This window comes from Sylvia atricapilla, chromosome 4 (assembly GCF_009819655.1).
Source record: "Sylvia atricapilla isolate bSylAtr1 chromosome 4, bSylAtr1.pri, whole genome shotgun sequence".
NCBI lineage: Eukaryota > Metazoa > Chordata > Aves > Passeriformes > Sylviidae > Sylvia > Sylvia atricapilla.
In genome coordinates, this window is record NC_089143.1 from 62,395,898 (window position 1) to 62,538,843 (window position 142,946).

General features: G+C 42.0%; 5 protein-coding genes across 11 annotated transcripts; 3 read left to right on the forward strand and 2 right to left on the reverse strand.

Moving 5' to 3' along the window:
• Positions 1-1,712: 1,712 nt before the first annotated feature.
• NAA15 (N-alpha-acetyltransferase 15, NatA auxiliary subunit) lies at positions 1,713-37,535 on the reverse strand. Its single transcript, XM_066318133.1, is given in 22 exon segments — positions 1,713-3,177; positions 5,394-5,491; positions 5,939-6,082; positions 6,774-6,843; positions 6,845-6,873; positions 7,238-7,318; positions 7,321-7,345; positions 9,449-9,642; positions 10,421-10,634; positions 12,987-13,115; positions 15,096-15,248; positions 15,793-15,962; positions 16,666-16,738; positions 17,148-17,254; positions 17,388-17,483; positions 18,140-18,259; positions 20,580-20,733; positions 20,903-21,037; positions 22,774-22,931; positions 23,537-23,641; positions 24,485-24,569; positions 37,233-37,535. Coding segments are annotated over 22 exon segments (2,595 nt in total). The 5' UTR covers positions 37,287-37,535; the 3' UTR covers positions 1,713-2,976.
• Positions 37,536-37,799: 264 nt separating this feature from the next.
• On the forward strand, positions 37,800-39,628 carry NDUFC1 (NADH:ubiquinone oxidoreductase subunit C1). The gene is made up of 3 exons (XM_066318135.1): positions 37,800-37,943; positions 38,598-38,701; positions 39,545-39,628. Exons 1-3 carry the CDS (start codon positions 37,880-37,882, stop codon positions 39,626-39,628), a joined length of 252 nt encoding a protein of 83 aa, XP_066174232.1. The 5' UTR covers positions 37,800-37,879.
• Positions 39,629-41,528: 1,900 nt separating this feature from the next.
• On the forward strand, positions 41,529-61,577 carry MGARP (mitochondria localized glutamic acid rich protein). The gene is made up of 5 exons (XM_066318136.1): positions 41,529-41,650; positions 43,131-43,237; positions 44,306-44,408; positions 48,599-48,880; positions 61,309-61,577. The coding sequence occupies exons 1-5, from the start codon at positions 41,566-41,568 to the stop codon at positions 61,506-61,508; spliced, it is 777 nt and encodes a 258-aa protein (XP_066174233.1). The 5' UTR covers positions 41,529-41,565; the 3' UTR covers positions 61,509-61,577.
• An 11,677-nt stretch (positions 61,578-73,254) lies between these two features.
• On the forward strand, positions 73,255-105,766 carry ELF2 (E74 like ETS transcription factor 2). 7 transcript variants are annotated; one of them, XM_066318137.1, is made up of 9 exons: positions 73,255-73,383; positions 79,091-79,271; positions 80,246-80,411; positions 96,916-97,029; positions 97,983-98,156; positions 99,089-99,175; positions 102,293-102,485; positions 102,854-103,207; positions 104,053-105,766. In XM_066318137.1, the coding sequence occupies exons 2-9, from the start codon at positions 79,191-79,193 to the stop codon at positions 104,678-104,680; spliced, it is 1,797 nt and encodes a 598-aa protein (XP_066174234.1). In that variant the 5' UTR covers positions 73,255-73,383; positions 79,091-79,190; the 3' UTR covers positions 104,681-105,766. The 7 variants fall into 7 exon arrangements, with proteins under 7 accessions (XP_066174234.1, XP_066174236.1, XP_066174238.1 ...); XM_066318139.1 differs by having other exon boundaries at positions 79,091-79,262; XM_066318138.1 differs by lacking the exon at positions 73,255-73,383 and adding an exon at positions 73,793-73,974.
• A 4,862-nt stretch (positions 105,767-110,628) lies between these two features.
• On the reverse strand, positions 110,629-118,975 carry NOCT (nocturnin). Its single transcript, XM_066318144.1, has 3 exons — positions 118,732-118,975; positions 113,534-113,803; positions 110,629-112,724 (listed from the first exon to the last, which is right to left on the reverse strand). The coding sequence occupies exons 1-3, from the start codon at positions 118,910-118,912 to the stop codon at positions 111,889-111,891; spliced, it is 1,287 nt and encodes a 428-aa protein (XP_066174241.1). The 5' UTR covers positions 118,913-118,975; the 3' UTR covers positions 110,629-111,888.
• Positions 118,976-142,946: the final 23,971 nt, after the last annotated feature.

Here is a 142,946-nt window from a genome sequence, read left to right on the forward strand (position 1 = left end):
AGTTCCCTCCAATTTAAGCCCACATCTAACTCTGGCATTGCTTCATGCAATGTGCACCACCTTCTCTTATCTAGGGCAAAATTTATTGTCTGAACATTTTTTGTCCCCAGCAAAGATACCCGTATCACGTGTCATCACCAATGGCTCCACTGATGGTGAAATGCTCCTTTCCAGTGAAAATCATGAAGAACCAAACCAAACTGTGTCATGCCAATGCTCTAGGTCGCTGACCACAAGTGCATTCCTGCACACCCTTCGGCAGCCAAGCACCAGTGATGACAATTTTGGATCTCAGCACACAAAACAAAGCTTCCATTGCAGCACAGCACTCTGCTACCAAAGAAAACTCATTGCACTGGATTTCAACTTCATTTCCAGTTCTTAAAAGCTCTTCCTTGGAAGTCTTGCATCTAACAGGACAGATGTGAAAATGAAGGAATAACGATTTCTTTGCCAATTAAAGAACCTCTGTCTTCAGGCAAACTCTTGGCTTAGTTTCCTGTCCTGGGCTTGCAGTCTTCTGGAAGGGCAGGAGTAACCTCTTTAATCCAAAAGCACCATCTCTGAAGCAGTGTGGATGCCTTTCAGCAGGGTTATGAAATCTTTAGGGAAATCAAAATAGATGTGTAGATGGATACTTCTGGAAGGCCCACCGAAAATCCTTTTCCCTGTTTGCACAATTAAAATAACAAGTAATTTCCAGCTTTTAGTTCATCTGTTTCAATGCAAAAACAGGCAGTGAAAAAGTAAAGGAAATAATCCCATTTATAGGCAGCACCCAAAAGCCCCAGTGTTTGGGAAAAAAATTTTGCTTGATGCAATTCACAATCTGTTAAAAGTGAGCACTCATCTGCCTCCAGCTTAAGCATCAGCAGCCAAGAAATGGGCAGCAACAGTCAAGAGGCAAGGCCAAAAGCTCGCAGGTTGTGTAGGCAAGACTGAACCATCTCCAGGAGTTGCAGAAGACATGCAGTCCAAGTATCTCAGGCTGTAGAAACAACTGAGATCAAGACATCAATACCAGAGTCAGGTAAAGGCTCTGTAGGTATTCTAGTCCCTAAAAGCCCAGCAGGTTAAATATACAAATACAACAACCCCACACTTCTGACAGAACTATACTGCAAATGTACACAAGGATAGGCTAACCATGAAAAGAAAGTGGAACTGAAGACACAATTAACAAAAGCCTGTTATTCTGACAGTCAGAAAACTACAAACCCCAATAAGTCTTCCAGGATCTCTTAACTGTACATGTCAATCACTGAATTCCATTATGTGGAAGAGGAAGGCTGTGTATCCACACAACAGATACTCTGTAACTGAACTCCTGCAGCAAAGAAGGCACTCACTTTGTAAGCTGTAGTTTATTTCTAATCTGTTTATATGATGAGCCTACAAAAGAAAAACATTTGAGCATTTATCTATATTATTAACACAGTAGACTTGTAGACTGAAGCTTGACTTGGAAAACAAAATTCATCCTAACACTGGTGGAACTCAAAAGCCAAGTAGCAAAGCATTGTGTTATAGGACTTCCCAGACATTCAGTATTTACATAGAATGCATTTGCACTTTATACTCAATGACCACCCATCAGCAGTGACATTGTTAGCATGACTGGACAGCACAGTAAGCCAACCCTGAGCTGCACTCTAGCAAACCCATTCACTGTCAAAGTACAACAACATAGATTGGTTTAAATATTCACACAGTTGTTTTTCAAAACGTTTTATTGCATTATATTTGGTACCTTATGTTTGACAAAGGAAATTACATCTGTAACTGCAGGAATAAGAAGCTGGTCTGTTATTGAAAAAAAAATCTTGGGCCCCTTAAAAGTTACAAAGTCTTGGGCTTGCCTGAAACAACTGAGCAAGAAATATATTCTTAGAAATGTAGGGCTTCAAGTATTACAAACCTGTGACACTGTGGAAAAGTTCCAGAGGTATCTAAACTGCAGCACTTTTTTTTTTTTTTTCTGCATAACGTGAACAAGGCCTGCTGAGGTTTTAATCTATTAGTCTCTTGATCAGTCAAAATGGTAGTCAGGAGTTTTCCTCTTTGCAACTTCAAGCCATAGTATGTTCTCATTTTGTTTTCACTCTACGTGAAAAATGCATGCGATCTTTCTAATTGGTGCCACATCACAGTGCATAATTTTATTTGGTTCTTGCATTACAGTTTTAAAAAGTTTGGCCAACCTATGCTGATAGGTTCATCTCACAAACAGCAAATGTTGATTCTCCCCTCCCCACCCCAAGTTTGATTCCAAGAGAGACCATTTTAACTGGTTCCTTCAGGTAAAAACTGTGGTGCAAGAACACCAAACTGACCGTGTACAGTGAATTTCAGAGACACAACAAGCTTATTGAACACACTATGTTTCTTAATTCTGGTTGATATCCGTATGTCCAAGCACCCCAACACAAGGAGTATGTTGCAGGTTTCTCTGTATATTCTGATTCACATTGCATACTTCCTATGGACACAATCATCCCCCGTATCAAAATCAGTCGGATGCTAAAGCCCCATCAACTTTGTGCTCAGTGAAAGAATCCAGTGCTAAAACAGCAGTTTTGCTGTCTGAGATAACAGTAATCTCACAAGACAAATTTAAAGTTAATATTTCTGCCACACACCTGCTCTGAGGGCTACACACCTCCAGGTCTCATATAAATTAGTTTAAAAACATGGGTGGAGAGGTGAGGAATAGGGTTGCTTATTTTTCCTTTTTTTTTTTTTTCAATTTTAGCAGCTTTTAATTTTTAAGAAACCAAACAACCTATAACCAGTAATATGTTAGATATTTTATATATATACTTTGTCAGCAGGATAAAAAAAAGTAAAACTATTTGAAGGCAACGGGTTTTTTTTTTCCTTCTGTTCCTTTTGTAAGTTAGAACAATTCAGCAGGTGCGTGACAAAAATATTATACACCAGATATGGTCCAACGTCATTTTTTTCCAATAAAGTTGTTCATATTTCATTGGCCAGTTCTTCAGGTTCTGCAGAACTATCTCCATTAACTGTGATCTTCATATCCTCTTCATATCCAGGGGGCATGAAAGCCAAAGCATAAGGGAAAAGCTTATGACAATTTGCTCTGTAAGTTTCAGATGCTTCTTTACAGTCTCCAAGGCTACCATCACATAAAGCTTCTAATACCTCCATACAAGTCTAATTAAAGAGAAAAATAAAGAAGTGTTATGGTTCTTAAACATTCAGCTGAACATTCACAAAACAAATGCTACAGAGAAAAATTTCTATTGTTTACAGCAGTTCTGCTGGCTGAGATAAGAATAATCTCACAAGACAAATTTAAAATAGTATTTCTGCCACAAACCTGCTCCAAGAACCACGCACCTTTCAACATCAAATCACATTTTAACTAAACACAGCATGAAATAGTGCAGTTTAAAAAGAGATCTAAAACACAGCTGGAAATCTTGACTATAAAATGAAATCCTAATTTGTCACTTGTTTTTTATTTTCCTAAAAAAAAATGTTCTCTTACTAAGTGGCAACCAAGAACCCCACCTTTCTTGGGATACACTGACCATTTCAGCTGCACATAACATACCTTTCAATCCAATCAAATTACTCTGATATTACCACATTTTTCAGATATATGCAGGTTCCTGTCCATTTTTGTTCATGATTTAGAAGAGGAAAAGGAGATTTCCTGTGGAATTTTTTACAGCCTGCATTGCAAACATGGAGAAACCAACCTACTGAGCTCCACTAAAGCCTCGCAGCATTTAACACCTGCCCATGGCTGTGTACAGACATTAGCACAGCCAGGCAGTCTTTTCCTGCTCCTCTGACATTTGGTACAGTTTTTATTTCCTCTGTGTACTGGGTAACTGCTCTGTCCTTCTGCTGTAGGGTTATGGAGCTCTCTTCAACCCCCTTTCCCTCACATTTGCTCTTTGTAACACTGGAATCCACTGAAGGTCAAATATATCTGGTTTTACGCCTCTAGCGTGCTCTGAGACAGCTAGTCTTTACTACAATGAAATGCAATAAATTTGATCTCTTTGCACACAAAAACAGCTTTCAACTAACACCTAGACTCCTTCAGATTCTCCATTTTTAGGACACTTTCAATTTCTCATCCAGAAGTTTAGCAGAAGTTCCAACTCTTCTTAATGTCAGAATCTAATGTTTAATTTCAGTGTTTTCAGTTTTATTACAACGCACTGTACAGGATGTTTATGCAGTGCTGAGCTGGTAAAAGCTTTTTCTAGTCTTACCAAGTTTGGACCTCCAAAACAACCAAGCATTTTGGTTATACTTAATCTTTCCCCAGTCCAACCCCAGAATCCTACTAACAGGTGAAAACCAGCAAATAGAAGGCAAATTAATTTTGTTTTCTAAATCTGTTGATAGTCTAGATCAAGCTCTTTGAGACCACTCAAAGAGTAAGAAAACCCAAACACAAAAACAACATCCAAACAAGAAAACTTTATGAGAAATGCTAAATTCGTACTTAGAATATAAAAGACATGAGTTTGCATCCCATACCACAACAGCTAGAATAGAGAAAGAATCTGAATCTTTAACATCCTAAACAAGCCTACAAATCAAGGCAAGTTGTCCTTTATTGTCTCTCTTTCCCCCACTCTGTCTGATCCAAAAATTCTGCTATGAACTTAAAACCTTTCACAATTAAAGTTCTATTGAAGCCACTATAATGCCTAAGAGATTTTTTCGAGAATCCATTTTTTGTCCACAAAAGAATAATTTTAAAGTAACATTTACCAAATTGACTTGCAATAGATCTAAAAAAAATGAGTGCACAGACTACTGTAAATTGTGAGTCAGAACTGACAGATCACCCCAGATGAAGGCTGGGGGAATGGGGAAAGGGGCGTGGAGGCAGTATCACAGGGAGATTATTCCATAACCACCAGAATGGAGCAAAAAGACTCAAAACTTGGTGAGTTTAACTTAACTACACACAAGTCGAAATTGTGCATATGCAGCTTTTATTCAACCTATGGTAATTCCCCCAGCTTGCAGAAAGTTGACTGTGGAAAGCCTTCCCAGAGTCTGTGCCACTCTTTTCTTCTGAAGAGTTGCCTGTGTGGCAGCCAAAGCTCAGACAGACTACCACCTTTCCTTGTGAATTCTCCCAATTTTATTAAGTTTTTCCATTACCTAGCACGAATGTGGCTTCTGCTGCTTTCATATTATCATAAACTATATTAACTTAAATGTGCAAAAAGGATATTAAATATTTCAGTTTGGATGAACCCAACATCCCTTTCTCTCACAACTCAACCTCTTCACCATAAGGCACAGCAATGATTTCAGCTTCCTCTTACCTCCAAAAATTGCCTAAAGTTTCCACAGATAAAACAGAAGTTGTCTACAATTTATAAATATGTTACCTGAAGATTTCTGTTAATAAGGGATTCATCCAGGGTCATTGCCAGTTCCACTGCCCTTTTCTGACTGGAAGGATCTAAATAGTACATCATTTTGGCAGCTGCAGGAGGAAAAATAAGATTCATCACCCAGTGGATGACCAAAACCATCTTATACACAATCATAAAACAGAGATAATATGAGGAAGGGGGGGGACTGAACTCTCCAGCAGTAGTTCATAATGGAAGCAACTTGGAGCATAAAACTTTGACACCTAAGCAGGTAGAAGGGAAACTCCAAACAAAGCATTAAAACAAATATTCTGCACACATTAGGAACATCAGGGCAGAGGTCCCAACATGTGCATTTCAGCAGCACAATGAGAAAATGAAAGAAAACCACAGACAACTTGGCAATTATGTTGTCAGAAAAACATAAATAGAGAAGAAAAGCACTCCAGAGGGAAGGAGAGTGATTGTTACATTGCTGGGGATGACACTGAGATACCACTGCCAGAGCAGCACAGAAAATGCAGAAGTAGGACAGAACAAGGAGAAAGGCAAAATACCTGATAACCTATGTGGCAGTGAGTCATAGTTCCTTTTAAGGAAAGCTTCATTGAAGTTCTTTGGATTAGTTGCTCCAAAAAGCCGATTCATTTCTTGGTTTAACACCGTTCTAACAGCATCAGGCAGATCCTTACTTTCAGATACTGTTGGAAAAAGGAAGCTGAAGTGAGCACAGGTAACCACAATAAAATGCAATTTATGTATTTATTTTAGTATTTTCCAAGTTTACATTATTAATGTAATTGGAAAAGGGAAGCAGTATTAAATTGGAAAGATAAATATTGGATGTGGTTAGAAGAAGCTTAACTGTGGCACTTTTCTGATGCTTAGAAAAAGCCAATGCTTTTTTACATTAATATACTCTCCCTCTCACTAATTAAAACCTATTAGGCTCAAAGTTTAATGTCATACAACTCTGCTCTTAAATGTGTCTACTCTGTAGCCCCCATGAGAAACGGTGACGTTTGGGGCAGGGGAAGGGAGAGAATTCTTCCAACTTTTACCAATAAGGACAGAATTCTAAGCCCTCTCCTTGCAGGCTGACACAGGCTGTCAGCAGAAAAGCCACAATCCTCATTCTGCAGTTTCCATTTCTTCACTGCTTTCAGGCTTCACATACTGCTCAGAGTCTTAAGAGTTCTTAGCAGTACAGGAATGACCCCTAAATCCAGACACAGTCCTAATAACCATGCTTAATTTCTGCAGGAATCAGTTGTTTAAAAAGCTTTCTAATACATGCTTTAAATATTTTGAATTAACTGTGCTAAAAATCAATGACTGAGGGTTTGGCATCACTTGGCACTCACAGATGGAGTCCTACCAACGATACATTACCACTGCTGAAGAGATGGATCATACACTCGTGAAGCCAAGGATGACTAGAATCAATAGCAAAGGCTCTCTTTCACAGACTGAAGCATCAGAAGGAACTTTTCTGGAGAAAAAAAAAAAAGTGTTGACAAATGTTTAAAAAACCTGTGGTAGGAACTCTGCATTGTGTTACAGGAGTACTTAGTGTTTGAAATTAGAATGATCAGAAGAATTTACAGCTGACTGTGTTGTAAACGTTATTTTTAGTATCATGCATCTATTTAACCAGTGAATTAAGTGGATAATCACCAAATGTTTAAACTGTGGTTTTTCAGGGACTGCTCACTGCTGGGGTGTTGGTCCAGTGAAAAGTTCTGTGTTGTGACAGGGATGGGCTCCTCACCCCTCATAAATAATTGCTGCTTAAGCTCCAATATACACCTTCACAATTCAAAAGTTGTTCACTTTCATCAAGTGTTCTCACCTACCTTTTCGAAAATAAATCTCAAAGGCAAAAAGATGAGTCTCTATTTTGTTCTTCACTAAATTCTTCAGGGGTGTTAAAAATTAATGGCTTCTTCCAAAGGGGCTTCAACCTACAGATTCAAAGAAGTGACACAACTAAGTCAAAATTCAAACTTAGTAACCACAACAAAGCCAGCTATTGCTGAGTCACATCAGTTACTCTCCTAAGGCAGTGCATAAGATGCTTAGAACCTCTTCTGTTACAAATTTTGCAACTGTCACTCAATGTCTAAACAGAGACTAAAAAAACCAAAATATTTGCTTTCTGATGGCTACAAATCATGTTTTACTATAGAGACACAAGTCTTCCCTTCTATCCTACATCAGTAGTGAACACAACTGGAGCTGAAGCTGCATTGAAAAGGGCAGTGTGGCTGCCCACATTAACCTACACACAGGGGCTGAGATGATGGTGACTGATAAACACCCATGACATTCTGCTCATGTGAGCTTCAGACAGGTTCCTGAAAGCTGCCAGGTCATGGTGACAGTCCCAGCCAAAATACCAACAGCAAGCTGGAAGTAATTAGATAATGAGAAAGGTCTCCTGATCTTAGCTAGTGTAATCCAGTAAATGGACAGCTTTCACACAAATTAGTTCTGTGCAAGGCTTCTTTACAGACAGGTTGCACACAGAGGTTTAAGATTACTCAAACAAGAACTGTCTGTTGTCCTTAGTTTTTTTTTTAATTAACAGAAACTACTCTCTAAGAAGCAAATACAAAGTTTGTTCTGTGCCAAGACCAATTCAGCAATGTTGAAGTGATACACTGTTGCAAACAACTTGAGATAAAGATCACAATGGACACCTTCCTGCAAAATATAACTACAGCACCTGTCATAAAAACACTCACATCACTTCTCCCTGCTGCTGATTTTACCTACACTGTGCACATAAACTATTTGGAACCTATAAAACCCCACTTCAAAGCCATGCCTTTAGTGCCAAAGATAGATATCCAAACAAGTCTAGGGGCAGCTGTTCCAGAAAAACTATTTGCAAGTGACCAGCTATGTCAAAAATGCTCTTATGGAACCATCTGCATTTGGAAGTGTCTATATCAGGATTGTGATATTGAATCTGGAATTATATTATATTGACATCTGTATATTAAAGACTTATCTAGATTTGCCAAAGGAATGCATTATACAGCTGCAACTATTCATTATAATCTTGGAGTCTGGCTAGATTTTTCATGGTTATCCCATGACATCCCTTTACTGCAGAACCCAATACATGCTGCTGCTGCATTTCCACCCTGGCTAGCACTGCAAGTAGTACTGCTTTTTGCAACCAGTGAACTAAACAACAGAAATACCAACAGTATTCTTAATAACTAGTCAAGTTTAAGTCACTTGTTTCCTGGCTAGAGAGTGAAGCTCGCTGACTCATTTTTCAGATATCTCCTCAAGAGCAAACATGACTCATTTCAGCATGAACACCATTAAAAAAACCCAGAATACTGGATCCATAAACACTTGTAATCTATACTACTATTACTATAAATGAATTTTTCCAGTCTCTATAATTTTCTTATCTTTCCCTCACATTTTCTGGAGTGTTTCCCACTCCCTACAGGTATAACTTCTGCTAAAAGAAGAGTCTTCTGGCTCACCTCCCTTTTATCTCTCTCTGCAGTTTTTAATCCAGATCTCAAACTCCATCTCAGTCTAGTCTACCATTTACTACTACAGCTTGTTTATTCCTTTCTTCCCCCCATTCAAATATGCAAACAAATCCTGTTAAAGCATTCAGTGCTTCAATGTTTCCTCTTTCACAGGCTGGCTATGCCAACAAAACAGTATCAGGAAGCATAAAAGAGTGAATGATAATCACCTCACACAGAGGACAGAAAGACTTCCACACGACCCAACTAGAAATAAGGTATAATCAACAAGTCAGTGCAGTAGACACATGGAGATAATTCCACATGTAGCAAGTGTTTATGACTTCAATTACTGCCTTGAGAACTAGGCACAAAGTTGTGATTTCCACACTACTGACACTACCTTACAAATCAGCCCTAGAAAAGAATTCCTTTTAAATTACTGACTGTGAAGAGATGCCATACCAAAAAAATAAACAAGTTATTTGAATGGCTTTTAAGTTTTACGTGTGCTCACTGCAACTTTTCTAGAAATTTCTAAGATTTTATTATTACATTGGTAAGCACCTTTGCCAGTTTTTCAGGGATAAGTTCCTCTTTCGGTCCTCCAATTTCTTCATCATCATCATCTTTCTTCTTTTTCTGATTCCTCTGTTGCTTCTCCTTCTCAGCATTTTTCTTCTCCTCCTCCAGCTGTGCTTTTTTCTGGGCTCTTCTTTGCTTATTTCGTAGCTTCTTTAGCTCCTTGTCAGACATATTTGCTATACACACAAAAAGGACAAAGCCACACAACACTGATGTCTAGTATTAAGAGCATCAAGCAGTTGTCAGACAACATCATGTTTTTAAAGTCCTATCTGCTAATGAGCAATGCTGTCATTATCTTTGTAAATGCTTATTTACTATTGATAGAATATTTTTATAGTCTATGCTGACACTTCAAATTCACAAATTCCATAGTGGAATCAGGGGACAGAAACTAAAATAATAGTATAATGAGATGCAGAATACTAAGACTTGACAAATTCCTCTTGAAGGATCTTCTACTGGCACCATTTGAGGTGCCCTAAGCCATAACTGCTGAACCTGCTCTCAAATCAGAAATGCGGGAAAAAAATAGATTATTTAAGCATCACAAGCAAGAGATGATAAATTTTAAGTTGCTACCTAGTGAAAATTCTCTGCACACTGATAAAATGCTAAGAAAGAGCTACAACAAAGCATATCTGCTTCAATCTCCTACTCCATGGACCAACCACCATGAGAATTCATGGTTCTGCAGTACAAAAATTTGTACTTAAGAGTTACAACTCTCACTACAAATCCATCATTGTTTTATAATTACCACAATAAAAGCATACATTAGTTCAATTTCCAGCAGAACATCTACTTTACCATGCACTCCAAGCTGCAATTTAAGTTGAACAGAACTATGATTTTGGCCACCACAGCTGACAACCATAACAAATGCTCAACCTCCCTTAAAATACCCACTAATTAGCGAAACGGCACGATGTATAAATCCTGAGGGTTGAATACCTGTATCAGCCTCATGTTCTTTATTTTCATCTGTTAAGGGATTATCATGAAGTTTCAAATAGATCTCTATGGCAATCCGTGCTGCTTTGAAGTAGAAGGGGTGCTGTCGAAGCACATCTTCTAGTTTTAACAAGTCCACGTAAGACCTAAGGGTGATCTTCCTCATGCAGTAAGTGTGGAAATCAAACTGGTCATCCGTGATTTCTACAAAATGCTGGCACAACGTAACATATAATATTATTTAGCAATGAGATATTAACCTGGACTTTCAAAATAACAGTTTAGTAAAAGCCTGCTGTTTGACAAATGCAATTTAATTATTACAGATGTTAACAAAACCCTCCAGAAATAAAGTCATGGTGAAAACAACAAAAGGCATCTTGGCCCAGAAACAAAATACACCAATTTCGCAGTCTCTTAAAAGTAACTACCTCTGAGAATTTTCAGTTTAACAGACAAAAGGTTTTACATTCATAGTATTAAATATAATTTGAGGAGTTTCCCTTCTATGAACTGCTCTAGTTTTTTTAATACAATATTATAATTTTAATTTCCACTAAACACTATGGCGATGAACTCCACCCTTAAATCAGACTTAATGTGAGAAAGTACTTTTTGTTCAAGCTCTGCTTTACATACCATCTAATGTCCCTTTGTTGTTTGAGAAGCAGCGAAGAGTCATTCCCCTCTTGAACTTCTCCAAGTACTTATGACTTGATCCTAAACTTAAGTTTTGTTTGTCAAAGCTCAGGATAGAAGAGTAAGCACAACAAGCTAAAGGCAGTCTCCTCCTTTGGAAGTAATCCCACAGCAGGTGTTTTACTAGCACATTTTTAAGAAGTAAAAAGTACTATTTCTTCAGTTTTAATTCCTCATATGCCCTTTTGATTGCTGCTACAGCACAGCAGCTTTTGCAGCATTATCTGTAATGGTTTCAGGATTCCTGAGCAGCAATAATTATTGTAAGACCTTTTACTACTAATGCACAGGCAGAGAATTTGTCACTGTTGAACATTACATCTCATGGGTTGCTTTATCATTTGGTACTGAGACACAGCAGGTGCTGTCCTTGCAGCCATTCAGCCCATTTCTGTGATCATTTATTGATAAAATGAAGACATGATAGAGATGCCTCAGTAGTCTCCATGATAAAAGTCCTTTTCCTGCAAAAGCTGATTATTTGCTCCTACTGTTTTCTCAGCCATGAATCAGCTATTAAATTCATGAGATCAATTTTCCTACTTTTTCTGAGACAGTTAAGATCTTTTATGATGTGAAGCATGAGATAAAAAGTGCCTCTGAAAACCAGAACACATTTTATCAACCAGACTGCCCCCTTTGCATAACTGGCCCCTCTAAAAGACTTAGAAAGCACTGCTTTTTCTTACAACAGCTTTGTTGATGGCTTCTGAATTCAATATATTTGCATATCTTATTGTTGAACTTCAACCAATTAATCAATTAATCCAATAAATAAATTAAACATAGTGACTTAAATCCCTAGAAATATTTTTTGAGCAGCCAAAGTTATCACTTTGATCACTTGTTTACTGACCTCTTCTGGTACCCAAGATAATTTACAGGACCAATAGTTTCTTACATAAAAGAATCTTACACTAATTTATTTAAAGGATCTGTGCAAACAAAACATGGTCCTGGTAAATCACAAACTGGTGTAGGATAGAAGGGACCTTAAATGTCATCTACTTCCAACCCTCTGCCATAGGCAGGGACACCTTTCACTACATCAGGTTACTCTGAAAATTTTACATCACTTTTTTCAAATCAGAATATTCCAAGGCTGAGTCCTCCTTGCATAAGGGCAGCAGTGCTGAAATCTTCTAACACCTCTGTATTCACAAAGGGGCAGAGCTTCTTGCTAAGTTCTGCTTTTTCAGCACTTTTTTAGAGCCTCAGCTGTCTGGTCTTTTTTTCTGGACTTCAATGTGCTTATAAAAATCCAAACCCAAATCTGATTATTTTTAAAGCAGTACATCCAATTTTGTTATTTACCTCAGTATGGATATCTACATTTAATGTGCAAGTATTCCCCCCTTGTTAATAAAATTTCTACTTTAAGAAGCCTTTACTTTTACAACAGCTTATTTTAAACGGTAGCTTTTTTTAAAAGAAGATAGTTATATTTTTGGCAATTTTTTTAACATTTATTGTGTACCTCTGAAACAATGCCTTAATAGTAACTGATATCTCTCCTTCAAGGATGAGCTTGTCAGCTTATCCACATATTTCTGGACTTAAAGTACACATACTCTTAGATTGAACCTAAATACCCATTTCTTATGAACACTGCCAGAACTAAGATAATTTTTGACAGTTTTCTGCTCTCATCTGGATCTTCAAGTAACTTTACGAAATCTTTTCATAATACACGGATTACAATGGCACTTTTAGAAGGAAATGTAATTACATAAACTTGCCAGTAACCAACACGAAACCTCTCCTGAAGCTACATGAAATGTACCCTTACTGCTCAGGAAGGTAACATATCAGCACAGTAAACTTAAAGCAGTGTTTTCCAGCAGAAGCAGCTGGGCTGAATACATACTCTCTCAATTTCATGGCATTTCTTAAGTGCTTCTCCAAATTTGTTCATTGCCTTGTAGGCTTGTGCACATTCTGTCTGAAACCACATGCACTGCATTTCATTCAGGTTCTCTACCGCCGAGGTTCCTTCCTAAAACCAAAAACAGCATTATACAAAAATAAATCTCACTGGATTTATCAGCTGCTATTTATCTTGTCCTAATTAAAAGCAGAAATAAAGGAAATGAACATTCAATCTCAGAACTGAAGCCCTGAAAGTTGGAAATGACACAGTTAAAACTGACTAGCTTTGTTGATTAATTAAAACAAATATAAAAATCTTTGTTACACCTATTGGAAGAGTCAGAAAGACACAAAGAAGAGCCAGGCAGTGACCATTTCACTGTGACAGCTCTTCATCTTTGGGTGAGGAGAGACCTTCATTCAGTATTTTTCAATACTGCGTGCACACAAATAACACATTGTGGCGTGGAAAAAATGGCAGAAAACTTCTAGCCCGCAGCAAGACACTGACACCTACAGGAAATCCTGTAGGATTTTTTTCCCCTTTAACTAAAAGTGCCATCTGTATTTTCCAGAGAACTGCTGATAGAGCTAAGCATCCTCACAGTAACAGTAGATTATTATTTCTAATGCAATCAGTATCTGAGAGAAGTCGCAAGGCAAAAGGAATACTGCTAACTTTGACATCTTCTGGTTCCAAAAAGGGGATTACAGTTGTCTTTTAAATCTGGTATTTATATATACTTGCACAGATCTATAGAACTTAGCAATGAAAGAGAAAGGCAGTGTTCAAAACAGCCTGACTTAGGCAACTAAAAATGAAGAAAAAGTGTCAGTTCTATTTTTACTATGCTTAATCTAGGACTCTTCTAATTATTGTTGTTAAATTAAGAAGCCTGTATTTGAGCACTACATCAAATGGAGATAAATAGGATTCTAAAGAGCAACATCATCAAATTATATTTTTCAAATTCAATTTTGGGTAACTGGTATGCTTCCCTTTTAACGTCATCTTAGAGCTGCTTAGGGCATTGAAGGAGGTCAAATCAACCTAAATTCATAGTGGGTTTGCATCAGAACTCCCACATAAAGCTACTGAGCATATATAAAACAGAACCTCCCATATGTCTGTCTGCACACAGCCTTCATTTCACAAGATCCTTCAGATTTCCTTTATAAACACCACTCTCCCTTCTCTGTTCAACCTACCTTACATTCCAGGTTTCTCCTGCTCTTTAAGAGAGGAGAAAATGGGACAAACAAAGAGAAAAGGGTTTACTTTTGCAGGTAGATCCCTTGTTGCCTGTCTCCCATAGACAAGACACATATGGCACAGCCAGTATTTCAAAACTATCATTTGACAAATAGTCTGGGGAGACTTCTCTGAGCTCTTCTGACTTTCAGTTATGAAAGAATAATAGGAAAAAAGTGCATTTCAAAAAAATAACTAACTTGTGTGACCATCAAACCTATCAAAATGGGATTATTGAAATTATGCAATTTCCATAACACAGTACTTTTCTTCCAGATAACTGGTCATGTGTAAGAACATGGAAAAATAAAAGAAAAGAGCAGTAACATGCAGCTTTCCTTCATCACTGATAAACAAGGACTTGGAGATGAAACATTGCTCACACAAGGCACAAGACACCTCACAAAGGCTCTCAGCAGTTCGTCAAACAAAAATTATGTTCCAGGAGATAGGTGAATTCTCTAACTTAACTACCATTAGAAAAAAGAGACATGGACAACTTTACCAGATCTTTCAAGTATCCTACAGTGTCAACATTAAACCTAAAGACTGTTGCGCAAAAATTATTTTCTCAGAAGTTCTCTCTAAAACAGGCATGCTGTATTTTTCCTACCTGGCAAAAATAACCAAATTCAAGCTTTATAGAGTTTTCACTTATTCCTATGGAATCATGCTTATCCAAGATTAATTCAAACCCTGCTACAGACTACCATAACTGAAGCAAGCAACCATAGTTGCTCTGAAACAGAACTTAAATATGATAGTGAAGCTGAGTGCAAAGTTAAAATCAGAAAGTTATTCCACAAGGGATTAGGCCCACATTATTCCAAAGACCTCTAGTTAAGTGCAACAAACCCGTGTAAACTTAGAACACATTTCTTCTGCTTCTTTAATGGAGTTTGCTTTCAACATGTATTTTGCACACTTGGAGTTGATAAATCTGTCTGCTGTGTCCAAAGCCTGAGCCTCATCCATCCACCTTGCAGCTTCTTTAATATTTCCAGCATGCTATAAAGATAGAAAATGAAGTCAGATTTAACTCAGTAATTATAAAACATGCATGTTTTATCTACTCACTGCTTGACATACAGAAGTTTTAAAAAACATAAATAGATTTCTTCAAAAGCGACACATCTTTAAAGAAAATAAAGCAGTTAAATACCTTTTCTCATTATGGAATTACTGGTCTTTTAGCACTGAATGCTTTTCCTGAAAATGTTTAAAGAAGCAGTTTGGATAATCCCATTCCAATATAATATCATAGTGCACTCGACAAAATTTTTTAACCAATCTTTCATCTGTTCTTAGCCCCTAAAAAAACTGGGGGTAAGAACAGATGAAATAATCTACTTTATCAGTGTGATTTTTAAACTGAGAATTCACATTTGGCTATACATTTCTCCTTTACTGAGCTAAATCCCTTCACAGTGGCTTTTTCATATGCAGCAGAAAACCCCACCTAGAGTAGCTAAACAATATCCTTACCTAGAAATGCAGTAAAATTCCTAACAAACAAATAACCTCTGGTCACTAAGAATAAAGCCAAACTTACCTTATAGATTTTTGCCTTCACAAGGAAGAGTTCTATCAAAGTGGGAGTACTTTCTATAGCAGCATTTATATATTCTAGAGCCAGGGATGGCAATCCAATTTTATCATAATGTTGAGCCAAATAATACTGGACCCAGAGTAAAGTGGTTGGAGGTTCTTCTTTACCATCATCTGGCAGGAGCAAAATGGAAAGAGGTTGTTTGTTCAGTTTATTACTAAAACAACATATCAGAAGCAGAATGCTCTAAATTGAAGTTAGAGAGGCAGAACTATCAGACCTATGAGAGCTTCCAAACAACTGGCTCCAGGTTTTAAGTCCATGAGCTTTTAAGTCTATCCAAGACCTAAGTGTATACTGCTCCCTTCTCTTTCTGTGGTTTTAAGGAAAAGGGAGTTGCATTCTGTTCCTAAATCTAAGTGTTTGCTTAGGGCAGTCAGATATGCAAAACCTCCAAGAACACAACACCTAAGTCCCCAGCAAAAGCTCCAAAACCACATCTCTCCTTGAAGATTGTACTATCAGTATATATTGTCTTTTGTTTGATGTTTCTGTAGTTACAGATCTGACACAGCTTTCAAACTTCAGTTTCCTGAACAGTGATAAACTTAAGTCTTAAAAATAGCATACTTGAACTCAAAACTGCAAGGAGATGACTAAATTCATGGATCCAGGAAAAAAAAAAATCAGAACAAGTGACTATATTTTGAATACAAACTTCATGTTTGACAGCTATGATTCAGTTCTGTGCTAGGGGAAAAACAAAAAATCCACACCAGCTCTGTTTCTTCACTCCCTATTTCTCCCCTGTGAATGGACATACAATGCTTACAACCAGCCACTACCTCCATTAAACACAACAGTCTCAGCACTCACCATTTGGGTTAAATAACCTGCAGCTTCTTAGAGAGGTTTCATAACCTATCACGAGCTCTTCTATGATTGCCACCTACACATGCAAGATAAAACACAGAAAAAATAATCTGTGGGCCAGATAGTATTTTATTTCAACTTGAGCTACTTGGTGTTACCCAAACTAGTTATTTTGGTAAGAAAACTCTGCAATATCCTGAATTACATTACATTTGACAATGTACTCAATCTCACTATTTTTAACAAATTAAGACCAGGTCTCCCTTGGTGAACACTTACACAGCTTAGAATTACCAGGTAAGTTTTCTACATCTACCAGCTTGGCCCATGTATGGCCAATGTATGTACTCCATTTTTCTCCCAGTTGTATCAGATCATCTAAAGCAGTGCTGATGGAGTGAACATTGAAGAAAATGGTTTCCTTCATCTCTTCAATACAGCACAGTTATGAGGTAAAACATGAAAAATCTGGTTAGAACACTTACCTTCTCCTTGTCTTTATATAATGACCTCAAAGTATTGAAGACTGGTGGACAACCTTTGCTGAAATTCATCCTTAAAAACTTGTCCAGACATTCCTTAAACTTTTCACCTTGAGAGGAAAAAGACCTGTTGATTTTGTTTTACCAGACATTACTCATCAATTGCAGATTGTTTATACTGTTAAATCAGAATTTAAGAAACACAAGTGTTGATCACTACCTGTTCAGCAAAAATGCACTTACCAGACAAAAAATTTAATGGTAATCTTCTTGGAACTAGTCCCCTTGGGTATTTAGTCCAGGCCTCTTCATAGATCTTTAGTCTCTCCATCATATTAGCTGGAAGAGAATTTTACAGTTTATTTTCCCCTTCCTTTCTGGCAAGAAGGAAAAGAGGAGCACAGAAAGTGATTTATACCTGACTAAAAAAAGAATCAGAATATATAGCAATTATAATATAATATATATAATGGCTATATCCTTCCTAAGTAATAGAATTTCCTCCTTATTCTTATTAAAACTAATGAATTAATGACTCCAAGGTACTCAGCATCTGTTAATTCCACTTCCAGCACTAGAATACTAACTGCTTATCTCTCATCTTAGAAGACCTCCTACCTTATCGCTGTCTAAAACCTTCAAAGACCACCATTCAGTTGTATTAGCTATAAGATTAAGATAACACAGACAGTAAAGGAAAAATTCAAAATTAGAACTGTCATCTAAGAAATAATTCTACTCTTTCAACCACACACAGACTATTGCATTTTTATGATTCTATGATTTTAGACAAGGTAACAACAATGCAAGAAATATTCTTTATGAAAACCCAGTACTATGACCACATGTACACACTATGAATAAATAAAACTATTATTTAAAATGTCCTCATTTAAATTTTGCTATTATTTAAATGAATACAAACACTTTTCATACATATAGTAATTTCAAATATGTAGAGAAAGCTTATTTACTACAAGATATCAAATCATTACCTGGCTTAAGTGCCTTTTCTAAGCCTTTGTAGTAAGCCCAGTTTTCAGGATTTCTTTCTTGCAGTCCCTTGTAGACTTCAACTGCTTCTTCAAGTCTGCCAAGCTGAAGCAGGAGTTCTCCTGTGTGAAAAACAAAAAGTTTCAAATTAAGGTAACAAAATACTAAAGCAGTGTAACACTTATCACTCTACAGTAAAAGACTGAATAATCCTCAACTCCATGCAGAAAAGATAAGCACCACATACAGCATTGCAAACTAGTTGACAGAAATGCTCTTACTTTGACAATAGCTGCAATTATAGTAAGATGTTAAAACTTGGCCTGTAATTCCTGAAACTTACTTGAAAATCTAATGCAAAATGCATGTGATTTGTCTTTTTTCTCACTTACTGAAATAACTGGTTGCTTTAAGCACAGTTTTTACTGCAGAAGGCAATTAAAAGCAGTACATGGTATTTGATGTATATAGCATCTTGAAAACCAAACTGAAATTGCAGAGCTGCAAGCTGCAGCAGAATGGCTCTTCAGTCTGGTATGTCATTAAACTAACTTCAGTGGTTTTAATCAAGCCACTGATTAGATGAATGAATTTTCAAGATTCCTTTTAATGATACTGCAATACAAATGAAAAGTGATAAAGTAAAGATTAGGTCTAACAATAGTATAAGCATCTTTGCTAATGCTGGAACTACAACAGGAGTTGATTTCCTATTTCACAGTGGAAAACTATTTTACAAAGCTTTGCTATTGGCAATTGTTAGACATGAACAGACTGCACACCAGAGGTGAACAGTGTCAGTCTAAGGCAAGACTTTCTTACCCTGTTTCAAAAAGAAAATGCAAATTTACCTTTTTTCTTCCCTATGTGGCAAAATTAACACAATTTTGTCAAGAGATGCTGCTTTCCACAGTTAGAATAGCTTGAGGACTACACACAGAATCTAGTGCCCAGGAAAACATCAATAGTTCACTCACTGAGAATGACAGAATTGGGAAAATAAACCCTAAATTCTTTCTCTGAGGTGAAAGTTAATTTTTTTCTATCTAATAGCAGTAAATGCCAACACAATTTTCAGTGTTTGGCAGTTGTACTTGATCCACAGTGGTTTTTGCACGTGTGCTTAGAATTTGTACACACTTATTTATTACCAGGCTCTTCTGGAGAATACACAGCAGCCAAGCCAGACCAAACAACAATGGGAGCTGTGCCCCAAAACATTAATCCCTTGTACCCTGTTGACAGTACAGAGACTGCAAAGTATTTCCATCCAAGTAAGGTAATTTGCTAGTAGGTTTTGTGTTTTGCTCTCAGGCTTATTTTTAATGAAGTCTTATTTGAAAAACCCATTTCACTCCTGACTTTGGACCTTCAAACACTATGTCACACAGTATGTCAACACAAAACATAAAGTATGTCAAAAGATCCTTCAGATGAAAAATAAAGTCACAATAAAACCCTACTCCCACTCCCAAAAGTCCCACTACTGTGTTCCAAAAATGATCTGTGCTAAATGATAATGCTCTATATACATTTCCTTTTATATGCAAACAAAGTAAGATATTCAGCTACTGTGGAGAGGCAACTGCAATCAGTTTCCTTGAGGAAGCACCAGACCTCCCATAATACTATCACTACTCAATTCCTAGGTTCCTTTTGCAAGGCAGTGAGATTACTATTAGCAGAAACAGGGAACTAGCTACAGCAACAATGTGAACAAGCTGGAGTAAAAGGATTTCTTCTCTTTACTTAATGCAACCATTTAAACAGATTCCAGCATGGGCCAAGAACAGCAGTACCTTCAACAGGTTGGCAGTTTCACAGAAAGACTGTACAAGCATCAAGAAGAGGAACAAAGCATGCTTTAAGAAAGTGCACCTGTTAATGAGCTGTTAGAATGGACTTGTATCACTGCAATGCCACCTACAGAATATAAGCTACAGTACTGTATTGATATGCTTTATGATTATAGTCCAGGCTTATAATAATACAACAGAAGCCTATGCTGGGTTTCCTCACTGAAGAGCCTATTTCTATACACTGCAAGGCTGACTGAGGACATTTAAAAGCCTTCTGCTTGGCCAAAGATGATTCTTCCCTTTCAGCACGGGGTATCCTTGTCAGGGCCACTATCAAAGTTGTAACAGTGCATGTCTGAGTATATTACTCAGACAGAACTTCAGGACATCAGCTTGGGGATCTCCTGCCTGAAATGCCTGTTAGCTTCAAAGTTTCAGAACAGCCTGTCTGTATTTCACTGATGTCTTACCAATGTGGGACAGGAGCATGACAGGGATGGAATACACCAGTCTTTTACAACATCAAAATTAAATTAATTAAGCAAAAACCATATCAAGTCTCAAAAGATGGGAAAAGCTGACAGTGTGGACATCCCATTGTATGCTATGTGCTTAAATGTATCTTCAGAAAGTGAGTGATTACCTTTAGTTTCTTCAACAGCCAGTTTATCACAGATCTGCTTTTCATAGGTACAAAGATGCTCCAAGGCTTCTTTATAGAGCCCTGCTTCCCGGAGGACTTGATTTTGATAGAGCAGCAGTTCACTGTACTCATAATCCACTTTGTCAGGTGACGTCTACATAGGAAAGCCACACACAGGACATAGTTCAGCCTTCTAATTCTAAAATTTGGCATCAAATTTATTTGACTAAAGAAACTGCATAAATTTTTCTCATCACGAAAACAATGTTTTATTTCTGGATTAAGCAGCACTCCCATATACCAATTTCACATTCTCCTCTTACCTGTTGTGTCTTTCTAAATTCCTCTAAAATTTTTGCTGCCATTTCATAGTCTTCCAGCAGATGGTAAGCAATAGCATAACCAATCCATGATGCTCGCTGTGCAGGTCGGAGCTGAAGCAACTGGTATCTTGTTTCCTGCAAAAAAAGTAGCTGCTAATTTTCCTGACTTTACTCTGATTCTCTGCAGAATTCATTAGGAAATACTCTGCCTTCAATATTCTAGTATTTAAGGAAGTCACTGGGAAATAGCTTTCTGTATGCATCTTATTAACCACAGAAAGAATAACTTTGAACTATAATGGCGTTCACTGAATAAAAAAAAATTAAGCCTTCACAAAATAACACGTCCAACCAAATCCTGATGAGTCAGACTAATTTTGTTAATGTATGACACACATGCTTTTCCTGTCTAACCACTTATGAACAGAACATAATTAAGGATACTTGGGTTGGAATTGCAAGGAACATTTACCGGTGTTTCAAATTAACCTTGAAAGTACACATGTATTTCAATAATTGGAAGGGTTCTTAGGCAACATGGGTCACGCAAACACGTCCCTATTCTTTGGCAAGAGGATAATTACAGCTGAAAAAGACAGCAGATTCGCTTGGTATCATGCAATTTCAATCTGAGGAAAATGCTATAACTTGTTTTGTTGTAGACTCCTGAAAGGCATTTTCAAGTAACTTAAAAGGAAAGAAGTTACTTCCTATTGAAAAAGCTGTCAGAAGTAGGGATTAACGCGTAACTAAAACCAGTTACAGCTGTTTTAACAGAATGATGATCACTCAAAATATTTTGAAGTAGGAGAGGCTGGAATTTAAAGCAAAAAAAAAAAAAAAAACAAACCCAACCAAAGCACAACCTTATTCCCAGTTTTGTGAGCAAACTCACATTCTTCAGAAACCAGCATATGATTAGCCATGAACTACTGACTTCTAAGCATCCTATCATTTAATCCTTAATGCATTCAGTAACCATGTGTTACAGAATTTGTATTCACATCTATCCAGAGGCCAAGAAAATAAGAAATTTGCCAACGCATTTTGCAAATGTGCCTTTGGCACCTACACTATGTTTTAGCTATCTTGTCTCAGCAAGAGCAGAACCAAATTTCTAAATTAATAATATGAAAAAAATCAGTGATTAAGAATTGTTCTGCCTCAGGAGTAAGTTCTCTGAGGACCTGTGCTAGCTGATGGTTCCACACAACTGAGCACAGAACTTGCTCCTGGGTATACTAATGTTACCCTAATTTGAAAAGGAAATAATACATGTACAGACCAACTAATGTGTTTTAAACAACACAACTTCAGAGGTTCAAGGGAAACCTAAAGAGATAAAAACCTGATAAAAAATTGGAACTGTCATTCACTAATGCCCAAGTTGGCCAGGAACCAAAATATGATGTTTCATGTTTCTGTTATTACCTACTGCTAGGAGAAACCCGGGGGGCCACTGATGTACAGGTGGAGGGATATATAGTACACAGTTATTAAAAAATACAAACTCCTTTACCTGAATAAAAGTCATATTCTGAACACATTGCCTCTTACCTACAGGAATCTTTTCAAGAAAAGAACAAGACTGGATATTGTCTACAGCTGGGTTATACAGCATCAAAAAAAAATACAAAACCAAAGGCAAGCAATTCTGCACTGAGCTGAAACTGCAAAATTTAATTTGCCATTAAGTCTTTGTATTTTATAGAAATTTCTCAGTAGCACATCTGCTTTTACTTTCATGAAGTGAAAGAGTGGCATACAGTGTTAACCCTCCAGACTGAACTATTTTTTTAAGTGCCATTAATCAATCTGCCACCTTTGCTGCAGCTCCCTAGATGCTGATTAAATGCAGTATGCATACTTACCCTGTAACCTTCAAGATCCCTCATTTGAATCTGTAGCAGAGAAAGGTCTCTCAAGATTTGAAGATTGTCTTTGTCCCATTTCAGTGCATTTCTATAGCATTTGATAGCTTCGTCATACTTCTTGTCTGACCTCTGAAGAAGGCCATAGACATGCCAACCTGGAAAACTCTATTAAGGCTTCCACTGAATTTGAGCAGAGACAAACATGAGCTCCAACATGACAGCTGGCAACAAGGTCTCGAGCTGTTTTATAAATGGACAGGAACATTACAACTCTTTTTGTAGGAACTCACCCAGTTCTATGTATACAGTCTATATAATATGCTGCAAATGTTACTTTTCACATACTGGGGAAGGAAATAAAGTAACAGGATCTCTGAAAACACTATTAGGCTTACTTCAACACAGTTTTAGACAACTGAAGTGCTCATACTTCCTGCACTCTAAGTATATAACCAGTCTTTAACAATGTAATGGCAACTACTCATGCTTCCAAAGCAAATCACATGCTTAAATGCCCACCATTGGTTTACTGTTGCAGATTAATGATAGAAAATACACAATGCCACAATAAGGTGTGAGCTAACTGTGACTGCAAGGACTGCAAAGCATCTGCCCTTTGGATAGCTTAGACAAAATATTCATTGGAAATTGAAAATTCTGAACTTCCAGTTTGAAGTTTAAAATGGCTTTTATTGCTAGTCTATAAATCAAGTAGTTGCAGAAATCAACCTTTCAGTAAAGCCCTATTTCAAAAGGATACAGACATGACTCTTCAAGTCATTCCTTAGGCCTCTGCGCACAAGTTCATAAGCTTCCTCTTTCTTCCCTAGACAGTTCAATGTTAGTCCTTTCATGGCCAAGGTTTCTAAAAAAAGAAAAAAAAATTAAGTAAGTACCAGTTTTTCATTTTCATGCTTTTTAAGCTTTAAACAGCAACCCTAAACATAGTATAAATGCAAGTTTAGATTCAGTTTTCATTAGCAAGATTTCACATTCTTTTCTCACATGGAAAACTCTACTGTCAGATTATTCATTTAATTATATCATACAGCAATAAACCTCCTATGCTACTTCCATCAAAACATGAAGCATTGTTTTATTTTAAACCTGTCTGCTCTACAAGCATTTGGAGATTCTTTTATTCACAACTCTGATATTTCTACACATCCACCCATACCAAAGTAGTTGCAAAAAACCCACAAAGCATTTCTGAACAGTGCAAAGTGACTCTCAACTCAGTATTAAGAGCTAACTAAAAATACAGTGAAGGAATAAACACCTTCTTCTTTTAAAATAAGACTATTCCTTCAGAAAAGTAGCAGCCCACAAAGCTGACAGTACTGAACAATATTCAGCCTCTTCCTTTTGTCTTTCACTTTTATGTGAGTGACTATCAATTTCCCAGGAAAAGTGATTTAATTAATGCATATTTGTATTAGGAAACTTGCACCACAAATCTTAGACTTGAATGATAAAGAATGGAAAGCTATGACTACTGGCAAAATCAAGTCTTTAAAATGACAAATCTTACCAAAAGGAAGTGCTTAATACACGCTTCTGTATTAAGCACTTATTGCTCTTATTGCTTTAGGGGAAATAAATTCACAGTGAAAGGGTATAAAACATTAAATTAATACTAAAACGTTTAAATGATTACTCTACTGTAAAGTACAGTGAAAAAGAGAGCATATTCCATTTGAAAACTTACCTCCATGTTCTGCAAACTTGGGATTGGAAAGGATCTGTTTACAGAACTTCAGCCCATTTCTATACTGCTTATGTTCATAACACCTCTGTTGAAGAACAAAATAAGTTTATTCAAAAAATTTACAGTGCAAGTATTTATGCACACCCGAAATTAAGCTTCAGTACAGCTACAGGTTTTAGAAAATACACTAATATTTTAATGAACCCTGTTTATTGAGCTTCTTGTGTTTAAAAATTCTTTCCATTGCCAGAAAAAAGAAAAAAGTTAGCAACACCATGAGTTTAAACATAAAAGTGAAGACATATTAGCATACAGCAGATTCTCAGGTAAGACATCACAGGAAGCTGAAGGGCCTAAGAGATTCAACTCTCTCTTAACATAAAAGCAAACCTTATGCTGAACACTGGAAAGCACTGAACCCACTTTGGCCAATTTTCCTGGATAGCAACTCCATGAGAAAACCAACCATCATACAAGCTGGAAAGACATATATATCACTGGAACTTGGCTTAAACTACCTCTGAAAGCAACCTCTTATGACCAGTTTGATTACAACATGTATGAGATACACACAAACTTTCAAAACTAGTATATAGTAACATTATCTTGCCATACTGGAAATGGAAACACTGCTCTACTGTTTTCTTAGTCCAACTCTTTTGACTTAGTCTCACTCATTATGTAAACTGACCCCAATGCACAACAGCACACAGCATGAACTTTTAAAACCAGTTTTAGTCTTTTATTTATGTAAATATACTTCTTGTGCTCATATTTAAATTTGAGCCAAAAGAAATAACATTAAAAATACCAATTCATACATTTTAGGTCACTTCAGCAAATGCTTGGAACCTCTTACATTGAATTTTATTGTAACAAAATGAACATTTATGAGCCCGGGAGGACACATCATATTAATCCTGTTATTAATTCCAAAGTCTTTCCTAACAGAACCTCACTGACTCTGGTCAATCCATTCTGTTGGCAGACTGGCTGCCAGGGGTATAAAAATTTGGTACAGCTCAGAGATTTCAAGTCCTTCTAAAGAAGTTGTCGCTCAGGATTCCATCTTTCCTCATGCTGCTCCAAAGTAATTACCCAAGAGTATTCATAAGCACATATGGACACCATGTGTCCTCAAAGCCCTCTCAATACAAATATTTAGGAGAGGCAGACCCAAGAGGTCTTCCCTTCAAGCAGAAGGTTCTAAAAATAAAACTTTAATAAGTTACAAGAATACTGGGGGAAATGCTTAAAAAACAAAACGGCATATTTACAACTTCTGTGTTTTATGCTGTTCATTATAATGAAAGATATTATTTAGTGTCTCTTTTTCTCTTGGAAATACTAACAATAAACTTCAAAGGTGTAAAAAACATGGTAAAACACCAAGTGCATGTATTATTTCCTATATAGCTGAAAAATTACAACTGGAGACCCAGATGCATCACAAACCACCCATCTTGCTCCCCCTACACTGCCACCAACCTTAGGGGAAAGGCTCACATGGAAAAGGAGGGAGAAGGAAAAAGCCCAGAGAGAGTAAGCAAGATGCACTCAAAGAGGAACAGATCAACAAAAGAATTAGCATGGTTTCAACCTGAACAGACCTTCAGAGACCACCCAGTCCCACCCACCCCCATGGGCAGAAACACCTTTCACTACATCACGTTTTTCTAAGCCCTATCCAACCCTGACTTTGAACACCTCCAAAAGACAACTCTCTCTGCTCACAAGGACAGGAAAAGTCAGAACTGTAAGCACATAGCAAAAGAATGTTTTAAGGGTTAGGTAAGACGAAATCTGAACAGGCAACTACTTTTTTTTATTAAACTTGACTAGGTATTACTTACACCTTCCAGTCATTATCAGCTTTCAAGTAGCTGTCTGAGTCACTATAATCAGCCACTAGTCAGAGCTGACAGACTTTTTTTTTTTTTTTTTTTAATTGAAACCATCAGTCATAAAAGTTACCAGCCAGGCCTCCTCCCTGAAAAGTAGAGCCTCCATCTGCCCCCACCCAGGCAGTTGTGAAAGCAGCAGAACCTGTCACAGAAGCGGTGCAGCCACAGGAACTGCAGAATGTGTCTGCAGTGTAACTAAGGCACTGCCACAAGCAGATGGGGCACTCTGGAGTTTTGCAGTCTGGCCTCGAGCACGGCTTGCTCAGATGCTGGCTATGAATGTGAAATCTTATCACTAAATGGTTCCATTTAATGTACTATAACAACCAGGCCCTCACCTTGAAGTTTAAGCAAAGTCATATATCCCGGGATGTGGTATTTCCTAGAGACAGGAAATATTTGCACATAAAATTTTCTAGGGTGATACAGAACTTATAATGCAAGGTAGTTTGGAACAGAGCAAGCTCACTGAGAATTGTAACAAATTCTTCCTTGAGGCTTCATGGTGGAAAGATTTACAAGTTTATACCCACTTTCATCTGCAGGAAAGTTCTCATAACCCAGAAACTACTTGGATAGGGGCAACAAATTATCAGGAAACAAACTGGATATAGTTTTATCTCCAGAATATAGCACTGTATATAGACAAGGCTATGTATATTCTGCAGGGAAGTATCAAAGGTCTCTTTTGACAGGTTATTTCTAGATCAAGACAAGTTGGAATGATTTCCTGTATACAATTTCTCCAAGTTTTCTAGTTAGTATTTCCAAGCTTATTTCATTCTGTTAATGCAAACATTTCAAACTGTGTTATTTCATGAGTTTCCTTATTCTGTATATGTGTTTTATGTACATACTGTATGTTTTGACAGTGGAAGGAAGGGAACAAACGAAATCGAGGTCACATTTAATTCCTCAGAAAAGAAGAGACTATTTCCTCATAGTGGGACCAACAGCACCATTGAGATTCCCCTGCCTGAAGCTGTGCACATACTTAACTCATTCTCCAGAGATTATGGGCTAACAAGCTTAAATCAAGGTGTGAATGAGACAGAAGGAAGCCAAGATAGAAGCACATGCAACTATGGATAGTACAAACCTCAGCGAACCCACAGTTTCAAGGAACAGAAACTTTAAACAAAAATCTTTTATTAAAAAGGAGAGAGAAAATATATACAGCCTGGGAAATAAGATCCTTAAGCAAGTAAGTAGCTTCTGAGTGAGAGAAGAAAAAAGAAGCAGCAATTTAAATTAATTTTTAAAAAAACACAGAAGCAGGAACAGTGACGTCAAGTATTCTTGGGACATAAAGACACAGGCTTTCTGGAAACAGGAATTTTATCCATCTGGGTAGCTTGTTTCCTCCCAGATGGACAGCTTGTAGCAGTCATTCACTGCCAGAGCTCCAACCCTTGCTTTAGGACAGATGTTCTGCAGAAATAACATATTTCTCTGTTCCAGAGATGGCTGGAAGAGCACAGTTGCTTGCACTAAGCTGAATGCCTGCACATATAAACTTCAAAGCCAGCAGTGAGAGCATGCTTGTGATGCTTGACAGACGAGTGCTGCAGCTACGACTTGTGACATCATGCAACGAGAAAACATAAAAGCTAAACTTTAAAAGAGGAAGGTTAAGAAGGCTAATGCTTCAGAAGAACAGAATCTGACTGTACATCAGTATTGAATCTATTACACATTTCCTGCCCTTCGAAGTTTTTTGTTTAATAAGTTACCAGATCTTTTAAGATATCACACAAGCCTTTCTATACATGCTGTGGCCAGAATTACAACCTATTCCAAACACACCAAGATTCTTTTTATACCCCTTAACTAATTTTCTATCTTTGTAGCAAAGAAATAACATCTGCTTTAATACAATTCTACAAAGAATTAGAAAGATGAGGCAGGCAAAGCACGACCCCTTCAAAATCATGCAAGACTATAGGATGTAAGTGACAATTTGCATTTGCATTGCTTCCCCCACCAAGTTTTTATTCAGTGGATCGGAATGCATGGCAATCACTAGACAGACTGACATGGAAATTTTAAGGAACAGAGATGACCCCATATTCTCTAGAACCCCAAGCCTGAGGTGGAAGGCAGGCTCGTATTCTGGTGTTCTCTAAATTGTATTAAGGCATTTGTGCAGGCTCAGTCTCTGGCCAGCAGATGCCTTACACATGCACACGGCTCACTGGGCCAAGTGTGAATAAATTCCTCCACATTTCATCTTTGGTGGCTCCCATGAAGAAAGATGAAAAGACTCCCACTGTTTACATCTTACCTACATCTAGCTACAGCTCATGGCTACATGGAGTTTGTATCCCCCTTGCCCCAGCTTCCCACTTGTCAATCCTCTCCCATCTACTCCCTAAACTTTGCTGCCAAACCTACAGGTAGTGACACTGACATGGATTCCTGAACAAGGTAACCACAAGGCTGTTAGACAAGGGCCATGCTACTGATTACAGGAGCACTAAGAGCTGCTTACAACAGCAGAAATTACTTTTACTCAAACTTAATTCAGAACTGTTTTCTTTATATATGGTATACACAAATACATTGTCACAAGAGCATTTTAGAGATTTTATATTTTTGAAATGTACCCAAGTAGGCCCTCTAATTATTTCCTCTTACATCACAAAGCAGTCTTAACATCCTACAAGTATTTAATAACTAAGGTAAATAATTTAATAGCCATCCAGGCTTAAATGTACTATTTATAAGACATTTTATAATAACTACACCGCAGACTGAAATGAGCTGTATGTTCAGCAACATCAATAGTTCACATCAGCTCAACAGCTCTATCTCAGCATAACATCAGGAGTTACCATGAGCCTGACTAGAAGCTTCACAGTGAATCTGCACTGCCACCAAGTACCACTCAAACTACACAAAGAACCACCTCGACCTCAACATAAAACAGAAAACTCCCTTTCAAGCAGGGACACTTGAGAAAAAACATAGGCACAACCTGGCTGATTCAAGAGTGTTTTAAAACTAATTTCCAGCAGTAAAACAAAACAGAAAGTCTCACAGGAGTCTATCCAACCTGGATTTTGCAGCTGATTAAACAGGAGAGAAGCAGACCCAAAAGTGTTTCATGAACAAGATGAAGACACTCACAGAAAACCAACATAAAGGAGAAACCACCTTTGTTTTCCTACCTGGAAGCATGCAAGACTAGAGGTTTTTCCTCAAGAGCAATTATCAAAGACAAGAAGGTACCATCTACTCTCCAAGCCACAAGTGGGAACACTGGGGCATAATTGGGTGCTTTCTTTTTAGTCTTACTTGAATCAGCACAACTGGTTATAAGAAAGCAGTGTGAGAATAGAATTGATACAGCAGAACCAGGTGGGTGGGATGGAATCACATTACCAATTGTCATGCCCTTAGAAATTGAACAGGACCAAAAATAGTGTACAATTTCCATTAAAGAGACAGAATTTTACAAAAATAACAGTATGAAAAACTTTGAACTGTTTTCTCCTCTAAGACTGTGTTTTACCAGGTCACACTTTTTACTCCAACCTAACACCTCACATCTGCAATTTAACTGGAGTAAAATGAATGGAAACTATGCCCTAATATTTAAAAACAACCAAGCCAAACCAATCAAACAAAAAGCCCCAACAAAACCCCCACAGGAAATCACTTCTCACCCACAAGTAATGCTGTAATAGCATCCTAACTTAGTCAATGCTGTGACAGGCCAGCTGAAGAAAATGAATTTCTTTACCAAATGAGTGCCAAAATTGGGATTGAGCCCCAAAAGATAGCACAGATCTAAACTGAACTTCTCTGTAGTTCACTGTACTCAGCCTCTCTTCCCTCAGCAAGTGACATAATCAGTGTCATCAGAGAAAATGTGTTGCAGAATATTTCCTATCACATACAAGAGCTACCAGGACAGCTGATCTACATGTGGCCACAGATGAATGTTTTATTTGCATCTGCAAGTCCCCAGGAGGAAACACAAAGAAAGGGTTACCCAATCCAAACAATTCCCAGATTTGACACTCTGCTGTCTCTTTCCTAAGGTTTTGAGGCTTGAGCCCATCCATCCTGGACAAGGAGCTGGACTAGATGACCTTCAAAAGTCCCTTCTAACCCAAATTATTCTATGATTCTACAACAAACCCTTTCAACTACAGCAGTGTGCTCTTAGGGGACCCTACAGTTTTCCCCAGGGGCAGTCATGGATGTACACTTGGGGCATCCCATGGCAACTATGACGCTGTGAGACCTCTGGCAGCAGGAAGCATTGGCATCCTAGGCCTTTGCATCAGCTAAAGTGTGCACTTGCTGCACAGGATATGCACTTCTGCCACTCTGATTCTATCTATTTCTTCCAGCACAGTTCAGATGCAGCACTTAACTAGATAGTAAATTCAGGTGCTGGGCAGCTCAAGGCTGTTTTCCAGCACACTTCCCCTCTCTCTACAGCTAGACAAGATCAGGTCAAGTCACTAAAGGTGCAGTAATTCAAGTTAAATGTGGTAAAGATGATTCTGAAAGCTGGAAGCATTAGGAGCTACTACTGCCCATGAATGAGTGGGTGCTTTGAGCACTAACTGTATCAAACAGCTCAGCAGCTCCAGGCAAAAGATACCCCACCACACAAACCCATTCAGTTTCATGACAAACACAAGATGTCTAAACACAAGGACTGAAGAAACCACACAAACCTTGCAGCTGGGTTAATGCTGAAAAAGTCTGGGGCAAACTTGCATAGTTTTCTGCTGTCCAACTGAAACCAATTATCTTCTTTCACTGCTCTCAAGTGTTAATTAATTGAACTGTTCAGTGTAACAAACAGCTTCAGCATTTGCCTGGTTCAAGGGATTAAGAAATCATCCTCTGCACAGCATGCCTTACCTTTTGGATGTCACTGATATCTTCCTAACTAGCAGTGCTTGGTAGCACACAATCAGAGAACAGAAAAAGTTGAAATTCAAATCAGTTAGGAAAAATATTAGAAATATGTGTACCTTTTCATTTAATACTAAGGAAGAAAAAAATAATTCTGCGCTACATCTATGCTTTTAAATCATAGCATGGTTTAAAATGATTCCTATATTTAACAAAATTCAGCTGGAAACAGGGGCTGACAAATAGTTAACTACAGCTCTGCTAGAAGACTAGAAATCCTCACTTACTGATGACAGACTTGCTGAAAAAATCCATCATTCAACATTAGTTCTGTTGGCCTGTACTTGCTTACCTTAATCTCTTCTTGGGGAGAATTACCAGGAATTTGGCCTAGTCAGCTAAAATAGACTGACTTCTGTTCATGACCCTGGAACCCCTACCTTCAGCCTTCACCCCTGAACTCATCAAGAAACTGACACTGCTCACAAGATATCCAGTATGCACAGGATACGTTTGGTTTTAAATGAGTATCTGAAACAACTAAGTGTATCAATTCAAATTCCAAGATCTGGCATAAAAATGTCTAAAGGAGCCTCAGTTGTTCTGGACTCAGACCTGAGTTCAAGTGTCCATGTGTCTCACAAAACAATCCAAGATACATGGTGAAGCTACTGGCATTTTCTAACCATGTATTACACCCAGAGTACTCCTCACCCTTAGCACTGAGCTAATGCAAGATGAGGTCTGGCAGCACTGAGCATTGAGAAATAGTTAAATGGGTCTATTAAGATAAGAAAGGTTGTTCTTCAACATTACAAGGTTCGCTAACTTGATTCTGTGGTATCACATAAGCAAACAGAAATCCCTGCAGCAAGTCTCACTGACCTCACTTCTAAGAGAGGCAATGAGTAATTGTTAATTTCCTTTAAATTCCCTATGCCCATTCCTGTTGCATTGACACAGTGCTGTTGCAGACAACAGATTTAAACCTGAGACACACAGACATTAAGAAAACCTTTCAAAACCAGAAGTAAGCACAGCTTCATCAAATTCCAACCAAAATAAAGGGTAGTAGCATATAAACCGAATTAACTCCCTTGCCCCAACTAAAACCACTGTATCAATTAAGAGTATCTGTGGACATAACAATGTAAGAGTGGCTATAATCTTACAACTGAGGACGTTTCTGTTAATGAGTCTTTTATTTTCACCAGTGAAACAGGTAAAATTATGCTGCTCCTCAGAAATTTACAGCAGTGAATCACGTTTCTACAATTTCCAACAGGCTCAGTGACAAAAAATGCCCTAATTTCATTAACAGGCTTTAGTAACACGTGTGTTGCTCAAGTGAATCCTCAATGGCATCCTAAAGTCTCAAACAGTAATTAATTTCTTAAAGGAGCTTTGAGAAATAGTTCTGAAAAATAAGATCAGTCATTCTGCTTAGAGTGGCAAGTCCATCCTGTACTTCCATTCCAATGTTTCTGCCAAGATATCGTTTCTCTTCCTACTACAATGGACCAAGCAGGGTATTCCTCTTGGCAAAGACAAACCAAGTGAATGACATCTCAACAGGCAAGCTATTGGAAGAGCCTTGTTAGCAATTCCATATTTTAACTAAAAGACAGTACATGGTAAAATTCCAGTGGTGTGCATACCTGATGACTGTACAGCCATGCAAATGCAACGATGACTGCAAGCAAAGCGATTCACTTGGTTACTGATAAAAGTGAAATTCTGGAAATCAAGGCTTTAATCTTGAATTACGATGACTTAAGAGGAGATTTCCAAGTCTGCCACCTCAGCAACCTTACAGTCAGCACCTGAATTTCTATGGACAGAATATTGTTTTTAAAGGATTCATGCTGATGGAAGTATTAGTAAAGGAGAAGCACTGGTCTGTCTAGTTTCAAAGTGGAGGGACAGGGAGCAGATTCTGGAATGAAGAAACAGGAAGATGGCCCAGCATGAGGGACTTGGCATATTTACAGCAGAGGCACTGAAGAGAGGTTGTTCAACAGGCTTTTTATCACCAGGAAGTTCCTGTATCACTCAGCAGAACACTTGTCAAAGCCAGCATGGGCAGGAAGACCACCAGCATGAAGACAATGCCCTCAGGCAGTGCAGTGTTTAGGTAAAAATGACCAGGTGAAGGTGAAGTGTCCCTGTCCTGCAGCAGACAGCTGGTTACTGCAATGCCCCACTGGAGCACACTGGGCCATGCCCAGTCAAGCCTGCACAGCACTTAGGGAAACTGACAGAGATGAAACATTAATAACCTGCATATGTCAAAACAGCCATGCCTAATCCCCAGTCCTCAACAGGGAAACCCTCATCTTCACACCAATATACACCAGCTCAGACCAGTAAGGCATCTTCTTCCTCAGAACACTACTCCTACAGCACAAAACAGAACTGTGAGTCACTGAAACTGTTTGAACAAGGACTGAACACACTTACACAACTGCACTGCTTGTTTCCAACATCAAATACAATGATGTTTCACTTCTTAAATACTTGCACCTTCTTTCTCTTTGATCATTAAAGCTAAGCTCACTAGGCACGGTGAAAAAATACCTGCACCACCTTAGTCCACCAGAACGCCAGGAACTTCATCCTGATGTTTCAAGGGACTGAAAAAACTCTTCCACAAAATAATATGCCACCTCTAACAGCTTTGTATTTACTTTTTCTTCAATACCTTTTCAATAAATATATATAAAATAAAATAAATATAAATAATATAAAATAACTTCTACATCCAAAGAAAACTTAATTGAATATTACTTTGGGATTTGTGAAATAAAACTGAACATCACTGAACTGTGCCTGACCAAATACAGCAGATTAATAATTTGGCAAAATGCCAGAAATTATCAAGGAATGTTTATCAGTTATATTTGATTAAAAAGAAATTAAAAATCAGTCAATCTCACTCCCTACAACTACTGGTTCTATAGCTGATAGTGAAGGGCAGGGGAAGAAAATGGAGTGAACTTTTTCCATTAGTCCATAGTGCATCCAGCCTTCTGTGTACCAAAATACCACTTACCCATTACTGTGCTGTGTTTACTACCCTTTCCTCTGCCTCCACCTTAATTCTTCTCCAGTAATTTCTGGACTGCCTAGAAATTATATGTGTTCAGAAGAACCATAAGGACTTGATTATTTTAGATATTCAAATGCTGAGATCCACTTTTGCTCCTAAATTCCTCAGAATCTCTGAGCAGTAGAATATCTATCGACCTGTAGACCTAACAGCAAATAGTTAAAACTATAAAACCCATATGAGCTAGACACTTTGTTAAAATGGAAGTGCAAGTTTAAGGAGAACAGTGATTGCTGATCCTGTGGGCGTGTTTTTTTTTTTATTTTTTTTATTCAAGCTAATCATGCAGATCTCTTTCCTGCTGTACTACAGGAACTCTGAATTGTAAAATGTCTTTCAAATGGAAAAATGTTTCTATCAGAACCTCCACGTGCCTGTAAAGCGACTAGCTTTAGAGGTTGGTCTAGTTACAGTGTGTTGGAACCCGCAAAAACAAAGTGCACATGCTTCTGAACTCAAAATTTGTCAGGTAAGTGGAAATGCTGGCTTGTGAGCAAACCCATACACATGTGAAAGGTACTGACCATGCAGGATGGTTACTACTAAACAAAAAAAACCAACAAAAAAACCAACCTCTGAAAGCTAATTACTGCCCTTTGCTACACAAAGCTGGGCAGCTTGGTAACATTTGTGTTACAGGTATACATTTGGGGGAAAAAAAAAGAAAGAAATAAGGCCTCAGGAATTGAAAACACACACAAAACAAATTGAAAAAAAATCCCAATTTTATGCTTCACTCACAAAAATTCAAGGCAGTTACCCACTTAGCTCCTGTGTTTATTATCTCCATGAAAATCAGAATGGGAATGGGTTCATACTTCTGCTAACAGCCTTTGTACCAATAATTATGTATCTGTAGGGTATTGCATCCTTCCAACAACACTTGGAAGCATCTGTTGGAAACATCTCAGGCAGGCAGGCTGAACAGGACACGTGGCCTGGCTGGGCCAGGAGGCAGCCTGGCTTTACCCAGGACCACCTCAGCCCTGGTGAGGGGGTCAGAGCTGCACAGGCAGACCCCAGCTCCTCCTACTGCTCCTCAGTGAAGGCACAGCAGAAGCGAAGTAATTTCATTTAGGGTCTGCACTTCGGACTTCCTAAAAGATGTCTCAGTAACTCAGGACAAACACATAATCCAAACTCCACGAAGTAGAGTCATTATCTGTAATAAGGCAGACAAGTGGTTAAAATTAGCAACATTTTCAGAGTGATGAAAACCAGCTTTGAGCCTTTTCTATTCACCACTTGTTATAAAGATACCTCATAACAAGACAATCTTAAATACTACACCTCTGTCTCACCAGCTCATCCCTATGAGACACAAGAAAAGATCACAATGACAAAACAGCTTTTAGCCTACCTAGACATCTCAAACTTTATTAAAGATTTTTCAGTTTAAAAAAAAAAGTGTAAAGAAATCTGCTTGCACTGGGGCACACCTTTTCTAATCCGAATCGAGTTATGAATGCAAGGGTGCTGAGCCAGCACTTTCTCCAAAGACACTCTCATTTCTTGTTTGTTCCTGCCCTCCACACAAACACTCAGACACATCCGAGCACAGGAAGAAGAAAAAAACAACAACAACAAAAAAGGGGAAGAAATAGAAACCCAACCAAATCCGCTCAGATTTAAACACAGACAATCTCCTTGATTCAGTGTGCCCTGTAATCACACAAACCATCCTCAATGTAAAGGAGCATGGATCATGGAGCAGCAAGGTTAGATCTTTCCCAGCCTATAACACATCAAAAACTACATACTCAGTACAAGGTCATACCAACTCGGAAGCAAGACTGAATCTTTCAAAGCAGGAATCAGATTTATAGTTAATCATATTTACTTTTTAACCCTACCTGAAATTGCATGTCTCATGGGCTTTCTACTTCTACATGCTCAATTTTCATAAAATATTTCGGAAACAGAAGTGACAGAAGACTATACATCACTCCCACATAAGTGGCAGAAGTCTACAGAACCTTAAGAATGCTGTTGCTCCAAGAGAACAGCAGTACTCATCTTACTTCTGATCTTTGGAAGGCCTCAAAATAGTAGCATAAGTCTCTTTGAAAGACACCAAGAGAATCTTAGACAAAACTGACTTCTGAGAGAAAACAGCTTGACCTAGACACAGAATCTTCTAAATAAATCCACTGAAGTTACTCACTAACAAACTTGAGACATTTCCAATTCGGCCCGAGCCCTTAGAAACACAAGGTTCCTGCAACACTACATGAAGGCTGAAACAAGTTCCTTACGATGTAGCTGAATTGGGTACACCTTGCTGGCACTTGGGCTGTAGATCACCTTAACCTCACTCTGAAAACCAGGCTTATTGCCTAAGTTCCACTGAACGTGCTCATCCATACGCCAGCCGCCACCCAGCAAAATCGATTGCCAAATTTCCACAGGAGTCGGCTGCATATTAAACTTCGGAAAGACTTCAAAACCCTTCATCCTTCTCCACTTCCTCCATCGAAAGCCATCTTCCTTCCCACCGACCAACAAACACGGTTATTGTCTACAGCAAAACAACGAGTTATAAAAGGCAGATAATAAGAGCAATAAAGCGAGCCCAGGGTGGGTGGTCGGGCAGGACGGCGAGCGATGAATGAAGCGGCGGCGGGCTGTTTCCCGGAGCCGCGGGCTCCTCAGGGCGGCCGGCAGCCGGAGCGGGGCAGCCGCGGAGCCCCGGCGGGCGGGACGGGGCGCGGGGCGCAGGCGGCGGCGGGGCCGGCCCGTCCCGGCCCTCAGGAGCCGCGGCGCCGGGGCCCCGCTCCCCGCCGGCCCGGGCTACGAGCCGGGGCCTCCTCAACCCGCTCCCCGCAGCCGAGCCCGGGCCTCCCGCCCCGCCACTCACCAGGATGCGCTTGAAGAGCGCGTTCTCCTTGGGCGGCAGGCTCACCGACGGCATCCTCCCCGCCGCCGGCTCCGGCGCCGCCGAGGGGTTCCGAGGAGGAGAGCGAGTGGGCGGGCGGGCGGGCTACGTCCCGTCCCCGCCGCTCGGCCGCCGCCGCCGCCGTGAGCCTCCCCGCCGGAATACGGCCGCTCCCGCCGCCCGCGCCGCCGCGGGCCCGGCCCTTCCCAGCCGCTCCCGGCCCTTCCCGGCGCTTCCCGGCCCCTCCGGCCGCCGCGCGCGCCGGGCTCCCCGCGCCAGCCCCGGGCGCGCTCACGTGGTCCCGAGCGGCCGCCGAGCCGCCGCCAAAATGGCTCCGCCGCGCTTCCCCCGCCGGGTCACGGCGCCCTCGCGCATGCGCCGCGGCCCCGCGCCGGCCCCGCCCCGCCGATTGTGCGGGCTCCTCCGCCGGGCCGCCGCCGGCCCGGGATGGTTCCGGCGCGGCCGCGGCGCTGCTCGGTGCCGGCGGCGGGCGGGGAAGGGCGGGGGGCCATGGGGTTGCGTAGCGCCCGCCGGGCCTTGCGCGGCGGAGCTCGCCCGCCCGGTCGCCGGGGCACGGGCGGGGCGGCGTGGTCCCACCCCCGCGGGCGGAGCCGCGGCCGGTCGACAAGATGGCGGCGGGCCTGAGGGCGGTGAGGCGCTGGGGGCTGCTGGCGGCAGCACCACCCCGCCTTGGTGAGCGGCGGCGGCGGCGGCGGCGGCGGTTCGGAGCAGGCTGGTGGGCTTTGCCCCGACCCAGCCCGGCCCAATGACCGAGGGCCGCGGGAGCCCGTCCGCCTGTGCAGGCGGCGGCGTCCCCGCGGGCCCGTTCGCCTCCGGGGTTAGGGGAAGCTTCGGCGGCAGCTTCTCTCCTTTTGCTATTTTTAATCGAAGCCCATTAGTTCGTTTTTCATCTTTTCTTTATTTGCTCTAAGTCGGTGTTGCTTCCAGGCCGCCGGCCCTTCCCGGGAAAGCTGTGCCCGGAGCGCACTGGATTAGCCCCGAATGGGAGGTGGGCAAGGCCGGGGCAGGGGCTTTGGGCAAGGCACGGCGAGTGGCATCCTTACAGAGCAGAAGATGCGGGGGGGAATAGTTGTTGCAGGTGGGGAACGGGCAAAAAGCACTGCTTCTGAGTTGTTGGCAGTCCCCCGTCCCCTCTCCCGCGGATCAGGGAGCGTGTGGGATCCTATGAACGGCCATAACAATGTCATAGAGCCCACTTCATCATTGCATTCGTTTGGGATTTGTGTTATGGTTTGGTTTTTTCCCCTGGCTGCGTGAATGTCAGTAACTCCTTGGTAGTCTAACCCTAAGAAATGTTAATGCATTTGTAATCTTGTGCCTTTTTAGCTTTTACCCGTTCTGCATTTGTTGCGAAAAAAGCGGACAATGCCCAACCAAACTGGCTGGGAGTTGGCTTGGCGTTTGGCACCAGTGCTGCCGTGTGGGGTTTTGTAAGTGTTTTCATTTGGTTTTGTTGAACTTCACTATTCCTTAAAAATCACAATAGTAATATGAATGCAGTGAGTGCAACCTACTGAGTTTATTGGAGTAATGGATGGTCGTAGCAGGTGTAAAGATTGAAGCATTATTATGATCATTATTTATGTTTTCCCAGCTTTATTGTGCTCTTATTTTAAGAAATGAACACCTTTTTAAGCTCCTCTCTGTTGCAAACTTAAAACAGCCGCAATAGAATTAATTCTTCAAGCCTGTTGGATTAATGCTTTGCCATTATTTTCCCCATGGTCTTTCCAAAAAGAAAGAAGACCTAGAGATGTGCCCAGCTAATGTTTTGTTTATCAGACTACCAGTTCTCTTTTTACTTTTCAGCTGGTTAAGCTGGTTTTAGCTGATTTCAATGGATAATACCCCATTTTCCTGAGCTGAGTGCAGATGTAAGAAATTCTCTGTTTCAGAAAACTCACAGACTTTATGCTGCTAAAGCGAGCAGAGTGTAGTAGCCTCAGGAAGAATCATGCAGGATAAGCAGCACTCCCATGGTGACAGTATTTTCAGAGTGGGATAAATTCCCTTTGGAGTTTTCCCCTTTTTTGGGGGTGGTGAATTAGTCGGCAGTGGGACCCCATCTGGTCAGGAGAAAATGTTTGTCCTGTGTGGCATTGTTTCCACAGTATTTTCACTTGATAATTTACATATGTTCTGTTCTGGATGGTCCCAGTTCCCTACTGGTTTGCATTCTGGTAACAGGTATTTTATATTCTGTAGAACTCTTTTTGTTGTCTGGATGCAGCTGTGAATTGTGTAGCTGTTTACAATACACTGCTCTTTTACAGCTTATCAAGCAGCATGATGAGGATCTAATGGAATATGAAAAAAGAAAACAAGCAAGAGGACATAAGTGTACAGAATGTTCATAGTAAGTGTGCTCACACAAATGCTTTTGACTTGGCTGAACACAAATTCTGAAGATCTTTGACATTCAAGATACTAAACTGACTTGTATTCTTTTTTCCCTCAGTACTTTGCATTTTGGCTTTTACTATTCTTTTAACTCGTTCCCAGCTTTAAGGTGGCTTATCTGTATTTTCATATGTTCACTTGTGTGCATGTTCCTTCTCAACTTTCTATTTTGAACATGCATATTCTTAGACAATAACACGTCTTACAGTGTCTACAATAAATAAAGGTTGTGAATTGAATGTTTTATAAACGGCTCAGTGGCAAGGAAACAGGAGTGACTAATGATAGCTTATCTTTCACCTTGTTTTTTTTTATTTTTAACATGTATCATGGGGTATGTTTTCTCTCAGTTTCACTTCTATGTGACACATAAAATGATGTAAGTCAATGCCTGTAGATGTGAACTGTAAGGGCAAAATGTGTGTATGTGGTCTTTGTCCGTTTTCAGTATAAAAAACTTAATTTGTGTTTCTGCCAGCTAGGAAGTCTTTGGGCATTATGGCCTCAGAGCAATGCCACATGAAAAAAATTGCTTATACCATAGAAAAACTTGGGGTGCTGTGGTTATTTTTCCCCATAAACATTCCTCTCTAGATAAAATTGCAGGATGTTGTGAGATGTTTCTGACCACTTTAATCACATCTGTTTTTCTTACTGCTAATAATTTTTTCTCTCCTTTTTTAGGCTGATGGCGTGGTCACAAGGAGATGTGCACTGTAGGGCAAAGTGTATGTGGCCTCGTCCTACAAAAAATGAGCACAGAAGAAGGAAAAAGTTATCTAATTACTTGTATGTTCATACATTTTGTGTGCATAATTAAAAATAAATTATAAAGTCTAGAAGAAACCTGAAACTACTTTTCTTTGCCGTTCATTTCATTCTCCTGGTCTTGTTTTATGCGGCATTTCCCTTTCATAGTTTATCAGTCTTATTTTCAAAACTGTCTTTGCTGTTCTGGAAGGTACATTACAAAGTTAAACATCAGATGAAGTTCAGTAAATATTCCAGAAGTGTATTCTTGCTCTGCCGTCACTTTCACCGCTACATCTATCAAATGAGCAAATTTGAGAGTAGGATCTGTATTTTCCTGGGCGCGTTTTGGGAAGTGGCCATTGCTGAAAGGTGCCCGCGGTGGTGAGATTGCACAGCCCCTGTCAGTCCTTGGGTGTGAGCACTGCCTGCTGAACACTTGTGCCCCCTCTTCGTGCACCAAGGTCAGCCAAGGACAAAGGCGGGGAAAACGGCAGGCGGCAGAATGTGGCATTGGCTGATCACTGAGGGGACAAAGAAGCTCTGCATAGAGAAAGGAGGAGAATCGGGGCTACTGCCTAACAGTGTAGGTAGGACAAGGCTAGCGGCACGGGTCTGACCCGGAGACGCCCATGACTGCGACAGTCAACGTGATCCCCGAGCAGCGCTTCTCTTCCAGTGTTCACTGCCAGCGCCGCACGCCTTCGGCACCGTGCTTAACCTCAGTGCCCTTCGCCGTGGATTTAGTTGATTTCTCCATTTTTTTTTGTCTCCTGGAGAAATTCCTTTTTAAGTAAAAGTGTAGTTCCTCCCTGTCTTCCCTCTCCGTGGTAGACGCCGTCCGTGTTACTCCCGGCTCTGTTGATGCAGTCCGTACCCAAGGCCGGTAGCCGTGTCCTTGCCTTGGGGCCGGTCGGTGTCGGCAGCGCCGGGCAGTGCGCAGTGAGCGCTGCGCTCCCGGGGGCCGCCGCCGGGGCTCCGCTCCGTCCCCGCCGTCCCCGCGGCAGCCCGGGCCGGGACCGGCGTCCAGGTGCGCGGGGCGGGGCTGCGGCCCGACCCGCCCCCGCGGCGCCCGAGGCGGGACCGCTGTCCGCCGCCGCAGCCGAGCAGCCGGGAGCGGGCTCCGTTCTGCCGCTCCGCCACCATGTCCCTGTGCCGGGCCGCCTCGCAGGCGCTGGCCTGCCGCCTGAGCAGGGCTCCGGCCGCCGCCAGCCGCCTCAAGCAGCGCGGTACGCGGGGCCGGGCGCACGTTCCCGGGGCCGGGCACACATCCCCGGGGCCGGGCACACATCCCCGGGGCGGCGTGAGAGGGCGCGGGCCGGGCGGCAGCGGCGGAGGGGACGCGCGGAGGTGGCGGGCGGGGGCGAGCCCGGTGCGGCGGGGACGGGCGGGAGCTGGGCACGGCTGCTCCGTCATCCTGCGCTCCGGCACCGGCTGCTGCAGACCTGCCGCGACCCGCTGCGCAGCCGAGCCGGCCCGGGAACCCCTACCCCGCCCCAAGGCAGCGCGGTGGGCGCTGCTGCCTCCCCTCCCGTGTAAAACGGCGGGATCCGTATCCCCCGGGAGGGCTGCCGGCCCCGGGAGGGAACGGGAGCGGAGCCGGTGTGCCACCACCATCCATGGCTTTTGGCGCATCGCGGGTTGTGTAACCAGTGGCCAAAAATAAAAAAAAAAGAAAAAAGTCTGCCAGCCGTGTTGGGCGATGGCAGCTTGCTGACCACTGTCCTGCTATAGCTGGCAGCCCGAGGGGAGAGGGTTAAGGGCACACTGCTGCCGAACGAAAATATAGATGTACGCAAATCCATTAGGATGCTGGGCTATTGGAGAGGAGTCTGAGAAGTGTGTCATGAGACAGATGATGCTAAAGATAATCCGGCAGACGATGGCAATGTTTTGACATTGTGATTATTTTTGCAGCTGTCAATTGGAATCCTCAGAGCCGTTTTATTTTTCATTTTCGTATATTTTTATTTCATTTTCCACTTTTTCAATAAAACGTTTCTCATCTGTGATCAAGTCACAAAACTCAGCAGAAAGCTTTGTTGACCAAGAGAATTGCGTGTGTTTTTCATGGGTCTCTTTTCGAGACGTACATAAGAATACAAGAGTGTAGTAGGAATCAATTTGTAACAAATGAATGGGTAGGACTGCTGTTAGAATTAGTATGTACCCAATCAGGTAAAAAATTGTGTAATCCTGCCTCTCTGCCCTGTTGGCCAATTCATGTGGTGAAGGGTATGTATCAAGGTATCAGCAGTCTGAGAGTTAAAAAACATGAATTCAAACGAGAAAGCTTTTTTAAAATTTCCCTGTTTTTAACTTGGAGAAAGAATTCGTTACTTCTGCTGATCATAAGGAATAAGGACAGATTAATTATTTTACCTACCTTAGTCAGGAACTATTTTACATTCCTTTTTTTTTTTAAACATTCCTTAGTCTATATAGGCTGTGCTCAGTACTTGGAAGCTGATGGCAGACAATGTAGTTCACAGAAAAACACCTCTTAGGTAGAGCTCAGCCATAGACCTTATTCAGTTGAGCCCCACACCCTGTGTGACTCAGTCATAGGATACATCAATAAGCTGTAACTCTCTGTTTTATAACCTTTTGGAATCATTGTTTCCCATAGAGAGTTCAGACTCCATCATTCTTTTTTTGTGATCATATTTTAGCAGCACTTTACATCAATTTACCTCATGGTTTTTGTAGTGCCTCCATCTCGCCAGATGTCATCTGGGAGAGTTCCTGGCTCCTCGGGAGACAGCATGATCATCTATCTCCTTGCTGGTGTTGCTGCTTTTGGTGGTTTATTTTATGTAAGTGTTTGGGGATGGAGCTGGTTGTGCTTTCTGAGCTGGCATGGTATAAAGTGTGTTAAAGAATATGGTCAAGATGCAAAGCATCAATGAAGGTAGATGTTGTAGCATTTAGCTAAGTGCAGCCTAACTTAAAAATCAGCTTAAGAGAATTTAGTGAAGCTGAAAGCTGAAAGCTATTGCTTGTCTGTTTTATTGTTACTTTGATATGTATTGCTGGGTTGTTCTTAGTGGAAAGCATATTAAAACCCTGTGAAATGAATGTGTCCAAAGATGGAGTAAGGCACCTGTCTCTAACCCCTTGCCTTGTCTTGTCAACCAGAAATTATAATTAGCAATATCTCAAAGTGGGCAAGGCAGATGTGAAATAAGTTCTCTGAAGCTGCAAACGGAAGAAATGAACCTTGTTTAGATTGAGCACAAAAAAAGAAGACAAGAACATTAATTACTTCAAGAAAGCATGTTAAAATTTTGCAAGCATCTGCTTTTTTAAAGCTTTTCAGTAACCATTCTCTTCCCTGCTTCTAAATATATCTGATCCTGTGCTTCACATGCCTAAATCCTCCGTTTTATAGCTTACTTCTACCCCTCTCCCCCAAGATCTGAGATAGTGACTAGCACACTCCAGAGAGGTACAAATTTCCCTGTCCCACAGAGTAAACCTCTTGAGTGGTAAGTAGCTATTTGTTCAAAATATCAAACATGTATGATTGCATTTCTGGATGAATAACATGTTCTCTTGCTGTCATGTTTTTACCACATTACAAAAATAATAATCTTAATGTAATTATCTTTTAAAACACTGTTTTTAATTCCTGGAACGCTGCAGCACTTCAAAAGCTGCATGGTATATTGTATTTGCTTTCTAACAACAGAGAAATATGAAATATGTCAATATATTAGTATAGCAGACTGTTAATTTTTTTTAACCTTGCTTAGGATAAATTTTATATGCATTTTAAGATGGGCAGTAGCACTTGCTTAAAGTCCCTTCTCTCCCTGAGCCCCCTTTGTGTTTGGTGTATTTGTAGGGATGTAGCTGTAAATTCAGGTCTAATTCCCTTCCAGGCCTACAGAGTAGTCAGTTCATCCCGCAGCAAGTTTACTGAACATACAAATACTCTTCATGAGAGAGCTGAGGAGTGGAAAAGCAATCCTTGGTCAAGAAAGGGTGAGTTAAGCTCTTCTCTCTTGTTCCCCGGGTACATGAGGATTTGGAACAGATTTCTGGATTGTCTAATCAGGCTTTAGCACTGTCCAAGTCTGAACTGTGTGAGTGGGAGTGAAGACAAAGGTGGTTGTGCAGTGTTCTGTTACAAAGCTGCTGCTGCAGCACAAATTTTGGTAGTGGCCTTAATGCTCAGGCAGTGAATCTGGTGTTTGATCCACCTGTGGAGTCTCTTTGGATGGAAAGAGTTGATGTGTGAATACTATTAATGGTATAATGGGTATTTGATTTGCTGGAAGCTTAATGAAACTTGACTGAACACGTAATGCTGTCAAAATCAGTTTTGTTCTTTTGTTTTCAGTGGGGGGGAAAAGATAATATCTTTTTCTCAGTCAACAGGTTGGCTTCAGGCCACATGCCATCAGGAACTACAGTTCAATAGAGAAAAAACCCTACATTAAAAAAAAAATTGTTTGAACTTGGATCAATTTTTTTTTTCCTACAACTTTGATTTTTGTCTTTTCTAATTTGGGTTTAAATGAAATGCAGGTGTTACCAAAATGTATAGCAAATCCTTCCTTAGCTCTTCATGCTTGAATAATTAGACCGTGTTAGCTCAAATACTTGTAATGGAATGTTGTCCCTGTCTACATCAATTAGTGTTGCAGCATTAATGAAAAAGGTAGAATTTTGGCAAGCGTGGCCTTGCCAGGAAAAGCAATTAAGAAAAATTCTTGAGCAATTACAAAATTTCCTTATATTTTTTTTATTTGGTTGTTATTTAAAAAATAAATAAAGTATTGAAGCCAGAGCACTTGAAGCTCTTCCTTTTTTTTTTTTTTTTTTAATGTTGACATCTAGGGAATTAATTGAGTATATTTCCATGCACACACAGAATAGATTTGAATAAAGTATCTTGAGTTTACATTTTGTTTTCAGTGTGAGAACATGGTTTAAGTTGTCTGCCTCTATAATTATTTCTTTAAAAATCGCTAGCCTTGAACTTCCACAAAACATACTTTAGTTTCATACTTTCAGAACTGTAAAATTACAGATCTTAAGATCTAAAGTAGTCACATACCTTAATTTCCAAAAAAGAAAGCAGCTGAACACAGTGTATTTTTAAAATGCTATTGTTTAAATAACTGTTGCTGAGAATTCAGCCATGATTTGCAATCCTTCATTGTCCCTAAAATAAGAAATGTAACCAGGACCAAAGTAGATCTCTCCTAGGGACCTGGTGTCCTGCTGTTCAGGGCAGAAGTGAGGATTACCCTTATTACATTCTGACTGCCAGAGCTGGGAGATCAGGGAAGCATTAAGCAAACCTTCCAACATGTTCCTAGTGATGTCAGTGTATTCCCTCTTTTCTCTTAAGGTGCACTTCTGCAAGGTACTGAGTTTTGGCCCTGGCCTACCCACGTGTTGGAGTGAAATACCCACAGTACTGAGCGCTCAGCAGCTGATCTTGGGTACTCTCCAGACGCCCCATCATCTGCTGCTTTGTGCTGCTTAATGAGTCACAGAAATGTCACAACCAGTGGCAGATGATTGCCGCCTCCCTTTTTATTGATAGTAAGAAGCCCAACATGTTTGTAAGGCCGTTCAGTGAATACAGTTGAAACTTGTTTCCTATGTGATTTTCGATATTTGACTTCTGACTCAATGCTCAACCCAGAGATTTTAGTTGGACTTCTGAGCAGCTAGTTCCAATTCATAGTACAAATCCACCATTGAATCAGCTCCTTTTTAAAACCCTTCCTCATTCCCAGCTGTGTACACCCAAAAGAACAGAACATTAAGAATGAGCATCAGTTCTGTTCTTACTTTTCCTACAGAATCCTCTGTGTGCATTCTCAAAAGAATTAACACCCCTCTTCCTCTCCTTTTTCTCCCGTTCCGGCATAATCATATTTTTGTGTTTATCTTGTCACAGTACTAGCATAGTATTGCTTTTCCCAGAAGTGCCATTGCAATTTCTTTCCCTGTGCATTCTTTAGAGTCAGTCCTTACACTTTTTCACAGTAAGCATTGTTGATAAGAGCAGTTAAAAAATCTGTTCTCAAAGTGTTCTGATATTTTTTTAGGGGCACAATAAATCAAGCTGAAAATAAGCTCTAAAACAGAGCTGGTAACCATAAGAAGTGATGGATAGAAAGCAGTATGCCAAGCAGCACGTTCATGGAGTATTTGCTGCCTATGGTAAAAGAACTTTATAGGTGGAAGAACTTAACACTGGGGAGCAGCTGATCAGAGATTCATTTGATAGGATTTTTGTGGTTTCTCATGTTGGGGAAGATTCTCCCCTTGTGCCTGAACCCAAATGTCTATTACAGAAAACAGTACTTAGTGAACAAGTCTGTCCAAACAAGAGAAACAATCATTCCAGGGTTCTTTGTTTATTAGAGGATTGAAATTATATTTAATGTTATTTTAATTAATGGTAACAGACATTTAGAAAGAGTTCTGATAGCAAACTTTCTGTGCCTTTTTTTTAACTGAAAGCTACTCTCAGATAAGGGAGGGATTTTAAAAGCCTCTGGAAGAAGCCTGACTCAAAGTAGCAGTAGAAAATCTGGACATCATTTGAGATGTAAAATGATGTTTTTTGGCTTGCAGGGTGTTCTACTTGCTTATTTAGTGAACACTGAGTTTTGTCTTCCATTTGTTGTTTGTGACCTTTAAGCTTGTTCCTGATTTCCTTCTTTTTTAGCTATGACTTTTCTTTTAAACTTGTCACAAGCTGATTCAATCTTTCTAATCTATACTCTGCTTTTACACTTTCCAGACTTTCTAATCTCTATGCTTTTACACTTTCCAGACACAAGGGAAATCTCTTTGCAAACCTGAGGAAGTTAAATACAAACAAAGGACAGTCGTTCACCATTGAGTACATTGCAGCCTACCTTGGGATGACTTTTATACCTTCTCTTGTAAAGCTCCATTCGTGTGAGACTTTAAAAGAGCTACCTATGTTTGCAAGGCCAAACCATATTGAGCTTATTACTGAATCTGCTTTGTAGAAGGCAGATCTGAGGTGGAGAAGCTGGCTGTTCTGAATTAATGCACTCTATATTTGACTATCCAATAAAGAGTACTGAATGCTGAGCTTGGCTGTTAGCCTGTTCTTTGTGTGGTGAATTTAGTTTTTGGTGGTTTTTAAAGTGTTTTCTTAAAGGGACATGATCAGGTTGCGTAATGCAAAGTTTTGATTTTTACTGAGCAATAAATGGACTTGTCTTGAAACCTGAACACAAAAGGATAGGCTTCCACTGGCATAAGATGACCAAGAAATAAAATTGATCTGTTTAGTTTTTAAACATATACAAAAGAATCAAACAAACTCTGACTATGTCTCTTTAAGCTCTTTTTTTTTTCCCAATTCTCACGTATTTTACACTGTATTACAAACTTTATTTCCAGTTCTATTTTTTTCTCGTGATGAGTTGATTCTAGTGGTGAACCTGTGATGAACAGTTGGTTTATAACTTTTCCTTTATGAACCTGATGTTAGTGCATGTTTGCATGGTGGTTGAGCATCTTTGTTGCTTTGTGCTGTTAGCTTGTCTCAGCTGAATTTGAAGTGATGCATGACTGGGAAACACTGTTTTTCAGGTGCTAAGGAGTCGGACCCACGGTGGTGTAAATGAGTCTTTAAAAGGGAGTTGTGAGATGTAAAAAGAAAATAGTCAGAAGTGGTCATGTCTCATGTAAGAAAGTGAGCTCTGACCACTTAAAATTAGCAAGTTATTTTCTTACTTATAGAAGACCAAATGTCTTTTTCCCCATGTGGTAATCCCATGGAATTATGCTCCTTCTGGCACCCATGTGTGTACCATCACTGGCCCTTTCAGCAAAGTGGTTTGAAGCAACACTTGGCAAATTCCCTTGTTATCCTTCCCTGCACCCCCAACACTTGCTCTAAGCCACAGTTTCTTTTCTTATCCCACTGAAAGATGTTATGAAACTCAGTAATTAAGAGTATGGTTTCCTCATCTTGTACACATAGTTTTCTGATGCCACATTAGACACTATGAGGGATTAATTATTGATCCTTTTTATTTTTTATCAATTCTGATCCCAAACCTTAGCTTCCCACTTTAAATGAGGATGATGATAAAAAAAAATAGTTGGTGAATTTTTTCTTGCATGCATGCATTTTACTCTCTTTATTGTATTGAATAAATCCTTAGAAGGTGATGGAGAAGAGACGGCTGAAGTCACTGAAGCAGAGAAGGCCAAGGAAGAGGCTGATGCAGGAGCTGCTGTTGAACCTGCAGCACAGGATGAGAGTGCTGGACCCACAGCACGGGATGAGAGTGCTGGGGTACCCCCAGAAGCTGCAGGGGAGGATGACTTACTGGCTCCAGAGGTTTCCCATGCTGTGGAGGAAGCAGAGCAGGAAGCTGCCACTAATTCAGAAGCTGCTGCCAATTTGGATCTGCCTGCTGATTCAGAAGCTGCTGCAGTTCAAGGTTAACTGATGAATGTGGTTTTTGAGTGTGTGTGTTGTGGGTTCTAAAGCTCTGCCTCTTACAGAACATTAAGAATGAGCATCAGTGTTCCTAAGGGAGTTTGTCCTGCAGTGAAAACTTAATTCAGGCATGAACATGACATATTAGCATAAGGGAATTAAGTTTATTAAATCAGTGTCTCTGAAAGCATCCTGCCTCTGGCACCAGAGTTACTGTCTAAAACAAGTCAAATGTTTGTTTTACTACCCCATCCTATTTCTTAAGATATTAAGTTGAGCACATAAAGTGGTCAGTTAAACAGTTGCTTCAGTGATCTAGTTTTTAAGGGTTTGTTAAGGAATCTAAACACTTTAGTTCACTAGCCATTCCACAGATACTGACACTGAATAATTACGTCTCTTCTGTCAATGTAACTTAAACAGGATCTTGCATAACAAAGAAAATGCTGTCATGGTGTCAAATTTAGGGACATATTAGGCTAGATTTCTACAACACAATAAAACATCAAATTGTTGTTAAACACTGAAATTGATAAGTGGCAAAACATTCAGTATTTTGAACTGTCAGGGTGTTTGAATTATTTAGTTTATTGTGCTTTTTTAAAAAATTGCAAGAATACAAATGCAGAACTATCCATAAAATGCACAAGATATAGGATTATAATTTAATTCGGCAGATTTTTAATTTTTTTTTACCACTCATCTTGAAAGGATATGTCTAAAACAGAGATCAAACTGAGATGAAAATTATTTTGAGTGCTAATTTATGGACATTTGTCATAGTACAGTCAAAGGTGTTAGCAAATTTGGAATTGTTTTCACTTTTTTCCTTGGTGACTCTGATGAGAAATGGATGCATCTTTATTGCCTTTTTAACAAATAAACTTGAGAAATAGTGCAGCACTTCTAATTGCTCAGTTTTACGAAAGTTCTAGGTATGAATGCAATTTTAATTCAAATGTGAATAGTTCCTGTGCTTGTCTCTGAAACAATCTATTATAAATAACATTTTGAAGCAATACTTAGTCTGATCTGCTGTAATACAGTTTATAGAAAGTAGAAGTACTTTGGTAATGATTATTACTGCTTACATATAGAAATATTTATAAGGTAGTAGTTAAAATACCTACAGCCCTAAAAATTTGCATTTCTATGGAATATTTAGACCACTTCATTTAGAAAAGTAGTCTTGTATGTTAAATTTGGTGAATTAGAGCCATTGAGAGATATGTTTAAAAATGTCTTGCAGCATTTCTTGCTCTACAGAGCAATTGCAAAATTTCACTTTCATTTCATAAGCACTTGCTCGTGTCTGGAAGTGGTTGTGTATTCCTTTAACAATGCTTATCTATGAGTAACTGTTAATTGCTGGATAAGGTAAGATCTTCTGTATGGTAAGTATTTCTGCCATTTTGTTAAAGAGGCTCTTCCCTGAGAAAGGGAAGCTAGGATCTTCCCTGAGAAACATGGTGCATAAATTGATTAAATATTAGGAAAAAATTCTTTCCTGTGAGAGTGGTAAGCCATTGGAAGAGTTTCCTAGAGCAGCTGTGGATGCTCCATTCCAAGGCCAGGTGGCTTGGGGCTCTGAACAATCTGGTCTAGTGGAAGGTGTCCCTGCCCATGGCAAGGGGTTGGAACAAGATGGTCTTTAAGGTCTCTTCCAACCCAAATCATTCTCTGATGATTCTGTGATTAAGTCTGAGGATCTCATTCTGGGCATGTTGATGTCACACACTGAGTGATCACTATTGGATAAGAAGAAATATGCTTGGAGCTGTTAGTTCTTGCTGGTGCTATCTGGAAGTGGAGGAGCTGTTTAGAAATTTCTGATTTCTCAGATCTAGCATCTCTGGCAACATAGTTACTGAAGAAAACAGCACTAGAACCAGACTGAAAGTTGTAAGGGGGTCTGAGGGTCATCCCAGGTGCCCTCTACCAAACCTTGCTGCAGTGGTTATTGGCTGGGTGGTAAAACTAGCCGAAACAAACCTTTGGGATGTAAAATTGTCAAGAAATTGAGGCAAGGGAGTGTTCTCCTTGCCTGGTCTCTTGGGTGCTCCTGGGATGTTACAACTTGCCCCTGAGCAGAGCTGTCCTGTGCCACTGGTCCCAGTGCAGGTTGCTGTGAGCAGCTGCTGGTGACACGTGTGCCCAGGGTGGGGAACCCTGGGGACCTCGCTGCGGTTCACATGAGGTTACACCCAGTGTAACCAAAGTCCTGGCCTGGCAGGCTGGACAGGCTCCTGCTCCTCAGCACTCCCTGCTCCCTTGTCCAGCTTTCCTCATCCTGGTGCTGCCTGCAGAAGAACAGCACAGCCCCCAGAGCAGTTCTTCCTAGCTCCTGACTGCAGGCAGGAAGGCCACCAGCAGCACATGATCTGACACACAGGCCTAGACCAGCATCCCTTTCCTCTAAGCTATGTAAAAACTAGTTTCCATTGGCATCATGCTCATGAGAAGATGGGGGTTTGTTTCAAAAGTTCTCTACTCTCTCTGTACTATTTTGTTCAGTGACTACTTGCAGCCAACTGCTATTGTTTTTTAATAAAATTCTAATTAAAACCCTTCTGGATATAACTCGCAGTTTTGGATTTAACCATCTTTATCATTCATGTTGTCTCCATTTGGAGAAAAAAATAGCATAGCTCTACTTTTACCGAGGTAGAGAAAGATTTTTCTTTCAGAACTTTGGAAGAAAGTATGTATTTAAGTAGCTTTTACTAGTTTTGTTGGCAACTTGGTGATACTTCTGCATATGAAGGTGTAAGTATTTTTACTATTACCAGTGAATCTCTGCTTTTTCAAATGCCATTGTTTCTTTTAATCTGTAAGGCTTTCTCTGATATTTGGAAGTGCAATCTATGAAGGGATGCTTGTCTCCTGCTCCTATATACAGATAATGTAAATGTATGATTATACATGGGATTTCTTCCCCCCTCCCCCCCCAAACAAAAACAAATATCAAACAAAAAATCAGCCAAACAACTCAGCCTCGGAGGTGGATGTTTAATACTTAATTAGGTTGAGCAATTTACAATCCACTGCTGGTATTGGAATTCTGTGAAATACTGTTACCAAAATAAGTACTGAACACTGTTACTCTGTTTCCAAGGTTTTAACTTCCTCTAAGTTCCACTTTTCTCTACCTTTTTATTGTTTGAGCTGTCCCTCTTCGTTATTGCCTGATACTGGTCAAATTCCTGTTGTTCTCCTTCTAGTGTACACTGTGTCTGGGACCATAAATTAGTGTTTCTTCAGACAAACCAAATGCTGTAAAATTCACAGATTGGCAACTGCTATTTGGATTAGGGCAGGTTGTTGCAACTGTGGCTTCTGCTGTTTGGGTTGCCACCATAAACTATTCTCCAACTCTGGTATCGAGGCTTGAGGTTTTGGCCTTATCACCTGAAAGAACAGAAGCAATTAGCCCAAAAGTGTGCTTTTCCAGGCTTCTTCCTGACTTCTCTAGGGCTTTTTTTCTAATTTTGAAAGTATTGAAGGGCACGGTCTCTTCTCTGTTTGTTATTTCCAAGGCCATTTGAGTGAGTGACTGGCTTTGGGGAGGATTAGTGTGTGAATGTGCCAGTGTTTTCCATGCTCAGCTTCAAACACACTGCAATGCCAGTTGTCTGCAGCCTAGAGAAACTCTGGGCAGGGGTTGCTGCTTTCAGGACAGGACTTTTGCTGACCCCATCACCCAGTGATGCCAAGCAGACAAAAGCACCCGATAGGATCAGTGCATGCTGGCTTGGCTTGGTGAGTTACCAAATTCTGGGTGTGCTGACTCTGTTAGTACTGAGAAAATGACTGAGGAGTCCTCAGGGGGGTTTGCAATTGCTCCTACTTATTCAGAGGCTTTCAGAATGATGTTGCTCAGTGGAACAGACGCATCCTTCTAGGGATCTGTTTGTGTGAGATGGCAGAGTGAGGACTTTTTCCTCTTTACTGGTTATGATAGATTGATCTAGCTAAATTAGGTCCTAAGAAGTTGTATTAGGTAAATATTATCTTATGGGGGAAATATATATATATATATGGAACTTCTGTTGGGTATTTCTGTTTCACATTTATAATTTTCTTTTATCTATCTCTTGAACTACTGCACTTATATCTCCCTGATCACCATACACTGGCCACTAGTCTCTTCTTCTTCCGTTTTTCCTTCATAAAAATCAGTTTTACATGAGTCATCATAGCATAACTGGAAAATCTTTGTAGGAAGAAAGTGAACAATATTTTGAAAAAAATCTGTAGAAGTTGTGAGCGTCTTAAGACCCCATCTGGTACATGGAGAGACTGTTCAGTTTTGATCAGCTTAGCCAAAAAGAGAATTTTACAGCATGCACTGGGCTAAGGGAGGAAGATTTTGGTAAAGTGAAAAAATCCCCTAGAAATTCCCAGCTAAGAGTGCAAACAAATAAGTGGAGCAGAACTGCCTTAAAGAACAATCTTCCTATTTGTCTATTCTAGAACAAGGGAGCAAGTAGCTTCTCAGAAAAAAAAACCAAAAACAAACAAACAAACAAAACCAAACAACACAAAAAACAAACAACCAAAAAAACCACTAAAGCTAGTAGAAGGACATACAGTGAATAATAATGCCTAAATGAACGTCATTATTAAGGAGAAAATAGATGTACTGCCTTTACTAGTATTAATAGCTCATTATCAAGACTTAAGAAGAACCCTTAAGTAACTGTATGTATTTAAATTGGAAAGCAACAACTCACTCTGGACAACAAAATCTGTTAATATTTGATTTACTGTACATAGTATTACCTGTGTTTGCAATTTTCCTGTAAACACAACAACCACAGGAATACTGTTAGTCTCCTGCTTTGGAGAAAAGATGGCAACAGGCACCTCTTGCTGTTTTCTTGTGGTGGCAGTTCAAACCAGAATGGAAAGGATAGGGATTTTGATATTAATCTTTGGGCAAAGTTTCTTATAGCAGAGAAAAACATCTTTTCAAACAACAACTTTTCTCCTTTAAAAACCATGTAAGCAGATAAAACTTGATGCATTACTTTTTTATGAGGAATGTTAAAGAAAATGTCTTAACTAGAAATTTTTTTAGAACTCCTGAAGGATTTAATACATCAAATTATTAGAGTGTTTTCATACACGTGGTTTATATTAACTTGTGCTAGTTTCCTTGTGATCTAATCAGTAGCTGAAGACTGTTCTATGTTTAAAACAAACAAACAAGGTGAGTTGCTTCTCACTGCTACAATTGCGTGCCACAGAACATAAACCAGTATTCTTGAAGTTTTATGAGACATTATAAACTGTTCTGGATTAATGTGGCATGCACTGTTATGCTTTTATTGTGACTATTATAGGCATCTCTGAATCTTTTTTAGATCACTGTTTGTAGAATAAACTCTCTGCAAGGGAGTCTTCTGGTCATTAGTATGAACTAATGAGGCTTTTCTTGAGATCTGGTGACCTACATCAGGCACAAACAACCTGTGATGTGCTTGGCTGATTGAACATGTTTCTCTTTCTGTATGGAGTGATGAAAACTTTTATTCTTAATAATGTGCTTCAGAATGCCATGGTTTAGATTCTCCTCATGGATTTTTATCTGGATTGTGGATTTATGTGCTTGTGGATGGCTTGCAAAAAGGAAAAGATACCGTATTTGTATAGTGGAAGGTTTATTAGAAATCCCAGCTTTCCTTTTTTCATCCTTGGGCTCTGAGCCTTTGGTTTGTGTTCATCCTGTGGCATAGCTGGAATGCCAGAGGGACTGAACTCCTGATGCCCATGGGCTCTGGTGAGGGAGGGCTGAGGCTGAGGCTGCCTTCGTGTTGTGTCCCAGTAAACAGCACAATCAGGCCAGGGCAGTTCCACAAACAATTCATCAGTTCCCAGCCACTAGTTCCTATCCTGTGCATTCAAGGATAGCAATGATCAGAGTGAAAAATGATCAGTGCTTTTCTAAGTAATTGTTATTTCCTTGACTCTGTTTGGAACTAAAAAGTTAATTTTTTTTCCTGTGTGGAGCTCAAGTGCTGATTTCACAGTGTTGCAGAGAGGCATTAGTCTGTGGTCAATCACCTGGTATCTTTTTGCATTTTTAAGCCAAATGTTGAGGTGTTAAGTGTTTTTCCTTCCCAAGCAGTAAGTTAGGAAACTTGCTCTAGCTGGTTGGAATCCTAAATGTTCACTGAATAAAATGCCAGAGAGAGGAGAGAGAGAAAGAGCATTTCAGATGGTCCTGAGTGCCATTCCTGGTGATGGGATGTTCCTGGTGGGTATCTGCAAGCCCTCCATGCTGAGCAACCTGGAGCTTCCTGGCCAGTGGCACCTGAAACACTTTTTACAGGGACAGCTTCACAGCTTTGCCTGTTCAGTCCCAAACTGCCTCAGTGATTATTATTTCCTGTTCCTGTTAATGTGGTTTGAGCCCCCATGAACAGAGGGAGGAGATGTGAAACTCAAGCCATGCCTGGGGTGACAGGTGGCTTCTGATGAAAGCATGGAAGGGGACCTTAGCTGTCATCACCACCTCAGGATTTGGAACAATTTCCCTTTTTATTTTCCCTAACGCTGATGTTACCTTAGGTTCCATCAACCTTAGGGAAAGACGTGAAGTTGCTCTTAAAGGAAATCACAGTTTCTTGCTACTTCTGCTGTCTTCTCCCCTGGATTAGATCTAAGTGATCCAAGTACCTCTGATTCTTGTGCTCTATTTTGCAGATTTTCTCAAACAAATTCTTGAATTACTTTCTAAAAGTGACAGACTTTGACTTTTTAAAAGTAAATTCTACTCCACTGCCAGTTTTCCATTGGCAAGTCTTTAAACTATGAAAAGGAACTGGGAATATTTTGCTCTGCTTATCTTAACATTTCAGGGGACATCCTGAGACCTCCAATGGACCTGACTGAGGAAGCTTTCTGTGAACAAAAGCATCACATTCTAATATAAGATAGTGTCTAAAAGACTGTAAATAAAACGCTGCTTCTAATTTCACAATTAAATTTGATTCCCCCCTCCTCTCTGCCTTAGGAATTTGTTTGACACTGGTTATGTTATAGGCAGCTTGAAATATCAAAGCCTTGTTTTGTAGTCCAGCTTTGGTTTGTGTGCTCCAGGGGGATTCCATTTGTATGATGCTGGCTAGCTTGTATTATTTTAGCTTTATAAAACCAAATTCTTCTGCAAAGAATACTTTTAAAGTAATTGAACCTGGTGTTTGGCATTACAGATACCAGCTTCATCTTGACTGCCTAGAAAAAAAAAATCATCATACGAAGGATACTGCTTTAAGTAAACTGACTCACTCAGAAAAGTGTATTTTTAAAGATCTTTTAAAATGGCAGGATACCAGTGCCTGTTTAAATTGTTGTTGTTGTTGTTTCTAACTGGAAAGATCACTTTCAAATGAACCAAAGAATTAGGATTAGAATCAAAATACGTTAGTTTTAAATGTATTGGTAAGGAAATGCAAAACTGAGGGGAGAAATACAGGCTGTACTCCTGAGCAGGCTGGGGTTATCTTGTATGGTCTTGTTATAAAACTTCTGTCCTGCTGGAAGGAATCCCCACCTCTCCCCAAGCAAGAAAAAGACTGAATACAGCTTTCATTTTAAAATCTGGAACAGCTGTCTTCTTCATCTCTATTGTAAATAAGGAAAACATACTTAGAAAACCACTTAAAAATACAAGGTAGAAGCTTAAAATCCAGTAAGATTAAAAAATATAATATACCTATTAGTTTTTACCTCTTCCACCTCCTTGCTTCAAGGTCATCTTACAGCATGTTTTCTACTAGCTGGTAGGACATGACAGCCAGTGTGAGCTGGCCAAATCTTGCACTGGAGCTTTACATCCCAGACAAAGAATCTTTAGGCTGATTCTGCATAAAAACTGCTCCAGAAAAGCTGGAAATCTTGTTTCAAAAGCTTGAAGGCTTTGGGGCTATGCAAGCAGTAGGATCTGGGTTCTGGAAGTCAATGCACATGCATGGGGTTTCCTTTTTTATTAGCAGGAGAAAGTCAATCTGGGCATGTTATTTTTTTTATTATCAGCTGCAGCAAAGATGAGTCAGTCACACAGGGCACACAAGCCCCTGCTTATCTTGCCACTCTGTTCTGCTGGGGGAATGCTGAGCTCACAAATATTCACACCATTCAAACTGACCATCATGAGCATGCAGAATCACCCTGCATTTGGACTGTTTGCTACTGTAAGTGCACGGAAGTGTACAGTTCTGCCCCCCTTCTCAGGGCTGCAAGGTCAGCACTTGAAAAAATTGTCTTTAAAGACTGCAGGAATTACTACTTTACACAGGAACCAGGATTTGATGGGTGCTTTTTTTCACTGAAATGATAGGGATGGTTTCATAAAAATTATATTTCTAGGTGAAATGTTGGATATCGTGCTAATAAGCTATTGCAGCCTCCTAAATCTGCTGCCTTATTAAAAAAAAAAAAAAAAAAAAAAAAAAAAAAAGAAGAAAGCAAACACAAGCTCTCAAAACAAATCCACTAACAAATCCACTATTTTCTTTTGTCTGTAAAATCAATTTCCTTTTCTGTATTTATTCAACTCAAGCCAGATGTGTTTCCACAACAGAAATGGTTTGCTATTGAATTAGGTGCATGTGTAATGTTGCCCAGTCATGTTCTGTTCGTGCAAGTGCAATTTGAGAGGATGCATTTCTCCTCCAAATGGTTATCTCCTAGAGCAGAGGAGCTAAGGACAGCCTGTAGCTATCCTGGGCAGGAGCAGGAAGTATTTTGGTTGGGATTCCCTGTTGCACATCAGCAGTGGATATTGCAGATGTGACACACTGAGGGCTGTGCAGTGGATGGATTTTGTGGCTCTAGCTAACCTTAGGGATGCTTGCCCTCAAAATCCCTGGTGTGTCCAAATCCTTCTGAGTGCTTTGGCAACAGCTGTTGATGCAATATGCAAAGCCCCTCGGCTACAGTTAGTAAATGTGATTAGTTTGATTCCTCTGAGGCTTGAAGTTCTTTTATATTGTCTTTTGTTGAAATCACAGCGAAGTTAAGCTCCTAATTCAGACCTGTAAGTGCTATGGTGTATATATAAATTCCTGGCAAAACTGAAGGAAGCTGTGGCCGGCAATACTGGGATGCAGCTACTTATCCCAGAAGGAAACTGAAAGTTAACAAATAACCAGTGAAAAAACTTAAGAAAAATGATCAACTTTTCAGAAAAAAGACAAAAGGTAATAATATACACAGGGGCTGAGATTTTTGCCACCAATATAATACCTTGTATGAAACTGTGAAGTATACCTTCTGTATAGAGTAATATGTATGTTCTGTAGAGTAATATATCCAGCTAGGATGGGAGGAAGCACAACACACCAAATGAAGCAGGAAAATTATGAAGCCATTTAACTCCAGGGCTTTTGATGAAGGATATGTGTGTGCAGAGGGAAGTTTCCCCCAGAGATAATTTAATTCCCCCAGAGAATTAAGAAAGAGCCCAATGAACCCCACATTTGTGGACATGAAGGGAAACTAAATAATTTTTGGCAGGCTTTTTTGTATGGGTCAGGATGGAATTATCACTTGACTGAGATCCATTTGGCAGGAATGCTGCAAGTGGGTGTTTTGGTAAAGATGTTAAGGAGCTGGAGTGGTATTGTTCTACAAGGATAATAAAGCAGCTGGGCATTCAGTGGAAAGCATAATATTAAATACCATGTGTCCTCATTGCAGAGAAGCATTTGTACAATTCAGATTATTTTGTGTTATTTTGTTTAAAAAGATTATTTTGTTCAGTTACAGCCTGTAGAAATCTTAAGAAATCTGGCAAAAATAGACAAAATGGATCATAATCATCACTGCATGAAGAAATGCAGGGGCTTCAAGTTTTCAAACTAATCATCATTCAGGAAACAACACAGAACCAGTGAAGATACTGTAACTCCTCTGCAACTATTTTGAAAAAATAAAGAAGTTTAATATTTTAGTATCTGAACTAACAAAAGTTAGCGGCGATTTCAGTCACATCCATTATTATATGCCGAGTTAATGACAGGCTTATTAACAACTTTGCAACAGTTGAACAGAGAAAATCCTTCATCCAAGGATTATGGAAAATGAGTCACCATTGTACCAGGCAGAGATTAAAATATCTTGTATGAAATAGGGTGTTGCTGCAGGATTTTACATGGACCAACTGCAAGAGATTAAACTGGATTCACAAAATATGAAATGCATGCAGATTAAAAAAAAAGAAAAAAGAAAAAAGCCCCAGAGGGTGTGAATAGCACTAGGGTTAAATTTAACATCCAGGGAAACACAAAGGAGAAATGCCTAAACTTTGTAGGGCTTTGTGCTGCCAGCTGATCGGTAGGGGAGGATGTGAGGGACTCAGGCAGTACGTTCCTCTTGCAGAAGGACCCACATGACAGTCCCCAGTCTGAGATATGCAGGGGGTTCATGCTCATCTTGTCAGGGCATCATTCATCTGGCTTTGCCCTGGGACCCCAGCAAGTCCCTTGGACAGAGAAAAAAATGTGTTGGTCTTGTGAATGGAATATGGAGTGTTTTCTCCAAGACAAACCACCCAAAAATAGGCTGAGATTTGTTCTGGTGTCAACTGAATGCTCAGGGCAGCCATCAGGAGGTTGGAGACTGTTTCCTGATTTCATGGTGCCTAAAACACTAGAAGACACTTGGACAGTATGCAGTGTGACAAAGAACCAATGCCAAGATAGTCCTCATCAGACTTTGCTAGAGATAAGGCCTGAAGGATAGTGACTTATGACTCACATGAGCCATGTGCACTGGGACCACCAGCTACTGCCACCTTTCTCTTTTCCAAAAGACCTGTGCCACCAGGAAGGGAACTCCTACAGAACTCCAGCCACATGTGCTCAAGGAAGGGATGGGAAAGCCACTTGAATACAAGCACCAGCTGAAGATTTGTGCCCTAACCAAGGGCAATTTGTGTATAAATGTAATATGCCCATGATTTTGTCTACAGATAAAAGTTTTTGAAATGCAATGCCTGCCATAAGACCCTTGGTATTTTAGGCAGTGACAGCTACTCCACAGAGATATGGATTAGCACCTTGGGAGGATTTCTGATAGCCATAAAGAATAATTCAGACCAGAGGCAATTTTTTCAGTACCAGTGGTTAATATCTGGTTTCAAAGCAGGTATTCATGTAGATGGCAAATAAACACAATTCCCATCCAAAGGAAAAGAGGTTTTGTTAAAAAGCAGAAAAGACCATGTTGCTCTCTCTAGTTGCCTCCCTCTAGATCTACTCTTCTTAGTGCAAAAGAAATTAAAACACTCACATGAAAAAAAAAATTAAGTATTGTCAGCCAGAGACAGAATTTTTTGTAATATAAGCTGAATGTTTGATGTTACAAACTGAAACCGAGCAGCTTGTTACCATGGCAAATATATGGCATTACATCAAGTATTGCTTGCTGTAAAATATCCAAAGTTCCAAATTTCGAATGTACTATTGCATAGCTCTTCCCAGGAAAGGCAAAAGTGCCATTTCCCGATCATTTATTTTTCTGTTGCTTCTTCAAAACCCAGAAAGCATTCTGAAAAGTAAATAACTGATGTTCAGAATGTGCTATATTTAAGTAGCTGCAAGGTGATATTTGGGGAAAGGTATGAGATGCTAGCTCTATAAAAGTCCTATTTGCTGCATTTATTGAACTTCTTAAGAAGCTGTTTACTTAGCTGTGTTTAATATCCATGTAGCTTAGTATAGGATGAAACAAGAAAGTCAGAGACAAATCTCCTAAGCAGTTAAAGAGTGTGATGATGGAGACCTCTGACAGGAAGGTTAGAACAGGGTAAGAGAGAATTTACTCAAGTAAAATTTGACATAAAACTGCTGGGTGATGTGTTCAGTCTTCCTGCAGTGTGTACAGAGACTTTCTATTAGTAAATATTACCTAATGCAGGCTTTTTATAGAGACAGATTGCTTTATGCTTAAAGGAGTATTGAAAAATGGCTAGTTGGCAATCTTGGAATTGCAGCCTGAATCTTCAGCCTGATGCTAGAATGTTTTTACATTAAAACTACCTATGATGTCTTTCCAAGGTTATGTGGAGTGTAGATGTAATGTCCTGTGAATTTGACAGAAATCAGAAAACAAAGCAACAGTATCTACAAGGGATAATATCTACATTAGAGAATATTTGCCTATGTCTAAATACATGAAAATAGCTACAGTTTATAAGTTTCTGCCCCAGGGTTGGAAAGAGACAGACTTTCCCTGGAATTCCATTTGCAAAGTTTTATTTGCATGATAAAATTTAATCATCTGATAGATTCTTTTGTCTTCAGCTTTTTCAAGCATATATGTTGGGCAGGTACTGCATGCTTTGTGAGCCTTGACTGCTCACTCTCATTTATGATGGTGAATGGAAAGAGAAGGCAATTATCTTTCTAATTTGATTCATAGAAACGGTGAGTAAAGTCTTGGATGTTGCAGCTTCTTCTGCCCATGAGGAAAACTTGGACAGTGACAAGGAAGGAGTAGCCTCAGCAGCTCAAGAGATTTCAGACACAGACTCAGAGAGCCAAGACACTGATGCTGAGGAGTTGTGGCAAACTTCAGAGGGTGCAAGAGTCCAGCTGGGTCTGAAATGTTTGTGTCTGTGAAGTGCTGGTGGCTGTGTGCACTGATCCATCTGCAGGAGCATGCACAACTCAAGTGATGCAGTGTGGCTGCCCATGCCCATGGCTGTGTTTGGCATCACAGGGTTAGCAGAAAATCTCAGCTGGAAATGATGAGCAGTGCAGTATGAGTAGGTTGCTAAATTTGATCATGGCAGTGTGGAGCCATGCTTAGTGCCCTGCTCAGTAAGTGGCTGGATGTGAACTTCATTAAGAATCAGAAATCCTCCTTGTACTGCATATAACACATTTTTTCAATATCTGATTGATTGATCTGAAACACAGAATTTTCTTAAATTGCATTGGTGTCAAGAATAATATAGCACATGTGGTATGAATAAAGCTTACAGTGCTTTGATTCAACTATGAACAATCTCATATTGCTGCTGAAGTTGAATGATGTAATTGAATGCTAAGGAAAATGTGTGTTAAAATCATCAGCATGGAGATTTTAAGCAGGAGTTTAGAAGTTTGGCCTCTAAACACCTTTAAAATTAGAATTAAAAAGCTAAAAGGAAAAATGCCTGCATACCTAATACAGCTTTTTGAATTCTATCCCTTTAGTCCAAGGATTCTTTGGACTAAGGGAAACAGCTTATTTGACTATTTGTCATTGAATAAATAATTTCCAGTGTTTCTCACTGTTTTTTTGTCTCCATTTTCAGTTTCTGAGGAGGAGAAGACAGCTGAAGAAGTTGCTAAAGAGCCCTAAAGGTACACAGTACAGTTGCAGCATGTGGTTTTCTGCTCTTCACCTATCTTTTGTTCTCAGTTAGTGGCCATTGCAGCATGTGGTAAGTGCACATGCACTGTAACGGTGAATTTGTATTTCTGCTCTCAACAAAAAAACTTTACTGAAATACTGAAGTATTTCTTATTTTTTGGGAACTACTGCCAGCATCTTTTAGAAGTTAGGGAGCAAATCCTGTATCAGTTGTCATGTTGTGTATTTATAGCTTTATCTTAGTGCCATGCAAACTGGATAAACACCTGAGAGTTGTAGGTTTCTTCCAGGAAAAAAAATGTTCTTTGGATATTTCGTTTAAGTTATATATGGCTGCTGGACTTCTGGATTATTGTTCTATACAATAAAGCAATAGCCCTCTGGACTGTTTTATTTTAAATAAATTTTTTCATTATTAGTCTTTCTGCACTTTCAATTTGTGCTAATGGAAAATACTGACTATAATACTCTATTTTGCTAGTGTCTTTCTCATGTGTCTTTTTTTTTTTTTTTTTGTCTGAAAAGTTGCAGACATATGTCTCTCAAGGTTTTTATTTTTGCTCAAATTGAAAGCTAAGGTTACCTGAGGGTACCACATCAGAAAACCAAATAACCAAGAAATTCTCTTTGCCCTGGAACACATAAATGCTGTGGTATAGCAAAGGCAATTGAGTTAGGAATCTTTTTGTTTTTTCCTTGTAAACATCTGACAACCCTACAAATTGTTGCTATTCCAGATTTTGATTTAGATGACAAATACCCTCCACAGCCAATTAATGAAGGCAGAGATGGTAACTGAAAAGGGTAGGGGTGGCAGGGAAGGCAAGCTGTAGGAAACATCTTTGATGTAACAAATCGAAAAGAGATGAAAAAATACATTAATCTACTAGTGTACAGGTCCACTCAATTCTGCTTAAACTGCTTGGACTCTTTCTGACAAAAACATCCCAACTTTATATGAATACAGCAACACAAGTTTACGAAAGGTTACTGAGTTTCAATCTGATCTTTTTTGGCTGGAGGAAAAAGATTTATGAAATATTTTACTACTTGGTGCTGGAAGATAACTGGCTGTCATTTGACCAGTTTACAAGTCTTGAGCCACGTTGCATTCCCAAGAAAGAATTCTTTTTTTTTTTTCTAAACTCTGACTTCGCTTTAAAACACGTTATGCTTTTTAAGGAATTCAAGGCAAAGAAAATGAAATTAAAAGAATGTTGATATGAGAATCAAATCACTATCTAGTTAACTTCTTAAAAAAATTACTGATTATTTGGTGAAGAGATAGAGGAAGTAGTAATGGATTAAATCCTCAGATATAGCCCTAAGTTGATGCTCAGAGCATGCCTGAGTAAAGATGCTCAGCTGTTCTACTGAGTGTGGCTATTGGGCCCAAATTGATGCTGCTATTGGGCCAAATTGATGCTGAACCACTTGTATCAGTAATCTCAGCAAAACCCATTGCTTTACCATGTATTTAAAGTTAAGCATGTAACTATTTGTACAAATAAGTCCAGCATGCAGGGGAATTCACTTATGCCTGAGCAATGTGGATGAACATGAGGGGATTCCTTGAAACTGGGCTTTGGTGATGGCAGCAGAGCAAGATTCCATCAGCCACCAGATAAGCATGATTTACTCATCAGGGCTGTGTATACTCTGTAATTCACTAAACTGGTAACCTGCAGTCAAATTTACAGTGTGCTTTGAATGTTTGCAAAGAAAAAGACCTGCTGAATTGTGTCTGTTGCTAAACATCATTTATTATTTCTTCCTCTAAATCAGATTCTTTTTTCTTTTTCCCAGTAAGCAGTGTGAATGCCTTTGTAAAGTTTCATGCAAACGTTTGTGGCAATCAAACCAGCTGATTCCCGTGTGAAACCTCATACTCTTCCTTGAAGACATAAAGGAAACCGTGCAGTCTGTCCTACCACACACTGGTTATTGCAGCCAGTGTTCAGTGCTGCAAGAGGTGATTTGCTTTACCTAGAGAAACGCTTCTGTGACTGACATCTCTGCTGTAGAAAGTAGCATCCAGCCCAGCCACTCAGCATGTGCTAAATACATGTGCTAAGAGAAGCAGTAGATTTAACTAAACCATGCCAGATGAACTCCTTCTATGTCCTTGTTGTCTTGATATCGACATTGATTTCTTACTTTTGCTCCAAACTGTTGTACGTAGTTAGAGCTTTGTAACATTCCATGGTAAAGCCTAAGCAAAAGGTTTTAAAATCAAGTCAAAATATCATAGAAGTACCTGTTAGCATCTTTAAATTGTATCACAGGGAAAATAACAACGTGTTTGCTCCCGAGTTTGGATTTGTGATTGTAAGCATAGGACATCTGGCTGCACATGAGCTAACTTTCCCCCTACATAAACATTTCAGATGCTACCATTCCTTGCACAATAACACCCAGGAGTAAACATTTTAAGGCTCCTGCTGCAAGAAGAAAACCTGTTTGCAAGCAGTAGCAGTAGGCACTTTATAGCATGACAAAATAGCACTGGTTGGTGTTGTCACCACGTATCAAAGTGGTGGCTCTTGCTGGGATGCACTGGGCTCTGCTCCTCCCAAATCTCTTTCGGCTTGCTGTGGTCTCTCTGTGTTGCTCTGTCTTGGCAGTGGCATGTAACGGTAGTGTAACAACACAAAGGTTTGGTATAAACTTTCAGACTGGCACAAATCACAAGCCTTTTAGGCCATGGCAAAGCCTTGTTGCTAAGATCTTGCACATAGAGAGCAAAATCCCTGTGAAGGGCTGTGGAACAAGTGTTCAAAGGGACAGGAATTCTTAGGGACTAAGGAAGAACCAAACAGCTAAATAACCTTGTTTTATCAGCATTAGCTTCATTAAAAATACATTTATTATGAATAACATAAGAACACACTATGCCACTGTGCTCCCAGCCCTCTGTTGTACTATGTCCATCTAAGACAAAATACTGAGAGCCCACTGCAGCCATCACAGAACTGAGAGTATTCTAAACCACAGCCAAATGAGGTATATTATGTGCTATTTATACAAAAAGTGTGTTCTATAAGGTGTGTCTGACCCTTTTCAAGCAGAAGTTTGGGAAATGTTGAAAGGGAAATGACAGCATTAATGACATTCCTACCCACGGCACAAAGCCACACGTGCTCCTTCCTCCCCTTAAAGAAACTTATAATAGTGTTCCAACAAAAATATAGCCTGTTGCTCCTGGACCTACTTAGGAATAACTGGAATAATGCAGAGGCAAAAGCAGGCTCCTGAGCCTCAAGAAGACAAACCACAGCCTTCTGCTTAAAGGATAAAGCCTCTGTGATTAAAAGCAATTTTTGTAGGCAAAGCTACTGGAATAAAGATCTTAGACTGATATTTTGGATGAGAGTCTATATTTATTTATCTTGTAGATTAAACGTGCTGTGATGGATGTACGCACTTAAATGTTCTATTTCTTCATTCTCACTAATTCCAAGTAAAAGAAGTTATTTTAACTGCATCTAACAGTAAGGTTTCTGAAATGGTAGGATTTTCTGAATGGCTCTTTATCTCTGGAACCTCTCTGGGACATGGCAAAATATGTTAGCCCTCCGGAACAGCTGCCTGAATGATTGAATCACAAACTGTGGTTTCCAAAGCTTTTCATCCTTTCAATTTCAAAAAAAATGTCAAGAGTCTCAAAATAGCCTGTACGTGTGCTTTATGCCAGAGTTCCTCTTTTTTTTTTTTTTTTTTTTTTTTTTTTTTTTTTTTTTCTTTTTTTTTTTTTTTTTTTCCTCTTTTGTTTTGTTCAGGTTTAATTAGAAAAAAACTAGATGACATGCAGCACAGCATGGTCTGCTTCAGCACTTGATTCTCTTAGAGTATAACAACAGTTATGCTTTGCAATTTGCAGAGGTCTGGCCATTGTTGATTCAGTCTTGCTACTATGGAGTCTGAATGCCACAAAAATTAATATTTTTCTGCCCTTCATTGTCAAAAAATGTGAATTTTTGAGTTGCTACACAAAGGCTGTGATGAACCATGGAAAATGTTGAAAGATATTGTTGAAATGGATCATTAAGGAGAACAAGGCCACAGCAGAGCACAGACATAATGCAAGACTAAATGAGATTGGAGGAAAGGTTTGGTGTTGAGAATACACTTCACAGGCCAGAGCAAAGCTGGAGATTCCAGAATTTGTCCAAACTGCACATTGCTCCTTTGCTGTCAGCAACTACTGTGAAAAGAGCTGGCAAGGATTTTCACCTCCCTCTAGTGAAGTCCTTTGTTGCCTGTGTTGATGTAGGTATAGAATTTCAATTTTATTTTCATTGTCTTCTTCAAAACCTGAGACAATTACTAAAAATCATAATTCAGACTGCGAGCTGGCACTCAGCACTTGGAAAATCTGGGAGGGAAATACTTCAATCAAGATTTCTTATGTCTGTGCAACAGGCTTTAATGATGTGATACTACTTATTAAATCTGTTTTTCTAGAAAGAAAAAACCATACCTCCCCCCCCAAAAAAAAAAAATTCCAATGAATTCCAACCCAGTCAAGAAGAATGTGCTGTGATTCTTTTCCTCACCTGGTGGGCTCTTTCCCTCAAAAATTTTGAGCCAACTAGCCAACCCAACTTCTGCTCTACCAGGCAGGTGGGAGGACCACAAAGTTCTTACCAGCTGAGTGATGAATGAGGAAATCTGTAGCTAAAATAAGTTACTTGTAGCGTTTGGCAGCAGATAAGCAAGTATATGATGCAGCACTGTGGCACTTTTGTGGCTGCAATCAGCTGCTGTAGGTGCTGTTTCCTCCCCGTGGGTGGTTAGGAAAGACAGAGAGCTGAGAGGACAGAGACACACAGAGGGGAGGGAAGACAAACAGGGACAGAAGGAATCTTAGGTTAAAAGACATCGGAGCTCACTTTGTTGCCCATGGGTTGGCACGTTTTCATGGAGTGCCATCCCTGTTGTGACACAGGTACTTCTGCTCTTCAGAAAGGTTGTCTGCCTTTCTTTCTTGCCCTGCTCACGTGTTGCAGAAGGTGAAAGCTGTGCAGGATGATGGAAGTTAATTCCATTCCCAAGCCACAAGCAGCAAGCATCACCATGGGTAACTGGATTCTCCTGCATTCTGGGTATTACTCCTTTATTTGGGATGCTGCAGGAGATTTTGCCTCCTCCAGCTTTACTGGAGGGGGCAAAGGGCTAAACCTGTACGTTTCTATGCTAGGAGTTATTCCTGCTGCTTGCTTGAACTACAGGTAATTAAACAGGGTAACAGTGTTTTTGCTTGTGGTTTATTGCGTGTTATGGATGAATAATGGGAAGATTGGCTTTTGCAATTAAGGATTAATATTGTGTGTATGGTAAGAGAAGCTTCATTGATGTATAGTTATGTTATTGTGATTTGTTGTTTAGATGTCCTCTGTTTTCCTTTTGGCTCTTTTGTCCTTTGCTGCGTTTCGTTAAGGTTTTAACAAACCTTTGAATTTTTTTAAAATAAGCGTCGTTTCTCACGTCGAGAGAAACCAATTGAATTTTTATTTATTTTAGAAATTTGATTTTAAATTTATTTATGTGTTATAACTCCATTTTCTGACACGGGGCGTAGAATTCTCTAGGGGCTGTACACCTGTGGGGAGCCTCAACATCTGCCACAACATGGAAGGGGCAGCTGGGCCATGTGAGGGGACAGGAGACACCGCCGACATCGCATCTCTGAAGGGACAGACTCCCGGATTCCCGGGGAAAAAATGCTCGGGAAATTGGGCTGTGGGAGGAGTCTTAGCACATAAAAGCATTTACCTGCAATGCAATTACCCCTGCTTTTTTTTCTTCTTCTTTTTTTTTTTTTTTTTCTTTTTTTTCCAGCCTTCTGTCCCTGTTTCCTGCTTCTCTCTTTTCCTCCTCTCCCCGCTCCCTCCGCTGTCCCCCTTCGGGAGGAACGCTTATCTTTCTTTATCAATAAACGGTTCTCAGGTGTAATATTGCCGCATTTGCGCTTCATGGCGTCCAAGAAATCTACCCAAAAGAATCCTCCCCGATTCCCGTTGTAGCAGGATGGGATATTTCTGTATCTGCAGATGTTCTCCACTCCCTCTTGATACTGTAAACAACTGAAATGATGGCTTTAGCAAACCCTGAAAGGCTGATTTTGATTAATGCCCAACAGCTCCTGCATAATAAATGGGCAACTTCAGAGCAAAAGAAAACTCTTCTTTCTGTGGCCGGTTAATTATTTATATAAGATTTCATGTGCAGATCCAGTCTCTTAATTACCTACAAATCTTGGTTTTTTTAGTGATACATAGTTTTCCTTATTTAAAAACCTTCAGGACTTAGAGATCTTTAAAAAATTATATGAGTGAGCTCTGCTAGTCTCCTAATAAGTGTTATACATTGTTGTAGTTGCTGTGTTTCATCTCTGGAAGTTCAGCTGCCTGTGTGTTTTCTTCTCAGTTCAGCATTGACTGTGGTTATGCAAACCAATAAAGAGGGAAATATAGAGAAGTGGAAGAAGATAATGTATCAAAATTAGAGTAATATGTATCAACATAATATTTCCTCTTTCTATCTCTAATGTAATTAAACTACTGCGTCCCATGGAGGTTCATTGACCGCTTCCCCATAATGTGTTTTTGGGTTTTTTTTCTGGCTTCTATCTTCCTGCATAAGTCTATCTTCTTTCTGAGTAGTTACTGGGAAATGTTATTCTCCAGTGAGGGCTAATGGAGCATAATTAACCATTGGACAACTCACATCATCAAGCAGAAGAGGGCAGTAAACCAAAAGCAGTAAGATTACTAAAACCTGGGACACAGAAAACATCCCTCATCCCCAAAACCTGGAGCTGAACAATACCAGAAGAAATTAAGAATGTAGGCTTTTCTCCCACTGGAGAATATTGGCTTGATTTTTTTGTTTGGTTGGTTTTTGTTTTTATTTGTTGTTAAAATCCAAATAATACCAATACTTTTCATTCCACTGTTTTAGTAAGTGACTAATTTCCAATGTAACAGATTTGGTGCTGAGGCTCTTATGAAGTGCCAGACTTGGATTAAGTGTTCAAGGCTTGACAGTTCCTGCCTCTGGGAACCCAATGAGGCTGGATGTGAATGTCTTTGTTACCATTTAAATTATTAATGAAGTTCTATGAAATCAAAATCTCTGCAGCCTCACCCCTCTTCACTTGCTACAAGTACTGGCAGCAGCAGGAAGTTACACAGAGTACTCAGTTTTAGTTATAAACAAAGAGAAAAGAAGTTGCAAGTGTCTGAAGTTGTTACTTTAATGGCTTGATTTCTACCCCACTCCCTTTCTGAATATTTCTTCCCTGAGTCTTGTGTTCTGTACCAGATATGAGATATCCTCACTCATCACTGTCAACGTCAACTGCAGAGCTTGGCTGCTCCTAAATGAAAAGTAGTTTTTAATGCTGAAGCATTATGCTGTGAAAAACAAAAATGTTTTTGAGGACAATTATCTTTTATTTTTTCTTTAAACCTAAACAACCAAAACCAGACTGGTTAGTCCCTGTGTGGAATTTCTTCTTGTTAACCATCACAATTTCCAAATGGTTTCCCTGTATAAGAAGTGGGCATTCTGTTTTGTTTTACTTCTAAATTAAGAAAACCAACATGCCATGTACATCCCATGTATTTTCTATGTGAAAATGAGGTAAAGTCCTCATTCACACTGATTCTAACTTTTTCTTTCTGAAATATTGCAACTGCTGTATTTTAAAGTCTAACATACAGCAACAAACCACTTCATCCTTTATTTCTATGCAATTCTTTCTTTTGTAAAAGCAGAATAAATTTATTCAAGAATAAAATTCTGCCTGAAACAGGTTTGTTTCAGCATTGCATTGTTTCCCTGCTGGAATCATGCAAGTCCCATGTAATTAGTGGTGTTATAACCCCTGCTGAGGATCAGAAGCTTCTTGATCTTACCTACTTTACAAGCAAAGTAGCATTTTGACTTTAAGAAAAGGAAAGTATGTGTTTGAGTTTTTGGTTTGAGGTTTTAACTTATATATTATTATTAAGCTATATTATTAAGGGATAATTATAAATGAGATGGAAGAAATTCAGAAAAGATTAGGCTTAAATGTGCAATTTAAAGGCCTTTACAGTAAAACGTAAGCTGCTTTAGGAGCTTACAGTATGAATAAAATCAGGAGGGTAGATAGGAAGTTTAAGTAAATGTGAATTAAGTTGACACTAGTCATGTGTCTTCATAGCACAGAAACCCAGCAGCAAGTCTGAAACTTTACCTTCATTCTGTTGGATCTGGAATTCTTCACAGGTGGAACTTTTATTTATCTGGTATTTATCTTTGCTAGCAGAAATACGTGAATGAACACATTTACCGACATCTAATTAGGTTACGTATCCCTGCAAAAACAACTTCAAAAGCTGGCTGGAACTAGATGATGGATCATTAATGTCCCTTCCAACCCAAACCATTCTATGATCCCCTGACCAAGACCACTCAAATGTTTCAGAGCTGTGCTAGGGAAGTGACCACTTTTGTGACAAATACCTGCAGCAAAATAAATATTCACCCCAAAGAGCCCATCCCAGATTTCTTTCCTGCTGGCACAGACAGCTTAAGCAACGTGCAAAGCACCAACAGCATGTCCTGTGGCATCCAGAGAGTGGCCAGCTTAAGAGGGCTGCAAAGCAGGAAAATATAAATCCTGCCATAGGTGGCAGGAAAATGAAAATCAGCTTCACAGAAGGGACCACATAAAATCTGCTTTTAGATGGCCTTGTCACCTCAGGAGGGAGCTACTGAGATGTGTGAAGCGGTTTTGGTTTAGCTGACAGTGGGTCTGTGTTCTAATGAAGCTGTCTGCTCCTTGCCATGAAAAGGATTAAGGCAAGAGGTTTTCTCATTTTTCTGAGTTTTAACTTTGGCCTGGGGAAAGAATAATAAGGAAAAAAAAAAGCCCCAAAAAAACCCCCAAACATTCAAACTCCAGAAAGTGAGCACATCAAATCGAGACTAATTAAGCACCAAAAATTAAACTGACAGCACTTAGGTCTGCCAGGCTGCAAAAATACTGCCATTGAGGGCTAAAATTCCCATCCTGCTGGATGTGTTTCCACTCTATAACAAGGCAATTTTTGCCAGGAAGTATTTAATCTTTTCCTCCTAATACCCCACCCTTCTCTTGACTTGCCCTTTTCTTCCATTTATTTTATAATTGTCATCTGCTATTTTACATCATCTACTATTAATGAGATGTTTACTTTACATCTTTGTTATATCTTTGATACAATTTACATGCTAGACTATCAATATAATTACATTTTCTAACACTGATTATTATAATTTCTAGCAGCAACATGGATGTCAGCTATATTGCTAATAAATGATAATGTTTTTCCCCATAATTTTAAAGGCAAACAAAAGACCTAAAAGTGATACTTCTTGCCTTTTAAAGAGCAGACAGACAACTGAAAATTTATTTGTTAATATAAACTAGGAGCAAAATCTGTAACTGACAACATCCAAGAGTATGCCTTATTACATGCCTGGCAGGCTTAGTGTGTGGTAAAAGTTCTGTTTTGCTATGGTTTGTGTTTTACCACAAAGCTCATTTAAATTTACACCTCAGTAGTGGCCCCTTATATAAGAGGCTGCTGGTAGCACCATCTATTATTAGTAATGCCTGACATGATTTTGGAAAGAAAGAATCACCAGTGTTTCCACGCTTCAGGGCACAGGACTGATATTTTTAGGGCTACCTTTAATCTCAGGGAGATGTTTGTGCCATCCCTGAGTAAAATTAACTACCCACGTGATTTATCCTTGAAAACTCAAATTGTATGTAACCTGTAAAAGTCAGCCACATTCCAGAGTGTAATGACTCCTGAAAGATTTCATTACCTTGGGAAAGGAAGCTGATGCCCTGAAAATGCAGAGGGAAGAAATATTCAGTTCAAATGTATAAGGAATAGGAGCCAGAGCAGTAGAGCAGCTGGTGGGAACATGCATCAGGCAGCAGCTGAAGACTGGAAATCAGAGTTGGCGAAGCAGGAGATGCACAGAGCAGTAGATGTGGATAATCAGATGGAAATTGAGATGTAGCAAAGGTACTCTGGCATGCGGATGGAGGTGAGGAGCACATGTGTGTGACTGAACTGCCTGTCACAGGGGCTGGGCTCCTGGCAGAAGGAAGATCCTTAAATCAGACCCTTGCAACGCAGAGACACAGGGGGCCAAATGAGTCTGAACAAAACCTTCATCCCAGAGCTCCTTACAGCAAGTGGCTTTTCTTTGCAGAAAATCTCCTTGGCAATGTAAGGGTTTCTTCCTGTCTGCAATGAAAATGTAATGCCCCCTCTTCAGCTAAAGCTCTTCTGTTTATTTCTGGGAAATGCCAAGAAGGGCATAATGGATGAAGCCCAATGTTTGCAAAGGAGAAAACCAGTTCTGTCCAAAACTTCGGAGCAGGCTAGACCAAGACAGCATCGATGCATACTCGCTTCGTGAGCAGAGTCTGACAGCGCACCTCGTCCTGCCAGCGAACAACAAAACTTGCTTTAGGGATCTGACTGGTTTCAAACCCGTGCGCTCTATGAGGCGGCTGCGGCGGGGTAGAACCGGGGGCCGGCATTTCAGCACCGCCCGGAATGGGTTCTGCAAGCCCGAGGCTCCGCGGCCGGCCAGGCACACGGGGCAGCTCATCCTCCCGCTGCCGGCACCGCGGGATGGGCGCGACGTGCGGCCGCAGGCACCTGTTCCGACACGGCGGAGGGGCAGCGACACCGTGGCGCGTTCCTCCCCTCGGCCTCGCTCCCCGCGCCCCGAACACGGGCTGCCGCGGGCCGGGGAGCGGCGGCGGGAGCAGGGGGCGATGAGGGGACGCGGCCCCGCGGGCAGGCTCCGGCCCTCCCGCGCCCCGCGGAGCCCCGCGGCCCGGGCCGGCCCCGCGCAGGCGCCGAGCGGCCGCGCATGCCCGCAGCGCCCCCGCGCGCCCGGCGGCGGGGGTGGGCCGGGCCGGGCCGGGCAGGTCGCGCGCTGCGCCCCCGCCCCTCCCGCGCGGGGCGGCCCCGGCCCGGCCCGGCCCCGGCCCGGCTCTGCCCGGGCGGCGCCGCCGCTTCCTGCTCCCGGCCCGGGCGGCCGACGGACGCGGCCTCCGGGCGCACGGGCACGGTAAGGGCGCGGCGACGGGTGCCGCCGCCGCCGCCGCGGCGGGCGGGCGCTGACAGGCGGCAGCCGCCCCTGCGAAGGGGCCGCGGGGCGGTCTGCGCTCGGGGGAGGCCGCCGCGGCGTGTGGGACGGCCTCGAGGTGGCGGGGCCGGGGGTCGCTCCGGCGGCACCTCCCACCCGCCGCAGCCGCACTTTCGGTTTCGCGCGGGGCGCGGCGGAGCAGCCGGGGCCGTCCCGCTCCCCGCGGGTCCGGGCCGGCGGCGGGCGGTGCCCGGCGCTGTCACCGTAAACAGCCCGCGGCAGCGCGGCCTCCCGCGCCGGGCCCGCAGCCTCCCGGGCCGGGCTGCGCGGGGAGCGGGGCGGCGGCGGAGCGGGAGGCGGCTGGGGCAGCGCCAAGGGGCAGCGCCTTGTTTACACGGGGCGGCGGGAGAACATGGCAGCCCGGGTGTGCTGGACACTCGCTGTCATGCGTGATCGCCTCTGCCGTGCCTCGTCCCTCGCATCGCTGGGCGCCCTGCGCTGCCTGCGCCGCCGAGAAACGGCACGAGTCTGGCGTACTTTTCATGATGCCGTGACCGTAAAACGTCGCGCTGGGTGAGCCCAGTTCGCGTTTAGCTGTTATCTTTTTGGATGTGTTCCCTCTTGTCTCTTGAATAATTCAGTTTTTCATTCTGCCCGCTCCCTCCCTTATGGCCGGTCGCTGTTGCCTTTCTTGTGACTTTTCTTTAGTCATTTAACTTCTTTAGCAAAGACAGCGCGACCTTACTGTATGTTTAAAACCGGGTTCTGAGTCTAGTCCTTGTTGCTTTCCCGTCTCCTCTCGCTCCATCTCTTATAGTGGACAGGATTAGTTGCTTTCGGAAAGGTGCTGTAAAAAGGATGGTTCTTTCGTGTGGTGCCATCAGTGACATACTCTTACATCTCTCAGGTTTCAGTAGTATCTGGTTCAGAAGATGCCTAAAGTTCAGACTGTTACACACATCTATATGTTCAATAGTCTCATCAGCAGCTCCGGGGCTTTATCTTCATGAAACTGACTTAAATCTTACAAGTTTTTGACCTTTAGAATGTGCTATCAAAGCTAATCGTGGGATTTTAGAATACGTGTGTTGGGGTTTGTTTTTTAAACTTACCTCCTCACCATTGAATTTAATCGTCTCTGTTGCTTTATTATGTAAAATGATGAATAATTCCTCCCTACTCTGGCTTGTGGAGGAGTGGAAATGATTGTTAAGGACCAACAATCAATTGTCTGGAAAGAGAGGTGCAAATTAAGGGAAAGTGTGCGAGACTTCTGTCAGAGGAAAGAGAAGGTTACAGGGTATCTTTAAATAGAGAGCAGTGGGAAGAGAGCTTGCTAATAGGATGAGATGCAGGAAGGTCCAGAAGAAGCCTGCTGAAGCCACAAAGCTTTCTGCAGAACGTTAATAGTTTCTAAGTGATTATAAGCTTACATGTTTTGGGGCTCATCAGCTTTAGCTATCGAGGTTTCCGAGCAAACTTTAGATGTTCAGGTTATGGAATTTTATATTTATGGAAGGAGATTTTGTAGTGTTTTACTGGAGTTGATGCATCATTAATTTGATTCAGCATAGTAGTTTCTGTGCATTCAGCAATAAACGTATTGCTTTTTAGCATGAAAACTTACAAAGTCTGGTGTGGCTAGGACTACTTTGCCCATCCCTCATCTTGATTTGTATTTTAGAAATTTTAGTGCTTGGTCTAAATTGTAAGGTACTGTAAACTGCATGGATTTTAAGGTACGGTGTGGATTCTATGCTCCCCTGACCTTGTGGATTCTAAGATTTACTTTGTATCCTAAGTTTGATATAACCCCTGCAACAAACTTCAGCAAGAAGTTTAGGGGATTCTTTTCCTGCTCAGACAGCTTTTTCAGTAACTTAATTTCTCAGTTCTTAGACTTGTTGAATTTCAGAAAAAGAAAGCCAATTTGCCATTTCTTCTGCTCCTGCCAGTGTGAATCAGCTAGCCAGAGCTGTAAATATGATCTGGGAAAACGTCTTTAAAAAACTTTTCAGTCAGCCTGAAATGTTTTACAGAGTATGCTATGGTTTGTATGTATCAGAGTGATAGTGGCATTTACTGCTGTATTTGAGGTTCTGCCTCTGAAAGAACACCTTAGTGCCCTTAGGAAGCCTTGTTCCTCTTAATGGCATTCTGCAGTGATCTTGGCCGGTGGATTTCTGCACATATAACTAACTGTTTTCAAGCCAACTTTCTTAACTTTTTAAAAAATTAAACCAAAAGAAGGCTGTTTTGAAAAAAAAAAAAAAAAACAAACAAAAAGCTGTATGTGATGCTACTGCTAGCTGGAGTCCTGCACTTGTGCTTGCCTCTGTGTAGGTATCCACATAAATCTCAGGATTTAGGATATGACCTCAATAAAAGGGGGATGTTGTTCCGAGTACTCTTGTTGTGGTTCTGACCGCTGGAGGAGCAGCTGCCTCTGGTCACTGCTGCCCAGACTTCTCTGTGTTTGTCTTGTTCTCCTGTGTGGGCATCTTTTTTCAAGCATTGTGTTTTGAGTTTTTGGTTTGGTTTTGTTTGGGTGTTTTTTTTTTTTTTTTTTTTTTTTTTTTTTTTTTTTTTTTTCTCCTCCTAGGTTTTTTTACAGTTCAAATGAAAGTGTGCTAAAGCTATTTGCAGAGTTATATTTAGAGTTTTGTTTTGAAATCAGTCCTAAATAGCTTCACTCTTGAAGTCTGGCCTAGAAGAGATGACCTTGTCTACCATCCTTTCCAAACTGTTTTTAATTCTTATCTTTTACTCTGTGGAGCTGCATTTTTGCTTCCCTGTTAACTTGATATGTGGTTATGCACAGGGGAATCAACTTAGATCCTGTTGTAGTGGGATGTGTTCATCACAGTTGTGATTTGCAGTGGTTTTGAACTTTCTGCCAGAAACATACAGAGAACAGTTTGGATTTCTTGTAGACTCACACTTGGATACATGATGTAGGTCAGATAAATGTACTATTCAGTATGGGAATGAGCTGGTATTTTGCAGCCGTTTTGACAAGTGCCCTGTAGCCTCTGGAGACTTGCTCTAATTGATTGTCTTGACCAGTGAAAGTTATAAAAAAAATTTGAGTCTTCTTTGTGTGTTTTGTAAATAGAAAATTCTTGCTGGTGAGGCAAAGTATTCAAGATTCAGAATTTTTAGTTTGGTTGGGGTTTTGTTTTTTATTATTTGATGATGGGAGCATGTAGACTTATTCTTGTTTTCCCATGAGATACGTATAAAAATAACAGCAGGGATGTTTTTGTGGTTGTAAGGATTTTTCCAAATGTTTCAGAATTAGTTTTTCTCTGAATTTTCCATTACCGGGAAGAACAGGAGTGGATGTCATAACTGTAACAACATGATTTGGTAATTCCTTTTGGAAGTGTTAAATTTACTGATGTTATTCTGTATTTTGCCTTATTGTAAGCATCTATCCAGAGAAGAATTAAATTTGTAGTGTTCATTTTTTGTTTTAATTTTTAATCTTTCTGCAGATTGTTCTGTAATTCAAAACTAGTACTTTGACCCAGCTTCTGTGCTGGCTAATTGTATCACTGGGGACAGCCTGGTCTTACAAACCTGAATCATCTCTTACTTTAAGAGTCTGAGGCTGATTGTCTTTTGGCCTTTTTGGCTCACTTAGTCTTGGGAATTGTGAATTTCTGAGCTGATTCCTGGAAGTGACCAGGCAGTGTTTTTCATTTTACAGGAATCAAATGAGTTGGGACTTGCTAGAGAGAGGATGGGGAATAGATTCAGTGTCCTACTGGAATTTGAGGGAGAAGCAAAAAGTCTTCCACAGAGACATATTTCATAGGGAAAGGGAGGAAGGGAGATGCTGGTTCATTGAGAAAGGGCTGTGTCTGTCAGAATCTCACACACATGTGGGTGTGTGGGTGTGTTTGAGTGTCTGCTTTAATTTAGAACTTCCAAACCAGACTGAACTGAAACTCTTTTACCTTCTCACTTGCTGACGAGTGGGCTTGTTGTTTTCTCTACCCTGGCAGAGTTTTGAAAACATTGCTGAGTGTCAGTATGAATTTCAAATCCTGTAATATAAAGACTTTGAGTACCTTGAAGGACTATTCCACATATCCAGTCTGAAGATACAATTATTTTTATGAGTGCTGAGATTTAGCATCTCACACATTCTTCTTTGTACTTTCTTCGCCCTGTGAGGTCCTTACTAGGATTTCCCACCTGGGAAATGAGGATTATCATTTATGTTCCCTTATTTTGGGAATTGCCTTAACTTCATTTCTATAGGAAATTGGTGATTCATGTAGAGATAGATCAGCATAAAAGTAATCTAAACCTTTTGTAACCTAGGAGACAGAAAGAACATGTTTTTGAGAGAACCTGATCTTGCAAACAGTATTGGGTGTTTTCAATTGCTGCAATTTGGCAGTTACTTGGCCACCTGTGTGGGATTATACTATGTAAAATATAAATATGCAGTAGTTGTGGTCTAGTGTATGATTGTTTATTTGCATTAATATTTATAATTAGTGGTTGTTTGCTTGCATTAATATTCTACATGAGAGTGAAATTCGCTTTGTGACGTGTTCAAGCAGAGGTACCGTATGAAGCTCTGTGTGTTCATGTGGCTAAGAGTCTGAGTTACAGGAATAATGCTGATGTTTGAAACAGGTTGGAACATCTGTGCTTCCAATTTGAAATGCAGTTTAATTTCTTTGGGCTTCTGTTTTGGGTTTTGATTCATTGGCAATATTTCTATTGTGTATATAAATGAAAAACTGTAGAAGAAAAGGTTTTGCAGCAAAACAGATCTTTTTCCTTTGGATTGATTATTTTAGTGTATTAATAAACAGCTGGTTTTCTACTTTACATATTTTTGAATTCAAAGATTTTTGGAATAATTGATAGTTAGGGAGTAGGCTTTTTGTTCTAAAAATCTGGAGGGTGACAGGTGTATATGGCTCCAAGGAATGAATGCCTGTTAAAGGCAAGCCTGAGTCTTGTTTGGGAAGCAGAGGAAGCCTTAGCTTTCTTCTTCAGCAAAAAATGGTGCTAGCTTTAGAAGTGAAACAATGGAAAATAAAGTAGTAACTGGAGGGAGGTTGTGCTGTTACAAATTAAATATGGTTAGGTATGAGTGGTGCTTTGTCATGTAAAGTGGACTGCCTATGTGAGCAAAAAAAAAAAAAAAAAGCCTTTTTTTCCCCTAAATTACATACAATTTTTTTCTTTCTTTTGAAATGTATCTTGTGCTTATTCCTTGCTTAGTTTGCATCTGGCTGGGGGGGATGAGCATTTGTAATTGTTGTGAGTGTAACCCTGCCTGTAGGAAGCCCAGTTACTCTGTGTGAATCCAAACAAGCGTTTCCCTAAATGTGCAAGATTACTTTAGTTTGAGCAGGCTTCCTGCTATTGAAAAGCAGACTCACAGAGTTTGCCCACTGGAGTATTGATGATATTTTTTTCTTCAGTGAGTGTTACATGGTCCTGTTTTCTTGCAGACCTCAGTGATTGTTGTAGCCTTCTGATGGAGGGGTTTTATTAAAAATGTTGGGGCAAATTCAGACTTTTGTTACAAAGCACTGATCTCAGTGTTTGCTGATGCCCTGTTTTGGTGTAGACATGCAGCGTGCAAGAGATTTCATAAACATTGGAAGGCTTTTGAGTATAAATTATGCAAATAACTTAAAATTATTTTGTGTTTCAGCAACCTCTGCCTAGCTGTTTAAGAGCAGTGGATTTTGAATTCAAGCCTTTGATATCCTGAGAGAGATAACAGTTCTCAAAGAATCTTCGGGGGATGCACCATGACATCAGTAGTGATTGACAATGGAGGCCCTGCCCTGGAGTTTGACAGCAAGGAAATAAAAAATCAAGAGGTTAGAAAAGTAAATAGTACTTATTAACTATCCTACTTTGAAACCTTTTATCCTAATTTGAAAGAAAATTTCACTGTAAACTTGCTGTGAAAACAAATGAAATGGATCTGAGATTGTTGTGTAAGGAGGAAGAGTGCAGCCATTTTTAAAATACCTTTTAGCAGAAGACTTTGTTACCACAGCAGTGGAAGCAGGAAGTTTTGAAGTCTGCAGTACAACTGTAGGCTGGGTTTACAAAGTTATGTTCTATACTAAGCTTTCTTTAAAGGTCTCAGATGTGTCTTGAGGTATAGAACAAGTTGAGCAGAGCGATACATTGACCCCTTTTAAAGTCAGCCAGCACGGCATATTTTATTGTATTTTGCATTCTTATCAACAAATAATAAATATATTCTACTCTCCTGTAGCTTTTAATAAACAGAATCTGGCAGGATTCTTCTTCTGCAACACTATAACTCATTATATATGTTTTTGCAGCCATTTTGATCCTTCAATAAGTAGAGATGAGCATATAGGCTTTGAAGTAGTCAGTTCTTCTGTAATAACTTATGCACTTAACCCAAAACATGTGTTCATAAGACACAGGTCAGATGTAGGTATCTTGCAGTGCACAGTCAAAGCCCTTTGTTACCTTTCATCGAGCAGAGGGAGGAGAAAACTTCCCACAGCTGAGTGTCTTCATTAGAAAGTGTGCTCTTTTCTAATATCTTAAAGCTGTCTTGTGCTTTAACTTTTAAGTCCTTAAACGCAGGAAAATATCTTTGAGATTTAGAAAGCCCCCCTCTAATGGCTGATAATTATCTTTTATTCTTTTAATCTCTTGCTTTGGAAGAAAATTTCCTTTAAAAAGGTTTAAAATTATTATCAATATTTCATAAAGCATGTAAGAACATAAGAGGAATATACTGATGTAGAGTTCAATAGTGCAGTATTTAGAGCATTTTTTTTCTTTTCTTTCCTTTTTTTTTTTTTCCTTTCTGTAGGAAAATGAGCCAGTCTCTGAATTCCCAGCAGTGGTTGTGGAGCCAGTTCCTAGTGCCAGACTAGAACAGGGTTACGCTGCTCAGGTCCTGGTTTATGATGATGAGACTTACCTGATGCAAGATGTAGCAGAGGAACAAGAAATTGAGACTGAAACTGTGGAAACAGGTAGACTTACTTAATTATTTTCTTCCATGAGGTTTTTGTACTTCTAGAAATCCCAAAGGAATGTGTCTACCCACGGGATGGAGGTCTTGACATGTGTTCACATCTCTTTCCTCTAAGCTTAGTTTTGTTTAGGCTTCATAGGTGACAGGATTACCTTGGCAGGTAAAAATGTCACTGTACATTCAGGGTGCTGCATTGTAACACTGTGTCTCCTCCCTCACGGGCAGGCAGATCTTCATTTATGTCTTAGCTACATAATTAGACAGGGAGTTTACTAGACAACTGAACTTGGAGTTTTTAAGTATCAGCTGAGCCAGGAAGTTGGTTAGAATTCAGTTTTACACTGTATGTGAGCCACACAACTGCAGGGCAGGTAGAAATAGAGAATGTGTGGCTCTATTTACCCCATCTTCCAACTCTTTCCCTTTCCTGTCTGCCCCTTCCTATCCTGTCTTTTTGGTGCAAGAGTTGCTGGTTTGGTTGCAGGAGTGGGTGGCAAGGGAGAATGGAGTTGGGTTGTTACTTCCTGGGCAAAAAGCCTAATAGATTGAAATTAACACATCTATCTATAAAATAACAAGTTAGGAATGAACAAAGGAGTGGAGCTTTGCTGTCAAAGCCGAAATGTTTAGTGATAAGCACAAATCTTTCTATACACCTCTCTCCAAAGAACAGGATCAGGAGGTTTGCATTTTCTGAGGGGCACCAAAGTATGTTTAAAGTGTCTGCAGAAACAAAAGCTGTGCTGCTATAGCAGCCTGATGACATGTGACTGTTGGGCTGTGATTCCTGCTGCCCTTCTTCTCTCTTGCTCTCTTGTGTTGCCTCTCATACTTCTCTGTGCTAATTTTGCAAGAAGAAAACTAGCAAGGAGACCTTCAACTGTTCTTTATTTTTGTTGAGTTAGATTTCTGCTGGGTTAGCAGAGTGTTGGAGTAGGGAGTTTGTAGTACTGCAGCCAAAGGACAGGTCCTCTTGGGCACTCCATACTTGAGTGGTGAGACCCACTTAGCATATGGCTCATATTCTGGGGCTGCCTAATTTAGAGCTGGAGTTTAAATTCATGATGTCAGGAAAGCAAAACAAAGGTGGGAGACTCTGTCTCAGCTGTTTAACTTGGCATCCCATTAAGTCTAAATGCATTCCCATCAGATTAGCTAAGTTTCAGTGCAGATTTCTCAGTAAACAGAGGAAGCAATTGTTCATACATCCTTCTCAAGTTGGATGTTACTCTCTAGCACTGCAGCAAAAATCACAGGCATCAGCTTCACAAGGAGGGGATGAACTAATGATGCAGATTTTGGGACAGTACTTAAAATTCCATTCCAAAAATTTTGAAAGAAATATGCTACTTAGAAGTTCAACAAATTAACAGGAAGAGAAGTTATGAAATAATGTATTTCCTAAATTTAAGTTCTGACTATGGTATTAAAACTTTTAAGATTAAGGTAAGTGAGAAATGAAGGTGTTCTTCCCAAACTGAGTTTTACAACTTAAGTTTATCTTTGAAAACCTTTAAGAGCTTATACTTTGAAGGTTTTTGTATTCAGAAGTTGTTTTTTAAACATTAAATATGCTGTTTCTTTAGTAGATTAATGGCAAACAGAACAGTTATTTTAGGATAAAGAGCTGCTGCAAATGAACTCTTTAGGTTTTTAAGCATAATTTTATGGCCATAGTAAAGTGGGGGAAACTGCAATGAAAACCTTGTAGCTCTTCTATAGGAATAGTTTTATATAAGCTGCTGTTCAAAGAAAGGGACATGGGTGCTTCCAAGATTGATATTTGAAAATATAGTATTAAGATTTAGAGGGCAGTTGATCTGATAATTTGATGTCTGTGGCTGGAGATGGTAAGAGATCTGTCTTGACTGAGTGTAGCTTGATGTTTTCTGTGTTGCTTTTGTTTTTCACAGTTTGACATTAATATGTTCTTAAAAAATCAATGCGATAAGGTGATATATTTAAATCAGTTCATATATTTTTTGTTTAAATAGTTTTGATCTAAGAATTAATGGGCAGTGAAAAGCCAATAAACAGTGGAAGAGAAATTAAAATTAATGAAGATTTTAAAAACCATGGATGAACACCCATAGCTACAGTCTATCTTTTAAGGATTATTTGTGTAATTAATTAAAACCACACTTACTAATCCAGTGTAATTATACATGACAATGAGTAGTGGTCCTTGCACAGAGCTAATGTCACTGTTGGTGAGAGGTTTAGGCTGTTGTGAGGGAGGCAGTCCTGTGGGGCATGAGTTGTGACTGTCATGTTTTGGCCCAGCCAGGAGTCTTTCTGAATTGTTTCTCATACAGAGAGGTAAAATGAGCTGAGAGAAGGTATGAAAGCCCCGAGAAATGTTCCTTTTGGTAATGCACCATTGTTAGCAGTGAATTGCAGGACAGTGAATCTGAGTGTGCTGTTTTTAAACTTTAATTTTGTAGTAGAGATGCTGGACTGTGGGGAGGCAGCAATTTAATGTAGGAGAGAGGTGGTAACAGGTGCCATGGTAATTGTTAATGGGGAAACAGGCTAAGGCAGTAAACAAGGTACAATGTTTAAATTGCGTTTTAAGGTGTTAATTTTTTGAAGTGCATACCTTTATTATGCTAATGATCCCAATTTAGAGAGGTGCATCAGTTTCATTTCTGTACATCTTAGAAGAAAAATGTATTGTTGCTAAAATAGTCTCAATAGATTCTACTTCATAAATGACAGAATTAATTGCTACAAAATTTTTCATGTGATTTGAAGAAATTATTATCGATGTACCAAGAATGAGTAGACTTAATACCTTTTGTGGTCCTAGGTTCTACAGACAGCATGGTAAATACTAAAACCCATCTTAAAGAATCCTTGGCAGTAGTTGAAAAGGATCCCTTTTCAAATAATACTTCCTCCTTTGTCAGTATCTTTCCTATTGGCCATGGACCTGATTTTTCCCTTTCTTGTGACAGTTCATTGGCAATTCCAATTACTACTGATTTACATGGTTTGTAGCATTGCAACACACATTCATATAGCCTTGGGCTACTCTGTGGTTAATCTAAAGCTTTATAATTTATTAAAATGTAGCATTATTCTAGCCTCCAGATATAGGGATCAGTACTTGTGTGAAAAATGTTGTAGGGAAGCTGCTGTGGGAAAATTTACTTTGGGCACTAAAGAGATGATCTATGTTGGTTCTACTTGTGGTTTGCTATTCTGTGAATGGGTTAGAACCTGTCTGGACTATAAGGACAGTCAGTGCTGAACCATGGGCAGAATCAGGATCTGCAATGTTGTTTTTAATTAAAAAACTTCTCACATCTATGAATGTTAAGTGTTGATGACAGTGAGGCAAAATTATTCCCCTTCTGGTGCATGTGCTGTTGTGTAGTGCTTGGAGCAGTTATGCCACGGGTGTATACATCTGTTTTCAGTAACATTCTTAATTCAGAAACAAAATGCAGCTGCAGCTTAGATTTTATGTCATCTTTGTTGGTGTTCCCTTTTCTGAGAAATTATGGAAAAGAGCTCTACAGCTGCTCCATGGGCCATAGTATTTTAACATAATGATAACATCTGAATTGTGGTGGCCAGTCCTTTCTAGATTTTAGGTTTCTGCCTTGCAGCATTCAGTGCTCCATTCATACTGAAGGCATGCTGCAGGACTAACTATTTTGTAATAAAGCCCAATTTAACTGCACATTTCAGGCGTAATTTTTATTTTCTGAGGCTGACGTGAGGCTAATTCAATGGTTTGCTAGTGTGGGGCATTATGGGTTGGACTTCAGATGAACAGATAGATTTTCCTCTAAACTTCCAACTCCAACTGCAGCTGGGAGTGAGAATTTGTGGGCTGTTACTCTGAAGACTCAGCCACAGCATTTTACTAATGCGAGCTGAAAAATTTGAGGGTTTTAACCTTGAAATTAGAATGCAATGGGGCATCCAAACCTATTGTGGTATGAGTGTACGAGGGTTAATGGTGTTTATTGGCCAAAAATACAGTGACAGATTATTGAGAGTAATAATTTTTAAAGGTTATCTGCATATTTAAAGGGAGTTGTGATGGACAACAAAATGTAGGATGAGAATAAAGCCATGTGTTTGAGTTGGGCATTTAAAAACATTCAGTGGACTTATAGAATAAGTGTGTTGTTATCAGAAAAGCCTTAAGGACTTCAAAATTGTACATCTGGGACAGAGAAACTACTCAAGGGTGGCATCGTTTATATGTCAGCTATTGCCAGTCTCAAACACTGTTGATTTTGTAAAACCATATCGAGTGCTATGCAAATACCTGAATTATCATTGTCTAATAGACTGCCTTGGGAACAAGGAGCTTCCTTATGCAGCAGGGAAGTGTAAATATTGATTGTTTGTGGGTTGGTGATTGGTTGTTGTTTTCCCCAAGACAGTTGAATTTTCTTACTCTGCATGCACAAGTAATAATACTGGAGTGTAGACGCTTGGTATTTTGATTAACTCTTTCTCAGTTTGTCAGAGGTAGTGCCAGACCCTGAGGATACATTTGTTTTTTCTGTTTGGAATCATTAACTGCTGTATGAATAGTGACATCAGGATCCTGAGTCCTGCTCTCAAAGGTGCAGATTGTGACACCCTCTTGGCTCTGGTATTGTTAGACTTTATAAGGTGTTGTCAAGAAAATGAGCTTGGCATAGTCATGGCCCATTTTCTCAATATTTCCCTGTGTCTTCCAGGGACACTTTGTGGTTATTTTGCTATTCGGGCATTTTCTACTGTCGAATGCACAGTGGATGACATTGATGACATTGATGTGCTGATAAAACAGATGGCTGCATTTTCTTGTATGTTTTCTGGCATTTAACTGTTAAAAGTGTTTCTTTGTGTTATTACCTTTGCAATGCAGTAATAGCTGTCAACAGTGATGGCCTGTTGAAGACAGCAGCTACTTCTGTAATTAGATGGGAATTTCTTTGTGATCCTGGGCAAAACTGACTTTCTGTAACCTTAAAATCAGTAGATGATTTGGGCACTTGAGACAGGGCATTGCCTGGACTTCTGAAATTACTTGCAGCTTTTTGGAGTGGTTGGCATTTCAGGATTGTTACTCTGTTATCATTTGCAATATATCAGATTGCAAATACTGCCCTCAGACTGTGACAGGCTGATGCTGGCCAAACGCCAAGGGCACCAGCAAAAATCATTTATTCATTTTCCTCTGCTATAGTTAAACAGAAGAGGGGGAAAGAAAATTCATGGGGTGAGATAAGGATTAGGAGAAAAACACTTTAAGGGCAAAACAGCCCTAAAATATTAAAAGGTATAAAGAAAAATTTATTAACAGAATTGAAAGAGGATAATGAGAACTAAAATAAACTGTTAGAACACTTTTCCCAACCCCCAGCTCTTCTTTCCTTCCCACTTACAGCACAGGGAGACAAAACATGGGATTTTTAGTCAGTTTGTCACTTAGAAAAGTCTTTCTTCAGTTCACTTAGGGAAAAGAATCTCTTTTGCTATGCCATGGGGTTTTACCTACAGGAGACAGTTCTCTGTGAGCTTTTCCAACATGGTTTTAATTTATATGGCTAACAGTCCACCCAGAACCTGCTTGCAACATGAAGTTCCTTCCATGGGCAAAGCAGTCTTCTCACAACTGCTTTTTGTGGGTCATTTAGCTTATGGCATGCAGTTTTTAAGGATATAGTATAAAAGCAAGGGTCCTCTTCCTCTATTTCTGAAAGCAAGGGTTTTCCTTCTCTCTGTTCAAGCCTCTCACCTGATCACAGCTTTTCAGCATCCATGCATGAGAGCCTTTTTCCCGTGGGCTGTGGGTGAATGTTGCATCCCCCCATACACTTCATGAATTGCAGGGAAGCAGTTTGTTGTGTTACAGTCCCCACCATGCCTTGGGGAAGAATCTCAGCTCTGACGTCCAGAGCACCTCCTCCTCCTCCCTCTTTTGCCTCTTTTATGATAATTGCCTTTTCCTAGGTTAACTCTGTCTCACCAGAATACCACTGGAATCTTCTGTGGCTAAAAGTAATTAAATGAACACAGTTTTTCCTTTCTGGTTAATTGTTTGCTGTCAGTGAAAGGACAAGGTGCCATTGGAAGGCTGTACTTTTAGCATTTCAAGCTGCAATGCTTGTGAAGTAGTTTTCCGAGAGAAACTAGTCTGTTAGCAAAGAATGTTTTCATTGTATTTCTTTGAGCTGTAGGAAACATAACTTTGTGTAGGAGGCTATGGGAGTGGACAATGACAATTCCTCTATAAGCACTGAATGCTCGGTTAGTTTTGAGGTCTTTGCAAGGAGATGCTTAAGATGATTGATGATTCTATTCCAATCCAAGTCTGCAAATCTAATGAAACCCAGCAGTTTTTCATATTTTGAATTTACATCTGCTGTTTGGGATGAAATTAGTCACATCCAGCTGCTTTTTTTGGAGTTATCTTTCAGTTCTTAAAAGAAATCAGAATGAGTTTTAGCTGGTGTATATTGCAGAGAAGTGATATATTTCCTTTATTGTGGACAAAGTTGTCCATATTCCTTAACCAGAATGCATGAGCTGATAGATATTTTACTTTTCTGTTTATACAAATATGGACATACAATTCACTTGTCTTAAAGTTACTTAAAACTTATGACAAACAGGAATGTAGTAAATAGAACCATCATTTTGAATGGTAACTTTCCAGCTTATTACACATTTTGACTGGTTTTTTTTTCCTGGTGGTTGGTAAATGTAGCATGTAGGTCTACCTGGCTATCTTGACAGCTGAACTTGTGCATTAAAAAATTACAAGTTTAATCTCTGGATACTAACAGTAAACCCCTCAACAATAAACAAGGGGAAATAAACCTGTTTCTGTCTGACAAAGACTGATGCTGGTTGGGAATATGTTCCTCTACTTATTTTATTTTTTTTTACTAATTTCGTGCCAGAGAAATAAAATTTCTGCAATTTCCTGTGACCTTGTTCCATTACAGTAAGTATTTTTTGCTTCATTGGGCCACCTACTGAGTAGATTTTGTATCCCTCTTTGTTAGCCTAAAAAGGAGGCTTTAAAAGTGATTAAAAAGTTAAATGCACGTTTACTTTTTTCCTATTGCCTTTTTCCCCTGAAATAATAAGATTTTATTGGCATGACAAATCCATCAGCATTCATAAAATACTAGAAATCATATAATTTAAACAGATAAAACTGCAGGACTTTTGGAGAAAGTTGCATTCCTCCTTAAAGACAATGTTATGATTTAATACTAATATAGGTAAGGTATGCACAGGTCACTTCATAATTTGTTGGCTTTTTGTATATTCATCTTAAAAGCGCACAGGCTCAGATTCTTTTCGGTTTCAACTGATTGGAATCCCTTGGGCATCCAGTGATGTTCTCTCTCTGTGTATGATCAGAGAGAGGGAAGAATCAGAACACTTGTGTGCAGCTGTTCAAGCCCACTTCATGTGCACTGGCAAAAATTGTGCTAAGTGTGTGCTTGCAGTAGGAAATAAATGCTACTTAGGAAAGTGGTATTAAACCAAGAACTTCATGTTTAATTTTTTTTTTTTTCATTTTGGACCTATGGGGTTTGCCAAAAGTTAGACAATGCAAATTACTTGTATGCACTTATTCAAGGAGTCCACACATCTCAGGCAAAACTTTATTGGGTATGAGTCAAACACTTCAGTTTGTGACTGAAAGCTGCAATCAGCAAACAATCCTCACTGAATTATGCAGCAATCAAAAAAGGAAAATACTATGAGTGCCCCTTTTCCAAAGTATGGTAGTGTGAACTCCTGTTGGCATGGGTGTGGATCTTCAAAGGCATTTAGCATCTCAGTACAGCTTTTGATCTGGATCTAAACAGACGAGCTTTTAAACTGTATTTTACTGCTTGAAGTGTGGGTAAACTATAATTTTGAACAGGAGCTACACAGGACAAAGTGACAGCACTACATGGTAATTGCACTACTCCGTACATAAGCTGAAGCCATGGTGTTGCTAAACTACACCATGTAAGGCTTCACTTCAATCTGAGGATGTTGTAATGAAGGAGTATTAAATTTTATTGCCCGTTTAAGTATGTGTCTACCTAGAATGCCTTTTCTTGTCCTTGGGCTTGTCTCCACTAAGAAAATTTCTGCTGGAGAATACAGCAGAGTCCCCTAGTGGAAATACGCTGATGGAAGGAATTCTTGTTAGTTCTGCAGTTCCACCTCTCTGAATAACAAAAGCTGACAGGAGCACTCTGCTGTTGGCTGGATCTGCATGAGAGCTTTTTGCCCTCACAGCTGGCTAGTTGCCTTTTTTGTCCACGCTTCTGGCTGTGGAAGGATCTTAACTGGCAAAATTCTAGCACAGACTTACCCTTAGATATTGTGGGCTGAATGTGAGAATGAATGATGTTGCTTGCAGGTCTTGCTCTTTATCTGATGAGGCACTGAACAAATTTAATGCCTTACACCCAGGAATAGATGACTGCTGTCTACAAAATGCCTGATTTTTTTATTAGTGTATTATAAATATTATGTATAAATACAGTCATGAAAATGTATTCCTGTAATGTCTTGAGAGTTGTAGTGGAGGAGTAGGAGTTATCAAGAGTTTGAAGCGCTGAATTTACCAGCTGGAGTTGATTTTTGCTGGATGATATTTTGTGATTTCAGTGCTAAGGAAAGCTGCTTCTAAATTGTTCCTTCTGATCTAGGTCCTAGGACTACTGAAACTTGAGAGGGGAAGAGGTTGTGTATTCTAAGATTGCAGCTGGACTCCTTCACCTTCTTTTAATGGAGCTGTGAAGATGTGTGTTCAGGGAAGGCACCGTAGGCAGCAGGTGTTAGTTAGATCCTTGGCTTAACAGTGCAGGCCTGCTCAGGTGTGTGTAGTGTTAAAGAAGGAATTCTGGTGTGCAATTTCCCTGCACAGCTCTGTGTCAGACATACGTGGCTTTTCTTGGTGCAGCTGCTCTTTGCATGCAGCTCTGAAGTTTTACCTGGGAGTAATCAGCGCATGGATGGGGTGGGAAGTGTGGAGAGTGCGTTCTCCTGGACTGGTGTCTCTGTCCAGGACCTGGCAGGTGTGACACAGGTGTTCTTCAGGGGGTGAGGATGCAACCCTAAAAAGTGCTGGTAGGGCTTCGGGTGTTGCCTTTTTTTTTTTTTTTTTTTTAAATTAAGAGAGCAATGAAACTTTTTCATCCCCGAAGTGTTTTTAGAGGTGAAGGATGGACGGGGCCTCAGGCTAACTGGAATAAGCCCTGTTACTCTAACGGAGATAAGGTGGATTCCAGGCACGGAGGACCGAGCTTTTCTGGCAAGTTGTTACTAACACAGGGGCCTCAGGGACTTGTCAGGGAGAAATCTTGTTAATGCGTCAGTGGTTGCCGCGGTGAGGACTGTCCGGCTTATCCCGGGTACGCGGGTAGCCGGTCAGACAGTGGCACCGGGGCGCGGAGGATGGAGCGGAAGGCGCTCGGGGCAGCTCCTTGCCCTCGGGCGCCTCCGGCGCCGTGCGGGAGGCGCGGGCTGCGCGGCGGGCGGCTCTCCCCGCCCGCGGGCGGCCCTCCCCGCCCGCGGGCGGCCCCGCGCTGCGGCGGGAGCCGGCGCGGCACTTCCTGTCTGGGGCGGGCAGCGGAAGGACCGCGCGCGCCGCCCCGCAGGAAGCGCTCCCGCCGCCGCGCGCCGTGGCGGTGAGCGCTCCGCCCGCCCGCGGGAGCGCGCCTCGCCGCCGGCCCCTGCGCGCGCCCGCCCGTCAATGTGAAGCCGCTCCGGCAGCGTAAACATGGCGGCGTCCGTGCATGAGGGGCGCAGGAACCAGCTCGACCTCCTCATTCGGGCCGGTGAGCCGCGCCGCGCCGGGCAGACGCGGGGCGGGAGCGGGGACGGGCCGGGGCGGCGGGGAGAAGACGCGGCGCACGGCGCGCTCCGGCGGCGGGCGGGCGGCAATGGAGGGCAATCAGGAAGTGATCACCTTGGTAGCGGCCGGCCCGGCGAGCGGCCGGCCCGCGGCACTTGCCTCTCGGCGAGGGCGGCCGCGGCGGTGCCGCCCGCGCCGGGAGTCGCGGCGGGGCGCGCGGAGGAGTTTAGCGGGGTTTTCGGAGGCTGGGGCGAGAACCAGGAAGTGCGCGAGGCTGTTGTCCTCCCGCCTTTCCCGGCCCTTTCCTCGCTCCGAGCGCCGCCGCCACGCCGTCCGAGCGGGCAGGCCGAGCGCCGCCGCGCACCGCAACGCAGGGCCGCGGCCCGGCCTCCCCGGGCGCCGCACCCCCGCGCGCGTCCCCCGCCGTTCCGCCGCCCGCCCCCCGTGCCCTTTTAAACTCGGCTCCGGCGGCGGGGCGGGAGGAGGCGCCGGCGGCAGGGCCGCGGCCCCACGTGTGCGACGCGGGGGGGCGGCGGCGCCCCCTCCCCCACGCGCGCCGCGTAGCGGAAGCGGCGCGTTCCCCCGGGGCCCCGCGCGGGGGAGGGGCGCCGGCCGCCAATGGGCGCGCGGCGGGCGCGGGAGTGGCGGCGCGGCGCTGGAGGCGCGCGCGGCACCGGGGGGAAGCCGACTGTAAACACGGAAGTGGCGCTCCGCCGCCGCACGTGGCCGCTCCCGCCTGCGGGCGCCCCCGGCGGGCGGGGCAAGGGCGGGCGGGTGCGCCGGGCCGGGCCGCCCGCGGCTCCGCGGCCGCGGAATTCCGTTCCCTGCCGCCGGCCCGGGCAGGTGCCGCGCTTTCTCTGGCCGCTCCTCCGCGCTGTCAGACCTTGCGACTCCCGGCCCGGCCGCTGCCGCGACGTGGGCCGTTTACCCGAGCTGTAACACTTCTTCGGGGTTGCGTCCAGAGTCCTTCAAGCTTTGGCCTCTTTCCGTTTTGTTCAATCTGTCTGACAGCACGATAGTCTGGCCGTCTCAGGACTTGTCTTTTAAAGTGCGGTAAAGCCCTTGGAGAACGAGCAAGGTTACAACTGACCCAGCCCTCAAATGCAGTGTCAAGCGCTCAGTTCTCCACCGGAGTTGTACCAGATCTGATTTTATTTTTGCCTTTACAACATAGAGCTCAACTTCTAAAAGTAGTCATTGGAACCATAAACAGTACGCTGTAGGGCATTAATAGGTAATGAATTGTGCAGTAACGGCACATGAATTTTCAGAGAGAGTCAAGCTTAATACCGGCTTTGCCTTGACACGGCAGTGGGTTTTTACAGGCCTAAAAGGTGAATGCTCTGTCGTTTACCCGTGTATTAAGGTACGCTTTCAGAAAGGGCCAAGTCACGTAATCATCGTGGTTTATTTTATTTAATGTGGAAAAATACCCAGGGTTTTTTGGAGGGGGGTGACCCACACCCCAGACATGCAAAAATAGCTCACTTCAAAGCAGTGAAGAACTGTTCGGCTGCACAACAGAAGGGGAGTAGGTCCTGAGCATTCACACACTTGAGTCTACGATGGAGCTTCCCTTTGCCAGTAGAACAACTCTCATTTCTGCAGGTCTCACTGCCGCGGATTTACAGAGCTGTTTATTACTTTTGATTGTCTGTGAATAGAGAACGTTTAAGTAGTTGATCACTGTGTCAACACCTTCTTAAGTCACTGTAACTAGATTGCTTGAGAGCAAGCCCTTAGATAAGCAATGAATTACCTTTGCATTGCAATTTCTGGTGTGCTTTGTCATACGGATCTCATTAGCCCAACCAACTTGATTTCTTTTTTTTTCCGTATTTACATTGCAGTGAGTGATACCTAGGCATGTCTAGTATTCCTATCATCATACTATCAAGATACCATATCTGTTTACTTAGTTTTGTATGTAGATGATATCACGTGAGGAATAAGTGAGGAATTCTTTATCCTAAGGGTTTATAATAATTATATGTTGCCTCTTCCCGTGGCTACTGGTTTCAGTGTTGACAAAATTTCAGTGTTTAATAACTGTGGGAAGTTAGGTGGACCAAAATTGTTACTGCTTAGGGTAATCTTAATTGCCAGTTGTAGAAGCAACTCCTAAATGACTTTACAAAGATATGTTTTGACTTTGTAGTTAATATTTCTGTCAATATTGGGCTGATAACGTGGCTCACAGCGAAACAAGTGTTTTGAGATCATTGCCCTCATCTTTGTTACTGATGTGCCTTTATGCAGTGGGTTAGGCGTCATCCTTAAACTGTTTGCAGCTGAGGGTCTTGAACAGAGGCAGGCTGAAGGAAATACTGAAAAACCCAAGGAAATGTTTTTTTTTTTTGGTTTCTAAATAAATTTCTAACATAAAACAAGCAGTGAACTGAAGAATGCTTTCTTTTCCAGTCAAGTTTTGCATATAGAAAGATTTCTGGGTACTACCTATGGAGGCAATTCAACTGCTTTTAATTAAGATGTCTTTCAGAACTGTTACTGACTTTCACTGCTGTTTTAAATGCTGAAATGAAACAAGCATGTGAACGCCACTAAACTTTAATGAGGTTTATTAGTGTATGTGTAGTCACTCTTTACTGAATTCCATGCTTGGAATTGTGAATTCTTCATTAAAATGTTGCTTTGGTTCCCTGATAGTATTAAAGGGTAAGCTCTTGCAGGTGCCACAGTTAAGTCTTGGCCTGGTAAATGCAGACATGGATAGCACTTCAGGTTAAAGGTGGGGAAGGGGGGGCTGTAGTGCAGTGCAAAAAGAGCTCTATTTTGAAAATTCCAGTCCTTTTTTTTCGGTCTCGTAAATTGCTTTCATTAATTTTGTTAGTCTTATGTTAAAAGGGGGGGTAGCCTTACATTGTAACCAAATGGATATGTTGCCACCGTTTTTTTCTGTAAAGCTGAAGTACAGCCCTGTCAGACTTAATTACCAAAGTTGGTGGTTTGTAACATCTGTTGAGAGCCTTGAATAATCTGCTGTGCACATTATTTGGGTAGAAAGTGGTGCTAGAAGACATTAGGCCGACAGTGAAGATGGACATCAGCTAGACTAGTTTTCTGTTTACACTTTAGATTTGAATTTGTTTTCTGAGTTGTTTTTTTTCTGTAAACAGATAAAAATTTTAATGACATATTTTAAAATGAAGTGCTAAGGACTCAGATTCTTTCATAAAAGCAGTAAGATGAGATTTGATTTAAAAGAATGGAAGATAAGTGCTGGTGTTAGCTCTGATGCGTTCTAGATCAGTAAAGAGCACTTCTCAGGTTACTCAGTTACCCAAGTGTGGAAGATTTACTTCCAGCCACATAAGCCACATTGCTTCATTTGGGCAAGTGACAGTTCTTTCTGGAATGATTGTATTGTATAACAGACCTACACCTTGTATTGTTTACTGAAACAGTGCAGTCTGTTTTAGCTTTGGGGTCTTGCATATAGTTGGTAGCATAAATATAATAGAAATAGAATTGGGCATTTTTGGAGAAATGGGTGTTGCACTTCAGCCTTTGATTAGAAATGTTTCTGCCCATTGCGATACTTGTGTGTCAAAGTTTTGGGAAGTTGTCTTTTTTTAATTGTGGAATCCTTCTCCTTTGTGTTGCTTTCCTCCATCTTTTTTTGTGAGAAGTGTTGGGATACAAGTGTAATTTAGTTGATCTAGTAATTTGCAAGAAGAGCTGCCTGTTCTTTTCTTGTCCCATCCCCTCTCTAGAGAGCCTGTTACCTCACTTCATCTTTTATGATTTCTTTTTTAGCTGTTTTTCAGTGTCATGTCTTCTATCTGTGCACTCTGACATGCTGTCTTCTGTTAGACATTTTCTAGCGTGTCAGAAAGATATTTTACATAAATTTGTGCTAAGACACATAATTTCTTCTTTTTTCTTCCCACTGTGTTGACGCAGTAAATGCACCTGTGAGCAAATGCAGACTCTTGATGTTCACTGGGCAGACAAATGCCTCTAAGGTTAAAACCATGTACTGGATAAAGGAGAATTAGTTGGGAAGACTTGAAACTTGGTAATAGAACTGAATTTAGTAAGTGTTATAATAGCTGTCCTTTTGGCAATGTTAGGTTAGTTTGTTAGCTGTCATGATAGACAGACAGCATGTGTTGTTCCAGCCAAAGCCAGAAGTGTTACTATTTTTTGCTTGATATTTTTCAGGTGACGGTTTTAGTGGAGTCCCAAGTAGCTCCCATTGGAAATGCACTTGTGAAGTGTGTGTTTGCAAACATCAGAGGCTTTTGTGGAATAGAAAGTGCTGTTTTTATTGGAAATGGAAGGGTTGCTTAGGGGAGAGGTCGAGTGGCTCCTTTGCTCTGCTGTTATGGTTTTGCAGTCTTAGTCCCTAATGCTGGTTGTATTTTCTTTCCCTCCACTCTGGTCTTTCAGCACAATATCCTAACACTGGAAAAGTACATAGATGGCTTTCTGCTGTCTTTCTTGCCTTGTTCCTGCCCTCTGCTAAGTACCTCTTAGTTGTGGTGCAGCATCTAAACTGTTCTCTCTAGGAAAATTTTGTATACTTTCAAGCATTTTGGAAGTAGTGGATTCGGTACCCTCTTAAAATTGAAAATTTTCAACTAAGTTTAAATTTCTTTGTACAAGTCCTTTATATACTGAACGTAATGACACAGAAGCAGCTATCTGGTTGGAGAAGCTTTTGCTGACATGCCTTGAATCTTACTGCATGCATCAGAATAATAACATTAAATACTGTTTTGGACTTTCTAATTTCAATAATGTCATAGAATTCATACATTTTTAACTACTATCTGAATATTGTTCCTGTATTCTGATAATCAGTGAAAATTTTTATCAGGTAGGTGAGGGAAACTTAGTCATCAAATCCAGTGCAACTGAAACTTGTCTTTAGAAAGAGAAATGTTTAGGCAGAGGTTTTCCTGTTACAGTGCAAGTGGTCAGCTTCTGGCTTTGGATATGCCCAAACAGCTGCTTGGGAAGGAAAATACTTGGCCAAGCATGGGGAGCATCCAGGATTTGCAGCTGGGGAAAGGGCTCATGGTGCAAAATTTGTGCTGGTTGCCACTGGTTATCCAAGGAACAGAGTGCATAATAAAGGCCCTTTCCTGATTTTCCTGTACTCTTAGGTAGGCTTTCATTGTTCACAGCCTGGGGTGAAGCAATGTTGGAATGTCAGCTTTAACAGGCATCTGCTGTTCCAAAAGATAAAGCCCTCTAAATAGAGCCCCAGGCCACAGCTGACAGGCTGTGGTGGGAATCCCAGCAGCCAGCCAGCAGGCTGCTTCTGCAAGAACTTTCAGTCACCTGTAATTTTGCATTTGTGCATCTTCCACATTTCGTCCACTTTCAGCTTCTGGTTGATATGTTTATTCTGCTGGCAAGTAGGTTCTTCCGAGTTTTTAACTCCTGCATTTGAACAAACTGCAGTATGCTGGAAGGCTTTTACCCCCACGTGAGCCTGCAGGGAATCTGTGTGTGTTCCCTGTTTCCTTAACTGGTGTTTTGTTTCTCTGCTTTTCACTGAACAAACCTCGAGTTATTTCTTAAACATTTTTCAGTTACAGCATAGGTGCCTTGAAGTTTTCATAGAGAATTACTCCCAAATCCTCTTTGGTTCTGTGATACTAGAGATAGGTGACTCTGCTTAGGCTAAAGATAGATCTCCTGCTTGCTGGCTGCCTTGCTGGAGTGCTTCAGCTTAGAGCAGATGGCCATAAATGGAAAGAGCAAGTGAAGAGAGACAGTACCTTGGCCAGAGTGTGGATAATGGGCAACAGGTGTCCCTGCAGTCACCACTGTTCAAAACCTTTACAAGGGTGAGGATATGGAGTTAGCTGTGAACAGAATTCACTGTTACATGGTACCTTGGGGTTTCTTTAGTGTTGCTGCCGTGTTCAGGGTGCTGTGATCTGCAGTGTATCAAAACAGTACTCTCTCAAAGTTGTATTATTTCTGATTCATTAGTTTTCCTAAACTTTCAGAACTTGAAAAAATATCTGGTTTTACCTTCTTCCCTAAGTTTTTGCATAAAGCACACCCTTTATACTGTTTGTTGTGCTTTGTGTTTTTTTTTTTTTTTTTTTAACAACCAAGCTGCTAAAATGAACTCACAATTACTTTTAATGTCAGAAATCAAAGCAAGATCTGTGTTTTGGAAATTGGTCTTGTATTTACATATATATACATATATGTGTATATATATATATGGCTATACATAGACATGTATATGTATGTATTTATCCAATAGACTGAAAATTTGAAGAGAGGTGACTTTTAGATTTTAATGGGATAATAGTTGGAGATGGTACAACTTCTCTGTTCTGCTGCGTTAATTTGTAATCACCCCTATCACAATCTGTTTTTTTTTCTGGCTAATTTGAAGGCAGAAGACAAATCTCAGTCTCTTTCTGTAAACTCTTGAACTCTTCATGGAAATGAGGAGCTTGCTTGTGAACCAGAAATCTAATCTAGGAAGTGACAGTGTCAGTTCTGCTTGTCTTATGTCTTCCCTAAATATTTCTGTCGACAGGAAGGTATAAAATGTGTGAAGACCTCTTGATAATTTTGTGTTTTTCATGTTAAAGATTGAGAAGTACAGTTGTACAGGGATACATGTGGATCTCTATAAGTAACCAGTTACCATAATTATTTTTGTATCCTCCTGCAGTAGAAGCATCAGTTCATGGCAGTAATGTGCACTGCACAGATAAGACGATTGAAGCTGCAGAGGCCTTGCTTCATATGGAGTCTCCTACCTGCCTGAGAGATGCCAGGAGTCCTGGTATGTCAGCCTCAGTCTCTGCTCTGGAGCCATTTCTCCTTCTACTAATCAGTAAAATAAGCAAACTGGGAAACCTATTTCTGTGGAGAGCTGTCTGCTGTTTAAAACACTTGCCTGCATGTTTAAAAACTACTGGTTTGATTGAGTTTTACGTGATGTCTCCACCCTGCAACAAGTATACTTACAGATTGAATCATTTATCTGAGAGGGATTGTTGGGAAGAACTAGCTGAGTAATGACATATTTAAAATTAACTTTTCCCCCTAAATATAATGGAATACTTTTTCACTGTGCAGGTGACAGAGCTCTGGCACAGATTGACCAGAGAGGCCATGGAGATTCCATGCTTGGAGATACTGAAAAATACAGGATCCTGGGCAACCAGCTGTAGGTGGCCCAGCCTGAGCAAGGAGTTGGACCAGGTCCCCTTCTATCACCAGCCATTCTGGGTTCTGTGCATCTGACATTTTAAGCTGCTAAAATAGAGTTATTTTAAGGGAAAAGTATTTCTATTCATCTATTTTAGAAAGAATACCCAAAAACTATGTGTTGCAAAGGGTTACCAGTCTGAAAAACAAAACCTTAACATTGATGGTTACTTCAACTGACTGTCCCTTCTGAAGTTACTTAATATGTGTTGGGTGAAATAATGGTCAAACTGAAATGCAAAAGCTACAAAATCGGAAATGGAGATCAGAGTAATGATCAAAGATGAAGCTCTAATTTGTTTAAATTAAAGTTGAGTTTAGTTCTGAAGAATATTGGTGTGGTACTTGTTTTTGCCTAAAACTACTGGCAAGTGTGCTTGTTTTGGGGAGTTGGATTGATTTTTGAGGTGACAGGATTTTGGAACAGAAATTTGCTACACCATTGCATATGCTTTGTTTAAAATAATTTTATGTAAGACACCAGGTAGAGACTTCATCAGATATTCTTTTTTTCTTCTCTTGTAGTGGAAGTTTTTGTCCCTCCTTGTGTGTCCACCCCAGAATTTATCCATGCAGCCATGAGACCTGATGTGATCACAGAAACCGTGGTGGAAGTGTCAACAGAGGAATCTGAACAAATGGATGTATCTCCTGTTCCAACTTCTCCTGATATCCATGAACCAATGAAAAAGAAAAAGGGTACATACGGCTTTTCATAGGCGTAATCTCCAAATTTTGCTTCTGTTGTCCACTGCTGTGGATGGTGCAGTTGGTACAGGGGAGGATGGATTGGATGGTCTGATCTCTTTGCTCATACAAACAGATTGATGGGAGTCTGAATTGTGAGTTCTTAGAAAAATGGTTCTGCATGAAGGAAAAAGAGAGAGGGAGCAAGAGAATGGGCTTTGACAAATCATAAAGGAAGATGGCTTCTGGGTTGTGTATTTAACACAATGCGGAGGAAGGACAGAGTATTCAAAGAGGATTTTGTGGTGGGGGAACCGCTGGTGTCTGAAATATGGATATATTTGGTGAGATGGTAGACTTGGGGTTCATGCAACGAAGCAACAGCATAAATATTAACTTAAACATAAATCAATTTACAAAATCATAGTATCTTCTTCATGAAATTTTTGTCTGTCTAATTGGCATGTCTTGGAGGAGAAACAATTCAGAACAGTGTTTGATTTCTAAGCATTTTGCTATCACATCAGAGGTTCTCTCTGATCTAGCAGTTTTGTTAGAGGCATCAATGCAGTTCATATAGTTTTAGGAATATTGATTCAACAGAGTTTCCAGACACACTGAGGTAGAATATTTATTGTAATTTAGAGGGAAACAAATGCAATGTAGTGATAAAAGGGTACAAATCCAAGATCTGTGAGTCTCAGATTTAATGAAAATGCACATTAACTTGTCTGCAGTTGAGTTAAATCTGCCTATGAAGTAAGCAACCAAATGATAATTACACTGAATGTGCAGTAATAATCTAAGAATCTAAGTTTATCCATACCTGTAGTAAGGAGACAGCAGGGGAAAATTACTCAAACAGCTTTTTTCAGGAAAGGCAAACTGTAAAATTTTACTCTGTATTTGATTAATACTTCTTTTTCCCCGTGTGCTATGTGCAGCTGGCCGTAAACCCAAGACCCAGCAATCAGCTTTATCTGATGGGTCTCCAGATCTAGGCATAAAGAAGAAACCTAGAGAAGGCAAAGGTATGTTTTTCCCTTCACTGAGTCTTTAAAAATTAGCAGTGTATGCGCATGGTATTTATCCCAGGAAATGTGCATATCTTTAAAAACGTGCTGGATGAGATTGTACTGACTTTATTAGAGTTTATTCAATGTCTTCAATTTTGTTTGTACAAGATTTAGCACAAGGATGTACGCTCTAGGAGTCTCCTCTAGTACCCTCCACAGTTAATAGGCTTTCTCATTTTTTTATTTGCTTTACTTTGTGGTATTGACTTGTGATGTGTTTTGTATCAACTTAGTGCTACACACATAATTTATTAGGCTGCTGCTGTAAGACTTGCTTTCAAGTAGAGGCAGCACATGAGCATTTAGAAAGGTGGTGGCTGGAATTATGATTTCTTAGTTAATTGACAAACTTCAGTGGGAATATATTCCTTGACTCATAGGTTCAGTTTAGTTTAAGGGGAAAAACAAATGATGATGGGTTTCTGTATTGGTTGAGTGGAGAATTATGTGCAGGAGAGTTCTCGTTTCCTAATGTTTCTCCTCATAAATAGAGGTTCCTTTCTTGGACTCCAAGCCCCTGCTACTAATTCAGCAAGAAGACAGACTGGGACATTTGCTCACAGGTTACCTTTGAGGTGGTGTGCAGTGTATCAGCTCTTCCCCTGCCTACAGGTGAAAAATCTGGATCTCTTCTCTTCGTGCACTGAAAGTTGTTGGGAGATGTAGCTGGGAGTAGCAAAGTTTAGTGACTTGGAGTAGCAACATGTTAGCTGGAAGAGTGTGCAGTGGTCAGCTCCACTCTTATTTGACATTTGTTTGAAAGCAAGGTCTCTGCTGTTTACATAATTCCTTATCTGGCTACAGCTCCTGAGTCATCATGTTGGTTGGCAGGGCCAGGAAGAATGGGACTGACTTCATGGAGATGTTTGCTCATGGAAACCAGTGCAAACACTGATTAACTTCCCTGCAGTGCCCACAGTTGCTTTAGATTTGGTGTAGCAGTGGACTTCAGTGGAGATGACAGATTTTGCATCTGCTGTATTTAAAAATACATCTTGTTTAATTATTTCATTTTTTTTTTGTAGTCTTGAATCCTTTCTTTTCTTTCTATTTCAAATTTTAATATTACACCTTTCTGTTTCCTGAACAGTACTTTCCAGTTGTCCCAAGTCCTAGTTTCCTGCACAAATAATTAGAAAAAGAAGGCCTTTATTTCACTGTTCTCGTTCTTGTGCTGGTGAATTCAGCTCTATAGCTTCCTGTTTATTAAGTTGGGATGGTACTGCTTCGTGGTTTTTGGGAGTTTTTTAGTGTTCTTTTAAATTTATTTAATTTCTATGACCCTTCCTAGTGATCTACATATGTCTCTTGTTCTTATGAAGTATCTCATTCCATATTTTATACTACAACTGGAATAAATCAGCTTTTTTTCTTGATGTCCTGCAAAATATTTTGATAAATGGATTTAATTTTTTGTTACTTATTTTAAGAAACCACTTGCAAAGGTAGGCTATTTCATATACAGCATGTTTTTGGAAAACCAGGAATTATTCTGTAGTTCAGTACTATCAGAGTTAAGTCATGGAGAAGGAGAGGTGACGGCACACATTTGGAAAGGGGATCCTTTGTTGGCATTTCTTCCTTTGTGCATTCTGGGTACTTTCTGGTGCAGAGTGAGACAGCTGTAAATCTAATTTAATTGTGTCTTACAGTTTATTTATTCTCTTGAAGTTCCTGTTTGCTTTCTAATCCTGAAACTCACTTATATTTTTGCAAAAACTCTGTTGCAGACCTACAGCATTTGGTGGTTGACTCAGGAATTCTCTTTCTATGGAGCTAAGGAATAAAACCCCAGGGATTAATTCCCTAAAACTGAGGATGATTTAAATATTCCTCAATTGTCTTGTTGACTCTTTCCTCATACGGGTTTTATTGAAATGGCTCTAAAATCTGGTTGGATTTTGGTAGCTCTTGAGTCAGTACTTGCTGTTGCTTGGAGCACATTGTAAAGCACAGTTTTTCTCTGTGAGGTGCTTTTCCAAAAGATGGAACCTTTGATCTTTTTTATCCTTTGAGGTCTTCAAAGATAGCTGACTTGTCAAAACCTTCAGTGGTCTCTAATCTGCCTTAATTTTTAAATTTATCTTTGCATGGTATAACAAGTGTTATGCTAGGCCATTAAATCTCATGAATTGATGACCTTTTTTTCACACACAAACAAAAATATAGTTTGGTCCATGTCCTTGGAGGTGAAGAATTGTTATTAATGTTCTGAGGTTATTATTCTTGTGGATCTATCTTAGTTCTCCCTTCTCAGAAACTTGAGGAGTCCTTTCCAGCTGTACAAATTGGAAATGTGATCTGCTTTTTTTCTTTGGGTTCTCTGCCATAGATGGACATGGTGTGGGGTCAGAGTGCAGACAGACCCTGTGCTACATTCTATGGCATCCTAATAGTCACAAACCCCTTCCTGGGGCTTCTCCAGAGGACATGGTGCATCTCTTGAATACCTGACAAGTGCATTAAATTCTTTAGCCTGACTTCATTTTATATCCCCCTGATTACAGAAAGGTACATGGGATTTCTGCCCTGTGAATACTGGCTTTCAAGAAGTTGGACCTAGAAGGATGTTGGTCACTCTGCAACACACATTTGGGAAGGGTCAGAACAGGGGCTGTCACCAGTTAGTGTGAGAGCCCCAGATCCTGGACAAACTTAACCACAGTTGAGGTGGTTTGTTGCTGCAGGTTGTATGCCTTTTAAAAATTACTTATTTATATCCTCCTGTTCTGCAGTGTCATAAAATATCCTGGCATTTTCATGCCCTGTTTAATCAAATATGAGAAGAACATTCTAGTGCTCATCCTGCAGAATAGATAGGTACTGACTTCTTTTCAAAAGGAGAGAATTCAAGAACTGGCTGAACAGGCTCCTGTGCTGTATGGCAGATCACTTGGATTAGCTCCTTTCAGAATGTAAATACTTATGGAAACTTTACTAAACTTAACAGAATGAATGAATATGTGCATGTTACATCCTCCGTGTAACGTTGCTTGTGATGCAGGTCATATGGAGAACTTTCTGTTATTTTTAAATGTGGTTTTCTAACACATAAATGCTTTCTGATTATAGGAAATACAACATACTTATGGGAGTTCCTTTTGGACCTTCTTCAGGACAAAAACACATGTCCTCGATATATTAAATGGACTCAGAGAGAGAAAGGAATCTTTAAACTTGTGGATTCAAAAGCTGTCTCCAAACTCTGGGGAAAACACAAAAACAAACCTGACATGAACTATGAGACTATGGGAAGAGCTCTGAGGTAAAAAACCCCTCTTAGATCCTTAAGTTATCTACTACAATTTAAAATCTGATTCTTAATTTTGCCCATAGAAGTATAAAGATTTTGCAGTGTTAAAAATTTTGAAATTTTAGCCTTCAGTCTTGCAGTCCTTGTAACTTTCTATGTTACTAGTAAATTTGCAATTTTAATTCCTGAAGTATGTATTTGAGGTTTTTCAGGTAGATTTTTCAGATCCTTTGCCAGTGTGTTCTAACAGCTTCTTTCCATACCTCCTTACATTGTAGATTTTACTGAGATTACATCAGGTTTTCTTGTTAGCATAGAATGAGATTTTCTTTAAAATCTGTCACTATGTTGCTTACTACTTAATTGTACTTTCTTTGCAGATACTACTATCAAAGAGGAATCCTGGCAAAAGTTGAGGGACAGAGGCTTGTATATCAGTTTAAGGAGATGCCAAAAAATATAGTTGTCATAGATGATGACAAAAGTGAGTCCTGCAATGAAGATTTGTCGATGCCTACAGATGAAAAGTCCTTGGAAAGAGTGTCTTTATCTGCAGAAAACCTTTTAAAAGCAGCAACCTCTGCACGTGAAGGAAAAAATTCTTCTCAGTTAAGCTGTACCAGAACAGAAAAAGCAGTCACCAGAGTTGTGAATATTGCCTCACCACCTCATGACACATCCTCATCTCATCCTTCTACTACCACTGCTACTGTCCCAGCAACAACAGCTCCCAGGTTTGTGTTAATGGGGCCGTTAAATTTCCAGAGTCCTATTGCTAGATGTGCAAAAGTTTGGGGTTGGGTTCTTTGCTTGCCAATTTGGCTCTCTCTTTCTCGCTTTCTCGCTCACTCTCTTTCTTTCTCTCTCCCTTCCTTTCTCTCTCCCTTCCTTTCTCTCTCCCTTCCTTTCTCTCTCCCTTCCTTTCTCTCTCCCTTCCTTTCTCTCTCCCTTCCTTTCTCTCTCCCTTCCTTTCTCTCTCCCTTCCTTTCTCTCTCCCTTCCTTTCTCTCTCCCTTCCTTTCTCTCTCCCTTCCTTTCTCTCTCCCTTCCTTTCTCTCTCCCTTCCTTTCTCTCTCCCTTCCTTTCTCTCTCCCTTCCTTTCTCTCTCCCTTCCTTTCTCTCTCCCTTCCTTTCTCTCTCCCTTCCTTTCTCTCTCCCTTCCTTTCTCTCTCCCTTCCTTTCTCTCTCCCTTCCTTTCTCTCTCCCTTCCTTTCTCTCTCCCTTCCTTTCTCTCTCCCTTCCTTTCTCTCTCCCTTCCTTTCTCTCTCCCTTCCTTTCTCTCTCCCTTCCTTTCTCTCTCCCTTCCTTTCTCTCTCCCTTCCTTTCTCTCTCCCTTCCTTTCTCTCTCCCTTCCTTTCTCTCTCCCTTCCTTTCTCTCTCCCTTCCTTTCTCTCTCCCTTCCTTTCTCTCTCCCTTCCTTCCTTTCCTTCCTTTCCTTTCTTTTGTTATGTTATGGTTTTGTTTTGGGTTGTTTTAAGAACCAGTTAAAAACCTGTCTCTCTTAGGATTGTCTGTCCTTGTTGTCACTTGTAATGGTGCCCCAATGTGTTTTGGCCTAAACACAAGTGTTTATTTTGTAGGACTGTTCGTGTGGCAATGCAAGTGCCCGTTGTCATGACCTCTCTGGGACAGAAAATCTCAACCGTGGCAGTGCAGTCGGTAAACACAGGGTCACCGTTAATAACCAACACGAGTCCAACCACAGCAACAACTCCCAAGGTAGTAATCCAGACAATCCCTACTGTGATGCCCACCTCTGCTGAAAATGGAGACAAAATCACAATGCAGCCCACCAAAATCATCACCATCCCTGCCACGCAACTCACGCAGTGTCAGCTGCAAACAAAAACGGGCCTCTCCGGGTCAGGAAGCATCAACATTGTGGGAGCCCCGTTGGCTGTTAGAGCACTAACCCCAGTGTCCATAGCTCATGGGACACCAGTAATGAGACTGTCTGTTCCTGCTCAGCAGGCCTCTGGCCAGACTCCTCCCAGGGTGATCAGTGCAGTTCTCAAAGGTCCAGAAGTTAAATCAGACACAGCCGCTTCCAAACAGGAATGTGAAGTGAAAACACTGCAGCTGGTAAAAGAGGAGAAGCCAGTGGATGGAAGCAAGACTGTGACCCATGTAGTAGTAGTTAGTACACCCTCAGCTATTGCCCTTCCTGTAGCAGTGAAAACAGAAGGAATCATTACATGTGAGAAATGAAGAATGGGTTTCTTCCAGCACGGACTTGTAACTGTTACGGTTTTGAATATACTGACGTAATTGGGGGAGGGATGTGGATGCCACCCCCAAGTCATAAAGGAAAGTTTTGGAATGTTAATAAACATGCATATGCTGAAGACTTACTGGAAAAAAAAATATTTTCCCGTGTTTCAGTGGGAATTAAACCACACTGATATGCTGATAAAAACTGCCTCTTCCAGTTGGGAAACAGCTGAACCTATGGAGAAGTAAAGAGAGAGGGACTGAAAAGGGACCAAACAATTTCACTACGCTACCGGTTACCAAGTTACACTAAGACCTGAAACACTAAGAGAGAGCTGTGTGAGAGGTTTGCCTTGGTTTTTAGTTTTCAGGGGGAGAGGAAAGTCTCATTGTTACACAAATGGCAAATTTGATGCATTTTATGTGCATACCAGCGATTACTACTGTGTGCCCACAGTACTCAACTGGTGCTATGTGAAAAACTATGCTACTAGGTGTTGTAGGAAGTGAAATAAAGGAGATTAAAGAGCTTCTAAAAGAAGAGAGAGGCCTAGAGGGATTTTTGTATCATACAGCTTAAGCAGATTCAAATTGAAAGCCTTAGACTGATTTTCAGTTATCTTTCTTGAAATAAGCTAATGGCTTGTTTGTGTAAAGCTTTTTTATTAAAACAAATTTTTTAAAAACCTTGTACCTAGCACAGTATTGTTATAGAATAACATGTAACATATTTTGTATGGTAGTTAAAAGTCTGTCTAAATTTCTTAATCGTGGACAAAGTAGCAGCAGGTTTTCTGCCTTCTGCTGTACCATGCCTGTTTCTCTCACTTAGCCTTGACATCTGTGCATACATTTCAGTTTCAGCTCTACTCTCTCTTCAAAGGTCACGCCCAGCATGAGCTTTTGTCAGGTAGTTCTAAACCTGTAAAGTTTTTTTAGTTGAAGTTAAGAGGGAAGTACCAGTGTTCAGAACGAACTATAATAGTTTGTATATTCAACATTTGAAGTATATTCTATTTTGTTGTACTCTTGTTTCAAAGTGTATTCAAGTAGGTTTTACTGAAATACAGAAAGAAAATTTAATGGTGTTTTGGTGTGCTTTTTATTTTTTTCCATCTTCCTTTCTGCTAACCTGTTAACCTTCTTTTCTTATTTGAATCTTCCAGGCATTCATCCTAATATAAATGATACAGTGTGAAATTTTGGGACTCTTCCCTGCTTCAAAGGGCTGACCAGCTCTCTCACTCTGTTTAAATACCTGTGAAGCTTGCTGTAGCTGGTGAGGTAACTTCTGGCAGAGGTCTGGTTCTTACACATTTTTAGGATGGTGAGCATACACATGAGCTCTGTGAACTCCCTGACTGCTCCTCCAACTACACCAGATATTAGCTCTGTATTTCCAGTCCATGTGCATGGCTTGAGATGTAGCTTACCCTGGTTTCATGGGCACCACACTTGCCCATCAGGCTGTGTGTGGTCAGGTGCCCAGTGCACCCCCAGCTCCTGCTGATACACCCTGAAAAGTCTTCAGGGCAGGAGCTTGGGTCATCTTGAAATTATTGAAGACTAAATAGTCATCTAAGTACTTCATGCCTGGTGGAGCAGTTTTAACAACTGTCTGGAGCTGAAGTAATGCTGAAGGACACCAGGATGAAATACTTTACATGCTGAGAACCAGGTTAGTTGTGGAGTCCTAGCAGCGAGGCCCATTCTTCCCTTCCGCTGGTAATGAAAGTAGAAATAGCTCCACACAGCCAGGCCAGCATGTGGGGGGCTATGAAAGGCTTCTGGAAAAACTATTCTTTTTCATCCTCTTCAACAGGGAAGTGGAGTTTAAGAACAAAATGAAGCTGAAGCAGATGAAAAATTGTGTATAAGGCAGCAGTCCCTTCCATTTGTAGCAATCCAAAAATCAAAGGTTCTTACATGTTTCTGGCACGGGGTAGAGGACAAAGACCCCTTCACACAAGGAAATGGAGAGAAAAGAGGACTTTTTTTCCTAAGAGGTAGGAAAGGGAAGTAGGGGAAGCTGGGCAATCACTTGATTAATTTGGCAGTCTGAGAGGCACTAATGTTCTGCCGAAAGGGAAATGGAGCAGTGTGAAGAGAGGCAGGTGGAACAAATCTGAGCCAAAAGACAGGAAGAGAGAAACAAGTCTCTTTAAACCTACAGTTGTAAGTCCAATCTGTAAGAAACCCTATTTTAAATGGCTGTTATTTGATTGTATCTGACAGAGATGCTGCATCTCAGATCATGATCTATCTATGTTGAGTATTTGTAATGAAGACCTTTCCAACACTTAATTTAGATACACTTGAAGTCAAATGGGGACAAAACTATCTTCCTGGAATTGGATAAGGATCTCCAGCTGATGACCTTCTCTTAATGCCAAGACTTCATTATGTAATGGCAGAAACTAGAGGAATGAAGACACCCAACTCCACCTGTGGTGGGATAGTCAGCTCTGAGACACTGCCACTGCTGTGCCTTGCCACGGGGCCAGTGATGGTCCTTTGGCTCTCTCCCCTGGCCACCAGTGAGTGGCACATGATACTGGCTGCCAGAGGGTATTTACCTGGAGTTCATGAAGTGCTGTGAGAATCCAAATCTGCGTGAAGATGTGCTGTAACTGAAATGCAAAGGGGGCTTAACCTGATCCTGTAAATTAGTGTGTTTTTTTAGTGGTGGTATTGGAGGAGGTGGCCTCAGGATGAGGGCGCTTTGGTCAGGTTTGTAACATCTGAAACAGATGAAAGGAACACTAGAATTTTCAAATACTTAGTATCTAGCTATACTCCCAGGCTTTGGCAATCCCATTGAGAAACTTGTTTTGTACATGTGTGAAAACAGGACTCTCTTTTACATCTGAATCTGGTGGCTCATGTAGAAGAGTCCATCCTTGGCAAGCAGGAACTCGTAGATGTGTGGGTAGAATGAAACTTGTGTGAAGTGAGTATGCTTTATACATACACAGACATACTTGGTACTGCTGATTTTGCAGATAAAAGCTATTTTTATTTCTCAAATCCACTGTTTTAAGTTACAGAATGAAAAGGGTGATGCTGTGTAATCTACAGGGGAAAAAAGTCTTAACTATGAGTTGTAACTCAGCATAAATGTCTGAGTATCAAAAAATAAGAAAAAGTTGAGAGGGGAATCCTGTTCCAGAGAGAACTGTTTTTGTTAACCCTCTCTTGCACATCTTTCCCAGTGAAGGGTTCTGGGCCTTGGCACAACTCAAGTTGTCTGGGTAGTGTGCTGAAAGGAAGGCTGAGCTCTTGGCATCCTCTGCTAATTGATTTCATCAACTTTAGGGCTTTGGAGAGTTAGATCTGAGGTGCTCAGGAATGAGTGAGCCAGGGGCAGTCAGAAGTTGAGGAGAAAATGGAGAGGTGCCTGAAGCCTCAAGCTGGTACTGGGCATGGCATGCACAGCAGGGATCTCAGCTGCATGTGAGGATTGTTACTGCCAGAACCAGCTGAGTGCATCCTGCCTTCTACAGACAGTTCAAATAGCAGGTGTTAAGCTTATTAAGAAGATCCAAATGACACTATGTATTTGGAATCTAATTGTTCTCCAGGAGAGATAGTGTTTTAATAAGCTTGCAACAGCTTCTGCCTCTCAGCAAATTAAACAAGTGGGTCATTTCTTCCTGCAGCTTGCTTGAGAATGACGGAGAAGTGTCACTGCTAAAGCTGAGGCAGCCTTTATTCAAGATGAAAGCAAGGGATCTGTGGAGACTTTTTTTAGCCTTGCTGTGCTTATAAAGCATACATCCATAAGAAGAGCTTGGAAGACATCTTTTACTGTAAGAGTCGTACTGCTACATAGAAAAAAAATCCTTTCTGCTTCTGAAAAAATATTTAGTGTACTGATATTTATAGCTGGCAAAATATTTCAGTGCTGCAAGCTTGCCTCTTGCTGCATAAAACAAAGCAAAGACCAATAATCCATTTAAGTTTTCCAAAAGAATCTGTCTGCAAAATAAGTTATGGCATGTACTGAAGCTGCCTGGAAACTTAGCAGTTAATTTCTGCAGCCTTTTTGTTAAAATACAGCAGAAAGGGTTCATCATTGGGCTGTAGCAGGGATTTTCTGAGGACAGTATTAAGAATTGCCTTGAGATTATGAGTCCCCAGCCTTTTCAGTTATTCCAGCCCCCCCTGCCTTCAAAATTACCCTTTAAGGAGTTGAAGCAGTGAACATCTACTGTAACATGTCCAGGATGAATGCAGAATCCCAGCCCTTTCCACTTAAGGAGAGGTTTTGCAGTGATGGCAGTATCATACAAATCATGGTTTGTTTGATTTCTTGTGTATGAGAATTAAGTGTTGCAAGCCAGGGTATGAATTAAAATGTCCTAAGAACCATACAGATACCATAAACTCCCCTGTGAGAGTGACAGTGAGGATTCTGCAGCTGTGATAGCTCAGTTCCTGCTGGTAAAAAGCCTCCCATAATCGGGCCTGTGGCTCTATGCTCTGGCAGTGGGAAAAGTGGCACACCTTGAGTGGCCTGAGGAAAATGGAGCTGCTAATACAAAAGGGAAATGAAATCATAGGCTTTTTGGTGGGAGTGGTGGGGTTTTTTGGCTATGGTTTAATTAATACAGACCTGATATTTGCTCTCAAGTCAGGGCTTTCTCTACCACAAGTGTTTCTTCCAGAAACTGCCAAAAGGAGTCTGGATGGAAGCTCCAGTGTGAGTCTTTCTGGTGTGAACTTGAATTCTGGTGGGAGTTTTTGTAGTAGATGAGCAAGGATTTGACCTACTAAAGGTAGGTCTTACAGGTCTACAGTTGGTGTTGATTTTAGAGGTGTTGATGACTACAGATACTAATTAACAGGCAGCTGTATTATTTCTCCTTTTTGCAAGACCATTTGAGGGAAGGTCCTAAGAGAAAATAATCCTGACGGAGAAGCACTGCATCCCACCCCTTCTGCACAACTGAGGGCAGCCAGCACCAGAAAAAGGAAGCTGGCAGTGCCTAGTTGGTATGAAACATGGCAGCAGTGCTCAAAGGTCTGTGTTTATGTGAGGCAGTGGGAGTGTTGAATCTCCTGCCTAAAATCTCACCCAAAAATGCCATCCTTCTGGCTTCCAGGGACACAATTTGCTCTTTCTGAAATTCCAACCAGAGGAGGTGCTGGCATGTTGCATATGTCTGGTATGAGTATTCACCAAGGCCATTGTCTCCTTGGTGGTAAAATCCTTTCTGTCTGGGAAAAGACAAATCCACATAAATCCCAGGCTGGTTAAAGAAACCTCTGCTTGGAAGCAGACCATTGCCCTCATCCTGCATGGGTCAGGAACACGTGCAGAGTGTGTTACAGCTGCACAACCACTTCATTTGTTTGCCTGATGGGGAGTGTGTTTGTGTGGGAATTTGGGATGTCCACTCACCAGACTCCAAAATTCCCTTCTCAGCAATGCAAGTATAGTAATTTCTGGGCTGTGTAGAGCTCCCACCTGTGGTGTTTCTTCTCCTCAAATGAGCTTTTAGAAGGAAGTGGCAGATACAGCTGCATCTTGTAAGGGGCCAGCCTTCCCAGGCACACTTTGCAGCCCTCAGGGAGGAATTCTTGCACCTCGCTTTGCAGGACTACCCAGGTTTGTAGCTCCACACAACTGTTGGAAAAGGGAATATTTACAGTGTAGGTTGCCTCTCTAACTAGACAAGTGAGCAGCTTAACAGCTAAGCATCGATCCCTTCAGACTTCTTGTGCAATTTGGACATTCCAAGTCGGAGAAGGAGTGTGCTGTGAAGGCAAAGCAGCCATGCCATTTGGAGATCAGGGTTAGGGGTGGGGGAAAACCCACCTAGGGTTAGGTCTGGAAGGGGAGGCATCAGCACCAACCTGAAGCTCCAAGTAGTTGAGACAGGTCACCTCCTTGGCAACAGGAACTTGGGACAGCAAAGTGAGAAAGACAGCAGCAGAGAGACTACTTTTTTTCCAAAGAGTTTTATTAACAAACATCTGGAACATTTAAGAGTTACTGTGCACCCTACTTCACATGGAAATACTGCTTTATTTGCCCTGCCATATCTTCCTAACTACCTAAATGTCAGCCCAACTCCAACTGTTGTCCCTCTTCCTATGTCATTTTCTGGTATAATGGCATGTTTACAATCCATATATGCAATTCCTGTGTCACCAGTGAGCATCACAGGAGTTACTCTATTAACACACCTCTATTGTAGCCCAGAGTTTCCCTGGATCCCAGGAAGAGGCTCCTGAATACTGTCACTACGATTTCCAATCAGATGCAGGATCACCGACTTCTCTCAATAAATAAATTTTACCTTATAACAGGTTCCAGTATAGCTTTAGATTCTGAACATAAATAAAGGAAAATCTTTCAACATTAAGACTGGCCCTTTACTGAAACAGCAAGACTGACAAGACTACAAATTTAAACCATTTAGAAAAGTAATACTCAAAGCAGAGGAAGAAATAGTCCCTGCTTACCTGTGTCCTCCAGAGGGAAGCACAGACAAAGGTACAGTCACTTTAGAGCCTACAGGCTGTATGTGTGTGACAGACACATGCACATTGTTCTGGAAAAGTGAGGGTATTACTCTGGGTCATACTCAGCCTCTGTTTGCTCACCTGCTATTATTGGAGGGGGCCTTCCTCACTTCTAATGAATTTGTCATCTCAGGCAGGTCATGGAAAAATGACAAGACCACACTATGAGCATAGCTTTTTGTCTAAACTGCATTAAACTTCCTCCATATTGCAACAGAAAAAGATTTCAGATAATCTCACTGGGTAGTCGAACCTCGCTCCCTTTGGTGCTTGCAGAAGTTTAACATGAAATAAATAAAATTAGCATGCTGTCAGGGAAGTTGTTTTACAAACACAAGTGTTATGATTTAAATACTAAGGCCTCCACATTCATTAGAGGATTAAATCCTTGTAACACGGGGCTTAGTGAAAGGATAAAGCTCATTTGCCTTCTAGTTTCCAAACCCTGATGTGGCAAGAAGAGCATGATGAGAACACTGGCTTCCTTCTTCCTCCCTCGAAGGCTGCACATTAATGAGGGCTGAACAGCAAGTGTAGCTCCAAACAAGTGCCTGAAATAATGGTTAGTCAACAGTATTTCCTCACCTTTCAGTCTCATCTAGCTTCAAGGGTTTTCTCTAAAAGAAAAGACTGGTGAGTTCAGACACTGCAATACCAGGTGGCATTCCAAGACATTACAGCAGTCTGTCAGGGTCCTGGTTAAAGCTAAAGTCACATACAAGGGACAGGTGATCGGAAGGGTAATTGAAGGAGGGCAGCCTGTTGGGCCCAATCTGCTCTTCAGTCAGCAAGCCCAGGGCCGAGTTCACATTCAAGGCGTGCTGGGAATACCAGATATAATCCAGCGTGTGCCGGCACTCTCCAGAGGGCCGGATCTTCCAGGTGGTGTAGGGGGGCTCCGACTGTCCGTCGGGGCTCAGCAGCTTGTAGGCGCTGTTCAGATTGAGGCTGGAGTTGGAGAACTCCCTGTACACCTCCTCGGTCGGCTCGGCGTTGAAGTCTCCGCAGACAATCAGGGGGATCTTGGCTCCCTGGGTGATGTTCTTCAGGTTCTGCAGGAGGTCGCAGCCCTGGGCGGAGCGGAACCTCTCCCAGCCCGTGCGGGCCTTCAGGTGGGTGACGGCGATGCAGAAGAGCCTGCCGGTCTCGTGGCACTTGAGCGTCTGGGCGATGGCCACCTGGTTGGTCTTCAGCTTCATGGCGGTCAGGCGGATGTTGGCGCTGCTCACCAGCTGGAAGCGCTCCTTGAGGAAGAACATGGCGCAGCCGTCGGGGCCGTTGTTGCGCTCCACGTCCAGGCACGGGGACCACGGCTTCGGGAAGAAGGTGCACTGGTAGCCCAGGCGGCTGAGGAGCGGCTCGAAGGTGTCGAAGTAGTGGTCGACTTCCTGAAGGCACAAGATGTCGGGCTTGTAGGCGAGGATCTCCTCCAGGATGAGGCACTTCCTCTCCTCCCATTTCAGAGCTTCCATGGGGCACTGGACGAAGTTGTCTTTGCCTTCCCCGAGAGCTGGAATTAGCAGGGAGGGGGGGACAAAAAACCCAAAAGTTACCGATAGCCAAAACAGCCTGTCAGCTCAGAGTTTATCAGTTTACTCACAGGTCATGGGGTTTTCAGGAGTAGCTGGTGACTTCAAGGGTACCAGATTTGCCAATGGGCATGAGAACCCCTTCTCAAGTCACTGGAGCCACTCCAAAACCAGTTCCTTTTACACTTTCTCCCTCTCTGCCCACTACACAAGGGCAAGTACTTTCCACATGTGGCTGCTGCAGCTTAAGCCAAAATAAAATGGGTTAAAAGTGACTTAACTGCAGAAGGTTAAGACAATCCCCGTGAGGGAAATTTCCCACACCAAAAGATTTTAAGATGAGGCTGCTGCACTCCTCAACTTACAGCCTTGATTCAAAACTACCAGTTAAAATTATTTTGAATCATTAAGAATTCCCCCCATAGCAGACCTGACCAATAAAGTAATCAGAAACTGAAGAGAAACTTTACAAATAAAACTTAGGAAAAGGATAAGTCTTTTCTGAGGTTAACAACCCTCTAAAACTGATGGGTGACAGCTTTTAGAATACACTGTGTTCAGTTAGGAGAAGAATTCAGGCTACTTTTGGCATCAACGTTGCAAGGAGAGACCTTTTTTCCTTTCCTAAGGGACAGAAGGAAAGCCACTATTTCAAAATGCTCAAAATACTCCCCCTGGCACGCAATCAGCTATAGCTCATGTAGTTCACTCCTCTCCCTTTGCTCTGCCAGGGTTTTCCTTGCTGCATTTGGTCTCAAGGTCATACCTTGAGCTCACAAACATCTCCTACCTTGGGCGAGGATGTTCCACTGCATCACCCGGATGGGGCGGTGGTTACTGGGAGCATTTTTCTTCAAGTTCACAAAGCTCCTCTGAAACCGGGGTGGCCGCTTCTGCAGAACAATCTGACATTCCTCCAGCAAATCCTTGGGGTCTATAGGATCCAGCTGTGCTGAGTCCAGCTGCTCCAGGCAGCCTTGGTGCTGGGACACGGCACCGCTGCTCAGCGTCTTGGCGAGCACACTGTAGAGTCGGCTGGTGCTGTTTCCCATGGAACACACTGCAAGGGAAAAACTGGTGTTAGGATCCACCACAAAACTCTTCTCATCACTTGGGTACCTTGTTGCAGTGGCAGCCATTGGTGGTTTGTGCAGGAGCCTGTTCCTGAGTCTCAGACAAAATAAGAAGAGTCCAGAGACAGGTTAGTCCTGTTCAGTCTCATGTTCTGCCTGTCATCAGGGCCTGCCGCCTGCAAACCAAGTCTGATTTAAGGCATCATGGTGCTGTCTTCTAAGGCAATAAAGAAGTCTTTCAACTGGAATAACAGGGCTAAGATTAATTCTGCATAAGTTGTAGAAAACACAATAGAGCACACTTTTTCCCTGTTCACAGAAGAGAGGGCCCAGCAGGAGGACAAATGCTGCTTGCTCCTTTTTTCATGTGCAGCATTTGCTTCTGATGGAGATGGCACTCTGTCTGGCCTGGTAGCCTGTGTCCATCTGGGATACCTCCAGGCTGCAGACTCCAGCCTGCAGGACAGCCAGCAGGGTGACTCATTCCCTCAGGTTAGTATTTAATAGGAACCTCTGATCACAGTTTCATTTATCCCCAAAGCAGTAATGTTGTCATGAGCATGAAGCAAGGAAGCAGCCAGATGCTTCTGCTGGCTTGTATCTCAGGGTGTGGAGTGGAGAAGGCGGTGTCTCCCAGCTCCACATCCCTATGTTCATTCCCCCTCACCCTCCTCTCTCCCTGTGTCTCCTCACTCTTTTGTGCTGTGCCCCAGCTCGGCAGTTTCCAGCACTCCCTGCAGCCCTCCCGGGGCCCCAGCCACCTCCCGTTCCTTTGGCCACCTCACCCACAGCACACAAGCTGCTGTCCCCAGCTCTCCCTGCTAATGCAGCTGGCCCTCCCCCAGCCCTGTGTCCTCTGCAGGGAGGTTCCCCCATCCCACATGGGGTCACAGCTGCCATGGAATGGGGAAGCACGTGTGCCCCTGCTCTGTTCTGCCCTCTGGCTTACGCAGTTTGTGGTATTTCTACACTGTGTGTGCAAGAGCTCTCCAACCTTATTTCAGGGAGAGGGCTTTGCTCCTTCAAACATGGGCAGGAAGGACTGTGCTGGCACCACAGCAACTTACATAAGAGGCAATGCTGATTGAGTTGTCTCAACTTCCTTATTTACTCTCAGTGACTTTTGCAAAGGGAATCTTAAGCAAAAGAACTTCAGTGTTGCACTGCTGCTGGCCCACAGTGGTTATTAGGTAAGTTTATTTGTACATTTAAGTTACTTAAAAAAGGAAGAGGATGAAACAATCTTGTGCTCACATCTTGTGGCAGATTTGGGGTGCTACCCAACACATCTCCATGTGCAGACTGAACTAGAGCACAACCAATTTTAAGAGCTGGTGACAGATGTACAATAATGACAGGCTAGAGGGGCAGGCAGGAAGGATGGGCACCCTTACAGTTCAATAAACATACTCAGGAGGAAAAGAAAGACTACAGCATAAGCCTCATGTCCTTGTATTTAGGAAAACAGATACATTTAAAAGACACAAAAAGTACTTGCTTTAATGTGTGTCTTGTTCCATGTGTAAGCCCATGGAACAGTTCCAAGAAAGCTGTGAATTTAGATTAGATATAGGATGTTGCTCCTCATCTCCATCCTTTTAGTTAAAGTACTAGGAGTTCCTCAAACTGAAATGTGATCTTGAGCTCACACATGAACGTCTTTCTAAGGAAGCTATTTTAGTGCTTCAGTTTCTGCGGTCTTTCTCTGTTTACAACTCTTCTCAAGAAGCCAAGTACTGCTGAAGTAGATGAAGTGGCTTTTAATAGTGAGGGAGAACACAAAATCCCTAAGCAGGACCCTGACACAGCTGTGAGGGGAGAGGGGGAAGGAATGAAAGCGCGCTCTGTGTTGGATACAGAAGGGTGCAGTTTACACACAACCAGGGCTGCCAGGCAGCCACGTAGAAACCCAAAGAAATTAATACAGCTTTTAATAGATGCTCCACAGGGAGCCACTCACCTATTTTTAGGACAGGTACAACCCATAGCTAAGCGCTGCAACTGGAGATAAGCACACAGTGTTTTCTGCTGCATCAGGGTTGCAGTCAGCAGCCGAGTACGAACATGGCTCATGTGGGGCTCTCCAAAGGAATACTGGGGAATAATTACCCTCCAAGAAGCCATTAGCAAGCTCTTAGGCTGCTTGTGGCTTGACCTGAGTCAGAGGGATGATGGTGAAAGGCACAAGGTAGGTGTAACACAGCTGGAGGCAAAGGTCTGTCGGCAAAGCCCTGGGCAGCTTACAGCTGTTACAGCAGGATCAAGGCTGAGTTCAGCCTCCACCTGCCAGGCTGCAAACAAAGCCAGGGTATTGTCTAAATCCCATCATCCCTGGGATCATGCTGTATCCAGCTCTTTATGGGGCATAAAGCATAGCCTAACCTGTGCTATGGCCCAGAACTGATCTGACAGCTTTTAAAGTCAGCCATGTCTTAGGAAGGAAAATGAGCTTCAGTCTTCTTTTGAGGACCCAGAGAAGAGGGTCTGGACTCTAAATTAAGCCCTTTCAGTCCTGATATAGGTGGCTTGAAAGTTCTTGGTTGAAAGACTGGGCTCCTTGGGAAGATTCCAGCTTAAGATGACTGCTTATCTGCACAAGTTCTTTGTACTGAGTGCTGAACACATGACAACACAGACAACTGCAGAACAGGGACCAGACCAACAACCTGAACACAAAAATGCCAAACACAAAATCCATTTTGTTATTTCTGCAATGCTGAACCACATCCACAGCAGCCCAGCTGTACAACACAAGTACAAGGTGACCACTCTGAAATCCTGCAGTGCGAGTTAAGTGACCTGTAACTTGCTGGGATAAAGTGTGCTGCCAGTGCTGTGACACTGTGGTGCTGGTGTGGGCAGAGGCACAAGCAGACTCCTGGGCTTGCATTGCAGCAGTGGATAGCAAACATGAAAGTGATTTTCTCGGTGTGATGTAACAGGGAACATGGACTCAGCAATTACTAGTCAAGGTATTTAAAATAAAAAAAGCTCCTTCCTCTCAGCAAGGGTGGTACCTCTGCATAGTAAGGTCAAGGGAAGAACTCAAACTGTGACTTAAATGTAAGAACAGGGTGTAAAGTTGGAAGGTTTCTTGAATCATCCAGCACAGAAGAGATGAACTTCTAGGATCTCAGGCAATGAGCCAGAGACTTTAAGGACTTTGCTTCAGAGATGAGGGCTACAGAAGGGTATTGGACCCTGACCTTTTGGGTAAGGTGAACAACATTCTCATATGACCTTTCAGGTCATACCTCTCAGCACCACTTTCAGCCAGAAGCCCTATCCTGTTTGTGTATGGCAAACAGGTTATGTTTGTGTATGCATGTTTGTGTACGTTTATCACAGGGCTTTTTCTGCCAGGTGAATGGCTCCACACACCTGCAGTCTGGAGTTGCATCAGCCTCCATAGCCCCAGAGGCTGGCAGAAGTTAGAGATGCCCTCCCTGGTACCCCAGTTTTAGGAACAACTTGACAGGCATCCCCATGTGACAAAACCTGTGCTACCAAGGTATACATGTACAACCCTGTTTGGGACAGCAATGGGAGTTCATTAGAGCAAGGCAGAAGATGTCTGTTCTCAAGAGACAACACCAGAAAGAAGAAGGAACCTCAAAACCTGCCTCCAGTAATATAGAGAATCAGAACTTGGCACAAGCTCTGGAAACCTTTATCTTCAGGAGTGCTTTATTAATCATGAGCTTGATTCTGCCAGCCCTCAGATGCATATGCTCTCTCTTCCCTGTAGTGCCACGAAGCTTCAATCCTGCCATATGTCATCCTGGCCTAGCTTCAACAGGAGGAAGAGAAGCACCCTGCCCCAGCTTGGCTTTTACACCCCTCCTGTAACAGCAGCAACAGGGGATGAACTCACTTCACCCCAATCCTAGCTGAAGGCAGGAGGGCAAAGTGGATCTCCTGCATGCCAGGTATGTAACACAGCCTTGTCTTACAAGCAGTGTAATAGCAGCTGTGGCTGCTCTGTCACTGGAAGTGTCCAAGCCCAGCTTGGAGAGCACTTTAAGCAACATGATCTAGTGAGAGGTGTCCCTGACCATTGAGGGAGGACTGGAACCAAATGACCTTTAGGTCATCTCTTCCTTAACCTTAACCATTCTTTAACCCAAACCATTCAATGATACAGAGTTGGGCTTATCACCCGTCCCACCAGCAACAGTCTGGAGCAATGCTGGCTGTTGCCAGGCTGCCCCAGTTTCCAGCAGGAACGGCTCCGGGTGAGCCTTCTGAGTCACGGGCGGATCCAGGTGATTTCGGGCCGGATCCGGCCGCAGGGGCACAGCCCTGCCCCGGCCAGAGCGCAGCGCTGGGCACACACAGCCAGGGCGGTGTCCGCAGCCACCAAGGGACCCGACACTTCCCGCGTCCCATGTGGGGATGGAGAACGGGCTGTAACTATTTCACGGTGCAGGCAAGCAGGGGCCTGACCGCCCGCGGGGGTAACCCGGGCTGTGCCCACACACGGCCGTCAGCGCCAGGCCCCCGCTGTGAGTCAGGCTGACCCCACACGGAGCGCGGCGCTGAGGAGGGCCGCTCCGCTATCCGAGAGCACGGCCCCGACACCCTCCGGCCCACAGACAGGTCACCCCACGGGTACCCGGGCTCACTCCGAGCACCCACGCGTGGGCGCAGAGGGTGCCCTGTCCCTCAGCTGGAGGGCGCCGAGCCAGAAGCGCCCGCAGCTCCGGCGGGCTGTCCGGCAGCACCAGCCCCGCTCACACCGCGCGGGAGAACGCCACGGCCGCCGCCTTAGAGCCCAAGGGCCGGTCAGTCCCGCAGAGGTGGCTGGCGAAGGGACAAGGAACACGCCGATGCCGCCAGGAGAGCCCAGGTCCTGCTCCGGCACCAGCCGCCCGGTTCCCGCGGCGGCTACGCACCGTGCCCGGTCAGTACCCACCTGTGCGGGGCGGCGTCCCCGGGGCGGGCGGGCCGCCCGCTGCTGCCCGCGGCGCGGCGGGGCCCGGGGCCGGCGGCTGGGAGCGGGGCCGCGGCAGGCGGGAGGCCGAGGCGACGGCGGCGGGAGCGCAGCAGAGACCGGGAAGGGCCGAGCAGAGGCAGCGCGCGGAACTCTGGTACATGCTCCCGGCGGGACGGGGCGGGACGGAGCAGAACCGGGAGGGACCGGGAGGGATCAGCGGCGCAGCTGCTCCCGCGCCCGCCCCGCGGCCGCGCTTATAGAGGCGGCGGCGCCCCGCGCGGCGCCTACACCGGGCGCTACCACCCTCACCCGAGGGGGAGAGACAAGAAACGAGCAAACTCTCCCGGCACCCCCGCCCGGGCACCGAGCCCGTCCGCGAAGACCGGCGGGGCGGCGCTTTCCGCAACTGTCCCGCCGCTCCTGCTGCCGCTGGCGGGGGATGCTGCGGTAGGAAGAACGCGCCCCGTGGCCGCTCCCGCCTCCCCTATTCCGCCGCGGAGTGGTGTGGCCCGGACGGAGGTTTCCCGCTGGTGACGTCAGCAGGAGCGCCCTCTGCTTCCACGGACGTCACGGTCCGTCCCGGTCTGTCCCGGGCAGGGCTCGGCACCGCCGGGAGCCGCGGGGCTCGGCGCCCCGGACAGGGCTCGGCACCGCCGGGAGCCGCGGGGCTCGGCGCCCCGGGCAGGGCCAGGCACCGCCGGGCAGCGGCACCGCGCTGCCTCGCTGGGACACCCACATCCCGCTCCCTACTCCCGCCACCTTCCCTCGGGCCGCGGCACTCCGTGCGTGGCATCATCCCCTGCGGGAGCTGCGAGGCGCCGGGCTCGGGGGAGAGCATGGGGTGAGCCCCGATATGGGGGTCTGGGCCCCAAAGCAGGGAGCTGGGGGCGTATTTCTCCCCGCTTCCCTTGTCCTCTGTGCTCCAGCGCCTTGTGTCTGGCCAGAGAGGCCAAGGGCAGCCCGAAATTAGGACACTGCCTGCCCCTAGTCTGAGCAGGCTTCCTTCTGAAAATGTGACACTTCTATTTATTTTTTTCCCCAGAAATACATTATTTTTTATGTGTTTGATACACTACCGAGTACTACGATACTACTGCAGATGCCTTCTGTGAGGGGTGCTGCTGCAGGAGCTAGGACAACCTGGCTGCATGGCATTAGACCTGGGTCTGCTTGAACGCCCCTGGCTCATCCCTCTTTTTCTCTGGCTTTCCCTTGCCAGGAAGATGGCATTAGGGCACAGCAGCTGACGCCTGTGTTTTGGTGTTCTAGTGTCTGCTGTCAAGTTGTTGGTGTTTCGGGTTTTTTTTCCCCAGCTTGCTGCCCACTGGGCTTAGGCACCAAGTAGCCATCCTCTGGAGACAAGAGAGAATAGTAGAACCTTTTGGTGGGAAAAGATCTCCAGGATCTTCAGGATGGAAGGTTTTTGAGTGCTGGGGGCATCCTTTTGGTGAGCTCCCAAGCCCCAGCAGCCCACTGCACCAACTGTACAACAGGATGGGGGACACCCAGGAAAAGGGGAGGCTAAGGACTCTTCTAGTCCTGTCACATTAACCAGATGGAGCCAACAACCCACCTCTGCAACTGCCAGGCAGTTTGTGATCAATATGAATGAGTGGTGATCCTCAAAAATGTGCTGCAAGCATTAAAAAAGACCATTCCAGAGCAGCCTCAGAAGAGTTCAGCAGCATCACAGGCTGGGCTCTACTGCTGAGCAGAAGTCAGGTTTTGGAGAGGATCTTGCCTCTGTTCTTTGTGCTGTCAGGTTGAATTACCTGCAGGCTGGCTGTGCGGGTGACGTCTGACCTTGTTCTAAGCTGCAAGCAAAGGGGATTTCACAACCTCCCTGAGCTCCCAGAAAACTGTTGTCTGTTTTGGCGTGCCTCTGGGTACAGGGGAAAGGGAGTTCTGACCTGTCCAGTGACTAAATTGGCCTCCAGGGCTGGAAGCAAATGCAAGATGCTATCAGAAAGACGGGACTTTTCCACTGGCATGTCATAAGATCTCTGACTTTCTAGGTGCTTATCTTTCCTAAGCATAACAGCTGATCCTGCTTTCCCCAGTGCAGGAAGTGTGTCTTGGCTTGGGCAACACTGGTTGATCCCTGTCCTTGTTCTGGCAGTCTTGTAATCTTGCAGGCTGTTTTTCATGGGGCTGGTCTTTATTTTCCCCTATAAAAAATAAAAACATGCTTCTTTCACATCATGTCATCTAAATCTTTTCTTATTGCTCCCTCCTCAAGCCTCTCCTTGCCCCAGCTCTTCCCCACTGTCTCCTGCATACAGCCCACCACAAATTTGCTTGTCTTTTTTTGTGTTACTCTCTGTTCCAGCCATATTTGTCATTGTCAGGTCATTCTTGACCACAATTTTCATAGTGCAAGGAACTTTTTCTTCCCCTTTGAAGGCAGGTGCATTGTTTGTCTTTCTTTCATCACCTGGTACCACTCTTCTTGCCTGGATTTTGGAAGGCACTTGTTAGGGGTTCAGAGACAACTCGGGAGAATATCAAGTGTCTTGAGATGATGGAGGTTAGGTTTTCTTTCTGCCCATCCTCTACTTGCTTTGTTTCCTTGTTGAGACTTTTCTGTCTCATTTCTAGAGCTGGGTTAGATCCTTTGTACCATTTTGATGCTTTGAACTGTCTTGACTCTGATTTCGTCCCATTTTCATCCCTGGAGGCTTGTGCTAATTCTGTTATTCTCATCTGTGATTTTATCTCTGTGTCTTTGTTACTCATTTCCTTTCGGATTATCAAAGCATAAGTGGTGATAGTCTCACAACTCCTCTACTGATGATGTTTTTCTCTCAGTGCTGCTTTTCTCTTCGAAAAGACACCTGTAGAACAGCTGCAGTTTCAAGGGTGGGTCTTAGATCTTGATGCTTAAGCTTACACCGGGTTGTGTGTAGGCTCATCTAGCCCTCTCTAAGCAAAATACTCTAATGTAAATGTTTTCCAACAAACTAAATACCCCGAGAAAGGTGATTAAACAACGGGTAGGTAATTAGTACCTCACTAACTTTCCCAGTTTTATTTTCTGTAAAATTAAGTAGCCTGCCCTCGGCAAAGAATGCTGGGGGAGAAGCAGCTGGAGAGCCTGGGAGGGAAAAGGCTGGAGCCTGGATTTCTCTGCTTTCAAGCACGTGGACCATTCCTTGAAGATCTCTCAGCTCTGATTCATATCCTTTCCACTTTAAATATGCCTAGAAGAGACAGAGGCTTGACTGCCATGCAGGACTGGGAGCCCTGGTTCCTTGTGGGGCTCTGCACCTGACTGGGCTTGTCTGCTCTCAAGTCTGGGCACCCTTACCAGAAGGGCAAACTTGTGACTAAGAGTTTATTTCCATGCTTGCTGTGCATGAACCTCTGTAACCAGCTTTTCCTTCCCTTTTCAGAAGGCCAGATGCTCCTGGAAAGGAACGGGATTGGTGATCCAAGGAATCCATGGGCTGTCCCAATGGCCCTGCCATTTCTGGCGGGATTTGGCAAAGAAAATCCCTGACAGTAGTGGCCAAGGGGACAGGTAGGCTGGGTTTTGCTGCTGACAGATTAGAGACTTGGTGACGGGGAAGTTGCTGACTTTGTGTCCTGATCAGGAGATGAGGCAGCTGGGCTTATCTCTGAGCTCCAAGTCCTCAGCTCCTGTCAGGCATTTGCTGGCATTCAGGTGCCATTCCTGATGGCTCTTTGTTCTGCCCTCCTGCCCCGTGGAAAAAACCTTGGGTTTTCCCCAGAATTGGCTGCTCATCCTCCTCACCTCTTGTTCCAGCAGATTTCTTGGAACTGCTCACCACCTAGTGAGTTTAGCAGTCCTTAAGTAAGTAATGAATGGCAGTGCAATATGTTTGTTATTCTTTTTATTTTTCTGGTGACTCAAGTAGTTGGGTTTAAGCCAAACCACCTCTGCATGTAATCTCCAAGGAGGAAGGACAGAATGTTTCCTGCTTGCTGCTGTACTGCATGTGCTTTTCTCTGCTCTTTTGGGTGTTGGCTTTCCTTAGCCAAGTGTGCCCATACTTGGATGACAATAAAAAAAGCATTTGTGAGAGCAAAAGGAGTCCCTGATGAAGCTGTTTTCCACACATACCGCTCTTTTCCCAGGACTGGGAAGAGTCGTGATTTAGCTCCAAAATGTGAATCAGTGTTTGCTTGGCATTCCTTGGGGTGATTCAAAAGCCCTACTAGCCTTCTATGGAAAATAAAATCCTTCTGAAAATACACAAAAGATATTATTAATTTTAGGCACGTGTGACTTGGTGAAAAGAGAGAAGTTTCTTCAGATATCCCAGCTATCCCATGCACATCTGACTGATGTTTCCACAAGCTGGGAACAGTGAGCAAATGGAGAGAAGAGGTCCAGGTGAAAGGGAGCATAAGCTGTGAGAAATGCTTTTTTCTTAGTTTTTTTGACCTCATCTTACCCTGGATGATGCTGATGTTTCAAACATCCTGCCCTGACTGTTAATCCTTTTTCCAATGCTGTGGAAATCTCAGGACCAACAGGCTGTTGTTACTTAATAAAAAACATGTCTTTGACTGAAGTTTTCCCAGCATCTAATAAAAGCAATGATTTCCTCAAACTCCCCGTCCTTGGGATTAGTAATTGTCTGAGGATAATGCTCCTTCCACCCCCTTAGTCACTTCCTCCCAATCAGTCATCCCCGTGTCAGGAAGGCTTTTGTGCCGTGTTTGGTGCTTCTCTAACTGTGAACATGGAAAAGCATGCTCTGGAGCTACCATCTCTGGGGAGATGGACAGCAGTCACTGGAGTGTCACAGCGGATTAACAGGAGGAAGTCTGTGGCAGTTTGATTCTGCACAGCACACATGGCGGGTTTGAACTTCCTGGTGCACACACAACCCACCCCCTGATTTCTCCCATGAGCAATGCCATCACCTGGAGTACTGGATGCTTTCCTGTGGGATGCCTTGTGCCTCCCAGGATGCCCTTTTCCCCTGTCACATCACCAGGAGCCCTTCACCTCCCCACCATCAATCTGCTGTGGGGCTTCCTCCCTTCCTGGGCAGCAGGCTAGGAGTGCTCACCTGCTCTCCCCTCCCTGCCTCACCTTGCTTTGGGCACCTGGGAAGGAGCTGTGAGCCAGGAAAAATGTGGGGATCACGGTAGGTTTGCAGGAGGCTGCTCTGAAACAAGATCACCTGAGGTGAAGTAGGGCAGAGATTTAGGTGTTTAAAACAGGCAGCATGGCTGAGATAGCTGAGGTGGCTTTCCAAAGCCCTCAGCATTCATTTGTCAAGCATTTCCGTCACTAAAGCATTTCACAAAGTGGAGCTCTGCCACTTGAACCCAGTATCTGTCTTGCTGAGAAATGAGTAGCAGAAAGTCTGGGCAGCAGATGGTAAAGTGTTCCAGGCAGTTAAGGAAGAGGGAATGATAGTGACACTTCTGATATTTTGTTAAAGAAACATGCATGTCACTTCATCTCAGGTATGAATATGCACTACAGTTGGGATGATTAAATAGAGTACTTTGTATTTAGAAATAAGTGTCTGTCTAAGAGGTGTCTGCCTTGACTTTGTCTTGTCTTGACTTACGTTTCTGAATCTACTTTCTGCCACTTTGTAATTTTTTTGAATACTTACTTGTGCTCCAAGGACCTGCTAGATGACTTTTTTGGGCAAAGCCATTTTATTTTCTTTCTATGTGTGTTAGTGACTTTGAAAGGAAGCAGTGAATAGCTCTCCTTTGAGCCGGTGCAACCACTTGTGCTGCAGTGCTCACCTGTATCTGAACAAGGGGAGGATCCTTCATTTCCATTTAGCAAACATTTCCATTCAGCCATTAGTCTGCCTTTTAAGAGACAGAAATGGACACATTTTCCATTTAGGATGTTGTTTTGACATGGCTGTAGCTTTTGAGCAGTTGTCAGATGATGACATGTAAGGTCTCCTGGCAGGGTTACCATTTCCTGACCTGCTGGAAAGACCTGGAACTCTTTGTGGTGCATGAGTGGTTCACCTGCCTCTGGTCCAGATCAGTGGAGGTGCTGTCCCTGTGGAGCTTCTGGTGATGATGTACTTCCTGGCACACAGGCACGCAGAGGCAACAGGAGTGGGTCTGAGGCAGCACAGTAGCACCATTCATCATCACTGGTCCTCTCTGGTGCCCATCCAGAGGTGATCTGCAACTGCTGCTCTCTGACACATGCTCCAAGGGGCTGAAGATCCATCCTTCTTCCCAATGACTGCTTTGGGATATCTTAGGCTAAGATAAGGACAATCTTCTTGACATAAGCATCATTTTTCTTTCATTGCTGCTGTCGGGGCTCCTGTTGAAAAGCAAAGCGATGGAGAACTGTGGTCTGACAAAGGGATGCCAAGGACCCTTGGCTGGGCACTATGATCCTCATGTAAAATGACACTAGTTTTCATCTTGCTAAGTAAATGCAACTTCTGTTTTTCATGGTCTCTTACTCTGGTTTGATGTTACCTCGGTGCCTCAGTAAAGAAACCTGCCAGTCATCAGTTTCCAGGCAATAAATTTGTAATTGAAGAGGGACTGTCACAGTGGAGCTGGCAGCCATGCCCAGGATTGGACTTTCCCCTGGGGTGTGCTCAGTGGAGGCACACTGGTTGGGCTGCCTGGGGACAGGAATTCAGGCAGCTCCCACCTCCTGGTGGCCATCCAACCCTGGCCAGAATCCAGCTGTGTCTGCGTCACTGGCCCTGCTGGTTGTGCAAGTGCCCCTGTTACCAGCGTGACCCGTAATGTGTTTCATAACAGTGCTGGCAGGACTCTGGGACACTCTGCCCTCTACCCTACCTGGACTCTGGCTTTCCCCAGTGGCTTTGCTCAGCTCTGACCATCCTCAGCAGGAGTTGGGAAGCCCGAAATTCAGGCTGGGAAGCTCTTGGTGCTGCTGGACACGCAAAATTGGAAGCTCCCTTTTGGGCATCTTGGTAGAGTTTTGGGCGTCTTGTGCCATCTGCAGCTACCCTGGCCTCAGGGCACCTGGTTGCAAGTGGCTGAGCAGTCCCTGACCCCTCTGCCCTGGTTCAGGCAGTGAGTTGGCAAAGCTCAAGGTTTTGCTAAGTCCCAGCCCTGAAGACAAGGTTTGGGAACTGGCTGCTTCCCAGGTGTCCAGCTGGGCTGTGTCCTGTCCCCAGCTGTGTACCAGAGGCTGCTTTGCCGAGGTAATGCAAACAAGTCATGGCAAAGGCCACCTGGGCTCTGCCTAGGTTTATCACCCTGCAAAAACGATCTGCTTATTCCATACCAAATTCCTCTGCGAATTCCCTACTTGAATTGCATCAAACATAGATTTAATTATGAATAGATTTTTGTCCTTCCAAGGTGGCTTCAGGAGACATGGAAAGGTTCTCTTCCCTCCATGGGTGCACCCTGGAGTTTGGGTGAATCTGCTGTTTTCCTCAGAGAACAGTTGAACTTTCTGCCATTATTGAGTTCTAGTTTCTTTTTGTGAAAGAAGTTCTAGTTTCACCTCTATCCAGGGATATCAGGGGATTGATTAGGGCTCTCCCTAACAGACTTTCAGGAGATCTAAGCCCAGAAGACATTTGCAGAGAAAGTCTGACAGGGAGCTGATCCCTGCAGAGTGAAAGCATCACTCTGCTTGGTATGGCATGCTTCCTGTCTTCAGGGAGCTGTCAGGTCTGTCTTCTGAATCCCTCCACGTATGTGTCAGTGTCCCCCATCCTCTCTTCAACCTGTTGTGCTGCTTTACTGCTCTGGGGTTCACTGTGTCACCACAGCTCAGACCTGGCTTTTGGAGCATGTGCTACCTCCATCTCCTGCTCCTGGGTGTCTGGCATGGAGCAGGCAGCCCATGATGCCTCTGGCTGATGCCAGAGAAGTGCTCCAAGGCAGCAATGGTCTGAAGACATACTGATTTTATTATCTCTTGCCTGTTTGGTGAGTTGCCCAGGACCCTTCTGAGATCCTGCTGAAATTGTCTAAATGATATTTAAACATCCTTGGCCTCTCAACATCAAGTAGGGATGCACTCAGTGACTGACAGGGTGAGGGCAGTGAAAGAGTCATGCAATAGATCCACGAATGTGCTGTTAAAAAAAACCCCAAAGATACTTCTGGGGTAATTTCAGTATTTATATCTGTTGGATGGACAAGGGGCAGTTTTGGATAACTTTGCAATGGAGCAGAGACTGACCACTCACCTCAGGAAATTAGGACCTTGTTCAACACCAAATCCATTTCCCCTCCACTGAGCTGAGTCTAGGTTAGCAGAAAATTCCCCCTGAAATGGACAACAAGCCTTGGGCACTAAAATTCATGGTCAGAGGACTGTCTGGGCAACTCAGGGGCAGCCTGGTGACCTAGTACAGCAGCAAGGCAGCACAGAGCAAACCCATGACACAAAAAACATGCTTCCAATCGAAGTGAAGCATCAGCAGCTGGGTGGTTGATGATTAGCAACTCCAGCAAGGCTTGAATGTGTGTCCTGGAGGGGAAAGGCTGTTTTGCAATCTTTGACCTAACTGAGCATCCCTCCTGTGGTGCCATTCAAGATCCAAAGTCTAGCAAATCAAAGGTCTGATTTTGACTCCAGCTCAGGACACTTTTAGGGCACTGTCAGTGGGCAGTATCCTGGACTGGTGCCAGAATATAGAAATTCTGGAAGCATTTATTCTTTGTACAGTGCAGGGCAGACAAACAAGAAGAGAAATGCCTCATCACAAAGCCTGTCTGGCTACTGGTGATAGCCAAGTTCACATTATCACCAAACTTTCTGTAACTGCTGTACCTGACTGTTGTAAATGTAGGAAGTTACCTTTTGGTTGTTCTCGTGAAACAGCATGGTTGTACCACTCTCAATTGTCATGGCCTTCCTCAGAAAACTTACCTCCTGTGTTGTCACCTCCATTTAAGTGGCTGAGAGTCATTATGAAGACCAATTCCATTTACAGCTTCTGAGATGAGGTTTAAGAATGGTGTTTCCTAATTTAATGTTCCTACTGACACACCCCAGACCATGTGCTGCTTGCTCACTTTCTCTTCACTGCTTCTGTGGTGAAATGGAGAGGAGAACTGGAGGCACAAAAAGCTAAAGACAACAGGTTGAGATGAGGACATTTTACTAGAAACAGCAATGAACTAAGAGAATTAACAGTAGCAACAAGACACTAATAACAGAGTTAAAAGATAGGCTGTAAACTATTTACATGATTGATTGCTCATCACACAATTCACCGTTCCCACTGAAACACCCCAGACCACAAACTGCTCTCCCACTTCCTTCCCGTTCCCTCTGCAGCGGGATGGAGAGGAGAACCGGAGGCACAAAAAGTTGAGACAAGAACAATTTACTAGAAAAAAAGCAAAGAAACAGAAAAAAACAGTAACAACAATACTAATGGCAGAGTGTTCAGGTCGGTGCACAATTAACATGTGACCGGTCACGATGTGGAATCCAGGGTGATGGCAATGTGACCACGCACCACCGAAGAAATGGCACCACCCTGTGTCTGTGAGGTGGCATCAAATAATTGCAGGGCTATGCTCTTCCTGGCTGCTGCAAAAATTAACCCCGAGACAAACGATAAATGAAATGCCCCTGCATTTCCAGGTGAGGTGTCGAACAAAGGGCAGAGCTGTTTACAAAAACTCTGCATATATTTATTCCCTCAGCTAGAAAACAGTGGGATTTGACAGAAAAGGAAACACAGCCCTGGCCTGTTTGAAAGGGAAAAACCTCACAAACTCATGTGCCTGATGTTTTCAGGTCATAGATGGGTTTTGCATATGGTTTTGTAGCTTTCAGCATGAACTCTGCATTGCTGTAATTGAATGGTGTCTGGTCCGAGCTGGCTCAGTGAGCACATCACAGCTGGGCTGAATCCACAGCTGCACCTGTAGGTGTATGGGAAAGCAGGGGCTTTTCCACATGGATTAGTGAGCATTGCATCATTTCCAGCACATCGTCTCCAAATCCTTTAGTGACTTCCACTGAGATAGATGGCAAACTCTGCAGCAGCTTATTTTTGATTAAAGAGTTACATATTTATAATAATGCTTCCAGTTTCAATTCTTTTGATCTCAGACAAGTGCATTGGGAACCCTCTATTTTTGTTTCTAGGTCAGTAAATGAGTTTCTGATGGGTAGGGGTTCAGCCTAATTTCTGAGTGACCCTTGGTGATCTTCCTGCCAGCATTTTGCAGTCTTCATCTCTGCTCTCCAGGATGCAGCCCTGTATCCACACAAATTCAGGTTTCCTGCACTAGATGTCCCTGTCTTTACAGGGAATTTAGTAAGTTGACAGAACAGATGAATAAACTGGAAGGGGGAAGGAAGTTATTTGAAAGGGATGTGTAAGGGACTGAAAACCATGTTTTCAATTATGTCCAAAATAAGGACGTAATTGTTCTCTCTAAAGTTTCTCTCTAAAGTTTACAAGAGGAATTCAGTGCTGCCTGAGAAAATGAGGTCCCTGAGAGCCTTTTCCAAGGAAAGCACAGGGGTCTAGTGGCCATCTCTTCATCTGTCCCTGCCTCTGCAAGGTGCATGTGGTGGGATTGACTCTGTTTTCATCTTTCTCTTGGGGCACAGACCAAAAGCAAGTACCAATAAGAAAATAGTTCACTGATGGACAGGAAGGAACAATTTTCACCTGGTTTCTGGAGTTTCTTCCAAAAAACATCTCTGGGTTGAGGAGAGTTTTAATCAACCCTTTGATAGAGCAGACAGGATGAATAGACTACAAAGCAATTAGGTGCATGTGATGGGCAGTATTTGCTGGCTATATTAACCTTTGTGTTTGTGTTGTCTCAGCTGGAAAGAAGAAATATTTCATGTGTGGCATCATGCCATTCCTGATCTCCTTTTCCTCCAGTTTTTTAATCAATTCAAAGGATGCTTCAGCCAGCTAGTTATGGCATGTATAAATAGTGCTTTAGGCAGTGTTGATAACAAGGCAAATATGGATTTTGCTACTTGATATTTTCATTCTGGTGTGAGTTTAGCTTCGCAGATGTCCTTGAAATTAGAGAATTTGAAATTTGTCCTTGAAATTTGCTTTCTTAAAGATTTTACCTTGAAAGAGATCATGGACAGCTGGGATTTGCTACAATGGGAATATTGTTTCTTTTGGGTTTGGCAGGTGATGGAGCATAGAAGCACACTGCCGTGCCAGATCTGCATGGCCTTATCAGGTCTCACCAGGATATTGCATCTCTCCTTGCCTGACAATGGACTATTTCTGGCTGTGTCACACATCAACCTGGGGTGGAGAGCAGAAAGCATTTGTGGTGTGTCACTTCTTATTTTCCTGTGACTTGGCTAAAATACACAGCAAGAGGGTGAACAGGTCTCATGGAGCACTCTTTGATGTCCTGACACTTTGCATACTGGGAAGTTTGGAAATAGTCAGCACTGCTACCCAAATGCAAACCTACCAAGCAGTCCTATCCATTCAGGATGGCCTCGGATGGGACTTCTGGCCTTGGATTGCATCTCTGGGCATATCTGATGTAATTGATTTCTTCAGCAACTCTACTCCTCCCATGGTGGAATTGGTGCCTTGGGAAGGCTGACCTGACACAGAGACTGGAAAGAACTACAGAATAAAGTAAGTACTTATTTGAAGGCCCTTAGGATACATCTCAGGCAGGACAGGGCCTGACCAGGGCTAAACCCAAGGTGGATTAAGAATGATCACAAAATGGCTGACTGCTCACGAAGTATTACATTTTTATAGGTTTTGGTCCATTTGCACATTGGGGTTTAATTGTCCAATTCCAGCTTCAGGTTGTGAGGTCTCATCCTTCTTGTTCCTCCCTCCAGCCCACTGTTGTTTGTGCTTTTGGGCCTGAAAGTTGTCCTTGGTCTTCAGCAGGAAAAGGATTTGTTTTGTCTCCCTACTCTGTGAAGAAAGCTTACTGACACTTAATATGAGGCTCAGAACTACAGTCCTAGGCAGCACAGAATCTGAAAAGCATGAAAGCTGAAACTTAAGGCATCAGAATGATCATAGAATTATGGCATTGTTTGGCTTGGAAGGAACATTAAAGATAATCTAGCTCCAGCACCCTTCCACTACACCAGGTTGCTCAAAGCCCCATCCAACCTGAGGTGGGGGGCAGGTTCCAAAACCCTCAGTGTGACACTGGCAGGCTTAGCAAGGAGTTATGTTGTCCTTCATATTTTTGTTTGCTAGGATGCAAGGAAATTCCTTTATCTAATGCAAACCTTGTGTCTGTTTCTAAACTAGTTGCATGTAGGGACACAAAGCACTCACCTTATGTTTTGCTACAGTTTATCCCTGTTCTCATAGCAGCTGCTTAGCACAATTTTCCTATTCCACTTCCATTGGTATGACAGAACCACGAGGGGGACTTTCCACAGCAGTGCAATGAGCCATGCAACCTCTGAACTTGCCTCTGCTTTCCTCTTAACTCTTGGTAAGTGCACAGCAGAGGCACAGACACCTTCTGTGGGCTGGGAGGATGTGCTCCTTGTGAAGAGGGAGCTGAAAGGTGCTGCCAGCACAGGGTTTGATGCCCTATCCTTCCATAACAGCATTCTCTTGCATAGAAAATAGGGACAGGAAACCATGTGATTGTTTGAAATCCTCCTCACTGTGGTCTGTAGGGCTCTGCTAAACCAAAAGAGAAATGAAAAGATCAGCTCCGTGTCAGCTAAGTATCAATTCATTGTGAATGGTGTCTGGAAAGACCTGGAGTGAAAATAATGCATAGGGGAAGAAGGCAGCTGCAGGCTCAACTGAAAAATGGCAATTGCTTTTTTGTAATGCCTTCAAAGGAAATGGAACAATAGTAATTTTGTTTGGAATTTATAATCAAAGGGGAAGTGACGGTTTTGATTGAAGAGGGAAAATTGCTTGATTATCTTCACTTTTTCTATGACCGTGTAGGGAAGTCTTGTCCCCTGGTGGTGAAAATGTGAAAAAGGAGAGGGAAAGAAAAATGCTGCTTTTGTTTCCACTTTATATTCTACTAACATTAGCAAACAACACTTGCTTTTCAGAGCTGTTTTTCCACATATGTGAGAGCTCCCTGGGGAAGCACAGCAAGGCAGAGGCTCTGGCAGCTGCAAATCTGGATGATTTCCTCGATTTCCCACAATTATTCAGTTATATCTAGCTCTGATCTGAAAGAGCCCTGAAAAAACAGGGTTGCTTTTTCAGCCTTCTTGTCTGTGAAATGAGATGATCCTTACTTGTTTTCTAGAGGGTGTAGGAAGGTTGAGGATGGTTCTCTTTTTGACATATCCCAAGAAGACCTATCTCAAAGGTTTTTACTTGTTCAGTTTGGAGAAAGAAGGATGGAAGGTGTGGGCATTAAGAGGAGTGCAAAATGTTGGATTTGGGTGACGATCTTTTCTGAGCTGGCTCCTGTAGATGTATCTGCCTCTTCTTTATGCTTCTTCCACAGATATGGCAACCCAGTGAATGAAAAGAAAAGGGAGGAAAATCTCAACCCCACATCTTGACCATTTATGGCAAGTATATTTTATTTATTGCACATCCACAGACTCATCTGGACTCATGCAGCCAAATTGTGAGGATATGTTGAGTTTTCCAGTCCCTCCAGGGCAGAATTAATGTTAGAAGCTTTATTTTTTTCAGAGGACCATGCCCCTTGTCCACCAAACCTGGGCTGTGCTGAGCAGGGGGTTCTCCAGCAGTACCTGGAGTTGAGTAATCAACAAGCAGAGAGTGAGAAGGAGATAAGGACAAGCCAGATTTCTCCCAGTATGTTCATTTTGCAGTCTCCAGCCTTTTAAACTGCTATGGTTTGGTCTTTTTGAATGCTGCAGCCTGCATGAGTAGAGCTGGTCATCATGAAACACTAAACTTCTGAAACCAGAAAGGTTTGCTTTGGTCTCAGTGACATCTGGAAGTCTTGGGAAACATTTTAGGGCTTTCTGCCTTTCAGAAGCAAGGACAAGCCTTGTGTAACTGCCTTTCCCCACCTCAAGCGCCCTTTAACATCAACTCACTGAAATTTTAGCATGTCCTTCATGGAAACAGCTATCAGTTGAGCTTTTAGCAAATCTGCCCATCTCTTGGTGTTTCTCTGTTTCCTTATCTTGTTTACAGAACAGTGTTATGTGAGGCAAAACTCATTTGCTGGCTGGGAAGAGACACTGTACTCAATAGGGTATTTATTTACTGCGTACCTGAGGTATAATCTATTCTCTGCAGTAATACAGGCTCCAAAATGAATGGGTATTTATTTATAATAATATAGCAGACAGTCCATACGGAGGGTGTCATCTTGTTTGTAATCAATCCTGGCGCAGTGCTCTGGCTGCAGCAAAGTAACACTTTGCATTAAGTGATGAATTGGTTCAGTCTTCTTATTCTGCCTGTCATTTTTCTTCTCTGAAGATGTATTGCCTCCATTATGCAAGCCCTGGAGGTGAGCATCAAACATCCGTGGGTGCTTAAAAGGGAGTGTACACAGAGATCATGCATGGTCTCATGTGGGAAGGGAAGGGAGCCATGCTGCTGATTACAGGGAGACGTGTTCCAAATAGGTGACTCTTTGCTGCCTGAGCCACTCTTGTGGTGAGGTAAGCAATGATTTATTCCTCTAAAGTGCATCATTATTGCACTAACGTTGTATTTCTGGATTGATTTCAACTCAGAATCTGATGACAGAGTGGATATTTTGCTGCTGGAGAAATGGACCATCCATGACATCAAACAAGATAGATATATCTTAAAAGAGACATCCTGGGTATGCTGGGGAAAACAACAAAACCTCTGGAGGTCTGTATCTGGGTGCTGAGGAGATGCAATTGATATGTCTGTGTTGTCAATTTATGGCTGTTACCATCAAATGGGAAAATCTGCCCACTGCTCATGAGTGAATTGCTACAAAAATAATAACTCACTTTATGGAAAATACTGTATAAAATGGAGCCATACAATAATATTTGTGGTCTGTCTGGGCTTGGATCTGGATATTTTACAATGCAATGCTGCCTAGAGAAGGAGGGCTCTGAATGCCAGCAGGGTGGTGGGACAGGGAGAGAAAATGGAGCTTGCTAGGTGCTTTTGTCCCTGTGCCCTTCCCTCCCATGTTTGTCCAAAGCCTGGGACACCACGTATGTCTTGTCGGGGATATTTCCCACATCACTCATCCAATGGCCCTGTGCCTCCATGATGTCCTTTAGTGTGTGGTGGGTTACACTTGTTTGTGTGTGCCTTGGCTTGTCCTGCACATAAATATCTTTGAGGGCTGAACGACACTTAGGAGGAGGAGAAAACAGGCCCATCTTTCATGTATCTCTTGTGATACACGAGGAAAGCTTGCAAATGTCCTTCTGTCTTTGTAAAATCAGAAACACCACGCATATGAAGGTTGCTATCTGCTCTACTTCCCTTGAGGCAGGAGAAATGTTTCATTTCTCAAAGAAGCAGCTGAGGTGTGCAGAGACAGCCCTTGTCCTCGTCTCTGAGATTTAGTGAAGGGGTGAGAAAAGCACACAAAGCACCCAACATACACTTCATGGTCTCAGTAGCAGCCACTCAGCTTTCAGTAGGAGTGGCTCAGATCCTTCCCCTCTGCTGCTTTTCCATAAAGCCTTCTAAGAGAAACAGGCTATGTAAAAACACGTTGAAAAACTGGGAAGAAATTGGCATGTTTGAAAGAGGCTCAAGGACCTCTTTGGCACCTTTATATGCAGCACAAAAAACCCCAACCGGAATATTGCTTTTCCTTTATAGGCTTTTCCCATTGTTCCTTCTCTGGCTGTGGAAACTGCCTGCTGGGCTAACGTGAGAAAAGGCCTCAAAATCTGTTATTCTTCTGAAGTGGGAGTTCCCACTGGGACTTGAGCTCCTGCTTCCCTGGGTTTGGGTTGAAACACAGGCTGATGGGTGTCTGATGTGTGCAGGGCAGAGTGTGCTGCAGACATCCTCCCAACCCTCAGCTTTCTCCTTAGACAGGCTCCCATGGTTTCAGCCCAGGAGGAGGCTTTGCAGCCCCTCAGGCACTGCAGGTGTGGTGGCACAGAGCCTGCTGGGGACTAAACCCTTGGAGGGCTTGCCTGTTTCTTTGGCACATTGCAGTGACCTGCTCGGCCTGCTGGGTGCCTGTCTTCTTTCCCTGGGGCTGACTTACCTGGCAGCTTCCTGAGCATCCAGCATTGTTGACAAGGGCAGTTTTCCCTTCTGCTTTTGATGATTCCTGGAGAGAAAACAGTGGAAAAACGCTGTGAGATTATTATGTAGGAAAACTGCTGATGCTCAGGGTCCAAGAGCTCGATGTAACATCAATCAATCTGCCATGAGTGTCACTTTCAACTTCTGCTGACAGTCACTTTCCAAAGTCTCACTCTGGAGCATCCTCTAGCTGTTGTCTGTAACCCATTTGATCATTTCCAGAGCTTTCACTGTAATGCTCTGTTTTATAGTGTCATCTCAGAGACAGGTTATTAATTTGCTCCCAAAATCTGGCTCTGCTGCATGCAGTCTTGGCCTAAAGATCATGTTATGGCCAAATTCTTCACTCTAAAATTCAATCTTTTGAAGAGAGGAAACTCACTTGTATGGCCATTTTGAGTCTTCCTTGTTCTTTTTGGAAGGGGAAAATTGAGGTTTGGTGTGGATTCTTGGAGTTCATTATTGACTACAGAGCATCTCCCTGGTGTCTGGGAAGTTGTTTGGATCCTGGCTGACATTGCTGTCAGACATCTCTTGGGTCTGATTTCAGCTTGGGAAGTGTCAAAGGACAATTTGCTCTTTGCCTCAATTTTCCCATTTATTTAATAAATAATAAATGAATATTTAATAAAAGGAAATAAATGGTAAATAAACATTGCCTCCATTGACTCATACCCTGACAGTTTCATCACTTGTGAGACATGTGGAGGCATCATTGCCAGGAGTTTACAAAGCCCCAGGTCTTTAAGGGAAAGCCCTCTGTTGTGAAGTGATAACATGGAGGACTTGAGAATGATTCCTGTCTCTTGCTCACTGGTTGGTGTAGCAGCTCTGCTTTTTCTGAGATGGACTTTGCTTTAATGAGTCTTGATGCCTCTGTACCACATATATGCCTTGAGCTCATCTTTGCACTGCCTTTTATTTTGGTCCATGAACTATCTTTCTCCAAACTTGTAGGCATTTTGCTTCTGTCTCTCTCTAAGCCTTGAGTCCTGGCTGTGTGATGAGACTACACCTTCTCTCTATCTCCAGATGAGATAACTGGAGTTAGGTTACTTCTGTCTCCTCTTTGGACCCTTTTTATCCTGAAAAAGGATTTAGATCTGATGCCTGAATTTTCCTTTGTGTCTAGTTCCCTCAGTCAATTAAAATTTCTTGGTTTTATCCCAATCTTGTTTCCATTCTTTGCTGACCTCTTTGACTGGTACAGCTGCTTGCAAGCTTATCTTCCCTGAAATATGTTTTCCAGCTCTGCCACTCACCTGCCCTGCTTCTTTTACTAGCAGTTTCACAGAGTCAGCAAAATCATCCCAATTCACAACTTTTACTCAGTTATTCCTGTCTAAATCTGAGACTGGGCAGGTTTTGACAAGGAATTAAGTATGTGAAAACCACTGCAGTTCAATACCATGAGTGCAGTGACCTTGCAGAGTTTTATTTGCAAACTCCACACCTCCAGAACAGCTGAATATCAGATTGAAAGCAACCTGACCTAAATTCAAACAAGCAGAGTGAGAGACAAGCATGTGCATAACAGAGGCCAGCATGGGAGTAGCAAGGGTGTGTTAATGTATTTAAAATATATACTAAACCCAGCAATAAAGCCAAGTGCAAGAGCAGAGGAAGGCAAGTGAGAGATGGAACTTTAAGGATGTTGTTGGCAGTGTGTACATGAACACGTTTGTGGTAGGACTCCTTGGTGATTCATAACTATCTGCACTGTGACTGTCTGCAGGACTGGCTTTTTCTACTGGGATTTTATTTTCCCTTCTGAATGTTTGTTTTATGGTCTAGAGGCAGCCTTGCCTGCAGAATGAGCAGGTCCTTCTCTGGGGCACTTTTTGGGCTCTTCTGGGGATTGCTCATGGCCCAGACCTATTTTGAGCAGAGATTTATGATCACTTTCCCAGTCAATTAAAATTCTAGGTATTGCTAAGGCAGAATTCAATTAAGCCTAATTGGAGCTTCTGATAACTGATTTGCCAGACAGAAACAATGGTGAGGTTGTGGATCCTAGAGGGTTTCTATCACTTTTAAATAACTTTCACTTCTGTTCTTGCTTGACGCTGCTCTAATCTTTCATCAAGCCCCGTGGTCTTTCTTACATAAAGCAATTCAAATGTTGATTTTTTTTTCTGTCATAATTTATCATTTTGACTTATTTGTTCTTTTTATGTCTTCTTCTAAATGTGAGGTGGGAAAAAAAAAATGAAACCACCAAACACTGCAGAAGCCTGGAAATGTTTTTTGTATCAGTCCCAGTTGTCTGACATGAAAGATATATAGCTGCTTCTAAGAGTTTGACAATTCAGTAACAATTATCTAGACAGTTACAATAACAACTCCCTTTTCTTTTTCTGTAGAGAGGGATGATGAGGTTTTAATGAATTGTCAATAAAGATTAAAAAAGGGAATAAAATACCAAGAGGAGAAAAAAAAAAAAAAAACCCCAGGTGCAAACACAGTGCCATTAAAATACAACTCAGGTTTTGTATTCTACCCTAAATTTTATTTTCTTGGCATCAAGAACTATTGTGACAGTTCTTTGCACACTTGATTGAACAGGGAAAACTCATGGGACTGTATCTTAGTCACAGAATGCAGAACATGTAGCTCTCATTGCACAGAGCAGTCTCACAGAGGGATGAATAATCCTTTCAGTAGTTCAATTTGCCAGAATCTGCAGCATGTTGTTTACTGTGTGGGGACTAATAACAAAATGGCAAATAGGAATTTAAAAAGTGAGAGAAGGAGTGATATATATATATATAGAGAGAGAACAATGGCACCTGGAATGTCCAACTTCTCCATCCTGTAGTGTGTTGTTGTCACTTGCTGACTGCAATACTTCTTCCTGGAGTTTTATTTTCCATGGTTTCAGGACTACAATTACATTTCTCTCTGCACATATTATGTGTCTTGCAGTTCAAAGGAAATGACAGCAACCCTCCACATAACTGTGTTTTCAGTGTTTCCCTCTCTTCGTGTGAGATAAATGGAAGAAAAGCCATGGGCAATTATTATGTAGAAGTCAAAGGGAAAAGTTTCTTTGATAAGGAATGATTGTGGAATTATACAATTGCCAAAGGAGAACAGGTGGATGCACTCTCTGATGTGTGATTACTAATGAATTCTCTGTATTCCTTGTGGAAAAGAGGCACAACTGTAAAATTAAATAGTCAATGCCTTTTTGATGAAAGGGTTTGCAGCCACTGGTGTCCTTTATCAAAATACAGTGAGCCTTGAAGGAACAACTAAAATAGCAAGTCTCAGCTTCAAGTAAAGCAAGCTAAGTGGAAAAACTCCACAAATGGCTTTTTGTCTGGGAAATTTGTTAAAAATGTGTTCTAGTAGCAGAAACCTTTTGCCTGGGGAGGTGGTAGGGTAGGGTTTTACCAGGAGGCACGAGGCTGCTGAAGCTGTGGTCACTGCCGTAGGGCAGATGGGCAGCAGATACAAGACCAAGTGAAAATGTGTTCAAAACTAGCTTCTATTGCAGAACTCTGTGAGGGCTGAGTTTTCAGAGAGGTGTGTACACGTAAAGGAGAAATCCTCTTAATTCAGTAGCACCTTCAGTCACAACTTCTGGGCTGAAGTAGTGATAAAAATGCTGCAGTGTGAATGGAAATCTGGGTGGTCCCCTGTGCTCACAAGGTGCCTGCTGTCCAAGGATTGCAGAAACTATGGAGAATGCTTTGGGGTCCTTTGGGGGATGCCATGGGTGAGCCCCTTACAGAAACATCTTAATTACACACTAATGGATGTCAGAGTGGCAGACAAGAGAAGGGCAGTGTAATGTATATATATCCTAGATACAAGCTGACAGCTGATTTTTGAGTACCTTCTTTCCTCTAGTGATTTTTAATTTTGGTTTTTAGAGTGTTTAATAGTTTGAATGTCAAAATTTCTTATTTCTGTAAATATAGCTATATGATGGCAATTTTTTTCTATGTTTATTTAGGTAGTTCATTTCAGAGCCTGGAAATGGGAGGAAAGTTGTTGTATGCATAACATTGTCTTGTATTCTAGCCACCTCTATTTTCTGCATTTGACTTGGTCATTCAGGCTGCCTGGTTTCAGCCGTGCTCCCCACAATCCAAATGAACTAATGAACACATTAACAAAGGTGGTTAATCACCTTGCAGCAACTGCATGGTGTTCCCAGCTCTGCTCCTGAAGGACACTGGGGCAGTCCGTGCATTAGGAAGGTGCTGTGAATTCCTGATGATGCTGTGGCATTTCTCGAAGCCAGAGCTGTGCTGGCTTTCTGCAAATAGGCCACGAGATGGCAGCAAAGGCTTTTGAGAAAATTTTGTACCTCAAATTGTTTGTTGCCTAGGGATTCTTGAAAGAGAACTTGATCATAAATCCACAGTTTATAATGCATCCTACAGAGTATATGTTGTATTGTTCCCTGAAATATAAGGTTTCTTTTTCAGTAGAGAAGGCCCTTTTTCCTTTGTTTGATTTCTTTTTTTCACATCTAGCATATTCCCATTGTTTAGTACTATTTGAAAGAAATAGGAAAGCAAAACCTTTAGTTTTGGTTGGAAGGGGCCTCAAAGATCGTGTCATTCCAACCCTCCCTGCTATGGGCAGGGATAACTTTCACTAGCAACCAGGTTACTCCAAGCCTTTGGTGTTTGCCTTGATCACTGCCAGGGATGGGACATCTGTAGCTTCTCTGAACAGCCTGTTCCATTGTGTCACAACCATCACAGTGAAGATTTTGTTCCAAATATCCCATCTAAACCTACTCTCTTTCAGTTGAAAGCCATTCCCCCTTAGCCTAGCACTACATACCCTTGTTAAATATCCCTGTCTTGTGGCCTCTTTAGGTACTGGAAGGTGTTATAAGAGCCCCTGAACACTTTTCTACTTCAGCCTGTTTTTGAGAGGTGCTTTTTGCACTGACAAAGATGTTAAACAATGCCAGTATAGGGGATCATTCCTGGCCAAAAAATGAGCATTACCTTTGTCAAAAATGTATTTATGCTCCACAGAGAGAAAGTGACCAGATGTAGGAAACCATTTTTGCAGAGCTCTCTATTTAGTTATGAGAAAATAGTTAAGGAGGAAATTGAAACTTGGTTTTGCCTTTTTTCTTTTTTTCTTTTTTCTTCTTTCTTTTTTCTTCTTTCTTTTTTTTTTTTTTTCTTTTTTTTTTTTTTCTTATTTCTTTTTTTTTATTTTCCTTTTTTTTCTTTTTTTTTTATTTCGTCACCAGTTATAGCTATTAGGTAGAAATTTGGAATAAAAAACTTGTGGGAAGAGAAACAGAAGTTCTTTTCAGCCACATGGTGACATTATATGCATCCTTGATGATAATGTGATATGGAAAGAATGGCAGATATTCATGAAGGTGAGGAAAAACAGATTATGTCTGCCACCTCCTCCCACTGTTCAACCTGTTCTTATAATGAGGATTACTTTTAGCACTTTCTTCTTAGCAACAGTAATGAAAAGTAGGTGAAAAGCCATTAGCAAAAAGGCTTCCTTATCATCTTACAGGAAAATGTTGTTAAAGACAATGTTGTACATGACTTGCTCAAAAAAAGCCTTTCCAAAAGAATTGCTTATAACTGCAGAGCTACAATGCAGAAGCAATTTAGGATTCTTCAGATTGATTCTGTGACATGCTGGTGATGAAGTTGATGAGGGACTGTGTTGCAAAGGCAGTTGCCATTTCATTTATACTGATGGACAACTAGGATGTTAATCCAAACCTGTCTTCTTTCAGTTTAAAGTAAGAACCCTGTCACTACATGCCCTTGTAAAAAGTCCATTCAAAAAGTCTCCACAATGTCTTTGAATATAAAAAGAGTTGAATATATTTAGTCCCATGAATTTTACAAATAATTTATTGGAAATGAACAAGTAATTATTAGAGGCTTCTGTTAATGTGTGTTTTTTTTTTTTTTTTTTTTTTTTTTTTTTTTTTTTTTTTGCTGCTAGCATTGGGTAGAGTCATCAGTGGGTGTCTGAGTCCCAGAAATTATCACTGAGGGTGCTCAGTCTGCAGTTTGGGGGCAGCAGCAGCAGACAAAATCCCTGCTCCTGTTTTCTGTTTTCCAACTTCTGCTGTGTGGCAGAGCTACTTTTTGCCACTGCAGAGCAAAATTGATTCAGGAAGATGTAAAACCGTTTGGTTGGTTTTTTTTCCTCCCTTGAGAGTTTTCATCTGAACCTGTACCCTTTTCCCTTTCACCACAGAGTTGTGGCAAATATCGATGCCATGCTTGGATGTATCACCTAGAGGGGAAGGGCAGACAAGTGAGTGCAAGATTTCTGTTGGTTTAAATATTGCAACTTCAGAGTGCCTAAGGCCAGAGGGATGTACACAAATTCCCTGGATCCTAGTGGCTCTGTCTTCCAGTCTGACCAGTTCTCTGTCCTCTTTTCTTAAAAGTTTGTAAGTATTTGCTTGTGTCTCTGTAATACCAAGGATGCCAGCTCCCTGCACTGTGCAGAATCAAGGCTTGAGCCTTTGGGCACAGGCTCGAAGTCTGTCCTTGGGCAAAGCTAAAGCATACAGCTGTGGTGCAGAGATATGCACAAAACCCAACATCATTATTTACATTGTAAATTCGCACTTCCCTTTGTGTTATTTCCAACATTCCCAACATATTTTTCTGGCTCCCCTAGTAAAACAAAAAAATAACATGGCACTTATACACAGCTCCTTCCATGAGTGGCAAAGAGTTTCATTGAAGTATTCTTTTCTTGCCTTCATTTTAAACCTAAAACCAAGCAGACAACATTTCTGTGACACAGTAAGGGAGCTGGTATGAGAGAATTTTACTCCAGAGACTGCAGTGCATTCTCAGCTTTATCAACCTAAGGCATTTTGTCCTCTGTGAAAACTATTTTTATTATTCACCCCGCTCCATTCCTTGACTTTTATATTGTTGTAGGGCCCAATCCTGTAGAGAGGGGTAGGGGGCAAGGATTAGTTTATGAACAGACTCAGATTTGAGTTTGGAGTGGGAATTACAAAACAAATCAGAAATGCATCTATAGCTTTTGGATGGAGTCTCTTCCCATTATCCCTCCCACCTTCTCTGTGCCTTTATAAATCGACACAGTGAGGAAATCCTTCTGCCTTACACATTTGTTACCCAGGCCTGCAAAAAGATCTGTGTTTTTTCCTCTGAAGGTTTGCATTGACAGGGGAGAAAACCACCTCTCAGCTGAAACAATTCGTATTTAAACATTTTCTCTTCATGTGCATCCCAGTTAACATGCCATCAAAAGTCTTGCAAGGGTCCCTAATTAATAGGAGGCTGGACAGAGCAAATGACATGTCTCAACCAATGTCATTCTCCCCCTTTATTGTTTCTGGACAGCGAGTTATATAGATTCACAACATAGTTTACAATTACAGGGCATACAAAGAATGCAAGCAAGCCTTATTTATCTTAGTCTTAATGTGGCTAAAGTGTCAGAGCTACAATTCTGTATTTAGAAGAATTATTCCCCAGGACAACTTAATGTGAACTGTGAATTTCTGCTGTGCCATAGCTGTGAATTTTTGCTGCGTCACTGCGGCCTGCAGGCCCCAGAGGCCCACAGGCCTCACAGGCCTCACAGGCCTCACAGGCCTCACAGGCCAAAGGGCCCAGTCTGGAATTGCTCAACCCTCAATAAATCATGTCCTTGCTCTCTGCAACACAAAAGCACAGTTGGATAATCTCTCATAGAAAGAAAATTCCTTACCTTTTCCACTTCCCAGCTGACTCCTAATGTTTTACCTCAAATATGCCTCTCCTCAGTCTCAGGCAATGTTCCTGTAATTCATTAATACTTTCAGTCTGTGTCTGCAACACAAAGTCTGCAGAGCTTCTCTTGCCTCCAGAAATGTTCAGAAATATTTGATGGGATGACTTACAGAAGGTGGTGTGATTCCTACCTGCAGAGGCAAAGGTAACAGTCGTGGGAACCCATATACAAGGGAATTAAAAGCAGGCTGGGATGGAAAGATGGGATTGACAGGGAGATTATGAGAAATAAGCTGGCATCTTGAGAGTTGTCCATTTTACACTGAATTCTTCTCCTAGTGTTTATGTA

What these genes read in the sequence shown, in the direction of transcription:
- NDUFC1 (XM_066318135.1), top strand. Translation starts at nt 37,880, where the DNA reads ATGGCGGCGGGCCTGAGGGCGGTGAGGCGCTGGGGGCTGCTGGCGGCA. An exon ending in GGCAGCACCACCCCGCCTTG is followed by an intron (nt 37,944 to 38,597) that starts GTGAGCGGCGGC and finishes GTGCCTTTTTAG; the next exon opens with CTTTTACCCGTTCTGCATTT. An exon ending in GTGCTGCCGTGTGGGGTTTT is followed by an intron (nt 38,702 to 39,544) that starts GTAAGTGTTTTC and finishes GCTCTTTTACAG; the next exon opens with CTTATCAAGCAGCATGATGA.
- MGARP (XM_066318136.1), top strand. Translation starts at nt 41,566, where the DNA reads ATGTCCCTGTGCCGGGCCGCCTCGCAGGCGCTGGCCTGCCGCCTGAGC. An exon ending in CAGCCGCCTCAAGCAGCGCG is followed by an intron (nt 41,651 to 43,130) that starts GTACGCGGGGCC and finishes TGGTTTTTGTAG; the next exon opens with TGCCTCCATCTCGCCAGATG. An exon ending in CAATCCTTGGTCAAGAAAGG is followed by an intron (nt 44,409 to 48,598) that starts GTGAGTTAAGCT and finishes ATAAATCCTTAG; the next exon opens with AAGGTGATGGAGAAGAGACG.
- ELF2 (XM_066318137.1), top strand. Translation starts at nt 79,191, where the DNA reads ATGACATCAGTAGTGATTGACAATGGAGGCCCTGCCCTGGAGTTTGAC. An exon ending in GAGAGATGCCAGGAGTCCTG is followed by an intron (nt 97,030 to 97,982) that starts GTATGTCAGCCT and finishes CTTCTCTTGTAG; the next exon opens with TGGAAGTTTTTGTCCCTCCT. An exon ending in GAAACCTAGAGAAGGCAAAG is followed by an intron (nt 99,176 to 102,292) that starts GTATGTTTTTCC and finishes TTCTGATTATAG; the next exon opens with GAAATACAACATACTTATGG.
- NOCT (XM_066318144.1), bottom strand. Translation starts at nt 118,912, where the DNA reads ATGTACCAGAGTTCCGCGCGCTGCCTCTGCTCGGCCCTTCCCGGTCTC. An exon ending in GGGGACGCCGCCCCGCACAG is followed by an intron (nt 113,804 to 118,731) that starts GTGGGTACTGAC and finishes TTTCCCTTGCAG; the next exon opens with TGTGTTCCATGGGAAACAGC. An exon ending in GTGGAACATCCTCGCCCAAG is followed by an intron (nt 112,725 to 113,533) that starts GTAGGAGATGTT and finishes TGCTAATTCCAG; the next exon opens with CTCTCGGGGAAGGCAAAGAC.